General features: G+C 38.8%; 7 protein-coding genes across 10 annotated transcripts; 4 read left to right on the top strand and 3 right to left on the bottom strand.

The window, feature by feature from the left end:
* The first annotated feature begins 50138 nt into the window (after positions 1 to 50138).
* Positions 50139 to 64756, top strand: LOC148365917 (arrestin domain-containing protein 3-like). Its single transcript, XM_088336386.1, has 6 exons — positions 50139 to 50519; positions 52825 to 52882; positions 52957 to 53104; positions 55371 to 55467; positions 57627 to 57883; positions 61411 to 64756. The coding sequence occupies exons 1-6, from the start codon at positions 50264 to 50266 to the stop codon at positions 61897 to 61899; spliced, it is 1305 nt and encodes a 434-aa protein (XP_088192512.1). The 5' UTR covers positions 50139 to 50263; the 3' UTR covers positions 61900 to 64756.
* A 2405-nt stretch (positions 64757 to 67161) lies between these two features.
* LOC148365916 (uncharacterized) lies at positions 67162 to 81063 on the top strand. Its single transcript, XM_088335132.1, has 6 exons — positions 67162 to 67287; positions 68477 to 68859; positions 68945 to 69080; positions 71224 to 71349; positions 78180 to 78270; positions 79936 to 81063. Exons 1-6 carry the CDS (start codon positions 67236 to 67238, stop codon positions 80132 to 80134), a joined length of 987 nt encoding a protein of 328 aa, XP_088191258.1. The 5' UTR covers positions 67162 to 67235; the 3' UTR covers positions 80135 to 81063.
* Positions 81064 to 84932: 3869 nt separating this feature from the next.
* Positions 84933 to 95246, bottom strand: aqp3a (aquaporin 3a). The gene is made up of 6 exons (XM_088336385.1): positions 95059 to 95246; positions 89375 to 89501; positions 89164 to 89301; positions 87545 to 87660; positions 87265 to 87482; positions 84933 to 85771 (listed from the first exon to the last, which is right to left on the bottom strand). Exons 1-6 carry the CDS (start codon positions 95164 to 95166, stop codon positions 85558 to 85560), a joined length of 921 nt encoding a protein of 306 aa, XP_088192511.1. The 5' UTR covers positions 95167 to 95246; the 3' UTR covers positions 84933 to 85557.
* Positions 95247 to 104274: 9028 nt separating this feature from the next.
* Positions 104275 to 124043, bottom strand: nol6 (nucleolar protein 6 (RNA-associated)). The gene is made up of 26 exons (XM_088335130.1): positions 123877 to 124043; positions 123178 to 123378; positions 122983 to 123099; positions 120755 to 120934; positions 120507 to 120675; positions 119129 to 119263; positions 118889 to 119052; positions 117827 to 117947; positions 117666 to 117724; positions 117477 to 117578; positions 117289 to 117404; positions 117024 to 117201; positions 116369 to 116491; positions 116087 to 116235; positions 115291 to 115366; positions 114520 to 114660; positions 114314 to 114431; positions 112906 to 113060; positions 112669 to 112832; positions 112161 to 112313; positions 110910 to 111007; positions 110654 to 110778; positions 107393 to 107482; positions 107121 to 107321; positions 105932 to 106033; positions 104275 to 104861 (listed from the first exon to the last, which is right to left on the bottom strand). Exons 1-26 carry the CDS (start codon positions 123910 to 123912, stop codon positions 104712 to 104714), a joined length of 3423 nt encoding a protein of 1140 aa, XP_088191256.1. The 5' UTR covers positions 123913 to 124043; the 3' UTR covers positions 104275 to 104711.
* On the top strand, positions 109905 to 110524 carry LOC148365914 (cocaine- and amphetamine-regulated transcript protein-like). The gene is made up of 3 exons (XM_088335129.1): positions 109905 to 110087; positions 110201 to 110284; positions 110362 to 110524. Exons 1-3 carry the CDS (start codon positions 109950 to 109952, stop codon positions 110467 to 110469), a joined length of 330 nt encoding a protein of 109 aa, XP_088191255.1. The 5' UTR covers positions 109905 to 109949; the 3' UTR covers positions 110470 to 110524.
* Positions 124044 to 125528: 1485 nt separating the features above from the next.
* c20h2orf81 (chromosome 20 C2orf81 homolog) lies at positions 125529 to 132458 on the bottom strand. Of its 3 annotated transcripts, none has more exons than XM_088336380.1 (4): positions 132293 to 132458; positions 128606 to 128868; positions 128290 to 128496; positions 125529 to 126705 (listed from the first exon to the last, which is right to left on the bottom strand). In XM_088336380.1, exons 2-4 carry the CDS (start codon positions 128837 to 128839, stop codon positions 125941 to 125943), a joined length of 1206 nt encoding a protein of 401 aa, XP_088192506.1. In that variant the 5' UTR covers positions 128840 to 128868; positions 132293 to 132458; the 3' UTR covers positions 125529 to 125940. The 3 variants fall into 3 exon arrangements, with proteins under 3 accessions (XP_088192506.1, XP_088192505.1, XP_088192507.1); XM_088336379.1 differs by lacking the exon at positions 132293 to 132458 and adding an exon at positions 131752 to 131879; XM_088336381.1 differs by lacking the exon at positions 132293 to 132458 and adding an exon at positions 130539 to 130557.
* wdr54 (WD repeat domain 54) lies at positions 131850 to 143512 on the top strand. Of its 2 annotated transcripts, XM_088336384.1 has the most exons (10): positions 131851 to 132185; positions 132246 to 132457; positions 133419 to 133481; positions 133555 to 133621; positions 133740 to 133796; positions 133922 to 134049; positions 135019 to 135119; positions 135352 to 135514; positions 135590 to 135664; positions 140834 to 143512. In XM_088336384.1, exons 2-10 carry the CDS (start codon positions 132362 to 132364, stop codon positions 140978 to 140980), a joined length of 897 nt encoding a protein of 298 aa, XP_088192510.1. In that variant the 5' UTR covers positions 131851 to 132185; positions 132246 to 132361; the 3' UTR covers positions 140981 to 143512. The 2 variants fall into 2 exon arrangements, with proteins under 2 accessions (XP_088192509.1, XP_088192510.1); XM_088336383.1 differs by having other exon boundaries at positions 131850 to 132457.
* The last annotated feature ends 667 nt before the right edge of the window (positions 143513 to 144179 follow it).

Here is a 144179-nt window from a genome sequence, read left to right as displayed (position 1 = left end):
TCGTCTTGCATTTGTTGGGAATGTAATACAACTTAAACCATTCCGTCTTTGTATTTGTTGTGAATGTTATCGAACGGTAATGCACGCCGTATACAAATCGCTTTTAAGCAGGTAACATGTTTATTTTGCCTTTTTCTATTCAAATCGCTCGTATTGAAACTGTTATGCACTCTACCATAAAGCTTATTTCTGCATAATAAGCTTTACGGTAGAGTGCATAACAGTTCTCAAAAGTGATTTATATACGGTGTGCATTACCGTTCGATTACGTTCGCAACAAAAACAAAGACGGAATGGTTTATGTTGTATTACATTCCCAACAAATACAAGACGAATTGGATTTGGTTATATGTTCGCCATTACATTCCCTAAAAGTGAGATAAAACGAGGTAAAAGTGGTTGTAGTAGCGAGGGGATGCAAATCTCGGCAGGGATGCATTTCTCGGCATAACACCGGGCTGTAGAAATCATAACCGCTCAAGACACAGTCCCGTGAAGATCAAGATTTCAAGCTATGGCACCGAAGAAGCCAATATTTTATTATTGTAATAGTTTTTCATTTTTATTTTATTATCTTGTTATGAAATGAAAAGAAATGTCAGGAAATAAAAATGGATTAGGACGAGGTCACTACGGTGACGGGGATCCATGTCCACCCCTTGACGTCTCGAGCACAACTGACGTGTGCTCGGCAAATCGCGCTGAATATACGCGTAACCCGCTAATTTCACGTAATAACACCGCGATACAGGCGCAGAACATGCTATGACCGTGCTCCACCCACGATTACCCGCTGAAATTTCGCATCCTACCCATGTGTAACCATGCCCTGGCCGCGGCCAGAGCACGTCGTTCCGCGTAATTTCCGTGTCATTACCTCGTGTGCCGCCCGCGGTTAACACGTGGTCTAAAGTTTTTAGCAGCGCAAAACCTTTTCGCGCGGCCAACCGCGTGTGAATTTCCGACCGCGTGTAAAGCACTGCTGTATCTCGTCTATATGGCGATCTCAAAGCGTCCAACAGCGTCTGCTTCACAGGCAGAAATTTCTGGCCGTGATTCAGACGCAAACGGCTGTGTGACCGGGCCCTAAAATAAATGTACACTGCTATAATAGCTTTACACGGACTACTTTTCATTGTGTCAGAGCAATGTTTCTTTGTAGTTCTACTAAACATTATAATAGAATCTCTGCAGAACTGTGAGTGTGTACTCACTTTTGTGACATACTGCATTATAACACAGCGTTAGATGTTAAACGTCTTCGACATCGGTTAATTGGACTCTCACCCCACATCTTCGGGAAAAATAATTCGCTTTCCGCGGAATATCAGCTTTCGAATAGCAGATCTCGATTCTTTGGAACTTCTCTTGCTATTTATTATGATCTGAAAAAAAAAGTGTGAGTATGAGCAGCATGATGTTGAAAGGGATAAAAAAAACATAACTCTTAATGCTGATTTGAAAAGTTTAAATAAATAAGTGGTATCCATAATAAAAGTGTTGTTCCACGTATACATTGTTGATGTCCGTGTGGCTAGAGTAAGAAGTGATCAGAGAACCTTCAGAGCTGTCAATTAAAGAGCAATCAATAAAGTGCCTGAACTAAATAAGATATTTATTGTTATCAATATGGAGTACAACCGAAAGAAACAAATATATGACCGAACATTACCTTCTTTTTGGGGAAGAAAATACCGGCAAATATGTACAGTATATTACTAAGGAAGCAAATAAAAGATTATTTCACAAGTCACTCCAAAGGTATGTAAATTGAAGTGGCCTTCTTCTTATTAGGTCAATCGTTCTGAATAAAGACCTCAAAGGAAAATAAATGTACATAGACACCCCTTGCTACTTGGTGGTTTGGTTTTAGCTGAGTTTAGCTAACAGCAAGGTGGGCGCACAAATCGATGTGGCCACCAAAACAGACTGCAAAGCATAGCAACAGCTAGCTTTTAGCAGCTCGTTGCACTGAAAAGAAACCTGGCTTAATCAGACGATACCCAATGCTAGCGTGCAGCTTGCAAGCGGATGTCTCAAGTTGCTTGCTTACACAATGGGGGGAAGCCCTTCAATTTATTTGTACTTTGTGTGATAAAGACCATTTATTCAAGTACTATTCTGTGTTCAAATTGTAGATCTATAGTTCTTATTTTGGTGCAGTTGTATACCTTTGGCCGTAAAGACGACCTCTTGAGATAAGTTAGACCCTTGGGGGCTTTTATAAAAGGGTGTCGCAGATTTTCACGTGTCGCAGAGATTTTGGCCCCCATTAACTGTGAAAACCAAGGCATTAATGTATATATATTACCAAACAGGAGGCAGGAAAGAAGGAAATCACCTATTTGGCTTACAGATGTTACCATTAGTCTCATATTGTGTCTCGACTTTTTAGAATGACACACCCAAGTGTCTTGCTCTCATTATGTATCGGACTACAATGGCACAAAATCTGTTAAAAGCTCCAGGAGGCCCCAAAAAGAAAAGCTATCCGTCACATGCTAACGAGCTATAAAGATAGCACGTCTCCTTTATTAATCACCAGATCTGCCTGTTTATTTAAATTTATCGGCGCCTCATTATAAGTGAGCTCTGCGCCTTTAGGTCGGAGTTGATTAGCGTTGCCGTAGCTCAAAATGGCTTTTAATTCGGTGAAACGTAGCGCTGACCCCGGGGGCCATGACACACCGAGACTCCCGCATTAATAATGATGCTACCTTTAGTGGGCCAAGGAGCCGTGTCGCCGACTTAAAATATGTATTATTAGTTAGCAACCGCGGCACATTTATCACGGCAAATGACCCTTCGGTGCAAAACTGCTTAATTCCGGGTCCCTGTACCCCCTTTGCGCTATTACCTGCTCTTTAGAAAGGCCCGAAATTAAATGTAGAGATGAAATGTCAGGGTAATGGGGAAGGGGATGTGGGTCGATGAGACGCGCACTTGATCATTCCCTGGTGGCTTTTTTTCTCGGTGTCCGCTATATACCAAGCGTGTCTTTCTCATAACATAAAGTCGAGTTACGCCCCGTATTGCTAATTATTAAAGGTAGAAATGCTAGGTCATGTTTTGGCGCTTTACATCTGCTATCCAGAAGATATATTGCTGGACTTTTAAATGTTAAAGAATACAAAGACCTATGCTTTTTAATTTCGACCAAGGTCGTTAGGTTTTATCGTCTTCAGTTCATTTCGGATACAGTACTTATAGAAATATATTTGTAAAAACAGCAAACCCCCAGGATACGGCGTCCGCACCTTATGTTTCCAAAATATGGAGTGGAAATAGATATTATTGGTGCCCTTCTTTGCAACTTTTCGCAAAGTAAATTATTTTTAATATAAAAAAGTTAATTGGCTGAAAGACAAAGCTATGCTTTCGTGTTCTGGTTGTTTTCATGAAACTATGTCTTCATATATCACAGTGCCCATGTGTTTATGTTGATAAAGGGCAGATATAATTCATTTTTTCTAAAGCAGGAAAACAATGCCAGTGACAGGGATGTTTAGTTGATAAAGCTTCTCCTTTTGACAATTATGAATAAATCCATGAAAGACGAGAAAGTGCTTACACATCTCATGTATTGGGCAAATATTTAGTTAATCTCGAAATGATTTTACCATATTTTATTTTATTTGCCTGGTTAAAAAAACGATTTGAAATATTTTTAAATCATTTTTCTTATGAAATGCACCAATTTGCCAGGATTGCCTGTTATAGCACAGGGTAGATAATTTTGCTCATAACTTTTTTTTTCTTAAAAAAATCTTAAAATGGGAAAACTAATCTGATATCTTCAGTCTCAAATAATTCTGCTAATTTTGAAGACTGTTTTTTTCCCTTCTGCCAGTACTATCATAAAATACAAATTGAATACATATATTGTAACTAAAAATATAATAACGAAAACTAAACAGCTAAAAAGATCAAAGATCGAGACACTTTGAAACTTAAGCAAATAAAAATGCAATAATTCTTTTTTTTTTTTCATTATTTGTGAAAAACAACGAAGGAAAATACTTTAAATAAATCAAATGAAATAATGGTTAGCACAGCCTGAATAAGACAATTGAAAATCAAGATAAATTAAACTTCAGCAAATTAAACTGCGATAATTTGTTCCGTAAACATGCTTCTTCCTATTCCTTTTTAGACATGTCATGATAACATTGTTTTTGTTTTACTGGTGTTCTAAATCAAGTTTTTTTCATCCATTCATAAACCACTTATTTCTTTTTCATAAAAAAACAATACTTAAAATGAGAAAATCTGCCCCAGGACTGTTATTTGATTTCAAAGATCATTTTTTCACATTTTTTTTCAGTTAATAGGTTGAAAATTAAAAAAAAAAAAATGGAAAACGCCAATGCTAAAATGATTGACCACAAACATTACTTGCTAGTTACTTATGCTACGCTAGCAAACTTTTAGACTGATCATGATCAGCAGCCTATTAATCTTTTATAAACAGCCACACTTTGCAAACAAACACTTTGGAGTAAACATTAGACTCAAAGTGTATATGATTTTTTTTTTCCAAAGCAAAACAAAAACTTAAACAGCAGCCCAGATGAGACAACAGCAAAAGATTGAGACGCATCAAAACTTCAGTGGATGAAACATCCTCGGCCTAAAGCGCCTCAGGAATTCTTCTTATTTACGCGCGGAAACATCGCGAAACCGTGTAAAGACGATCCGACAATCTAACGGATCGTGTTCAACAATAGCCGTGTACTGTGAGCCAAAAGGAATCGTATTTCTTTCCTCCAAGGACGCCACAAAAGAATAATAGACGTCGGTGGCGTAAACACATTCCTCCTATCAAACGTGGCCGTATACTACATAAATATATGCGCAACGCATTAACGGCTCACGCTCATCTGGAGAGCCCTTACGTACGTTCCGTCAAATGTCCGATCAATAAATCACGAGCGTCTTTTGGAGTCTGCAATAAGCGCTCGTCCTCCGGTCTCCTGAGAAACCACGGCAACAGAGCAGAGATGGGACGAGATCCAAGGACCCAAAGGGGGGTAAAAATGAGAGAAAAGGGGAGGAATGAATAACACTTCTTCTGGATTTCCAAGCTTTTATAGACTCAGTAGAAGTTTAAACACAATGGTCCTTAACGTGCAATAATCACACTACAGAGAAGAGCTACTTCTCTGTATTGTACATGTTAAAAACTATTAGACTAGTTCTAGGTTTGATGAGTAGTAAAATTAATTGACAAAACAATTAATTTGAACAAAAACCAGCAATTTAATGAACAATGGACAAGACAATAGACAATGATTAACGGAAATTACAGTAAAAGGACACTTTTGTATGGTTTAGATGAGAAATCATAAATTTGGTTAATCTTGGTTTTCTGACCTAGTTTTATTTATATTTATTTACAGTTATCTACTCTTTTTTCGGTTGATAACATGTTATTAGTTGCAAAATTTACATTTATGTGACTTATATTGTGGTATGTGAAATTGCTAACTCATTATTATATCAGTGAGTTTTAAATTTGTATTACCAGTAAAGTGGTACCCCGTTCCTCAACCGCCTCAATGCTCAACCAAATCGGTGTTCGACCAAAAAATGCCTGCAAAAAAATATTTCAATGCTCGACATGGAATTCGTTGCCCAACGGCAAATAGCCAAGTCAAAATAGCCCAAAATAGTCGGATCGAATGAGATTTGGCGCGTATTAAGTGAAGCTGATAGTAGCCGAAATGCACTCGGTGGTGCGAGTTAGCCTAGCTTTGGTGCCACTTCTATCCGTACCGTTAATGAGTGAAGGGGTACGCCATTTTCAAAGTTCTTTTTTTCCTAGTTTGTGCTTTTGCAAGAACAACAGTGATAAAAGGGAGGATAAGAAGAAAACGGTGAGGCAAACTAGTGCAAAAGAGGAAGAAGCAGCTGACAATGGACAGGTTTCTTATTAAAGGAGACAAGGAAGGCTAAGCAGTAACCGTCCCACGGCCATTCCTGTATGCCATCACACCACTGTTCAAAGGTATGTAACAGATACAAAATAGTTTTTTTATGTTCAGTATATATTATGTACACATTTTTGGTCTTTAATGTGGTTTAGATACACGCTTTCTAAATCTCATCTTATTAGCTGCACCGCTTATCCTCAGTAGGGTTGCGGGGGTGCCGGAGCCCATCCCAGCAATCATCGGGCAGTGGGCAGGGGACACCCTGAACTGGTTGCCAGCCAATCGCAGGGCACACAGGGACAGATGGACTCGCTTATTCACACCTAGGGACAATTTGGACCGGCCAATCCTCCTGAAATGCATGTCTTTGGAATGTGGGAGGAAACCGGAGTGCCCGAAAGAAACCCACACAAGCACGGGGAGAACATACAAACTCCGCACAGGAAGTCCGCTAGCTGGATTTGAACCCACACAGGAGGTTCCCAAGACCGTAGAACTGTGCGGCACACGCGCTAACCACTGCACCGCCGTATCCCCTGCCTACTGCCCGGAGATGGCTGGGATGGGCTCCAGCACCCCCGTGACCCTACTGAGGATAAGCGGTCCAGATAATGGATGGACGCTTTCTAAATATTTTAGGTATTTTTTTTTGATGGGTGGAACGGATTCAAATACTTACCATTGTTTCCTATGGGAAAAAAAAAATTCGGTACTCAACCAACAACCAGGAACGCATTATGGTTGAGGACCGAGGTACCACTGTGTGTCGTTTCACATGTTATTTTCACCGTAAACCGCAAGAGGGAGCTCTGGGCCTGTGTTGAAAATTTCAACCTTGCCCTGGTGTAGGAGGGGGACATTTTTCGGTAGAACACCGGTAATTCATAAAAACAACTGAGAAGAGCTGAACAAATATGGCACCGAAAACAAAATCATATTCTACAAATTACAAGATGCAAATAGTGAAGTACGCAGCAAATAATGGCAATCAAGCAGCAGAAAGAAAGTTAGGTGACGATGAGTCCGACATAAGCGGGGTAGAAGTGTAAGAAGGAGCCGGTTTACTGTCTACCTTCTGACTTGGGGGTGCTATATACCGGTAAAATTGACCAAGAGGACAAAGATGTCATTGGATTTAGTGAGTTGGAGTGAAACTAGTTTGGTAAGCATGTTCTCTATGCTAGAATTATCTGACTTTCGTATACTGTACAGTTATTCAGTCTGTTGTTTTCTATTTTATTTTTATTTCAAATTTCCTCTCAAGATGGCATTTACTTTTTTTGGTGTTGGATTTGATCAAATACATTTCCCTCAAAAATGTGACACTACAAGTGCAACTTACTGTATATGTTTCTTTCATTAATTAGCTTTTTTTTTTTTTGCTGGTGCGACTTATTCCCCGGTGCGATTTCTCGTCCAGAAAATATGGTAAACCTTTTTGTTTTAGAATATATAGTCACACAATAATAAACTCCAAATTTCATAGACAATTCAAATGAATGACAAGTGGGTTCCTCAAATAAGAAAAAAAACCAATTCAGATGTTTTGTATTTCAAGGGGATCCCAAATGCATAAGTGTCACTGGATTCTCAAGGTCAAAGGAATAATCCAAATCCTACAGCGACCTTGATGTGCAGCTCTATGATAAATCAGATCTATCTTTGATTGTGGGTAGCTCGCCACTTGGATCACCGAGAGTTCCGATCATCCAAGGAATTGAGGAATTTCTCAGAGGAGAGGAAAAAAACCTGGCCAGAACTCAATTAGGTCGGGATTTTCATCCATTGTGACTCACACAGTTACCCAGTAGAGAGATTTATTATTTCCAAAAGATGTCTTGTTAACAATCGCTATTGATAATCTCAGGTACTGTCTGACGTCTACGCTGATGTGCGTGTTCTGCCTACAGCGAGCAATGTCAGTTCTTGCTATGATGTTTTGATGTTTTCTATTACAAAACTTTGTTGAAACAGGGAATAACAAATGATTTTTGGATGATTAAAATAATTTCATTTAAAACATTTGTTATATGATCAGATATTCACTTCAATGTTTTTTCTCAACACATTTTCTACTTCATCTAAATGCTAAAAAATGGTTATTAATTCCCATCTCGCTTTTCAACGGGGGGTACATACACATTTTTTTCCACACTATCGGCTTTTTCACCGTCTTTTGAATCCTCCCCGCAAAGCTCATAATCTCTTAATCTTAAAAAAGAAAGCCAGAGTAAACAGCCCAGAGATCATGTGACCACTTTGCAGAAAAGGTACAAAGACACGCTCAATGATGATCCTTTCCCCAAAGGCTAAAAATAATCTAATCTGTCGTGTTGGAAGGACAATAACAGCTTCACACCTGAATAGCAACAAATGTTATCGGGATTGTAAAGTGTTAGATTTGATCCTCAACTGGATTAGGTAATCTGACTAAAGGAAATGATGACAATGATTAGTGTTTTGTGCATAAATGAGAAGGGACGATGTATTGTTTAATTAGGAAAATCATTTTATACTCTATTTGGGCAGTCTAAAATGCACCAGATTATAAAACACAGCTTCAAAATTTGCGCATTGAATTTACCCAAATGTAAAAGCGAGAGTTGCCTGAAAAAAAAAAGAAATCATATTTCATAGAAGATTAAGAAATCTGGTTTCACCACTAACCTAAATTGATTCATCCCTGAATCATCGGTGTACATAGTAGTAATTCATTGGAATTATAGAGTTCTGATGCTATTCACCACATTTTCTCATCTATGAAGCACACCAGATAATAGAGCACCTGCAAACATTGTCTTTTGTGGACTATGTTTCAGATATAAAAGGAGCACTGGACAATAAGTTGCACGAAATTGAAACTACTTTAGGGTTGCATAAAAAAACAAAGATTAACTCTGGTTACAATATGGAATACCATGTAGTTTGCAACATTGTTGTTACAGCATTTTCCCCACTATAAAACCTAAAAAACAAATGATTTCACGCACCGAAAAACTCAAAATTTAAACTTATATACTGCCTTGCCACTATTGGTCAATGTTCAATAAGATGCTGATCTGCCATTGGTTTCAGTCACGGCTTTATAAAAAAAAAAATACCAATATACAATTAGCTAAACTCCCTTCAACAATGCTAAATAATCGTGTTTAATAAGACTTGCACTTCGGCAAGAGGGAGAAAAAAGATGATAGCAATGAGACTGAACGCCGAGACAATAAAGATATATGAGGACGGCAAACATGTTGTTACCCTCCCTAAGGAATATGACCGTAACCAATTGACGATCGGGAAAATAAGAATAAGGGCATGAAAATCCTCGCAAGTGGAAGTTTCAAAACAGAGTTTATTTCAAACCACCCTCTATTGCCACCCCTGCATCCACTCACCAACTCCGCTGTACTAACTTTAGTTGCGTCACATGAAAAACATTTTTTTCCCCATGTTTATTTATCTATTAAAGTATTTAATCATATACATGTATATTTCATTCTAGTAGTACTTGCTCTTCTGTATTTCATCATTTCAACATTTTTACAGTAACTAATTAGTGTATATTTTTATTCCCCGCCATGCAAAATTTCCCCCTGTGATCCAAACCTTAAAATGGATTAGTATAGTATCCCCGGGGTCTTCAAAATACTTAAACTGCAATGAATCCTTTTGAGCAATATGAATGGCGGTTCTCATAGCACAAAAATTGCTGAATAATTGGCCCATGCATAAAAGGAAATGAAATGCTAACACTGTTTATTTTTCACTCTCTATATAAAAAAAGAGGGTAAAAATCTGAGTATCAGCTAAAGTTTCAGAATTGCCTGATATTTCAGATGGTTGCCATGTTTTAATCACAATTATAATCATCTGCCATATTGAATATTGTTACAGTGTTAATGTTACTGTGTACCTGACTTGTTAACCTGACTGCCCATTTTGCACATCTGGTTAGCTACTCTTCTTGCACTATCGGCACTATGGTAAAATACTATACGTAGCCAAAATACAATACAACTTTATTTATATCTGTACATTCAAGGAAACTGTGGGGGTCAGATGCATCGACATTTCGTTCTGTATACACGTGTACTAGAATGACAATAAAGTAGATCTGAATCTGAATCTGAATCTGAATCTGAATAATTTCTCATTTTGGCATACTTGTACCCATTTTTTTCCCAGAGTATGGAGTCTGAGATATAGAAATATTAAAAATTCTTAAATTGAATTAAATGTATGGAAATAATTCATGTTTTGCTTCATCATTATTTACAATTAACGTGTTTACCTGGCGTATCAGGGGTTCGGAACACATTAGCTAATTAGCATAGGTCTTTACACTACACCAACAATTTTTGATTAACGTTGCATCCCGGGGATCTACAATAAAACAAAAGTTTAGGATATTTTGTTTTTCTTTCTTTTCTCAACAAATTTTAGTTTGTTGTAATTTCTTTAGTTTTGTTTTTTCCCGGTTGGTGTCCCCGCTCCGATTCCGTCACATTAGAGGGCCAGTGTTTTTGCCCCGGGGATTGCAACGACTCCGCCTGTGTTTAGGGTTCTTTGTCAGATGACTCGGTGTGCGTTTGATTTATGAGCTGTGGAAAGGTTGCGTTTCCAGCGTGCGTGGACGTCGCCATGGTAAATGGGCAAATTCTGAATTTATTAACATACGATGAATGATGATTAATGTTGGGGTATAGATCATGCTCTCCTTTATATGACTTAGGGTGAGATGTGCGGCGATAAAAGCAAAGGGAAAAACACGTGTGTATAGAGTGATTGCTTTTATGGTGACAATACGTGGACGTGTTTTACAATGCTATGAACAGACTAAAGTGACTTTTTTTTTAAATATGACTCGCAAAGATATGCTTATTGTTTCCTGCTTTTACAGTAGATAACATTAATTCGTTCTAAGGTGAGAATCACAAAGGGAAATTTCCGTAAAGAGGGGGATGGAACTAAATAGCCAAAGAAGTCATTCATAAGACTTATTTTACTGTAATATACGGGTATATGATGAAGACAACACTAATCATTTTACATGGAAAAGAAAAAGGAGGTAGAGAGCTCGTCTTGGGATCAAGAGATCGCAGGTTCGATTTCCGGCTACATGTCGAAGTGTCCTTGGGTAAGACACTGAACCCCTAATACCCCCAATAAGCAGGTTAGGGCCTTACATGGCTGCACGGCCGCTATTGGGAAATGTGAAGCACACTGTAAAGCGCTTTGGGAAGTCTTGACTTGAAAAGCGCTATATAAATGCAGATCATTTCATTTCAAAAGAGGCAAAGAAGGCATTGTGGGAAGTAGTTCAGCCAACACCATGCCTGCCCTTTCTAATTTGGCGGGCAGCACTGCAGCGCAGTGGTTAGCGTGTGTGCGGCACAGTTCTGAGGCCATGAGATCGGACCTCCTGTGTGGAGTTTGCATGTTCTCCCCGTGCTTGCGTGGGTTTCCTCCGGGCACTCCGGTTTCCTCCCACATTCCAAAAACATGCATGTCAGGTTGATTGGCCGCTCCAAATTGTCCCTAGGTGTGAATGAGCGAGCAAATTGTCTGTCCCCCTGTGTGCCTTGTGACTGTCTGGCAACCAGTTCAGGGTGTCCCCTGCCCGAAGATATCTGGGATGGGCCCCAGCACCCCCGCTACCCTACTGAGGATAAGCGGTGCAGATAATGAATGAATGAATAAATATTTTGCTGATTTTATTTGAGAAATATAATAAAAACAAATTCCTTTTTCACCACAAATTTAAATCATGCAAACCATAAGGTACATTGTCGAAAATAAATGTTGCCTTTTTTAATTAAAATTGATAACATTTCAGATATTTTGTGTTTTTACTGGTAAAATTAGTGTTTCCTTTAAAATCCTACTCGATTCTAATGAGCAATACATATACTAGATAATGAAAATAGAATATCCTCACTATTATTATTCCTTCAGACACATAAGATGACATGTTCCAAAAAAATAAAATTAAACAATGGGGTTAGTAATTTATTCTTCATTCACACTACAAAAAAATGCCTCATGTAAAATATAGTAGAAAGTAGGTTTATAATGAGCATTAGAATTAACTATCTACAAAATATGCTAATTTCTCTTAGTTTACAGATAAAATCATCATTTATATATATTTTCTAAATTAAAAAAAAATACTGTTCCGTTAATGTGGTAAGAAAATTACGCCTTGTATAAAATGGAATAATTCAAAGAAGTTTCATATGTACAGCCTACTTTCAAACAAATATTTGGAACCTAAATATTTTCCGCTCATTTTAAGGATAAATTTCTACATTTTAGTCGAGAAACATAAAAAAACTGTCTTAAAATAAGTATAAATATATTTAAAATGAGCTAAATTTCTGCCAAAGGAGTGAGATTATATTTTTTTTTTCCTGCGTTTGCGAAAGGTTTCTTCTTAATCACCAATATTTGCATGTGTGTCGATTCAAATCCCACGTCGGCTGGTCAGAAAACACCTTAAATCCCCGCCAACATCCTTATCATCACGTCAATTTGGTATTCAATATGCAGCCTCATGTTTCCGGCAGGTTTTTTTAGAACAACATTTATATGTGCCAGTGAGTCGACCCACGTTTGCATCCGGCCAAGGTAAATCAAGGCTGACTTCTACTTATACCATGACCTTATCAAATCACCTTGGGAATAAGGTGGAATATTGCTCTGTGCTTGGTCTGGCCCGCTACACAGATTGTCGTTTGCCTAAAATAAAGATGCGCAAGCATATCTTGACGTACTCACAGGGTGTAACCACTAGAGGTCGTTGTAGCTTGGAAGAGACCTGAAGTGTGTTCCTTCAAAGAAGACACTACACGGGAGCGTGGAATATACCACTAAGCAAGAATCCCAAGCCTACTACCACATTTTCTTGAATTATATCCAGTAATAGGACATGAAAGCTAGCCTTAATCCTCGGGGCGACGTCAAAAGACCGGGATGGATGGATACACCTGGAACAGCTGAAAAGAGCGGTGTATGCTGGGATGGAGGTGGTCAGGGTTGGTGCAAGTGGCTTTCGTGTGTAGCGGGAGAAGCTACTAAAAAGGCCAGTGAAATAGTGAGCTTCATTTACACAGAGCAGCTAACAATAACAATAGTGGCAAGTCATAGCCTGCAGCTAAATAACTAAAAAGAGTGACTAGAGAAAGAAACAGTGGGGGAAAAAATGTCAGATGATAGATCAAAACACTCGGCAATGTGGAAGGCGAGTAACACTAAAGAATGAAGCAAGATCAGTAGTCATTTTTATTTGTATAGCCCTTAGTCTCAACAGCAGTTCACATGACTGGCTAGGGAAGGAAAGAGTGAAAAAAAGTGTCATATGCCTGAATAACAACTCAGCGACATTCGCTTAACTGCTGTGGAAGGCAAGTATAGCTGAAGGACCAAGCAGGTGCAGTATATTTACACTTAGCCACATGCAATAGCCTGTAGCCAAATTGTTAAGGTAACTGGCTAAAGAAGGAAACATTGAGGGGTGGGGGGGTGCTGTAAGAATCAGCGATCATTTCATGCAGGGCTCAGATGTGGAAGGGACGTGACCAAAAAGAGCCTTTGCAAAACAGTCATTCAGGCTAAAGTAATAGCTAGATGGATTGCCAACATGTCAGCTTCTTCAAGTTGTGTGATATACAGGGTTGGGTAGGATTACTTTAACTTTTACTTTTGGATTACTCCAATACCAAATATGCTAATAAAAGCCAAAAGAAACTAAATATGAATTAAATCACAAAATTTTGTGCAGGCTTGGGGAGTAACGGAATACATGGAACGGCAAAAATGACGTCGGCAAGCTGTTTGGATTTATTTTCATTTTGTTTCTGTCACATTTTATGTTAGTTTTGCCAAAGATCAAAGAGATCAAAGCCAGGAGAGAAAGTTTACCACGTGTTGTGAGTCATAATTTTATTCATATTTAGTTTATTTTGTCTTTTATTAGCATATTTGGTATTGGAGTAATCCAAAAGTAATTGAAAGTAATCAAGTTAAAGTAACCCTACCCAACCCTGTCCGTGGATTAGTATGGGGTTCATGAACCGACTGAGGCGACGGTGGGGAGAAGGAAAGAGCGCTGCAGCTCATCCGGCCTACTGCTATGGCTAAGCTATGTAGCAACCTTCACAAGCTACCCCCCGGAGCAACTTTAGATCCATTACCCTCGAAACAGATCACCTGGAGATTCAACTCTTGGGAAACAGCTACATTTAGGACTCTTGTATTTAAATCACCAGAGACTTGGCTCAATTCAAGGACACCTGATGCTAGCACGCAGCTAGCCAGCCGCTCTCTAAATTGCTTTATCGGATTGAAAGGACAGCCCCTCCTATTTCATTTTAATTGTTCTATAATAACAATAGAACAATTCATTCAACTGCAATTGTGCGTCATTTATAGATCTATTGTTGTTATTTTAGGTGTAAGGCCTTCAGTACGTATTGACGTCATCTCGAGGTAAGGTTGGCCCTTAGGGTCTTTAATGTAGATGTGACACTACTTTGTGGATTTCACTTATGGCGGATGGTTCTGGTCCCCGTTAACCACAAAAACTGAGGGATCTCTGTAGTGCTTTAACGATACACTTGTCAAGATGTGTTTGAGTGAAGTGGAGCGGTAGGTAGCCAAAGTTCGGAGAAACTGACTGTCAATGAAGGATGAAGCGAATCAGAAAGACATCAAGCGGGGAAAAGAATCACATCGGGCCGGGAATCGAATGCGAGCCGGAGGGCCGGCGTGGCAAGAAACACGAGCGCCTCGCACATCATTACCCTCGTCCCCCCCGCTAATGTGCTCAACGCTTAGCTAGCGGCAGTCCAAAACACATCACAGAAACTCGGCTGAGTGGCAAAGATATTTCATTGACGCACTTAAAAAAAGTCATTCTGTTGCGTTTTTTTTTTCTCGTCTTGGCTGGATTCAAGCACAGCAAGTTCTTGCTAGCTGCTAACGCTAGCAATAGTATAGGCAGCCTGTGTTCACATTTAGGTGTTTGCCTTTGAATCCCATGATTAAAATTTAAACAGCTAGTTTTTGCTCTTTAGCTATTTCTTGCTAGGTGCAAACTCTAGCAAAAGTATAGTCAGCTTGTGTTTACATGTATGTATTTGTCCCATATTCCAGTGATTGAGGCTTCAGTGGATAGCATATCATTCTTGGCTAGTGCTTTTTGGCTGATAACTGACAAAAGTATAATTCGCTGATTCAGGCTTTAGTAGTTTTATCGCTCTGTAGCAAGTACTTGCTAGCCGCTAAGGCTAGCATAAGTAAAGTCATCTTATGTTTACCTCTAGATGTTTTACTGTTGTTCCCGTGATTCAAGCTTTAGAAGTTAATCGCTCTCTAGCTAGGACTTGCTAAGCGCTAACGCTAGCTAAGTATAGCCAGCTTGCATTTAAATGTAGGTATTTGTCCCATAATCCAGTGATTGAGCCTTCATTAGGTAGTATATTATTCTCTGGCTAAAGCTAGCAAAAGTGTCATCAACCTTTGTTTACATGTCAGTTTTTGCCTGATTCAGGCCTCAGTAGCTAGTTTAGCACTCTGTAGCAAGTACTTGCTAGCTGCTAAGCTAAAGAAAAGTATGGTGAGCTTATGTTTCCCTGTAGATGTTTTTGCCCTGATTCAAATGATTCAAGCTTCAGTAGCTAATTTATCACCTCTAGCTAGAACTTGATTGGAGCTTATGCTAGAAAAAAAGCATGGTTACCGTGTGTTTGCCTGTCGGTGTTTAAATTCCGTCACCCGGGCTTCGGTAGCTAATTTATCACTCTTACTTGCTAGCCTAAGTATAGTAAACTTGTGTTTACATGTAAGTATTTGTCAATGAATCCAGTAATTCAGGCTTCAATAGCCAGTTGATCACTCTGTCTAGTACTCGAAAGCCGCTAATGATAGCAAAAATGTTGTCAATTTATGTTTACATATTGGTGTTTGCCCCTAATTCAGGCTTTAGGAGCTAGTTTATTACCCTTTAGCTATTAAGGACTTTCATTACATTTGGCTATACCTATAACCTATAAGCATTACGAAAAATGTATATGATGCTTGATGTATTTTTGCTTATGATTCAAATAAGTTTAACACTAGGATGCGCTAAATACTACACACTCCCTTTAATATTGTTACAGATCCCTCCTCCCCAACAAGAGGCGCATAAGAGGTTTTACGCAATGGTTGAAAAGATGGAGCAGTAGTAGAAAAGAGGTAAGCCAAGCATAAAATAACTTCAATCTAACATCCTCTCGGCGGGGCGCTTGGAGGCAAATAGCAATCCGGCCGATGTGGCGTACTCCAGGGGCTTTCCTCTGGCTGACCCTCGGATGAGACAAACCGGCTTCAATTAATGCCCGGCGTGGTCTCGTCAGCACACCCGATGAGGTGTCAAAAGGTTCAGGCGTGGATAGATGGCGTGGAGAAGAAAAGGAGAAAAAAAATGGACCTGGCTCAGCACAATTAGGACTTTTCTTTCAGCCTTGCTTCACGTTGCTTTGACTGGTCAGCAGATATTTCAAAGTATATTTTTTATTATATAAAATAATCCCCCACTGGTTTACTTATCTCGTTTTTTTCACAGATTTTCTTCAGGCATCATGTCCTGCATTCCGATTGCATAAACAGTCGACCCATACCTTTTCTGCCTGGGTCTACCTGTGTGTCAATGACAAACCTACATACATACACGCAGATCTATTTCAATTTTCTCTAAAGCCACCAAAACACTGGACACACTAAAGCACCAGCGGCATTCTATCGCCAACAAACCCGGACTCCTCCACCCACTTATCTTGCTCTGGAGCTGCATGCTGCTCTTTTGCACTTCCTAGTGGCCCCCTGGCACTTTTTCAAAAATGATTAATAATGGAAAACGATATGATTTCTGAAGGAGGACAATAATCAAAATAATGAGACACTTTGATATGATAAATGTTAGATAAGAGCAGAAGTATTGCTATCATGCAATGAACATCTTTAAATAAAAAATAACAGTTGAAATCATCAACATGGTCAAAATATCTGAAGTAAAATACATTTTACTGAAAATGATCAAAGATGCCTGTAAATGTGGTACATTACAAAAAAGACTTTAGGTAGAAAAGTTTGTTCTTGCGTTGATTTTTTGTTTTAATTTATTTATAGATATTTATTTTTCCCTTATGAAATATAAATATAACTTAAATATACAAAATAGGGGAGCACAGCGGCGCAGTGGTGAGCGCGTGTGCGGCACAGTTCTAAGGTCTTGGGAACCTCCTGTGTGGGTTCAAATCCAGCTACCGGACTTCCTGTGCGGAGTTTGCATGTTCTCCCCGTGCTTGCGTGGGTTTCCTCCGGGCACTCCGGTTTCCTCCCACATTCCAAAAACATGCATTTCAGGTGGATTGGCCGGTCCAAATTGTCCCAAGGTGTGAATGAGCGAGTTGTCTGTCCCTGTGTGCCCTGCGATTGGCTGGCAACCAATTCAGGGTGTCCCCTGCCCACTGCCCGATGATTGCTGGGATGGGCTCCAGCACCACCAGCACCCCCGTGACCCTACTGAGGATAAGCGGTGCAGCTGATGAGATGAGATATACGAAATAGTATTTTCGTATAACCAAGATTATAGAAATACAAGCAGTGTTTGAGACTGATAATGAAATGTCTTCCAAAATCATTGACCATTGTATATCAAAAAATGACATGTGCGGTATATAACATTCCAAACACTAAACAGCGCAAAAAAATACAAACATTATTATTATTTTTTTTTTAATCAACCAATCACTCAACTTCTCACGCCTTAACTCTGAAAAGACCGAAATGTAACTATTGGTCCATCTAAATGCCGTGACGTTCTCAAAAACTGTTCTGAACATTGACAAATGTAATATCACCCAGAGTGACTCAGTCAAAAATTAATCTGTTCATTTTAAACACACGTTAAGAATATTACGAGAACATCTCAATTCGATATTCTCAACATTGCTAAAATGTGTCCTATGCTGTCCCAGTCAGATGCAGAGATTATGATTCACGCGTTTGTTACTTCCTGTCTCGATTATTGTAATGCACTACTCTCCGGTCTCCCGAAGTCCAAAATCAAGAGCCTACAGCTGGTACAAAATGCTGCAGCGAGGCTTTTAACTAAGACAAGAAAGTTTGATCACATTACCCCGATTTTAGCTAACCTGCATTGACTCCCTTTTAGCTTAGGATGTGATTTTAAGGTTCTGTTGTTATTCTACAAAATCATGCAGATACTTGCTCACTCATGTCTTTCAGATTGAATTCCCCCCTATGTTCCAGTCCAGAACCTTCACTCTTAAAATGCTGGTCTACAAGGGATTCCAAGAGCCAAGAAGAAAACTGCAGGTTAAAAAACGTTCTCCATTCGGGCCCCGGTGCTGTGGAATGCTCTTCCCCCTGAGATCCGATCTGCAACCTCAGTGGAAATGTTTAAATCTAAGCTTAAAACACACTTCTATTCTATAGATTTTACTGTTGACCATATATGTGTATTAATTGTTATTACATCATCCATTGCAGCCTGGTCATCCAAGAAAGAGGTTTGCATCATGTGCGGTCTCTTCAAGGTTTCTTCATTTTCCTCATGTTGAGGTTTTTGAGTGTTTCCTTGCCCTCATGTAGGTTTTAGATCAGGGGATGGTGTCATAATAGTCTGCAGTTTGCAATAATTTGTGGTCTGTGCAGCCCTCTGAGACTCCTTGTGATTAAGGGCGTCACAAATAAACATGACTTGACTTGACATTTCATTGTTGTGGTCTTAGTAACTCCTTAGAATGGAAATTATTTCCTCTCGCAACAGTAGCTTCCCTCCCAATCTCCATAAACTGCAATAAAATAATATTTTTTTAAAAGTCTTACTGAAATCTAATCGTTCCTCAGCCTTGAACAGAGACCACCTGTTAATGTGCATCACACAAAACCCTTTTTTGTATTGAAAAGCTTTATCATGGCTCGTATCTTTAACAAGTTTTTTTTTTTTTAAATCGCATCGTCTTATTGTCATACAACATGAAGAGTTGGCGGCGGAACAAACCAAAAAGATAAAGCTATGGCTGACTGTGTAGTCCAGGTCATTCATTGGCAGCTCCTACTCAGATTTGCATTCACAGAAGACCTGAGTTTATGGCGTCCTAGCTTACCAAATTTTCACGTTACGGCTCCTTGTTATGGCATTTTCCCCACTATACTGTCAGAACCAGAACAGATACCGGACCTAATCACGTGACGTTCTCACAGAAGCCCTTTATTTTATGGGAAATGGGGAGTCATGCACATTAGGAAGCCGGTCGAGATCGATAACGGATCAGGGTAACGAAAATATACAGGAGAAACCAGACGGGAACCAAAACTGGAGAAACTAACCAACAGGACAAGAATAGACGGAAAACAAAACTGGAACTTGAGATTAAACAGTACAAAAATAAACAGGACAGAACCCACGTCTTGTGGGGCAGAAGTTCGTTGACGGGCTGACACTGAAGCAAGAGAGCGCAGAGCTTTATATACACAGAAAGTCAATCTCTAAAGGAGCCGTAGCTGACACAACATGGGCGGGGCCAATTGGGCACCGTGGCTACCGTGACACACACAGGCAGGGCCAATTGGGCACCATGACAACCGTGACACACACAGGCGTGGCCAAGTGGGCGCCATGGCAACCATGACACACACGGGCGCGGCCAAGTGGGCACCATGGCAACCATGACATATACAACATCAATGACTTTGGGTATTACCAGCCTAAATTATACTGTACAGTAGACCCCCTCGGCCAGTGCATCCTTAGCTTATGATATTTTTATTATATTTGTTTGCATCACAACATGATTTGAATGCTGTTATGCTATTGGCCAAACTCCCTTCCACAATGCATTTCTCCTTTCAGTTCCAAATCTTGAGTAAACTTTTTTTTAACTATGGGTCCCAAGACTAGCATTGATGCAAAAGGAAGAAGGAAAATGTGACAACCATGGGAAAGAAGCTTACAATCATCAAGGAATACGGAGGAAGTCATACACATCTTTTCTCTTACAAAGGGATACGGCCGTAACCAATCAACAAACGAAAAAAATATTAAGAATAAGGGGGGGATTTAAGAAAAATCAAACTAAAATAGCAAGTTTTAAAATAGTTTTGATTTAAATCTGACATTTCCTTCGCCCCCCTGCATCCACCCAGGAACACCGCTGTACCAGCTCAAGTGACGTCACAGAAAAGGTAAACATAATGTCACGTTTCCTTTACTTGAACAATCGTTCATAATGTTGTTTGATCATATAAATTTATATAACATATGAGTAGTACTTTATACCATTTGGTTACTAATGTTTAAAATATACACAACAATTTCATCTTGCAAACCATGAATACCCAAACTTCTGAACCATTAAATCGTCAAAGGAACTTAAGAGGTGCTAGTTGTTCATTACCATGGCATGTGACTTCCCGGCCCACTTTAAGCCATTGCAGCAACGCTACGACAGCACGCTATCAAACTTAAGCGTCTCGGAGAGCGTTCATTACCCAGCGGAAAGTGACCTTTTACAAAGTAGCTTTAGAAGCCCATTTGGCTCTTCCCGTAATTAACAAGTGGTTATGCATAGGAGACAATTAACGGAAGGTCAAGCGATTGGCCCGCTACCCTTTTCCGTACGCCATTAGGCCGAAAATGTGGAGTTCGACTGGAGCTTCACACCTGAGACTAAAATGTTTCTCTGTTCTGAAGACATTTGGTTCCTAGCTAGACTAGAGAAAAACAAAAATGTAGTAAAATTTTGTATGGAAAAAGGTACAAAACAATGAAGTCCACACAAAAAGTAATATCTTAGGCCTAAGACCAACCCGAGCTCAAATTCCAGGTCCTCCCGGGCCAAAAATGTTAATCATTATATTCAGGTTTGGGCAGGGCTTTTCTCTTGCCTAACCTTTTATTGTTATTCGTCGTCTACCCGTCATTGTTATTTGTTACTTTTTCTTTTTGAAGGATCTGCGTGATGAATTCCAGCCCCCTCTCGCATTGCCTGCATGAATCATTTAAATGGTCTTTTAGGACTGTGCCGACAGCAAAAACTTTACTTGCCATTTCTATGATCCTGCATTTGGATGCGTTTCGAACACTTGATACCTGTTGTTGATCGACCCAGGACTTCCTGAACTTTGCTAGCCTAGAGTTAGTCCGGCTTCTTTTTTATGACTTGTTTTCTCCCCCTTCCACTCATGTGTATGTATGCCTTTAGGTTTGCCTTCCCAAAACAGAGCAGGATTTATTAAATAGGTCCACAAACATACCAGCCATTAATGCTGGCACTACTCGCATTAGCAGCCAGTCAGCCCTTATATGCATTGGCGATTGGAGCTAATGTTATGGTTGCTAGCATTAGCTAACTGTCAGCTCTTTTTAGTTATAAATGGTCTGCATTTATAGAGCGCTTTTCAAGTCAATGAAGACCTCCCAAAGCGCTTTACAATGTGCTTCACACTTAAATACGGTGGGTGTTTTGAAAGTATATTGTGAAGAACTTGAACATGAACATAAAACACTGACATTTCTTTACCGGTAGGTCGTCTTTCAGGCCTGTTTTTGGCGGGAGATTTCTAGAAGTTTTTCGACATGATTCAGTCAATCTTTCCCATAATGTAGGCGCTGGAAGCTACTATTATTGATGCTAGTACTAGCTAGCTGTCAGCTCTTCTCAGTTATATACACGGTGGGTGTTTTGATTATAATATTTGTGAAAGACTACGATGAACCTTAAACACTGAAATATAATTTGATTGTCTATCAGTAAACGTCATTTCTAACGTAGGCACCAGCAGCTAATACTATGTTTACTGGCCTTAGCTACCTTGTCAGTTATAAATGGGGTCGATGTTTTGATGATAATATATCTTGAACTTTAAACTGAAGTTAAAACAAGATATTAGCTAGTTTATCAAAGCTTATTTTTTCGAAGTTTCCAGATTTTTTGTGTATGGGTTCGGGATGTATTGGGCGCTAGCCATTGATGGCAAAACTGCCATAATTAGCAACTAGAGCCACAACAGGTACAAGGTTATAAAATAAAGAATTTTATACATTTGCCTATAAAGGATATTATACGATTGACTACAAAGTACATGTACTCAGTTTGATGCAGTCGAGAAATTCACTGACTGTTTTTATTCAAGGTATATTAGAAGGTTAGGCTGTGTGGAATGCATCAGACGTATTTCTGATAACAGAATTCCTGTAAGTGCTGACGGAGAAGGCCAGATGCACAAGGACAGACGTCGGGGCGCTGCTGGTATGCAAAGATTGCGAAGCCCAGCCGACACGCCCTCATACGAAGGGAAGACCAATAAGATAAAACGTTAACTATGGATGACACATAGCACATAACCAATGGGATGTCTTTTCTTTGTTTGTGAAATGTATAAATGATCCAGGGCAACTGGGAGGGGAGCACGGTCTCCTGTTGATACACTTAGGTCTTCTGTTAGGAACAATAAACATCCACCCCCGTGTGAAATGTCGGCTTTCCTGGTCATTTTTCTCTCAAGGAACGAGCGCGCATAAATTGTTGGAGGAATGTAAGTTGTGTTTGGTTAATGGAGTCAGATAACTAATTCGAACAATTAAGTAAACGGTACATTTTGATAATCAATTCCCAACAAAAGTTAGATGGTTGCTCATTACTATAAGTTAAAATGAAGTCGTAAATGGTCCGATCTCTTTATTCTTTAATACTAAAGTCACAGGATGTGTCCTTTAAAATCAACCGGGGAGGTTAAACAGGAAATAGTCCGGAGGTAATGGCGTGTGGGCGGAGGCTGAACGAAGGGTGAACAAAGGTGATGCTGTGTTTTACAAACACGACACCCCGAAATGCTTTGTTGGCTCATTTGAGAGAAGCACGGCACAGAGCCGGCGGTACCCCGGGGGAAATTTAATAGCAGTCAACATCAGCCTTCGGGCTTTCACTAACATAGAAATAGACGAATAATTCAAGTGTGCGGCTGCATAAGTCAAGATATGCGAAGGGGGACGTTTACCGTCGAATCCAGTAGGACTTCGTTATTCGCTGACGGGCGTTATTGCGGTTATTACTCATGTTGTGTCTAAAAATATATATATATTTTAAAGGGACACGTGGATTTGACCAGTAGGTGCCATTGTATTGTGACGTACAACTGAAAACCAGTGCTAAAATTACAAAAAAGACTACAGACTACGGAGCCTCAAAGTGACCAAACCGTTTGAAACAGACCTTTTATTACATTTACAATTTTAAGGCTACACTAACAGAAAAACAAACAAAAAATCATGAAGAGGATGAAATTCTTCTAAAAAATTAAAAAACAAGGTGGCATGTGATGATTACATACAATTCAGACATTTTAACTTGCTAATTATTACATATTTTGGACTTTCATTCACTGATTTTATTGTAACAATTATTGTACTGTTATACTGTTACCATAAAAAAGTGAGGTATGGCTATGGAAGTGTATAGCAGCAAATAATAAACGTATAGTACAAAATATGAATAGACAAAATTAAAATAATAGCATCCCAAGCATACATAATCTAATAATTACCTATAATCCGTTTAAACAATTTTCCCATATTTAAATATTCTAAGTTGTTTTTACCTAACTACTTACAATTTTTAACATAATTTTCACAATTTCATCTAATAGTTGCAATGAAACAATTTTTCTATTTAGTTTGCCAAATTTTCGCAAGGTTTTCTGTATTTGGCCACTCGTGGTAGCAAGATGGCGCAAAATTCAGTCAGCTCCTTTTCTGTAAGTAAATGCAAATCTCTTGACCGACAGGTATTCAGAACAACTGCAAGTTCAAACATTTAATTCATATTACATAAATCAATGTATTTCATCACTAGGAGGCGCTAAATAATACACTGTTACTTCAAAAACAGTTTTTAGATGACTCATAGACATTTTTGACTAAGTAAAACTGAAAAATAAATAGTGTAATGACATTACCAACAACAGGATTCCAAAATAAGTCGAGAAATTAAATATGAATTATTTTTCTCTACATAGGCAACATATCGATTATTTTCCACAGTCCTGTGCTTTTTTTAGGGCGGTGACATCAAATAAGGGGCGAGACATAACATATCGATATCGAGTACGTAGTAAAAGTATGAGATTTTTGTAGATAATAAATTGTTGCTGTCATGTAAAAAAATTCTCCATTTGTCATGTTTATTTGAAATTGTCAAAACAACAACAAAAATACATATCTCAGAAATTAATAATTTTGTAATACAGTTCTTTATTTTAAGTACCTTTTGAATTGATCACAAATCAACTGAAAGATTAAAAATAGTATTTTTGTTTCAATTAAAGCCAAATCTAAAGTATTCCATCGCAAAATAGAATATCAGGAAAAAGATGCCTTCTTTGTATTCCTCAACAAGCTTTGTTTTCATGTTTGTCATGTTTCCTTCCCCCTTTAGCATCACTGCAAGCTTTGGGACCTGAAACAAATAAATACAGTCCCTAAAAAAACACAATAGTGCTGGCTCGCAACATATTTACGAAAAACACTAGCTACTTAACTGATAGAGACGGACTACGATATGATATTGGCTGAACTACCTCCCACAATGCCTGATGCTGTGACGCAAACCAATAGCGAACCGGTATTCTATATGATATCAACCAAAAGACAGGCATCTTGGATACTTTTTAAAAACATTAATACTGCAGCGCATACATTTTTTGTTCGTTTTTGTTGCTAACAGTATGTAGTGGGGAAAAATATCTAACGGAAATACCACCTCGTTCCACACCAAGAAGTGAAAACGTTAGTCAGGGACTTTATTCGACTATTTAGTTCATTGTCAATTTGAATTATTTTAAAACGAATAACAGAACCTCCAGTACTTCTTTCAATTTCAATCGAGGTGAGTCCGGGAATATAACATAGGCGTAATGTTCCGGGGGAGAAAAAAAAAAGGAAAAAAGATAGTGCCAAATCCCTCTCCTCCTCATTCTCCACCTTCCAAAACATATGACCCAAATAGATGAGTAAAGAAAGTGGAGCAATGCAGCCATTTGAAGTTGTGCTGCGGATTTGTCTGCCAACACCTGCTGGCCAAGTCCAAGCACTCTCATTTAAAATAAAAATATTCCTGTGAACAAAGACAACAACACCGTAAACAAGGGAGTGTTTAGTCTTTCATTAAAAGTGCATACTTGCAGTTATTTGTTCGAGGCCTGGTTTAGAATCTGCCTGGCAAGTAACACTGCACCCTGCTGGTCATAACGATAACAGTGAAAACATCTCAACAGACGCATCTTGCTGGGATGTTTAATTTTATATTTAAAGAGACAGTTTTTAATATTAAACCACGACAATTGCTTTGGCGTAAAATGTAGTGCAGCTAAAATAAAATGTAGTGCAACTAAAAACTAGTGATACAAAGCTCAAGGAAGAACACAAAGGGGCTAAAAGTGACCAAACCGCAACATTTTGTTTCTCATTTTGCAGGGACATGAAAAATAAGTTAAATGAGAAAGAAACATGTGAAAAAAAAGAAAAAACAAAAAAGAAAAAGGAAAGGGGAAAAGAAAAATAAGGATGAGAAAAAAAAGGAAAAGGAAAAAATTAAAAATCAGAAAAGAAAATGGCAAAAAGGAAAAAAAGGAGGAAAAGAAAGAATAAAATGAAAAACAAGATTACCATGGGATACTATTGAAAAAAAAAACAGACAAATTTTAAAGAAAAGCAGGAATACAAAGAAAGCAAAGGGGTAAAAGATGAAGAGGCAGAAAAATGAAAAAAATAAAGAAAGAAAGAAAATAGAAAGAAATAACAAAAAAAAAGACGGCAAAGGAAAAAAAGAAAACAAACAAGGAAAGAAAAAGCAGCAAAATGGCGACCAATCATGTCAAGCTCCCTCTAAGTCAGGGGTCTGGAACATTTTTGAGACAAAGAGCCATAAAGAAAAACTAAATTAGAAAGAGAGCCACGCCATATATCTTAAGACAAAATTTAACAAATTTGCAATCCAGCTCTCTAGACAAAAGCTAACAATTTAGCACATTGTAGTTTACTCTGTGATGACTGATGATACGATAAAATCTATAAAATAATGATGCCAGAGCCTGCAGTCCATTTTATCTCCGAGCCATAGGTAGCTCGCGAGCCATAGGTAGCTCGCGAGCCATAGGTAGCTCGCGAGCCATAGGTAGCTCGCGAGCCATAGGTAGCTCGCGAGCCATAGGTTCCTGACTCTGCTCGAGGTGATCCTCATCTCATGTCAAATAAATGCAAATGTTCCACCTATGAGAATTTCAAAATGTATCTTTGTATGTTACTTGAGGTATTTATGTAAATAATTTTAGTAAATATAATTTTTTTCTCAAATGAACGACCTTTTATTGCCACTGGGTGGCGCTAAATACCCAATTTCCCGCTAAGCATACAGGTGCATCTGATTGAGGATGATACATGGAGTGCAGGTGGACTTCTAATGGGCAGACTAACAGGTCTTTCAAGTCAGAATTCTAGATAAAACACGGGTGTTCAAATACTTATTTGCAGCTGTATCACAAATAAACTGTAAAAACCATGCATTGTGATTTCTGGATTTTTCTTTTTAGTTTATCCCTCTCACAGTGGACATGTCAGAGCCCTCCATGATTTCTAAGTGGGAAAAATAGCAAAATAGCAGGGTGTTCAAATACTTATTTGCAGTTGTATCACACAAATAGATTGTTAAAAAATCATGCATTGTGATTTCTGGATATTTCTTTTTAGTTTGTCCCTCTCACAGTGGACATGCACCTACAATGGAAATGTCAGAGTCCTCCATGATTTCTAAGTGGGAAACATAGCAAAATGGCAGGGTGTTCAAATACTTTTTTTCTTCACTGAAACCACCATTATGCAAAAAGCCCCAGGCCAAGGCAGAGTGTGAGCACTCAAACTAAAAGAAACTATCAAATAAAGTAACGTCTTCCCCCTGTCCATTGCACCCAAGCAAAGTTTCCTTTCACTTTTTTTTCCGTTATATATTTTACTTGACCCAAGTCTCGTCAAAAGGTTATGAAATGAGTATAGGCAGTGAGCAAAACATCATTACTTTTTTTCCTTTCTCAATTTGCTTCTGGGTAAATAAAAGCCTCACTTAGAGTGTCAGTGTGCAATAATTCACCACTAGAGGTCACTGTAACTTGGAATCGAGCTGAAACGTGTGCGTAGGAAGAAGCCGCACTACAGAAGCCCGATGGATTAAAAAAAAAAAGATAACAAAGAGCGATGTCATATTTTTCCAGTTTAGTTTCCCAATTTATAAAAGTATTTTCCTTAAATTTCACATTTTCATGTAAAAATCAACACGTAAATACAATTTATGTTAAAAAAGTGTATATATAAAAATAAGGTAACAATATGTTCTTATTATTAACATTTACGCTGGAAAAAAAAAATACTAAGAAGGAAGTGTATGATAATTGTTGCAATTCTTACATTTTAACCTCAGTTTTTACATGAAATGTTTTACAGTTTTTCTCATTTTAATATAAAAAAAAATGTGTTTAGTTAAAATGTGGTATTTATTTTTTTAAATGTGTAAATTGTGAAAGAACCTCATGTTTTTCCCCCCTATTAACTGTTACCGTGAAAGAAGTGAGATATGAATGTGAAGCTTCACCAGTGGAAAATAAATCATAAAATATAAAAATATTAATTAATCAGATTTTTTTTCTCTAAATGGGCGGCAGTGGCTCAGGAGGTAGAGCGCTCATCTTGGGATCAAGAGATCAAATCCCGCCTCCTCCGTGTTACATGTCGAAGTGTCCTTGGGTAAGACACTGAACCCCTAATACCCCCAATATGAAGGTTAGCGCCTTACATGGCTGCACGGCCGCCATTGGGAAATGTGAAGCACACTGTAAAGCGCTTTGGGAAGTCTTGACTTGAAAAGCGCTATATAAAATGCAGATCATTTCATTTCATTTCATAAATAGTGTTTAAAAAAATGAAATGAAAAAGACCAATCACAAGTGTGTCTACATAATTTGAACATAAGTATTTTCACATATTCAAAAAGATGCTTATTATGGTGATGTTTAGTTTGTTTTTTAATTTTACCTTCTATCCAGAAAAAAAGGTATGAAGAAGAAACCGTATTGCTGCTCCACAGACAAAAAATTTACTTTAACTTTACATTAATTATGCTAATTTCTATCATTTTTTTACATGACCATTTCAACTTAATATTCACATTTTTACATTGTTTTCTTAAATGACTAGTTTTTCTTTTCTTGTTTAAGTGAAAATGTTATGTCAAATGTGTACTTCTTTAAAATATGTTAACTATGGACAAAAGTATTTTCTTATTACCTTTTACTCTGTAAAATCAGGGTTATGAAGACGAAATAAAATAAATGAACTAATAACAAGTGTTATTTTCACAAGTTTTACATGATGGTATTACTTTCATTTTCACATATTTGCATAATTCCTACATATGCTTATTGATTGTGTGTAATTGGTATGTAAAAAGATGCCTCTTTTCCTTATGTGCATGGTGGCCAGAACACAGATTGTAAACGTAAGATATGAGTGGTGAGAAAAAATATATAAAGGCTATTTGAACTCATTTAGGCATACTTTATATAGAAATAGATCATTTTAAATTGTTTAGGGGGACATCTCAAACTACACACATTCAACTGAGTTAAAAAGCAAAATAAGAAGAAAAAAAAAACTATTGCAAATGCAACAAGAAAAATATGTATTTTCTTTTTTTAAACTATTTTTTCTAGGTTATATCTTTTTGCAGTGTAATAACAATTATATTATATCACCATTAAATTATTGTAAAATAATGAACTAAATTAGAAAAAATATATTTTTCCTAGTGTGCATAACAATATTTCCCATTGAATATTACTTTTTCTTCCAACTCGCATTTATTGTTATTTCTTGTTTTGCCATGTATTTTTTGATTGCCAATGTAACAGGAACATTATTTTCTTTTACGCTTTTTTCCAAACTGAGTCTTGAAGTGCCAAAACAAATATTTGAAATTGAATCATCTAAAAATAAGAAAAAATTTACAAATTTAAGCATTCAATAAGAGCAAAAAAACGAGAGAAGGATTTTGCACACAATAGCAACAATATAAATATGAACCATTATATAAAGATAGGGACTCATTCTGGGAAAGCTTAAGGATATAATTTTTAAGTTAGAGAAAAATTTTTGTCAATATATATATATATATATATATATATATATATATATATATGTTGTTCAATATTGGAAAAAGATTAAACGATACTATGATTACAATCATTATTTGTGTTGAATCATAGTCTTTTTAATTTACCCCTATTTTGAAAAGAGCGACAAAAATCAAGGGATGGACCAACGCACGAATACATGGAAAAATTAAATACTATTACAGGAGAGTAAAACACCCTTTGTCAAGTCAAGTTTAATTGTATAGCCTTTAAACAAGAAAAATTACATTTCAAAATAAAATTTACCTTAAACCGTATGAATACATTTTCCAATCAGCAAAAAAACACGGCTCACAAATCAGGCAATACATTAAAAGAATTTATAGACAGACTAAAAATGTTTTTTTAATTTTATGGCTCCTTTTTTAACTTGACCCTAAACTTTAATAATCGTCTTCCTGTTGAAAAAAAAACCCGATTCAGAGCATTGTCTGGAGTCTGATTTCCATAAAAGCACGTCCAATTCATTTGAATAACTGCAATTCGAATTAGTGTTTTGAACTGCCAAAAGCAGCACTTTTTTCCCCTTTTTTAGGAGTCCTCTCCAGTTGGGTAACATTTTGAGTGGAACAATAGTGCTATCTAGTGGACAATGGGTGAAAATCACTGTGAATGAGGTGACCGTTATTCTAGTACAGTATCCATTAGTTCTCTGAAGATAAGGCTTTATTTGGATTTACAAACAAATTGAAAGCAAAAAAATGTACAATGAAAGTATTGAATTCAACAATATTACTTTCCATTTTGCAGACCAAAATAAAAGATCTTTGAACCCCAAAGTTGTTGGAGAGTATAAAAAAACAATGCAAGCATATTTTTTCATTGTAAACCGTTCTGTCATCATTTGTGCCTTCCTCTACACATGATAAACTACGTACCGTATTTAAGTATATGGCGCAGGGATTTTTCTTTTTGATAGTTTAGCCGGGGGTGCGACTTATACTCTGGTGCAACTTATATGTGATATTATTAACACATTATAAAAATTGAGTTTTAAATGTTTATTTCTGGTATATAATTTTGCATTTTATTTATACACTAATGCACAGGAGGGGGGTCTACACCTGTATTGATCATTTCAAACTTACCGTGTTGTGCCTAAATATGTCTGAGTGAAGCGATTTTTATTCAAGGTGCGAATGTGCTGCGTTTTACTCTTCTACTACATTTCCAAAAATGAGATACGAAGCAGTTTGAGTAACATATGCCAGGGGGATGGGTGGACAATTTCACACGGGGTGGATATTTTTATTATTTTAAATTGCCTTTCAAGATGTCATGTTTTTGGTGTTTCATTTTATTAAATAAATTTCCCCCCAAAAATGCAACTTGTTCTTTAGCTGAGACTAATAAGTTTTTACCTTCTTTATTATGCAATTAAAAATAACCTGGAACGTAAACGGGTTAAATGCCATCAAGCCTATTTGTTAATAATGATAATATTCATGATAAGTGAAAAATAATACATGTTAAAATCCATAAATTAATACACTTTTTGCATTGAATAAAAATAAAACAGGAAAAAAATAGAATACATTTTTAAAATATATATTGCTGTATCATCAAATGTACACACCGGATGTTTTACTTCATTTAAAAGTCAAGTCATTTGTGACACCCTTAATCACAAGAAGTCTCAAAGGGCAGACTACCATTACACAATCCCCTGATCTAAAACCTACATGAGGGCAATCTCTAAAACCTTAGCATAAGGGAAATGAAGAAACCTTGAGAAGGGGCCGCACATGACCACAATGACCAGCCTGCAATAGATGTTTCAAGGGTATCAAAATACAGAAAAATAGTTAGTACTTAGCTAATGCAATCTGTGACTGGCTGGCAACCAGTTCAGGGTGTCCCCTGCCTACTGTCGAAGATAGCTGGGATGGGCTCTAGCACCCCTGCAACCCTACTGAGGATAGGCAGTGGAGACAATGGATGGTTGGATAGATAGCTGATGCAATCCAAATACCTGTCACAGCAGATAAAATCATTAAAACAAAACAAATAGTATAGTAGTTGTAAGTTCAGTACTTTTCACATGTAATATATGTGTAGATGATTACATAACAGTGCATTTTATTTCGTTACAACCATATAAGAATTCCACACTGTAGGGTGAAAACATGAGGCGGGGATGCTGTATCCCAGGGGTTTATTATTATCAGGGAGAAAAAAAAAGATTGTTGGCACCCACACGAAGTACAGTGGAACCTCGGTTTTCGACCGCCTCTCAGTTCGGACAAATCGGTGTTCGACCAAAAATTTCGAGAAATTCTTGCTTCGCTGTACGGTCAAAAAAATCGGAGTTCGAACGCCGGTACGCTAGGGTGCGATGCTGAGCGGCGTACGGGTGTTTTAGCCCCTAATTATGCCTCCGAAGAAGGTCGGTGCACGCAGGACAGGTTAAAATAAAAAATAAGTTGTTGGTCCAACTATTGCCTTTAAGAAAGACATAATAGCTAAATATGAAAGAGATGTACGAATTTCCGATCTTGCTAGTGAATACAGCATGGCTAAATCTACTATCAGTACGATAGTAAAGAATAAGGAGGCTGTGAAATCCAGTGATGCGGCTAAGGAAGTTAGCGCTATAAGCAAGCAACTGCCACAAGTTTTGGAAGAGGTTGAAAAACTTTTGATAATTTTTCTCTCCCCACCGTCCACCACAAAGGTAAGAAATCCGATTCATAATCCTTTTTTTAATTTTTACACTTTCATGTTAGCGTAATCTTTCGTACGGAAGATTACGCTAACGCGAACGTACGATTAGCCTGGGTTAGCTTCATGTTTACGTTCTTGCTAAACATTCAGGGTGTTGGAACGGATTAAAACGATTTTACATTACTTTTAATGGAAAAAACGATTTTCCGTGATCGACCAAATCGGTTTTCGAACAGGGTTCTGGAACGGATTATGGTCGAGAACCGAGGTTCCACTGTATTTGGTTATGCAAAATATTTGTTCTTGATGTTGCATCTGGCTAATCTCTAAATAGCGGGATGAGGCTTTACAACAACAACAATACAGCAACCAGATGATAAAGGTGCTGCATCAGAGTTAGATCAGGAGTCTTCTCACTTGCTCAGATACACCACAGGGAAGGGTGTCCCGACGACCCAGGTGGTCAAGGGATGTGTGAACCGTGAGGGTAGTGAAAATGCTGTAAAGGGGGTCGAATAAAAGACTGCTTTAAGCCCGTTTTCATGAAATTAAGCACCTGTCCCTAGAATACGCTGCCTTTTAATCTCCATTAGACTATCATGTCATATAGTGGGGAAAATGTCGTAAGGAGGGGCTGAAAACAACAGTGTATTCCACGCTGTTAAATGAAAATGTCATAAGGTAGGGACGACGTATCCCAAGGGTCTACTATTACCACAAAAAAAATTGGGTGACAAAGGATTGTTGGAACCCATACCAAATATCAGTACTTGACAAATAATATGTTCTTAATGTCATATAGTGGATAAAATGCTGTAAAGAGGGGTAAAACAAATGACTGTTTTAAAGCACTCGTTTTCATGGAATTTAGCAACAGTAACTATAGCATCGGCTGCCTTTTGATCGCTATTTAGCAATCGAGAACTTGAAATAAACAATACATTGCCATTAAATGTCTATATTGTGCATCATATTGAACAAATGTTGACATGTCTGAGTACATTTGTACATCGATTTTAAAGAGCGGCATTCGGGTTTTAAAAAAGGAGCTAAACATCTGTTCCGTCCAGCAATAACAAGGTTCAAGTGGTGCAATGCGCCCCTAAACGCCACAAAATGGGCCCGCAATTAAATTTATACACTTGATTGCACTGCTGTCGTGTCCACTACTGGCTTATCGAACACCTGGGATCCATTTTCTAATGGAACCTCTGGGAAGGGGGAGGAATGAATAAAGCCTATTTTTTCTTGGACCTGCCGTTTGAATTGTGAATGATCCTGAGGCAGTTGAGATTCGCAAAGAGTAAAGAAAACAAGTTGGGGTTTCGATAGACTATGTTGTTTTATTTGAGATGTCCAATTTGAGCCCGTTTCTGGATTATAAAATGTTCTTGGCCCATGCAGCTCATTGTGATAAAAAAAAAAAAATCCTTCACTGAAAACTTATAACAGGCTTGTTATTATTTTACCGTGAAATCACTCTGGAAAAAAAAAAAAAAAAACTCTAACTCAAACAAAAATATTTTTCTACATCCCGAAATTTTTTTTCGTATTTACCGTTTTTCGTAAGTCAAATGGTCTTAAGTAGGGGAGCGTCTGTACTTGAAAAACAGCCTGGTCAAAATTAATGTTTTTTTTTTTTGTCTTTCATGTTAAAATTCAAGTTATGTCATTGATTATTACCATATTATAACTTTTTTTTCAGTCTGATTTTCAATTATACTTATTTTGATTTTTACTTCTTAAAATATTTTGATATATGAAAGTGAATGAAAAGAACTTTATTTTGAACATACAGTGTTCTGAAAAGTGATGGGTCCCGGGGACTTGCATGCTCAAAAATCTATGGGTCCCAACAGAGATCTATTGTTCCCAAAAATTTAGTGTGCTCCATGCCCTTACAAACGGTCGTATTTTCCCATACAAAATACAAAAAAAATCCTTTTTTTTTTTCAAACATGTGTATTTATGTAGTTTAACATGGTATATTGTACATGTGTTTCCTTATATCATATATATTGTTAATGGACATTTTGTTGTGAGACACTGAGTTGCTCGACATGAATGAGGTTCATCATAAAAAAAGTTCAAAAATAAACTTTACTGACGTTCACGGCAGAAGGAAAAAATACATGCAAATATAATTAAGTAGAATAATACATTTTCTTATTCAAATTATGAATTCATTTTCTGCATTAAATTATTGTTATACTGATTAAAAGGGGATCACCACAAACCTGTCTTTTTCATTTTCTCCTTTTATACTTCCTTTTTTTCTTAACTTCTTTATACAACATAATCATTCGTAATATAATGCATCAAAGCTAGTGAGCCGTTTGAGAGTCGGCTCTTCAATGAGTTGAGCCGAAAAAGCCGGTTCTCTAAAAAGAGACGGACTTTCACTACACGACTCAAACTGGAGATCGGCGTGCAGACGAAAACTCGAACCGCGAGACCAAAACAACAATGGCTGATCTGCCTCACGAAAAGTTTGGAGTGCGGTAGATCTTTGTTAAAAAATGATAATGACAATTTCGTGTCAAAAAAGTTGCAACCTGGGGACGCACGTTGATTTGACACGATGCGTCCCCAGCAAAAATAATGCGTCTAGGACGCAGGGACGCGGGCAAATGAGAACACTGAACATAAGAAAAAAACAATCCAAGAAGTCAAAAGCAAAAACATTGTAATATATCCAAAAAGGGATAGCAAGAGGCACATGTTTTTTTTTAATTATAATTATTTTAGGATGTTTTTTATATATATATTTTGAACTTATTTTTTAATTGTGACATTTTCTGCAATAGCAGTAAAATGACGAGTGCTTTGTCCCTTCATATGTATTGTTTTTTTTTTTTTTTATCATTTGTTTTTCTTTTCACTATTTTAAAATATTTACCGGTATAAATGTTATATTTGTTGTTATATTTATTTTGAACTTATCTTTTAATTGTGACATTTTCTGCAAAAACAGTAAAATGACGAATGATGAAGTGTTTTCCTTTTTCTAAATATTCACATTCATTACGTTTTTCAATTTCATTAACTGTTTTATATTTTCTAAACAAAATTTTGGGCACTGTTTTTTGCCCAAATTGTTCAGTTTTTTTGTTTTATTTTTGCAGGGAGTGGGCGCTGGGTCATTTGGGCCTGTGTTATACAACACGGAGCACTTTTGAGGAGGGGGTCATTGAGCACAATCAAGTTCTATTTGATTTTTTTTCTTCAGGTGATCAAATCTAAATCTTTTTGGGTAGGGGGTTATTTATTGATGGAAAATAAACCGACCATTACGACAGTCTGGCCTATTATTGGATCGGTCGATGCCTGACACAAATTGGGTTATTTTTTTAATTTCACCTTTTTCAGAATGCGGCCGAAATAAACTCTTACAATATGCAATATAATAAAAATATAATAAAAGTACCGTATCCCATTTAGATTAAGTACATCCTACAGACTTTTTCTCCAAATACATTCCAAACATGGAAAAAAAAAACTAAATAAAAAGCCTATAATTTCCATTTCCTTCCCCTTCCCAATTACCTAAAATTATCTCTTTTTTTCTTCTACACAAGTGACACATCATCATCATTACAGCCTGGAGTGGTTACCTGCAAGAGTGGTCATAAATCTTGTTTGAGTAAGCATAAGTGTCCCTCGCGTTGTTCCTCCCCCCCTACAGGAGGCAACCTGTTGCCATCTGCGCGTAGTTAACGCAAAGTTGCACCGATTGCATGCATCACTTTACAAAGCAAGCATATGAACAGTGAAAAAAATTAAAACGGTCAAAAAAAGCATGAGGAGGAAAAACATAGATAGGGGGCTTCCTAACTTAATGGACTTTAAGAGCTTGAATAAATGCATCAAGTTCATCATTCAGTAAATTTGATATGATTATATATATATATATATATATATATATATATATATATATATATTTTTTTTTTATATATTTTTGCTTGAGGGCAAGATAAAACTTTATTTTTCCGTTCACCTGTTGATACAATTGCAACAAAAGAAATGAATGTAGTATGCCCTTTTATTAGTTTTATTGCTTTGAAAACAATGTTGTTTTTTAAATAAGATTTAAATAAAAAAATTGGAACAAATTTTTATAAATCATTAATTCTATAGAGTGAGTTTAAGTCACAATGTAAAAGTTTATAATAGAAGTTGTAAAAAAAAATAATTTCATCAGATAGGATAGGGTCAGAGCCAGGGTTAGGGGGTGGAGTTAGGGTTAGGTTAAGGTTATAATATAAATGGCCTAGATGCATATAAAAATGTTTGCTTTTCACTGAAGGTGAAAGGGGGGATTCAACATTTGACAAAAAATATATATGTATTAATAAGTGAGTTCAAATTACCACTTTGATAAAATAAATACATAATATGATGCATAGACGATCCCCCCAAATGATAGAATAGTCACTGAATTTTTGAGGGGGGTGGGTATATTATATATTATTATATTTGTTTATATTAAATGTTTTTTTTAACTAATTTTGCCGATGCGTTTTTCACGTCTTTTCATCGGGGTCAACCTATTTATTCAAAAATCTTTTAAAATTGTTTGCAATCAACAACCCACAATTGGTATAGTTCAGTAATATAGTGTACAATGTTCAACTGTTTTTGGGACCATTTATTTTTGTGAAACAAAAGTTGTGTTATGCATGCTTACCATAAAGTAAGATGGCCAAACCTAAAAAATGTTTCAATGTTGGATTCTTTTCGGCCATCTGAAATGTTTTTGATTTTGGTTCTCGCGATTAACTGAAGCAGGTAGGTGGGTGGGATTTTGACCCATCTTGGGGGTTTTTTTTGGACTGTTTTTAGATTGCAGAATCGTACAATGTTCACATTTTTTGGGACCAAGTGTTAGGTTCAAAGTTCAAAAGTTATGCATGTTTATCGTAAATTAGGCTCACCCAAAAAAACAAGTCATGTTTATTTGTCTAGCCCTTAATCTTCAAAGAGTCTCAAAGGACTGCACAGACCACAGATTTTTGATATTCACAGACTATTATTACACCCTCCCCTGATCTAAAACCTACATGAGGGCAAGGAAAAACTTAAAAACATCAACATGAGGAAAATGAACAAACAAGCTTTTATTAATAACTGAACTCACATATGTGGAATATTGTATCCAACACTGATAAAAGACCATATGTAGGAATATGTTTTATGTAGGAATGTATTGGGACGTTAGAACATGTTTTTCCAACTTTGGACCAATTTTAAATTGCAGAGGTGAACAATATTCAACTGTTTTTGTGACCGTTTTGGGTTCAAGAAATCAAACTTCGGTTATGCACGTTTATCATTTAGTAGCTTCACATTAAAAGGAAAAAACATGTCCAAAGGATTGGGGACGTTAAAACTTTTTCCTGATTTCAGTTGTAAAGATAACTGAAACAGTTGGGTTGGTGTGATTTTGACCCATTTTGAGTTACTTTGACCGTTTTTCCAAGTGCAGAATTAGTGTTATCCGTACATCACCGCGTTATTTTTGATACCCTAGTTTAAAACGTGACACAACACCATTTTGAGTGACAAACAAATCATGTTTACTTTAGTACGGCCGGAAAATAAGACAGACGAAAAGAGGACAACTCCTTTGAAAGTTAATTAGCGAAGAAATAGAAAAGTCTGAACAGCAAAATAATAATAACGCTTTCATTATTTATTTAATATATGGATGTGTTCAGACCGAATTAATAATGGAAAATCCCTGAGAGAAAACGGTTGAAAGCCGATTATGAGCTAGCCAAGTCCAGTGGCATGCTTAGTTTACATGAGAAAATGGACAGCATCCCCTGATCTAAAACCTACATGAGGGCAAGAAACAACACAAAAACAACATGAGTAAAATGAAGAAACCTTGAGAAGGGACTGCACATTACTTGAAAGGATGAATATTTGACCTGCTTTAGTCAATTTGATCCTCATTTTGACTTTAACATTGGGTTGTTTGATGTCAACGGTACAGAGGACGGATGCGATCTGAATGTCTTTTCACGAAATCGCACTGAAGGAATTAAACTATTTGCCATCATCATCTCGTCTTGTTACGACTTTATTTGACCTCAGGTAATCCAACGTAAATATTTCTGCAAATGTTTGTCCCGGTCAAGACCAGTAAACACGTTGACAGCTAGCAATTTGTAGCATTGTGTAAATGTCTCCATTTCCCGACAGAGCAACAGATTTATAGTCACTCAGGAGGTCACAATGTACCAAAAAGAAGCACTTTTTACACTCTCATCTCTCAAAGAGCACTAAAACCTTGTCACAAATCTGCCTTTGTCGGATACGTTTCCCCGACAACGCCATTGTCTGGACAGAAATACGATACCTGAAACTGCAATGTCACATCACTTAAGATGATTTAACCAATGCCGGAGCAAAACCATTTTAATCAATCAAACGTGTCACCTTTCTCCTGTAATGATAGTCCAGGTGGAGGCTGATATACTAAGACTGATTAATGTCATGGAAGGATAGATTAAGTCTATTTTGTGACTCCAGCAAATAAAAATAACCAGGCAAGTTGTTAACTGGAACACAAAAACACAAAATAAATAAGAATAACTGTTTAATAATTGGGCCTTATTTGACGATGTGTTTTACTTAAAGCCCCAGTGTGTAATATTTGAACACGAGATGGCACTGTGTTGTCGGGTGCGAACAAGGGCCAGTGCCACAGAGCACAGCTGGATGCCGGAGAAACATGGCGGCGACCTATGTGTGGATTCTAATCAATGTTTCTTTTTACGAAATGAACAGGTTTCTTTACCACAAGGGGGCACTAAATATTACACACTGTCTCTTTAAAAGGTGCTGTCTGGGACCGTGGGACTTCCGGTGGCGCAATGAGGTAGACGGCAGCAAGGAAAGTAGCTCTGACAAAAATCACTAAAGAGTAATGTAATACTTGGAGAAAGACAGAAAAGGTATAAATTGTGACTCATATTAAAGACAAATTATTCAACAAAACATGGTCAAGAAGGGGAAACTTGTCGAGGAAAAGGGCGCTAAGGAGAAAAAGATCGAGGGAGCAGAAGGAATGGCATCGGTCGACGAGGGACGTGACTCGGCCATCCTCCACGAAATCCGTAAATTACGGCAAGAACACACTGAAGCAGCAAGGGATAGCAAGATTGCTATGACAAGACTGGAAAAGAGCATCGAAGAACTTCTGGAGCGCACTGTGTTGCTGGAGCGGAGGGTGGAAAGCATGGAGGAGCTACATGCTAACACGGAAGAGCGAACGTCAAAACTAGAGCAATTAACAGTCTCCTTGCTCCAACAAACCACCAAACTAGCAACAAAGTGTGAGGACTTGGAGTCGAGATCACGACGGAACAACATTAGGATACATGGGATTCCCGAGGGTGCCGAGAGAAAAGACACAATCGGCTTCATAACAAACTTTATTAAATCGAACATTCCGACAACCGAGCATATGGATGTGCGCATTGAGAGGGCACACCGCTCCCTGGGGAACACGTTTCAAGGTAAAGCACTGCCACGGGCAATTATCGTACGTTTCACCGACTACGTAGTGAAAGAATCCGTCATGAAAGAAGCATGGAAGCAGAAGACAACGTACGAAGGCAAGACCGTTTACTTCAACCAAGATTACACCACAGAAATCCAAAAAAAGAGGAAACAAGTAAGGGACGTTATCAAAAAGTTAAAGGAAAAGAACGTAAAGGCACAATCACCATATCCCGCCCAGCTGAAGATGTTTTTGGACTCAGGAATAAGAACATTCTCTACACTGATGGAGGCAGCAACATTGCTAAAAGAAATGGGGATCGAAGTGGAAGAGGACAACACGGAGACACTGCAAAAGATGTTGTCAAAGAACATTTGGACCACAGTGACCGGAATCGAGAGGAAGACAAGGGAACACCCCCATCATAGAAGGTGACTTACAAGCTCCTATGGAGCAAAACGAAGCCATATTCGGATTTGGGGAGAAAGAGTAAGGACCATATATGCCCTTTCTATTATAAATTCAATAAGTTAGAAGTAAGTTAAATACCAAGTAAAATTGTTATCTTTGAATTAAAACAATGTATGTATATATATTGGCATAGAGCTACTTTAAAATATTTAGTTAGTTATAACTATGGACGACGGTACAAAAGTTGTTCACGCACTGAGTGCATATTTCCAGGAGGGTAGCCACAACTCTCCAATTGGACTCTTGGAAGACATGGGTTTTTGTTTTTTGGGTGTGTTTTTTTTCTTTTTGGTGGGAAATTATGTGTGCTTGTCAATATGTTTGTTAGTAATTTGGTTTGTTTTGTCAATGGAGGTGTTAGTAATTAATGTAGTGTTTCTGTATGCTTCAAAAATCAGTGAGACTCAATACAAAGCATGAGCAATCTAAATATTGTTTCATATAATGTACATGGGCTAAACCACCCCATCAAGAGAAAAAAGATATTGAATCAACTCAAGACATTGCAGAGCTCAATAGCCTTATTACAAGAGACACATTTGACCGAAATTGAACATAAGAAGCTAAAAAGAGAATGGGTGAACCAGGTGTTCTACGCATCCTATGGTAAAAGGAGGGGAGTAGCAATTTTACTTGGAAAAGGGGTGGCGTTTAAAGTCGAAAAAGAAGTGAAGGACAATCTGGGGCGATATATAATGATTATAGGGTCAATGGCCGGTTGGGAAATATCAATAATGAATGTTTATGCACCAGTTGAGGAAAAGGGGACTTTTTTTCAAGTATTAGCTAAAGTAATAACCAACTGTGCGAAGGGAATGTTACTTATAGGAGGTGACTTTAACACTGTACAGAATTGCAAAGTGGACAAGTATCCTTCAGTACACGGAACAAATACAAAGACGTCGAGGATGTTAAATAACATAACTAAAGAATTGGGATTGATAGATCCATGGAGAGAGAAGAATCCCCAAACTAAAGACTATACTTTCTATTCAAACCCGCATGGCAGCTACTCGAGAATTGATTACTTTTACATTTCAAGACAACATATGCATACAGTAGTAGAGTGTGGTATAGAGAATATTACTATAAGTGACCATTCTCCAATTACTTTGAAATTAAGTTTAGACAATGAACCCCATTTTAGGTATTGGAGGATGAATGTATCTCTCCTCTCAGATAAAAACGTAGTACAGGAAATAAAACGGTGTATAAAAGAATATTTCCAAATCAATGACAACAATGAGGTTTCTCCAACAATATTATGGGAAGGAGGGAAAGCTGTAATAAGGGGGAAATTAATAGAAATATCGTCCCGGCTTAAACGAATACGCTTAAAGAATCAGAAGGAATTGGAGGATAAGATTAAGGAACTAGAAGAAGAACATAAAAAAACACCAAATGAATCCAGATTACAGGTATTAAAAACAACCAGAAGCAAATTAGATGAACTTTTGACAAATAAAGCAGAAGGGGCTCTGCGCTTTGTGAATCAGAGATACTATGAAATGGGCAATAGAGCCAGTCGACTGCTAGCCTTCCAACTTAAAAAGGCCCAAACAGATAGAATTATATCACAAATAAAACATCCTATCTCTAAACAATGTTTAGTAAAACCCAAAGGTATAGCAGAAGCATTTGCAGATTATTATAAAGAATTATACAAGGACTCAGAAAATGACTTAGATAACTACACGGCACAAAACTTTTTAGGAAAACTACATTTACCAACACTAACAGGGGGGGATACATTAGAAATTATTCGCCCCATTACAAAACAGGAAATACAAGATACAATAAATAACTTAAAAATAAATAAATCACCAGGAACGGATGGATTCCCGGGGGTGTTCTACAAAAGCTTTAAGGAAGAATTAACACCAGTACTGCAGAAAGTATTTAACTATGCTCTAACAAAAGGAGATCCCCCCAAATCATGGTCGGAAGCCATCATAACAGTCCTGCACAAAGAAGGAAAAGACCCAATATTGTGTGAAAGCTATAGACCAGTTAGTTTACTTTGTAATGATCTAAAAATTCTTACAAGCATACTGGCAAAAAGAATGCAGAAATTTATAGCGAAATTAATTAGAAATGATCAAACAGGGTTTATTCCGGGAAGGCAGGGTGCAAACAATATTAGGAGGATACTAAACATAATTACGAGCACAAAATCTAAGACCCAACCCTCGATGTTACTGAGCTTGGATGCACAAAAAGCTTTCGATAGGGTGAAATGGAGCTTCTTACATCAATCACTTATAGCTTTTGGCTTCCCTCCAATATTTGTTGAATGGGTGAAAATTATCTATAAAAATCCGAAATCTCGTCTTCGAGTAAATGGTCACTGTTCAGATTTCTTTGAAATCAAAAGAGGAGTCCGGCAAGGGGATTGCTTAAGCCCACTCTTGTTTGCAATAAGCATAGAACCACTCGCAGAATCAATTAGACAAAATGAGCAAATAAGGGGGATATTGGATGAAGGAGGAACAGAACATAAAATATCATTGTTTGCAGACGACCTGTTGGTAATGCTGAAGGAACCTTCGTTATCAATACCACCACTGTTGGAGAGCCTTAAAATATATGGAGAAGTAGCTGGGTATTCAAATAATGAGAGCAAATCAATAGCAATGATGATATCGGGAAAATGTCCAACAGATGTGATTGAAAGGTTTGATTTTAAATGGACAAATAAAGGGTTTAAATATTTGGGGGTGACCATTACACCACATTCCACACAGCTGTTTGATGCAAATTATGGAATGTTGATAAAAGAAATAAGGAAAGATTTGGAAAAATGGGAAATTTTGCCCTTAAGTCTTATCGGCAGGATAGAAACAATCAGAATGAACATATTACCAAGACTATTATTTCTGTTTCAATCCCTTCCAATTCTGATCCCGGCATCCACATTTAAAATGTTAAATAAGTTAATAGCAAAATTCCTTTGGCAAAACAAGAAACCTAGAATAAAATACAAAACCCTGTTAGCTCCTAAAGAAAAGGGGGGCCTAGACCTACCCAATATTAAATATTACTATTGGGCAGCTCAAATTAAAGCACTCATCTTGTGGATTACTACAGACAAAGATGCGATATGGGTGGACATGGAGCAACGATCTTGTCCAAATATGCTGGTGGAATCGTTACCATACATATCAGTCACGAGGTGGAAGAAATTAAAAATCCAGAATGAATGGATTAAGGGAACTATTAAAACTTGGTCAACAATACAAAAAAAATTAAAAATATCAAGGTCTGTGAATAGGGCTACCAAAATAGCGAAAAATCCAGACTTTAAACCTGGGGGTATGGAGGTAGGGTTTCAAAAATGGGCCCAAAAAGGACTGATGTTGATTACCCAAGTATTGGAAGCACAGGCAATGAAATCATTCGAACAACTCCAACAAGAGTTTGACCTACCCAGAAATGATTTTTACAAATATTTGCAACTAAGGCATTACCTCCAGAAACACGAGGAATGGGGTAAAATATGTAAGGAGCCAACTAAGGTAGAGGAATTATTAATATCGTATACAAAAGGACAATCAATAAAGGGGGTTATATCAAAACTATATAAAGCCCTGAGAATGGATCTCAGTAATGAGGACATGGCAGTTAAGGAAAAATGGGAACAAGAAACTAATGTAGCGATAAAAGACAACGAATGGGAAAAAACATTGAAAGAGGGACACAAAATAACCAACAGCCCGACATGGAGGGAGTTTGAATGGAAAGTAAAAATGCGATTCTTCTATACACCCTCTATCACTTCGAAATATAAAAATACCTCAAATCTATGCTGGCGTAACTGTGGGGGGGTCGGTGACTTTACACATATTTTCTGGAATTGCCCTGTAATATTAAATTTTTGGAGAAGTATCCAGAGAGAAATAAAATTAATCACGGGCTGGGAGTTGCGGTTGGACCCAAAGGCTTACATAATAGGTATTTTGCCAGAAGAATTACTATCTGGTCAACAGAAATATATACTAAGGGTAATGCTTCTGGTAGCAAAGAAAATGATCACAGTGTCCTGGCTGAAACCACAACCTCCTGACATAAAACAATGGAGAGACAAATTAAAGCAAATGTACATTATGGAAAAAATCACTGCAAAACTTCAACTGAAACTTGACCAATTTGAGAAAAGATGGAAGCCTATCACACAAATTTTACTTGATGTCTAAACACCTCCCTTTATTTATTATGTGCGTTGTTTTTTTTTTTTTTTTTTTTTTTTTTTTTTTTTGGGGTGTATATTTTGATTTATTATTTTATATATATATATATATATATATATATATATATATATAAATATGTATATATGTGTGTGTATATATATATATATATATATATATATATATATTTCTTTTTGTATGGATGTATTGTATGAACATTTATTCTTCCTTTCTATTAATAGTATTTTTTTCTTCTTTGTTGTTTCTTCTGTTATTTATGAGTGTGTCAAGTGTATATATTTTGTGTTGATGTATGATGGAGGAATCAAACCTCTGTCAAAATTGGTGTGAGAAATAAAAAGTTAAAAAAAAAAAAAAAAAAAAAAAAAGTACAAAAAAAAAAAAAAAAAAGGTGCTGTCTGTCATTCGCATTATTTTTCTAGCTGAAATCATCCTTTTGTTGAACGTGCAAGTATTTCAAATTCTTAGATGCACCTAAATTAACTTCCTTTTTAATCTTTTTTTTAGGTTTGGGTTGGAATTTTGATGGTATCTAAAACAGTCTTAGTTTCACCATTTTTATCCTAGAATAAAATAAAAACGCCAGCATGCGCCCGAAGTCTCTCTCTTCCCCCCATCTTTACTCCAGCGTAATGCTCTTAATGGCAGGAACATCGAGGGTGAAAGTAAGAAAAGCAGATAGGAAAAAAATATATATAAAGGCTATACAATATTTTTTAAACTTTTCAAGGACACTTTAAACTACGCACCCCAACTTAAAGATTTAGAGGAAGATCGGTTAGGTTAACTAAGGTTTGTCCGGTATGAAGATTAAGTATTAAGTATAATGAGAAAAATGGGGCAGAATTTTTTTTTTTTTGAATACCATCCATCCATTATCTGCACCACTTGGCCTCAGTAGGGTCGCGGGGGAGCTGGAGCCCATCCCAGCTATTTTTGGGTAGTGGGCTGAGGACACCCTGAACTGGTTGTCAGCCAGTCACAGGGCACACAGAGACAGACAATGGACTCGCTCATTCACGCCTAGCGACAATTTGGACCGACCAATTAACCTGACATGCATGTTTTTGGAATGTGGGATGAAACCGGAGTGCCTGGAGGATACCCACGCAAGCACGGAGAGAACATGCAAACTCCACACAGGAAGGTTTGTTCTCTGCCACACACGCGCTAACCACTGTGCCGCCCATATTGTAATACGTTCGGTTAATTTGACTCTTTTGTTTACATTTTTTTAAAGGGACAGTGTGTAACACTTGATCACTATATGGCGCTGTATTATGTTGTGAAACCAAAAATGAGTGCTAAAAAGCACAAAGATACAACCTCAAAGGGACCAAAATACAACATTTTCCATTCTTATTTCTTGCCCAGCATTTTGTGAATGAAAGAGAAAAAAAAATGTAATATAAAAGAAACAAGAAAAGGAGATGATAAGGAGAAATACAATGAAAAAGGATAAAAACAGAAAACAGAAGGGGAAAAGAGAAAAAAATAGAAAATCGAAAAAAGGAGAACAGTGAGGGCGAAAAAGATAAAAACTGGGAGGTCTTCAGTGACTTGAACAGCACTATATAAATGCAGTTCATTTACCATTACTAGGTCAAAATACCTTTACTATCACACCAATGTGATTTTCTATCAAATAAATCATAGGTTAATATTTTTTTATTCTACATAATAGCACGGGCAGCAAGGCGCAGTGGTTAGCGAGTGTGCGGCACAGTTCTGAGGTCATGAGATCGAAACCTTACTGTGTGGAGTTTGCATGTTCTCCCCGTGCTTGCGTGGGTTTCCTCCGGGCACTCCGGTTTCCTCCCACATTCCAAAAACATGCATGTCAGGTTAATTGGACGGTTCAAATTGTCCCTAGGTGTAAATAAGCCAGTGAGTTGTTTGCCTATGGGTGCCCCTGCAACTGGCTGGCCACCTTTTCAGAGTGTCCCCTGCCCACTGGCCGAAGATAGCTGGGATGGGCTCCAGTACCCCCGGGACCCTACTGAGGATAAGCGGTGCAGATAATGGATGGATGGATAGTAGAATCCCTACCTAAGGTTCCTGCCATGTTTGCCTTTCAACTTGCTGCTAGCTGTGCTCTGTGACACACGTTTTCGTTCGCATTAGACAATTCAATGCCATCTCCTGGTAAAATATTACAAACTAGGGCTTTATTTTTTTACATGCCTCATAATAAATGTCCATTATTGAAACCTAATCCTTGCACTGCTACACATTTTATAATGACCTGTATAGGTGTAGCATGCACCTGCCTCTTGAGTGTGACCCATAGGCGACAATAATGCCTTATAGGACAATGCCATACAAACGAATGCCAGCTGCCGGTAATTAGGAAGGAAGGTATGCAATATGTCTGCGGCATTTTAAAGCAGACTTGTTGAGAAACATGACAACAATCTCAAGCACTTAACCCAATTTTCAAGCAATGTTTCAGTCCTTGTGAACAAAACAATACAATTCAAGTATTTCCATCTATTTCAAGCACCTGTACAAACCCTGCAGATCAATTTCATTTCAGTCCGTGCATTCGAATTATTCAAACTTATGCTTTTAGCACTGAAAAAACTCTGGGGGTCTCCGATGCAAGTCTCGGAAGTGCTTTCCAACGTGTTTATTCTAAATCTGCCCTCCGCGCTAATTACAAAGTGACCCTTCACATATATAGAAGAACACACCTTCGCTCCGAGTGCACAGACACATACTTGGCCGATAAAACCAACACAATTCCCTCCGACCAATATTGGAATTTCACGAAAGAGCAAACCGATACAAAACTATAAGAGATCAATAGCTAATTTCTGGGAATTGATCACCCGTCGGACATTTAACATTCAAGTGCACGGTCGGGATGTGTGTTCCGCTAGCTTGCATCCCCATTGGCTCTCGCTGCTATTAAAATTATCGATTCCAACACAGGACTAAAAATGTCAAGCTGTTCATTAATCTTAATAAAGACTACACTTGACCAAAGACACCCCTTTTTCGCCCACACTACAAGTATAACCGAGCTTCTGCTGTGGGCTGAGATTTAAATCATTGTAAAAAGGTTATTAGAAGACAAGTTTTTGGAATGTGCCTCAAGCGACACTAAATAGTTTTTCAGTTTAAAGTGTTTATATTGAACAATTGCAGTGTTAAATATGTAGTCGTCAAATCATGAATTGAGATAAATTTAGTGCTCAAGTAACTCATACAAAGAAAAAACATGTTAAAAGAACCGTATTTTCTCCGCCACCGTCTAAGGCACACCCAAAAGTTCAAGTCATGTTTATTTGTATAGTCCTTTATCACAAGGAGTCTCAAAAGACTGCACAGACCACAGATTATTGTAAACTGCAGACTATTATTACACCATCCCCTGATCTAAAACCTACACGAGGGCAAGGAAAAACTCAACATGAGGAAAATGAAGAATACTTGAGAGGGGACCGCACATAAGGGAATCCCCTTTCCAGGATGACCAGGCTGTAAAATGGGATATATTTTCATATTCAATTAAAACTACAGTAAGAGCTTGGAATTATGGTTGGTACACCTTTTTCAAGGCCAAATTCAAGCATTTTTTAAGGACTTTCAAAGCCAACTTTTTCAAATTTCGCCATGTCCAATTTAAAGAAATAATGTTTTTTTATATTAATAAAAAATATTACTCATTTATTGTCATATTTATTAGTTTGATCTTACTATGACTAACAATGTTTTTAAAGTACCGGTATATGCAAGCCTAGGAAAGTCAATTCTTCTCACGTTTAATATACGTAAACGAAACTACTGTAAACACTAACTGGTCATCCGAGCCAATGTATTTGCCCATTTAACTTGTTGGCATTAAACAATTCTTTCTTCGTACCAAATACTGACTGCTGTTTTATTTTCCTTAGCGTAATTTGATATGTGATCTATAGAGTCTGACTGCAGGGAAATTTGGCAACATGTTCAAGCATTTACAAGATTTTCACCAGAAATTCCAGCACTTTTCAAACCTTTTAAAACGCAACATTAAAATTCAAGCATTATTGAGGATTTTAACCCCTTCGAAACCTGTTTTAGGTAGAAAACAAAAATAAAGGTGGCGTTTAGTTTGAGGTTTCCTTAAAAAGATTAAAATATATATTGTTAAAATATCTATATTCAATATTAACTCTATTGTGTAAACAATATCCAACTGAGTTCGAAGAGCCTTTATATGTTTTTTCCACCAAGCCTATCTACTTTTATCTTAGTTTTACTCTTAGTGCTCTGGCCATGGAGTGCATTAAGCGGGAGGAAAGGGGGGGGAGTGTGGGGGAGGAATGATATTCCACACATGTACTGGCAGTTTTTTTGTATTAGGATGAAAAAAGTAAAAGTAAGAAAATGTATTTCAAATAAAATCCAAATGCAAGCCCAAACCCCCAAAAAGATGAATAGTAAAGAGTCTATCTATTGAGAGTGTATCTATTCCATCCTAGTCATCCTGGAAGGGGGATTACCAGTTGCGAGGCCCCTTTCTCAAGGTTTCTTTTTTCCTCACGCTGAGGTTTTGAGTTTTTCCTTGCAAGAATGTTGGTTTAAGATCATGCAATGGTGAAATTGTAATCCTGTGCAGTCATTTGAGACGTTTTGTGATTAAGGGCTATATAAATAAATGCGACTTGACTTGACTTGAGTTCATTTGAGTGCTTCTGAGAATTTTACATACTTGCACGCGCAACAAAATAAGCTAAACAGGTGCTGCCATGAAGACTTCAGCCAGAAGATGGTGTCAGCAAGAAGAATGTATGAAGTTTTGGACACCACCTTTAACACTATAAGATCTGGTTTTACCAATAAAATGAATTATGGCAATAAACAATTAACATGTCAACCACAGAGGGCACTCAAAGACCACTAAATGTCTCGTATCTGAACAGTTAGCATATGCAGTATCATTTAACAACATTTCAAGCAGGAGTTCATCATTGTGTGCAAAACGTTCCCATAAACATGCATCTTCATTCAAGTAGACACAATATGTTTCATACTTACGGATAACTATTGTCCGAAGCAACAACAAAAGAGGCTCTGCAATGAGCGTTCGAAAAATGACGTATAATCTTCCTCCAAAAGTTGTGCACTTTGATTTTGAGTTTCCTTTTAGCAGCAAGCAATTAACATAAGAACCATAGGAGGGCACTACAACACCACTCTAGATTTCTGAACGGCAGTACAGTGACAGCCAGCAGTATCGTTTAATTGTAACTAAGAACGGAAAATAATAAAACTAAAAACATCAAACAATTTTAAAGCCTTCGCTGTACATTTGAGCAGCAGTTCAATGGCAGACACATGTACACCATTCTTGTATTCAGAAATCATTTCCTTCTTCAATTTAATTGTTGTTTTCCTTTTTTACCTTTCCCTTATCACTAATTGTCTCTATTATCAATAAATAAAGACAATAAAACACACTGAGACACAATAAATTCTCGACACATATTGACTAGCTAACAACCCCTCTCCAAATTAGGCTAATTGACCAGGTGAGATTAGCCAAAATGGACGCTCATTTCACTCAGCTATATTCGAGTCGATTAAGGAAACATAATAAATTAATCTTATCAAAAACATAAAAACAAAGTTTAAATATTTTCAATAGGGAAAAGTGTGCCTGTTTCAGAAATAAAGTCAAGAAACACCCAATTATTCATTCTAATTCCATTTACTTTTCCACTATGTTCTCTTTGAACTAGTGATCCACCATTAAAAAACGAAATATATACATTAACTGTTCATAAATTGTTTTGATTTTTTTTTTAAGATTTATCCCGTTTTTATATGTTATAGTTAATTTTCCGTGGTAAAAAAAAATTATTGGCGTTAACATGAAAATCGGTTGTAAAATGAGCAATTTATCGATTTTTTTTTTTTTTAAATGAACGTTCATTGCCTTATCGGGACGTTGACCCGACCAATGTGGCCACTTTGTAGGCACGCTAAGTTAGCTGGACGCCACAGCGCGCTGACGTACTGAATTGTAGCGTCTGCACACATCTCTGGTGGACTCTTCCACAGGGCGTGGCCATTTCAACTATCACACTACATTAGGGTCGTGGGAAAAAACACGCAATAACCCCGGAACTGGTGATTGTGTAAAGGTTTTCCCAAGAGCGTTTTCCTCCTGACTTTTATTTATTTTTTACAAAATGCCAGCGATCAGGAGCTTGACGTTAGTTTACGAGGCGGTGAACGAGGAGGGGACGTTCTCGGAGGGGGACCCCGTGCGTGGGAAAGTCACTCTTGTTTTGGACAAGCCCACGACCGTGCAAAGCTTTTTTGTGAAAATCAAGGGCGACGCCCTCGTTCGTTGGACCTCGAAGAGTGGAAAACAAACCAACACACACTCCGCCAACCGAAGATACTTCAAACTCAAGCACTTTTTCATCGAGGAAAACTCCAATGGTAGGAGTCGATGACGTCACGTAGATGGGGGCGGGGGGATTTGACGTGCTACTGCGCTTTTAACTTGTGCCGCCAGAGGTCACTAAAAAGCGCACAAAGTTCGGTTCAGGAGAATGGGTGGGCGGGTGTATCGTTGAACTACTAGAGTCGTTGGGGCACCGTTTCCTGGAGTGTGTCTTGGGCAAGTACAGCCTGGTGGTGCCCATTCCTCTCCAACAATACAGTTAAATAATTGAAATAATCCTATACATTTGATAAATCTGCTTCTTTAGCTCTTAGTTTCTCTTCAAACACAAGCACTTCCTTGAGGAATACTCATGAAATGAAATGATCTGCATTTATATAGTGCTTTTCAAGTCAAGACTTCCCAAAGCACTTTACAGTGTGCTTCACATTTCCCAGTAAGGCGCTAACCTGCTTATTGGGGGCATTGGGGTTTTGTGTCTTGCCCAAAGACACTTTGACATGTAACACGGAGGAGCTGGGAATCGAACCTGCGATCTCTTGATCCCAAAACGAGCGCTCTACCTCCTGAGCTATATACATACTACTAATGCCACCCCTCTTGCCAGTTAACCTCAGCTAATTGATCCCCTTTATTAACTCATTCAGTGCCAGGCGTTTCTCTAAAATGGGAATTTTCACTCATTTTAAAGGCCGACAGAAAATTTAGCTCTGTAGCAGTATATATAGTATATAGTTATAGTACACATCAAAAGAAAGCATGTGGCTGCAAGCCATTAAAAGAACTGACAGGAACGAGGACATCGAATTGTCCTTATTGTCATTCATAACAACGTAGCAAAACATTGTCTGCTATAAGATTGGACATGCTAACCGCATAATAAATATTTTAAAAAGAAAAAAAAGATAAGACTGTCAGGATAAATAGTCAAAAAACATCAATTGGAAAGCTCACATGTGTGGTGTCCATTTCTTATCTGGATTTACTTGAATGCAGAATGCCTTAGTAAATGTAAGTAGGATAAGTGTCTAGGAATTAAGTGTTTGCTACTGTAAGGTTTTAACATTTATTAGACTGAAATCTGACTCCAGAGACACTTCCTACAGTTTCAGCATATTCAGAAGTCGAGGAAGATGAGCCAGGCGACGAATATAGTCCACATTGTTAATTTAGCCTAATGAAAGAGTTGAACAGATTGGGTCTTTCTGCCGCGCTGAATTGCAATCATGCATAAGACAAAGGGGGGCTCCAGAGTTGCCCAATATTATAACACATGGCGATGAAATGTTCATGCCCCATGACCAAGCTGCTGCCGATTGGTCGACGCTGTTGCCAATGCAGACTTCCCAGTCCTCCTTTGAAGAATGGGAGGAGGGGTGATTGGTCATCGCCCTCCGCACAGAATGGGGCAAGACACACAGTCCAACCCCCCAGAAGAGGTGATAAGTCATCGTTATCTGCACAGAATGAAACAAGAAAGCATTACAACGCAAAGCGTGGTTTACGACACACTTCTGCCAGAGTTCGCACTCGAAGGCTGAAGTCCAACTTAGGACAAGTATTTTTGAGTATAGTTGAGATAAAACAGCGTATAGAATGGTATATAACTTCACTACCAATGCTTTGCCAGCAAAAAAGTTCCAGTGTTAGATAGATAGCATAAAGTGTGTTAAGCTAGCTAGATTGCTTGCTAAATATCTAAAAAGGTAGAAAGATAGCCAACTACAAAGCCAGATATCGTTTGCTCATTTGCCTTTAAAAAAAAATTGAATCTAATTTGTTTTTTCTGTAAAATAAATAAATAAAAAGATGATTAAATAAATGTTTTTAATACACGAAGAAATTATCATTCTACTCTCTTAATTAATTGCTGGAAAATATTTATCAATACTCGAATACATTTTTTTTTGTTCATGAAGCCCGTGAACTGGAGTTTAATCATTTGAAATTTTAAAATATACACTTATCAGGTAGTTACTATGTTTTTACGAGGTTAATTGTTAAAAAATAGGTTCAAACAGACTCAATCAACCAATTAAAACATTTGACCGGAAAATCAAAATGACCCAGCATGGCTGAGCTAGTTTCAGAACAGCTGAGCAGGCACCTTAACCGTCGTCGGGGAGCACGCTGTTGCCCGCGGGCACCACGTTGGAGACCCATGTTATAAACAGTAGTAATGCGTATTTTATATAATATATATTTAATAATAATAATGATTATTGATTTAAAAAGTCCAGTTACACACCAAGTGAAATGTCGAAAGGCGGAGTCTACTATTTTTTTGAACTTTTTTAATAAAATGAGGAAAATATATCGGTAATTTCTTCTCTTTTGCAGACACCCTTCTCCCCCAAGGTGTCCACGTGTATGATTTTAACTTCAGCATCCCATCGACGTACGTTTTAACATCCTCCTTTTTAATTTTTCTTTTTTATTCTATTTTTTAAATCGCGTTGCCTTCTATTCCAGGAGCATGCCTTCCTCTTTTCGGGGAGCTCACGGCAAAATTGTCTACATGCTCGAAGCAAAATTGTCCCGAAGTTGGAAAGTTGACCAGACTGCTGACAAAGTTCTTCTTTTTCGCTCCAAGTCTGTCCCAAATCTTCAAGCTCTGATGGTTTGTCATCTTTGAAGAATTCACTTTATTATTATTGATCAGAAGTAGGTAACTATTTGTAGCGTGGGGCCACAATGGGTCAAAGAATTTGGCTGAGGGGCCAGTACTGGAGACCTAACCAATTTTTTCATTTCCGAATGAACTTACAGTACATACAGACATCTACATGCTATATTTCTTTACATTTGTTTTAAAATGAAAACGTTTCATCAAATTGGTTTTGAAACGCTCACAAAGCAAAATAAAAAAACGGGGTCCCTGTTTTAATCACTAAATGTGATATATAGTTTTGGAATATTGTAGTTTTGTTTTTTTGGTCTTTTTGTAGAATTTCCACAGTCATATATATATATATATATATATATATATAATATATGTGTGTGTTAGGTTTTTGATTAGACCCTTCCATCGGAAGTGCGTGCTTCCAGGATCGGCTCATGGAGGAACAAACCTTTTTTTAGGAGGCTCATTTAATGGAAAACACAAGAAGGAAACTACACATCTCAGTGGTTTATATGAACACAGGAAATGGATCCGATTGGTTTAGACAGGAATCACATATTTAAATGCAGTGTATAATGTTGGTCGCTAGGTGGCGTGCGAGAATAATAAATGAGCAATAGGGATAGTGAAACTTTGTAAACACAATGCGTTTCTGTGTGCCTCTCGAGCAGACTTGGAACGTGGGAGTCAAACTCTCCCAAAAACGAAACTTTGTTAACACAATGCGTCTTTGTAAGAAGAAAGGAATGTGGGAGGCAAAGCCATCTTTTGACCTTAGAGGTTGCCTCTGATCACCAAGTGAAATCTTAAAATCACACACTTATTGAGTATACTATAAAATATAGATATTATACTACAAAAGTTTAAGAGTACATAAAATACAAGAGTATAAATGGCCCATTTAAACCATAATTTATCTTCTAAATACTGTAGTTGTATGTTTGTAGTATTTCTGCAGTCACATTTTATAGTATTTCTCCAGTATTTCAGTTGTAAACTTTTAACAAAACTACAGGATATTATAGACCTCCAGAATGCGTTATTTTCGAGTCTGAGCTCAATTTTATTCCACATATGAAAAATATAACTAAAATTGGGTTTATCTTTTCAAGAATCTAGCTAGAATCCGCCCATTTTCTCTCTCAGGCAAACACGGAGACACTGATGCATGCTTTTATATCTACTTGTTTGGATTATTGTGATTCCCTGCTCTTTGGCCTTCCCAAAAATAATATTGCTAGGTAGCAGCTGCTACAAAATTCAGCACAGGTGTTTTTATGGGGGTCAGGGTGAGGGATCGCATTACACCAGTTTTGAAAACCGCTGCATTTACATTTTACGTTTTATTTCACTTTTAATGTTTTTTTTCTAGGGTTGTTTTTTATTCCTACTTCAATAATTTACTGTTACCTCATTTGGAGGGAGGGGGCACACTGGTAGGGAGTTGTTCAATGGCTGAAAATCCTGAGGCCATTTGTTGCCCTCACTAGCAGTGTAAATAAGCCCCCCTCAGGTCCCTTTCCTCGCATGGTTAGTCTGTGCCTTGCCATGATCACATTTTATTATATTTCTATTTGTCATGATTACCGATGTGATTTACCTGTCCCCGCTAATTTGGCGCCAACCGCCGCGGGTTCTGATTGGCTCCCTGTCACTATTTGAACCCAGTCCTGTCAATTACCTGTAGTCAGTCTGTCTGCGAACCTCAGTGTATACAAGGCAACCCTTTTTCGACCCTGACTCCCGCCTGTCCAGTTTTTTGCTCTTGTTTGTCTCTGGCTACGACCTGTTTTGATCCTGACCACGTCTGCTCTCCCGTCCCGGCTTACGACCCCTTTTTTGTCCCCGACTACGTCTACTCTCCCGTTCTGGCTTACAACTTGTTTCCGACCGCGACCACGCCTTGCTCTCCCAGTCCCGGCCACCGACCAGCCCGTCTGTTCCCGGCACCGCCATCGCTCGCTACGGAAGTTCTGAACAGACAGCATTAGGAAGTATTATGACGGAATGATGAAGACCAAAGAACACAACAGGCACGTTCGGATTAAAGTTGTTGAAAAGTTCAAAGCAGGAATGGGATACAGGAGGATTTTGCAACATTTACACATCTCCTGGAGTACTGTGCGAGCAATAATACAAAAATGGAGAGAGCTTAAAACCACTGCAAACCTACCAAGACCTGGTCCTCTAAAGTTTGTGTAACTGTATTTAAAAACTGAACAAAAAATTGGTCTGCCATTTTAATAATTTCCTTTTTTTGTAGATGCGACAAGTTGCAGTTAAAGACAAAGAGTTGGGTATTTTCTCAAGTGGAAAAGTTCACATGGAGGTCAGCGTTGACAGAACAGCGTATGCCCCAGGTCAGTAAAATTCACATCCATCTAACTTGCAACTATTGATTGTTTTGATAAACAATAAATCGGTCGATTATTTTTTTCGATTAATAGCTGAATTGGACTTTAAAAAAAAAACACACTTTTACTTTCTTCCTCTTCTTTGAAGTACTGACGTTTTGGACCGATAGACTAACAGTGCACAAAACACCAGAATATTGTATAGTATAAGACATTAAAATATCCAAGTTTTAGTCAAATAACTTAACCATCCATCCATTTTCTGCTCCGTTATCCTCACTCGGGTCACGGGAGTGCTGGAGCCCATCCCAGCAAGTTGCAGGGCACACAAAAACCACTCGCACGCTCATTCAGACCTAGGGTCAATTTAGACCGGCCAAGTAACCTGCTATACATGTTTTTGGAATGTGGGAGGAAACATGGGTGCCCGGAGAAAAGCCACGCAGACATGGGGAGAACATGCAAACTCTGCCATACGGCCAAATAACAAAAACACATCCAAATGTATGTTATGCTACACCTGCAAATATGTAAGAGACTCTTTTCCTACCACCTTATCCAAAGATAATTTTACATACAAAGAAAGTACAATACATTTTAATTTTATGTGTAGCAAAATCTTTTATCCACAAAATAATATTTTTTTTTACATTTTTAGTTAAGTCTTTTGATATGATAACAATCCCAATGTGCGAATGATATATATAATATGCTTAAAATCCGCCCCTTGTGTTAAACATGTCATAATTATGATTTTTTTTTATCTCTTTAACTTTTTTTATTCATTTCTTTAGTGATTTTTTTTGCTTCTCTGTGTTACCCCAGCATGGTCTGTTCCCTTAAAAGTTTTTTACTCTGTACTGTTTAAATGTTTCATGCCAATTTTCTTTGTATTGAGACCAAAAAAAATGGTCTTGAGGCGGACCTAAGTAGTACTACAACCCTCAACATTACACCGGAATTCAATGCACTCTTATTTCCACTGATTTAACGTACTTAGCGGCTCATAAGTCATGTGAAACAGCAAACCGATGATGAAATTAGTCACCAATGCTTTTAGTAATCGATTTTAAATGATTTAATTGATTCGTTGTTGCAGCCCAAATGCACACATATAATGAGTCAAGTCAAGTCATTTTTATTAGTATAGCCCTTAATCACAGAGAGTCTCAAAGGGCTGCACAGGTTATTGCACAGACTATTATTTCAGACTATTATTACACCATCCCCTGATCTCTAAACAACATGGGGGCAAGGAAAAACTCAAAAACCTCAACATGAGGAAAATGAAGAAACCTTGGGAAGGGACCGCACATGTGGTAATCCCCCTTTCAGGTTGACCAGGCTGCAATGGATGTTGCAATTACAAATAGTACAGAGATATTGTCAACAAAATATATATATATATATATATAGGTTATTCATATGCTATAGAGTAGAAGTGTGTTTAAAGCTTAGATTTAAACATTTCCAATGAGGTTGCAGATCAGATCTCAGGGGGAAAAGCATTCCACAGCAACGGTGCCCGGATGGAGAACGCTCTCGAACCTGCGGAACACTTCTTGGCTCTTGGGATCACCAGTAGACCGGCGCTTTCAGAACGAAGGCTTCGGACCGGAACATAGGGGGAAATCAGATCTGAAAGATATGAGGGAGCAAGTCCCTGTATGATTTTGTATTATACCAAGAGAACCTTGAAATCACATCTTAGGCTAACTGGGAGCCAATGTAGGTTAGCTAAAATCGGCGTCAATACTGAATGCATTTCTAATCTTATCCATTATATTTAGTTGGCATATAAGACACACTAGGTTATGAGGAAGACTTTCAATTATCTGACCAATTTGGGGACTTTAGGTGCTCCTTATATCCCAGAAAATCATGGTTCACGGATCCCTTAACCACCTGGATCGTTGAAGGGCCACCTCATGTGGTGTGTCCTGGGCAAGTATAACCTGGTTGCGCCCTCCCGCTCCAGAGCGTTTTGTTAGGGTTGGGGTTTGCGCTCTCTGCCGGACCAAAGTGGTTCTACAATGCTCAACGTTACCACGAAATTTAATGCTCTCTTATTTGCATTGATTTAAAGTGCTTAGTAGCCCTACTTGATATTCCTGTAAATTTCTGACTTGCATTCTCAATTTTCCCCAAATAATCGGTTATCCCAGGAGAAACGGTGATGGTGAAGGCCCAAATCAACAACCAGTCCTCCAGCGACATGACTCCCAAAGTTCGTTTATCGCAATTCATCGTGTTCAAAGCCAGCAGCCATACCAAACACGGAAACTGCACCGTCAACAAAATGGCCGCACAAACTATTGGACCCCACTCGGACAAGCAAGTGACCTGGGCTGTCAAGATTCCCACCGATCAGGGGCCTTCCATCAAAAATTGCGACATCATCTCCGTGGAATACGTCTTGAAGGTAATCCACATTAAAAATGTGACTTTATTTCTTGCTTTTTATATTTTTAAAAATATATTTTGCTAGGTTTGTGGTTGCACAAGTAGTTCACTGCTAATGACTGCAATTTACGTCAAAAATCTATTCAAAATTCTGTCAGAACCAGAACAGATGGTAGACCCAAACGCATAACATTTTACACCAAGCTTTATCGCGGAAACGAAGAAGTCAGGCGTGGGGAAACACAGTGATCGCTGGGCAGGAGAAGCAGGAAGCCCACGAGATCAGTGTGTGGTCAGACGGCGCAAAATGAGCCGAGCAGCCAAGACAGGAGATCGGAGCGTGGTCGGTGGACAGAAACAAGTCGGGCAGCCAGGACGGAATATCGGAGCGTGGTCGGTGGACGGAAACAAGTCGGGCAGCCGGAGACGATCAGGAAGCCAGGGGTAGACAAGTAGGATACAGGAACAGACGGGAGCCAGAGTCAAAAAAGTGCTTGCCTTGCATGTGCGGAGGTTCGCTGATGGACTGACAAGGTGTGAATGAGAGTACTGAGTTTAAATAGGAGAGGAACCAAACAGGAATCGAGCAGCAGCTGGAGCCAAACGAGGTGAGGGCAATGGGCAAATCATGACAAAATTCAGTGTCATTGACAGTTTTAGGCGTCAGTCTTATGCTTTCAATTTCATAGGCCAGCAATTAGATAAAAAACATAAAAATAATTCATTCAAGTTGCCAAAAAGAACAGTACGAATGGGACGTATGATCTAAATACGATTTCATAGAACAATGTACTGTCCAACGTGAAACACTAACAACGTCTAGTGACAGAAAATCAACCAGTCTTTTGTACTTCTTTTTGATAACTGGAGTGAAATATTTAAATACAATTTACATATAAAACAGACATTTTTATGGTTTTTAACATGATTTTACAATTTATCGCATAATCCCATTATTAGTTTCACAAGCAATTAGCTCTGAATTTGGGCCTAACATAAAGTGCCAAAAACATCTAGCGGCAAAATCACCTAATGTTTTGCGCTTCTTTTGAAATGTTTTTGTAATTTGACAAAGCCTGGATTGAAAGATTCAAATGCAATCTACATTTAAACATTTTATACAGAGTTATGGACCAGCTGACGTTTATGGAGGGACTATTGAGGAAGACCGTAGAGGAGGTAATTGTAGTAGACAAGATGTGAGGTGACAGGGCTATAGACGAAGATGGAGATGTTGTGGGGAGTGAGGAAGGGGCGATAACGCTTTATGGAGCACAGGTGAAAGTAAGCAGACCGGGTGATGTTGTTTATAAGAGAGTTGAAGGAGAGTGTCCTGTCGAGGATGACTCCCAGACTCCTGAGATGAGGGGAGACCATCCTTGTAAGATGTCTCCAGAAGATCCTCACATGTAGGAACAGAGTGCTACACACCAAAGTGTTGGAGAGGGCAAGCAGCTGCAGCGTGGAGTCCATCATGACTCAACACCAATTTTGGTGGCTAAGGCATGTCATTCGAATGCCCAGCCAAAGACTACCACGCAGAATCCTCTATGGTCACTTACACCTCAGCCAACGCAGTGCTGGTGGGCATACGAAGCAGTTCAAAGGCCACATTAAGAACTCCCTGCAGAGATCCCAGATGAACCCCTCTTCATTGGAGGGACTGGCTTCCTGCCAAGAGCCCTGGTGCTCCTGTTGCGCACGGGGAGGAACCTCGCACACAACACCGTGCAGCAAAGTGAGCAAAGAGGCATGATCCGTCTGTAATTGCATCTGTGAATCCAGGATTGGACTCTTCAGACACCAGCAGACTCAGAAATAAAAGAAGATGGACAACCGGGAGAGTCGGAGAGCCAATGTATTGGTGGAGTCCCAAACTGTCTATACATGATAAAAAGTCTCAAGTAAAGGGCAGATTTTTAGTGTCTATGTGTATGTTGAAATCTTCTAGCAGTATGATGTTTGGGAACAGAGTGGAGAGTTTAATGAGCAAGCTAGCAAGGTCAGTTAAAAAGTCAGTATGGGGCTTGGGGGGTTCGTAAATGGTGGCCATTACAGTCTGAGAGGATACAGAGACCGCTGCCGAGTTGCCATGGGGAAGGCAGATGTTAACAAACCCATGATGGCATGACGACAGTGGCGTCTGAGCCGACCAAGTGAAAGACGTCATCGTGACTGTGGCCAGGTACCAACAGCCAGCAGGTAAACTAGCTTTGCCAAGCGGCGATGCGTGAACAATACACAGGAGTGGGCGAATCGAAGGATTAAAACGCCTCGACTCCCACGAAGGGCCAAAACACAGTCCAAACAGCCCAATAAGAGGCAATAAAGCTGTCAAAGCTAAACTTAAAAACGTAGTATCCATAGCGTAGCGTCAGCATTCATTCAAATCAGAGCATTAAATGCAGAGTATAGTGACTAGTGAAAGATTCATACATTTGACTATAAGGGATTTTATACGATTGACTACAAATTACATTTAATGCAAAAGATATTCACTGACTGGGCTGTAGTTCAATGTCAGGGCACCCTGGTGGAAAATGTCGTTTACAGGAACGGGACGTAGGGCTGATAAGATAATCAGCACATCCAGACGCAGAAAGGCCCTGATAACGTAGAAACGCTAGGTGTTGTTTTGAGTATTCCAGACATCGCGACGCCCAGGGGGGCTTCCTTGGCACGCCCATGGGAGGAGTCGGCACGCCATTATGCGGGGAGAAGATGGTGAATAGGAAAGAGCTAAAGGACTTCAGAAGAGGGCTTCCCAGAACTCCAGTGACACTAATTCGGCCATATTCGATGGAGTTCACTTAGTTAAACTGTTAATGAAATTAAATCTGCCCCCGTGTGAAAATGTCGGCTTTCCTGTTCATCTTTTCCCTCAAGAAACAATCGCGCACAAATTGTTGGGTGAATATAGGTTGTGTTTGGTTAATGGAGTCAGATAACTAATTCGAACAATTTGGTAAACGGTACATTTTGATATTTAATTCCCAACACTAGTCTTAGAAACAATAAACAAACTATCTCCGAATTTGAGAAGATAATGTTCTATTCATCGTGAAACACCAATTACATCTAGTGGCAGAAAATCGCCCAACGTATTGCACTTATTTTTAAATGTTTTCTGCAACTCACACTAGTATATCAATATTTATAGCGTGTGCAGCACAGTTCTAAGGTCTTGGGAACCTCCTGTGTGGGTTCAAATCCAGCTACCGGACTTCCTGTGCGGAGTTTGTATGTTCTCCCCGGGCTTGCATGGGTTTCCTCCAGGCACTCCGGTTTCCTCCCACATTCCAAAAAAACATGCATTTCAGGTGAATTGGTCGGTCCAAATTGTCCCTAGGTGTAAATGAGCGAGTGAGTTGTCTGTCCCTGTGTGCCCTGCGATTGGCTGGCAACCAGTTCAGGGTGTCCCCTGCCCACTGCCTGATGATTGCTGGGATGGGCTCCAGCACCCCCGCGACCCTACTGAGGATAAGCGGTGCAGCTAATGAGATGAGATCTATATTTATAGTCATGTTTTTTGTTTGTTTTTCTCAGGTGTATCTGGACATCAGTTTTGCCTTTGACCCTGAAGTGGCATTCCCAGTAGTCATCATCCCCCCAAACTTGGCATCCCAGCAAGCCCCCTCGGGGCCAATCTGGGGTGCGCAAAACAGCGACTTCCAACCGGCAGCAGCCAGATGCGAGGGCCCCCTAGCCTATCTGCGAGCTCCGCCTTCTTACCCAACCTATCCAAGCGGCTATGCCGGCCCGTCGGCCCCGCCCACGTGGGGGTTTAATCCCATACTCTCTTCGTACGGGTCCCCGTCAACATCTAGGGTCCTTCAACCTCCGCCAAGCGCCCCCTTGTTATATCCAGCTACTCCGTCTGCCCCTGTGGCATATCCGGGCTCTTTAGGGCTTGACCCGGCTCCCTCGGTGCCTTCGGACCAACCGCCTCCTTACATGAGCACCACTGACTTCCTGTCTCAGTCTGAGGAACCTCCCCCAGCCTATTCGGTGATTTTCCCATCGTCAAAATCATGATGAACGTTTTCACTAGCGGTATGGTTGTTTCAAATCGGACAGTACTTTTCTCTTTTAAATCATATTTAACATGAAAATGTACGTCTTTTTATTTAAATTGTTTTTCAGTCTTTCAATCCAGGCTTTGACAAGTCCCAAACCTATTTTTAAAAAAATTGCCGCTAGATGAAATTGGAATTTCATGTTGGACAGTACAGTTTCCTCTCAAATTCAGAGCTTGTTTGTTGATTGTTTACAAGACTAGCCTCTGGAATACACAATCATTTATCTTCTGTTATTCATAACTGCTAGAAGCATAAAAAATGTACCATGCCTTGCAAAAGTATTGTTCCCCCAAGAACTTTTTGACTTTTACCATTTTTAAGGCTTCAAAGTTATTGATACATTTTAAATATTTTCTAAGAATCAACCAAATGTGAGACACAATCTTGAAAAGAAACCAAATTTAATCAACACTTTACATTCTGAGGGCAGCACGGCGGCGCAGTGGGTTCAAATCCAGCTACCGGCCTTACTGTGCGGAGTTTGTATGTTCTCCCCGTGCTTGCGTGGGTTTCCTCCGGGCACTCAGGTTTCCTCCGACATTCAATTTCAGGTGAATTGGCCGGTCCAAATTGTCCCTAGGTGTGACTGAGCGAGTGAGTTGTCTGTCCCCGTGTGCCCTGCGATTGGCTGGCAACCAGTTCAGGGTGTCCCCTGCCCACCAGGATAGGAAACAGTAATGGAGAACCCAATCGCGTAACGTACTCACAGTTTATTAGGGAGAGGAGGAATGTGCGCACACTCAATCCGGGGATCGATGGTTGCGGAAGTGGATTGAAATCCGAACCAAAGAGTTGTCAAAATCAAACAGATCAGGCCAAAAATAAAACCGGATCAAACACAGGCAAATTCACAGAACTAGGCATTTCACACAGAGTTTAACAGGAGTTTTGCAGACGCTCTGACAACTAACGGCTCAAAGGACCGCATTTAAGTACTCCAAGTGAGCAACCGCAACAGAACCTGGCGCCACACGGCTGGGACCGATTGGGCGCCATGGCAACCATGACAAAAGGTTTGATGGTGATTGTTTTTGCACAGCATTTTTCGTATTATTCCTCAAATGCTCTATCGGATTGTGGTCGGGCATTCTAACACCATCATTATTTTAGTTTTAAACTATTTCATTGTAGATTTGGTTTTATGTTTAGGATCCTTGTCCTGTTGAAGGAAAACCTGCGCCAGACTCCTAGGTCTTTTGCAGACTCTAAAATATTTTCTGCTAGACTCAACCTGTGTTTTGCTCCATCTGTCTCCCGTTAACTCTCACGATGTTCCCAGTGCCTTTTAGAGAAACGCAACTACTGGGCATTATACCGCCACCACCCTGTTTGACAATGGTGATGGGGTTTTTAAGGTGATTTTCAGTCTTATGTCAAATATAACATTTTGCATTCATCCCAAAAAGTTCAATTTTGGTCTAACCTCACCAGAGCACCATTTTTTTGTGTCTCCCATGTGGTTTCTTACAAATGCCAAACAGGGTTTGTATGCTATTCTTTCAGAATGGGCTTTCTTCTTGTGTCTCTTTTGTAAAGGGTGATTTATGCAGAGTAAAGTTGTCCTATAGACAGACTGTCCCACATGTTATGTGTATGCCTGCAGGTCATCCAATATGATGATGGGTCTCTTGGTTGCTTCTCTCATTAGTTTTTGCTTCGTTTGAACTGAAAGTTTAGAGCACAGGTGTCAAACAGGCGGCCCGGGGGCAGGATCAGGCCCTCTAGGGGATTGGATCCGGCCCGCGAGACAACGCTCAGAGAAGCGCAAGAGAAAGAGAGCTGTAGGTTGAAATATGTCAACTTGATGTTGCCAAAGCCAGGTGCCTCAAACAAAGACACTGTACTTGTATTTCTTTCTCTCTCTCTTTTCCACCCCTTTTCTCCCACTCTCTGTCTCTGTCTCTTTCACTCTCTGTGTCTCTTTTTCTCTTCCTTTGTTGCTCTTTGTCTCTTTCTCTCTCTGTGTCTTTTTAACTTCTTTTGCTCTAACTTCCTTTTTCCCTTTTTCTCTTTTTCTCTATTCCTACTCTTTTCGCTTTCTTTTTTCTTTTCCCTCCTATGTCATTCTATCTCTCTTTGGATTTCTTTCTTCCTCTCCCTTTCTTTTCCCCCTCTCTCACGAATTTTTGTCTTTTTTGTTTCTCACCCTCTCTCTCTTTTTGTCTTTCTTTGTCCCGCCCTTTCTCCCTTTCCCTCCCTCTTTCTCTTATTTCTTTCACTATTTTTCTTTCTCTTTAATCTACTAGTCCGGCCCCCGACAGAATGTTTGTTCTATCGTGTGGCCCCTGAGTTAAAATAAGTTTGACACCCCTGGTTTAGAGGGACAGCCAGGTCTTGGTAAGTTTGCAGTGATTTTATGCTATCTCCATTTTCATTATTGTTCGCACAGTGCTCCGGGAGTTGTGTAAAAGGTTTGTCCCAGTGACCTTTCTGTATATTGTCTGTTCTCCAGTGTGTTATGTACGGCATGCAATTTGTACCTAAATATTTTAAAGCAGGCTTTCCCAAGGAACCATTCAAAAAGAAACGCTAAAAATTGGGTGATATTCAACCACTAGATGTTCTTGGTGTCTCTCGTTGGACAATACATTTTTCTCTCGAGCTAATTTGTTGATCGTGTACCCAGTTACTAGTCTTAGGAAAAGCTACCTTGATTTGTAGGACTAGAGTTCAGAGTTAGTATTTGGATTGTTTTTAAAACAAGTCACCATTTTGTAATCATTTATAACTGCTAATGCATTAGAATGTATTTTTATACGTAAATTATATTTAAATCTTAAATGAATAAAAAATCGTTTAAAAGAAGTGCAAAACATTGTGTGTGTTTTTTTTCTGCCACTAGATTCTATGGGTGTTCCATGTCGAACATTATATTTTTCTCTCTAAATTTAGCTCGGTTTGAGTCTTTTTTTTTTCTTATTTCAATATCTTTAATTTGTTTTTATTAATAACAAATCAATCATCTTTAAAAGTCAAGTCATGTTTATTTGTATAGCCCTTCATCACAAAGAGTCTCCGTATTACAACAATAACAAAACAAAGTATTTTAATTCGACTCATTTTAAGATATATATTTTACAAAGATTCGATATTCATATATTTAAATGTAAAAAATTCAACTATCAGTTTGATAGCACAACTTTAAGTATAATTTAGTATTAATCATTCCTTAAACTCTCATTTTATTTTAATGCAAATCAAGCCAAGGTATATTGAATGGGCTACAAATTTATTTTTTTTCCTTCCTGCTTTATTCCCCCTACTCGTGACCACATTTTTCCCACCTCAGTCGGTGATCTAATCCGGGCCACATGCAAATGAGCAAAGTTTTAAATACTTTGAGGTTGCAAATCTTTTGATAGAGGTAAACATTGTTCCAGTTTGAATAGGATTGTACTCTCATTACAGTGAGAAATGGGACAGCTGCGGTCACATGATGTTTTTCTCTTTTTTGAGGCTTGGCATTGGTGGATTTGAGCGAGAATTCCGAGATTTGGGGCATAAGTATTGCTTAGAGTACAGAATTCTTAAAAAAAATGAGATTTCTGAGGAAGACCAGAACTTTGAAATAGGAGTAAGAATTCTAAGGAAAAAGTAAGAATTGAAATTTTGGGTATTAGAATTCTCAGATTGGAATTCAGATTTCAAAACAAGAAATCTAAGATGAAAGGTAAAATTTTCAAATATAAAACAGAACTATCCTGTTTCAATTTAAACTCTGGGGAAATGTGAAAATTCCAAGAAAAAAAATCAGAATTCTGAGATTGAAAGTAAAAATTCTGAGATTTGAATTCTGATTTTAAAAGCAATCATTTTGAGATTAAGCGTTACTATTTTTTATATTGAAGTCAGAATTATAATTTTTTAAATGTGTAGTCTGAGAAAATGTGATCATTCTAAAGGGGGAAATCGGAATTCTGAGATATACTGTAATTCTAAGAAAATTCAGAATCTGAGATTAAAGTGAGAATTTTGAGATGAGAGTTCCGATTTTAAAGCAAGAATTGAGATGATAATGTTTGTATTTTTAGATAAATCAGAGTTCCCCTTATTTAAATTACAATTCTGAGAAAAAAATAGAATTATGACGCAAACAATAGAATTCTAAGATCTAAAGTGGGAATTGTGAGTTTACAATTGTGTTTTGAAAAGCAAGAATTATGAGATTAAAGCATGTTTTCAGATCATAGTCAGAATTATTCCATTTGACTTTAGCTTCTAAGGGGGGGAAATAGGAATTCGGCGATTAAGGTGATGATTTTGACTTTACAGTGAGAATTCCGGGATTAAAATTTTGTTTTTAAAGAAAAAAAAATTTCATTAAAGTTAATATTTTCTGTTTCAAGTTAGAATTCTCCCCCTAAACGGGAGTTCTGACAGAGAACGTCAGAATTTTTCGATTCAAGTCAGAATTCTAACAAAAAAATCTGAATGCTTAGATTAAACTTAATAAAAATGACCAAATTTCGGTCAAAGTATGACTGTAAAGTCAGATTTCCAAGAAAAAAAGTCAGAATTCTTAGATTAATTTACAATTCTAATTTAAAAATGTCACAATTCCAATACTAAAGTCAGAATTTTAATTTAAAATATCTCAATTCTGATCCAAAAGTGAGAATTCTGAGATGGACTTTATAATATTAAGAAAATAAAGCTCAAATATGTACTTAATTATGACTTTAAAGTCGATATTCTAAGAAAGTCAGAAATCTAATTTATAAAAACGGAATCCTGATTTATAATTGAGAAATCTAAGATTTAACTCAGAATTTTAAGAAAATCACCCTAAAATTCTGACAAGAGCTTGGATGTTAGAACTAAGAACTTGAATTCTGAAAAAAAAACAGTATTCTGAGAATTGTCAGAATTCTCACGCTGAATCCCAGGATTTTCAGATTAGAATTATGAATTTACGAATAAAGCAAAAATTCAAAGATAAAGGATTCGCAACCCTCATTTTAAAGCGAGAATCCAGAGATTCAGATCAGAAACTTTGCTTTCAAAGCAGAGCTCTAAGAAAAAGTGATAATTCTAAGATAAAATCGGCAAGAATTCTGGTGTTAAAATAGGGAAACAAGTTCTAATGTTTGTTTGTTCTCGTAAACGGAAAGCGCTTGACTACAACGGTGGGTCCCTAGGAGTCTGGGAAAGGAATGCAAACCAAACACTCCCGCCCCTTCATTTCTATTCATCGGTGGTTGCAGTAATTCATGCAAAAGCGAAGAGAGAGCCTCAAGTCCACTCTGCTGCACTTGTTCCGTTCGACTGGTCCACTAAAAAGTCTTTGAAGCCATGAAGAGAACAACCAACTTGGTTTACCTCCTTCCACTCTTAGTTTTTAATGGTGAGTTGTTATTTTTTTAAATCATTTTAACTTTTTATTCATCTAACTGGTTACAATTTGGACTTTCTGTGTTTTGCCATAAAGATTTTGTCTTGAGAATTACTTTTTCCTACTTTTGAGCTTTTCCTTCACTGAAATCCAAAAGTGCCGAAATAAAAGCCCTTATCCAGCATTTTACATAAAAACAGGCGAGGATGTAATATGGATATCTTTTTCTAAAATGATAGTTCTTTTCATTTACAATATTTGAAATTGTCAACTGATAATGAGAAAAATGTTGCATATTCTGTGATGTGATTTAAATACTCTATATCAACACGTTATATTGAGACTGGGAGGTTCGGGTTCGCGCCCCGGCCGAGTCATTCCTAAGACTTAAAAAGTGGTCGGCGGCGCCCTCTGTTGGCTGCGGCTGCATCGGCTCGCTACAACGGGTCAGGTGCAATCGACATTTCGTTCTGTGTACATTGTTACACAGAATGACAATACAAGGAAATTATTATTATTATTATTATTATTGGGCATTTTTGTATTCTATATCTTTTATTTTATTATTTTATTTTTCAACACAAGGATACTGCTGGAAGTGTGAATATCCCTATGAATTGAATAAAGTATATCTATATGTTTTGTTTATTGTATTTAGTAATTTTATTGTTTAATTAAATTAATAATTCTTGGAACAAATTGTAAATAATTAATACTAAAATACTTTTAAAATGAACATTACAATAATATCAACACCGACATTTATTTACATTTATTTTTTTCATTTTACAATATTTTTAACCTTTTTTTTAATAATTTTAGAATATTATTTTTGTTTAATAATTATAAATAAAAAAAATCTAACAACAAATTAGAAATAAGTAATTCTCAAATATTTAAAATAAGATTGAGAACACTTATTTACATCTTAAATTTCTCTCATTTTTAAATATTTCTAACTTGGTTATCTTTTACAAAAATGTTATTTGAAAAAATAAAAAATCATTTTAAAATAAAACCAGAAAGAAAAATACTTAAAAAACAGCAAAATATGTTATATTGTATTTCTTTTTAGCACTTTCACTTTTGAGGGTTCATTCAAGGACAACAAAACTCTGAAATAAAGACAATAATAACGAATAGCAATGCCTTTCTGAACAAAAGATGTGTTTATTTTTTTACTTTTTATGTCCTTTTACAGTTTGGGGGTTTAACATCCGAAACAAGCTTCTGGGCACATGTCTCCAAGTACAAGACACTGCCCTCGGTGGTGGGAGGGTGAGACTGGCACCATGCGACCCCCATTCAGCTTCACAACAATGGTTTTGGCTTCCAGAAAGCCAAATTCTCCGCCACCAGCTCACCTCCGAGTGTTTGACAGCTCCCGAGGAACAGTTTGAGGGCGTCCACCTGCAGCCCTGCCTCAATGAAGATGTCGAACCTTCAGAGGAAGTGGACGGTGATGCAGGCAGACAGCGATGGACCTGCTCCAAGAAAGGCCTTCTGACTTTGCTTGGCAAGGGGTTGCACTTGAGTGCTACACAAGAATCCACTTTGGTTTTCCTATCCAGGGAACATAAACAGGTTTAGTGTAATTTTTTGCATAATTTTGATTCCACGAACCTAATTGTTGTTTAGGGTGATTCCATTGTGTTGGATTCTCAAACAGGGAAGCAAGTGGAGGACGTTAGACAATCAGACGTTGTGTGATGGTCGGGATCGGAATAAAAACGAGGAAAATCAGGACAATTCTTTGAGAAAATCCATGTTACTTAACGCCATCACTGATATGGACACACAAGCAAGTAAGTGTTGTTCAACTCGAGGTTATTGTCAAAACCCAGAACAGAAGATTTCCTGCTTTAACCTGACCTGGGAAAAAATATATATTTATCACTCTGACTTTTTTTCAAAGAATTTTCACTCTGACTTTTCTCTTTTGAATTCAGACATTAAAGGTCAAAAATGAATCATTTTCAAGTCAGAATTATGAGACTAAATATAGAAATTTAATTTAAATTAAAAAGTCAGAATTCGGGCTTTGAAGAAATAATTCTCAGATTGAACAAAAATTCTGAATACATTATTACTTTAAAGTCAGAATTCTAAAAAAAAAAAATTGAATGATGACTGAGTGGGGATTCTGAGATTCGGATTTTAAAACAAGAAATCTGGGAAATAAAGTTAGTAATCCTAGGTTTGGTGAGAAGTCTTAGAAAATAAAACAGAATTCTGGGAATAAGTGAAAATTTAAAGGAAAAAGTGAATTCGGAGAATAAAGTAATAATTCTCACAATGATTACCTTTGACTAAACTCAAAAAAAATAAAATTAAAAAAAAGGGAATTTCGACAAAACTTTAATCTAAGTCAGAATTCTACGAAAAAAAAACGCAAATTCTAAGATTACAATGAGAATCCTGAGATTAAAGAGAACATCTCAAAAGACAAGGGAAAATCTGAAATTAGTCAGACTACTCAAGTCAGAATTTTAAGAACAAATTGAAAAATCTGCGGCGAATAAAGTCAGGTTTTTTAGATTTAAGTTGAAGTCTAAAAAAGGCAGATTTTCCACTTTGAAATAAGTTTTAATATTAAAATCGATAATTCATGATTATAATTCAGATTTTGAAGCAAGAAGTCTGGAATTAATGTCAGAATTTTACCCTTCAAATAATATTTCTGAGAAAAAGTGAGGATTCTAAGGGAAAAGTCAGAATTCTGAGATCAAAGAGAACTTGTATTGTCTTCATTAAAAAAAAAAAATCAGTATCCTTAAAATCTGAAACTAAAATCAGTCTACTCACATTCCTGTCTGAAGAAATAAGTAAAAGTTCTGATTTTAAGAGATAGACTTCTTTTTTTAAATAGTCATAATTCTGACTTTAAAGTGATAGTCCAGAGATTCTCAAAATCCGATTGGAAAAAATAGAAAATTCTGACCTAATTGAGACTTTAAAGACTATTGAGGAAAAAAAAGTGTTTTCTAAGACTACAGTGAGAAACCTAAGATTTCAAGAAAATGTCTCCAAAAAAATACTGAACTCTGTAGGAAATCTCAGATTATCTCACACTACTCATTTAAAAAAAATCTAATTTTAAAAATAAATTCAAATGCCGCAGGGGGAAGAAAAGCCATAATTCTGGAATCCTAAGGAAAGAAATATGATTCTGATTAAATTGTGACTTTGAAGTCAGCGTTTTATTTTTTTAAAAAAGGAACTCTAAAATTACAGTCAGAATTCTGAAATTTAAGTAAAGCTTCTCAGGAAAAAAAAGACTAAAGTTAGAATTTCTAGAGTCGGGGGGGGTGGGGGGTTGTCAGGATCTTGTTTTTGGAATGTTTATTCTCAGAAACCTAAGATATATAGTAATAAACATAAATCTGACTATATCTTGAGTTCAAAGTCAGAATTCTTGTGAAAAAAACCAACATGAATTCTAAGGATTAAATTATAATTTTCAGGAAAAGGAGAAAAATCTTAGATCAAAATCAGACTACTGGTACTCTCACATTTAAATCAGAATTCTAAGAACAAATTAAAAAAATCAGAGGGGAAAAAAGTCCAAGAGAAAAAAAAATCCTGATTCTGACTTAAAAACAGGAATAAGAAGATTTGAAATGAGAATTCAGAGATTAGAAATCATATTTTCAAGCAATAAATCTGGGATTAAAATGAGCATTTTGAGATGAATATCATAATTTTCCCATGTAAATCAGAGTTCTGAGAAAAAGTAAAAAAAAAAAATCAGGATTATAAAAAATAATTCTCCCCCCAAAAACTGATTTTTGGTTATAAAAGTAAAAATCTGAGATTAAAACGGCCGCCATCTAATACAGCTAGATTTGTTGGGTTTGATTCATAAACTAGTTGTCGGTTTGAATATTATTTTAAACAAAATATTTTTCTGTGGATTTACTCAGATTAATCCCTGCCATTTTTTCACAGATGAAGCTCCATTTCCAGATGAGATTATGGAAGAATTTCCCAAAAAAAACAAGTTAGAGATTCTCCCCCATGGCACAAAATCTCCCGCTGAGGACCCAAAAATGGTTTTCTTCACCATGGATTACGGTATCATGAATTGGTCTTTTTTTCTAATTTGATACCTAGTTTAGTAATTCTAAAATAAACTCTTAAATCCAATGTTACTTTCTGACCAACAGATGACGCTAAAGCATTGAGTATAACCTTCTAGATTCATAGATTTTTTTTTTGTATGACATATTTTTATTGAAATGAAATGAAATGAAATGATCTGCATATATATATAGCGCTAGCCATGTAAGGCGCTAACATGCTTATTGGGGGTAATTGGGGGTTCAATGTCTTACCCAAGGACACTTCGACATGTAACACGGACAAGCCGGGATTCGAACGGGGATCCCTTAATCCTAAAACGAGCGCTCTACCTCTTGAGCTACTGCCGCCCGTAAATTATTAATTACATTGGAATATAAAATGCCTGATATTGATACACTTCATTATCAGATTTGATTTCAAACCTGTTTATGATTTTTTTGTTTGCTCTGGTGGTACCAAAATATTTTTTTAATATACAGGGTGTATCTGCATTTCTAGTGATAACAGGCTACGCGATACTCAATTATAACATGTACTAAAATATGAAGTTACTTTGCACAGCAGCAAAAAATGGAAAGTATAGTACTTATGTAATAAATATACAGTGTATATCATAATAATGCCCTTAAACCCTCTTGACTAGTTATTGATACCAAAAATCAGTAAATTATTACAAAACGGACTAATATAAAACGAAAATGTGTTTTTAATCCCAGGACTTTAGGATAATACAATATTAATGACAATACTTTATGTTCCTCTTATTCTAAACTCCTGTTTCCTAAACAGCCACTAGAGGGCACCATTTGACTTACGTAAAACGGTAGATAAGAACATTTATTTCGGGATGTCAAAAAATATCTGATCTTATCTTAAATATCTATCTAATGTTTATTTAGGATTTGTTGTGCAATTTTTTTAAATAAAAATAAAAGGTTCAAAGCACAACAACACATAAATAAATAAAAGTAATTAGTAAATAAATTAGTAAATACAGCACATTAGTAAATTACCATATATTAGGGTTCAGAATTTCAATATAAAGGTTTGTAATACAGAAATAAACAAACTTATAAACAGATACAGAGATAAACACTCAGAAAGATAAAAGCTAATCAAACAACCATAAAAACGTGTTTTTTGTTTGTAACCTTTTTTTCAATAGATCATTTTTACTTAGATAGATAGATAGATAGATAGATACTTTGTTCATCCCCGAAGGGAAATTCACATTTCCAGCAGCATCCCTGAGCTGAGAACAATCGAGAACAATCGAAAATAACACGGGAGCTGCTGGAGTGGCTGCCATTCGTGACGGCGCCGGAAGAATCTGTTTCAATAAGTGGAGTGTTAATAAATTCAATTTGAATCATTTACAAACAAACAATTGAATCATGTACAAACAAACAAACAAAATATTCATGTTTCAATAAGTGGAGTGTTAATAATTAGTTTTAATGTGCGGGATTCTTTTTTTCTAACAGTTCAGAAATTCAAATATAAAGTTTGACGCGCCAAAATGACTGAATAAGTAAATAAATAGATGGATAGATATATAAGTAAATACAATAAAATAAACAAAAATACAAAATGGAAACTCCTCCTTGATCTGCTACCTTATCGTGGTGGAGGAGTTTGTGTGTCCCAATGATCCTAGGAGCTATGTTGTCGGGGGCTTTAAGCCCCTGGTAGGGTCACCCATGGCAAACAGGTCCTAGGTGAGTGGCCAGACAAAACGCAGATCAGAAGACCCCTAATGATGAGAGAAAACTTTGGTCCTCGATTTCCCTCGCCCGGACGCGGGTTACCGGGGCCCCCTTCTGGAGCCAGGCCTGGAGGTGGGGTCCGCTGGCGAGCGCCTGGTGGCCGGACCCTTACCCACGGGGGCCGGCCGGGCACAGCCCGAAGGGACGACGTGGGACCCTCTTCCCATGGGCTCACCACCTGTAGGAGGGGCCAAAGGGGTCGGGTGCGCAGAGAGCTGGGTAGCAGCCAAGGGAGGGGTCCTTGGCGCGACGATCCCCGGCTACAGAAACTGGCTTTTGGGACATGGAACGTTACCTCTCTGGCAGGGAAGGAGCCCGAGTTGGTGCGTGAGGTTGAGAAATTCCGACTAGATATAGTCGGACTCACCTCTACGCACGGCTTGGGCTCTGGTACCAGTCCTCTCGAGAGGGGTTGGACTCTCTTCCACTCTGGAGTTGCCCGTGGTGAGAGGCGCAGAGCCGGTGTGGGCATATTAATTGCTCCACGGCTCGGCGCCTGTACGTTGGGGTTCACCCCGGTAGACGAGAGGGTAGCCTTCCTCCGCCTTCGGGTGGGGGGACGGGTCCTGACTGTTGTTTGTGCTTATGCACCAAATAGCAGTTCGGAGTACCCAACCTTCTTGGGGTCCTTAGAGGGTGTGCTTGAGAGCGCGCCCCCTGGGGACTCCCTCGTACTGCTGGGAGACTTCAACGCTCACGTGGGCAATGACAGTGAGACCTGGAAGAGCGTGATTGGGAAGAACGGCCCCCCTGACCTGAACCCGAGTGGTGTTTCGTTATTGGACTTCTGTGCTCGTCATGGTCTGTCCATAATGAACACCATTTTCAGACATAAGGGTGTCCATATGTGCACTTGGCACCAGGACACCCTAGGCCGTAGTTCGATGATCGACTTTGTCATCGTTTCGTCGGACCTGCGGCCGCATGTTCTGGACACTCGGGTGAAGAGAGGGGCGGAGCTGTCAACTGATCACCACCTGGTGGTGAGTTGGCTTCGATGGTGGGGGAAGATGCCGGCCCGACCCGGCAGACCCAAGCGTGTTGTGAGGGTCTGTTGGGAACGGCTGGCAGAATCTCCTGTCAGAAGAAGTTTCAATTCACACCTCCGGCAGAACTTCGCCCATGTCCCGAGGGAGGCGGGGGACATTGAGTCCGAGTGGACCATGTTCCGCGCCTCCATTGTCGAGGCGGCTGATCGGAGCTGTGGCCGCAAGGTAGTCGGTGCCTGCCGCGGTGGCAACCCTCAGACCCGTTGGTGGTCACCGGCGGTGAGGGATGCCGTCAAGCTGAAGAAGGAGTCTTATCGGGCCTTCCTGGCCTGTGGGACTCTGGAAGCAGCTGGCAGGTATCGGCTGGCCAAGCGGAATGCGGCTTTGGCGGTTGCCGAGGCAAAAACTCGGGCATGGGAGGAGTTTGGCGAGGCCATGGAAGCCGACTTCCGAACGGCTTCGAGGAAATTCTGGTCCACCATCCGACGTCTTAGGGGGAGGAAGCGGTGTGCCATCGACACTGTGTATAGTGCCGATGGGGCGCTGCTGACCTCGACCCGGGACGTTGTGAATCGGTGGGCGGAGTACTTCGAAGACCTCCTCAATTCCACCGGCACGTCTTCCTCTGGGGAAGCAGAGCCTGAGGACTCTGGGTTGGGCTCTCGTATCACTGGGGTTGAAGTCACCGAGGTTGTCAAAAAACTCCTCGGTGGCAGGGCCCCGGGGGTCGATGAGATCCGCCCAGACTTCATTAAGGCTCTGGATGTTGTGGGCGTGTCATGGTTGACGCGCCTCTGCAACATCGCGTGGACATCGGGGACAGTGCCTCTGGACTGGCAGACTGGGGTGGTGGTTCCCGTCTTTAAGAAGGGGGACCGGAGAGTGTGTTCCAACTACAGGGGAATCACACTTCTCAGCCTCCCTGGTAAGGTCTATTCAGGGGTACTGGAGAGGAGGGTCCGCCAGGAAGTCGAATCTCGGATTCAGGAGGAACAGTGTGGTTTTCGTCCTGGCCGTGGAACACTGGACCAGCTCTATACACTCTTCAGGGTCTTTGAGGGTGCATGGGAATTTGCCTGTCCGGTCTACATGTGTTTTGTGGACTTGGAGAAGGCATTCGACCGTGTTCCTCGGGAGGCCCTGTGGGGGGTGCTTCGGGAGTATGGGGTACCGCACAGTCTTATCCGGGCTGTGCGGTCCCTGTATGCCCGGTGCCAGAGTCTGGTCCGCATTGCCGGCAATAAGTCGGATTCGTTCCCGGTGAGGGTTGGGCTCCGCCAGGGCTGCCCTTTGTCACCGATTCTGTTCATAACTTTTATGGACAGAATTTCTAGGCGCAGCCTTGGCGGGGATGGAGTCCGGTTTGGGGGCCTCAGCATTGCGTCACTGCTTTTTGCAGATGACGTGGTGCTGTTGGCTTCCTCAGCCCGTGATCTTCAGCTCTCGCTGGAGCGATTCGCAACCGAGTGTGAAGCGGCCGGGATGGGGATCAGCACCTCCAAGTCCGAGGCCATGGTTCTCAGTCGGAAAAGGGTGGTATGCTCCCTCCGTGTCGGGGAGGAGGTCTTGCCCCAAGTGGAGGAGTTCAAGTATCTTGGGGTCTTGTTCACGAGTGAGGGTAGGATGGAACGGGAGATCGACAGACGGGTCGGTGCAGCGTCTGCCGTCATTCGGACCCTGTACCGGTCTGTCGTGGTGAAGAGGGAGCTGAGCCGAAAGGCAAAGCTCTCGATCTACCAGTCCATCTACGTTCCTACCCTCACCTATGGTCATGAACTTTGGGTCATGACCGAAAGAACTCGATCCCGGATACAAGCGGCCGAAATGAGTTTCCTCCGCAGGGTGGCTGGGTTCTCCCTTAGAGATAGGGTGAGAAGCTCAGTCATCCGGGAGGGACTCGGAGTAGAGCCACTGCTCCTCCGCGTTGAGAGGAGCCAGTTGAGGTGGCTCGGGCATCTAATAAGGATGCCTCCTGGACGCCTCCCTCGGGAGGTGTTCCGGGCATGTCCCACCGGCAGGAGGCCCCGGGGGCGGCCCAGGACACGTTGGAGAGACTATGTCTCTCGGCTGGCTTGGGAACGCCTCGGGGTCCCGTCGGATGAGCTGGAGGAAGTGGCTGGGGATAGGGACGTCTGGGCTTCCCTTTTAACGCTGCTGCCCCCGCGACCCGACCTCGGATAAGCGGAAGACAATGGATGGATGGATGGATGGACAAAATGGAAAAAAAATGCAATCAAGCGACTATATATAACTTGTATTATTGTTTACTTATGTTTTTTTTGTAAGTTTTTGATTGGCATCTATTTTTTTAGGGAAATATTTTGTTTTTTAACCTCCATTAGTTTTATTCAGTCTTTTTATTTGTTTATACAGTTATTTTTGACTTCGGGCATGTTTGTTACATAACGCAACTTGATCTTTCCAGGCAACTTTATTTATTTTAAACGAAAGTAATTACGCCAGATTTGAAAAAAAAAAAATGGAGTCACAAATTTTTGGTCAGATTGTTTCATGCGCTAAATGGCGTTCGTGTTGCATGTTGTGGACAGGAATGGTATTGCTACTGTAATTTGGCGTGATTTTACCAGTGGCAGGCCGTGTATTTTATTCGTGGGCCTTCAGTAATGGCCTTTATTATATGTCTTTTACGAACGAACTGGATTTATGAAAGTGAACGACAAGAGCCGGCTCCCTGCAAAAGTCGGTTCCTACTCTTTTTTTCCCCTCTTGTGATTGGTCAATATTCATGTTTTTTTTTAGGGATTTTGTGTTGATGACTTTAAATTATAGGAGTTTTCGATCACTGAAAGTCTGGAAGTGACAAACACAAAAAGAAAGTTTCTCGCTATAATACTAGTGGATTAACATGGAGTTAAATCTGGAACCGTCACCTTTGGTGTTGTGGAACCGGGGATTTGGTGTTGTGCAACGTACGGCCTATGTGCTGATTTCAAGGCTGCAGTGCAGGCCTGCACAGCCGCGTTGAGCTTTTTTGTTTTATGATGCCATGAGTCAGGCACATAAAGGAAGAGCGCAACTATCACTCAGCAAATTCTTTTTATGTGGACCAGTGACGCTCGACCAGATAATACCTCTTTGGGCATGGTTGCAGATACCTGATGCCACCAGTATTGGATGACGGTGTTTGAATTTGCTAAACTTGTTAGAAAGCCAAAAGAAGTGAGAAATTTGTGTAGTGTTCTGTATGTTTCTTCAATCGACATAATTAAATACGGTGAAAACATTATTTTATCAATACATAGCCTGTGACGTTTGAATTACATTCAAAACTCCATGTTATCAGAGTTCATTCTGGTACATGGCGAATTGGTACATCCGGGAACTGTCCAAAAGGGGACGCAGTTATTTTAACTGAGCAACTGTAACTGTTCGGTTTTTTGTCTGTGGAAAAGAAAGGAAAAAATAACATGGGAAAAGAGGAATGTGGTAGTCATTTTTGTGCTAGGCTTATTTGCTCTACACCAACAAGCTGATAATTTGCATCACAGGGGTTGGAGAGGAGAAACCTCCAAAACATGCAAGACATGCACCTCTCGAGAACCGGGTTGGCCATCCCTTAACCAACAGCTTTATCGAACGCTGATGTTATGGTTTTTGGCCTGCATGTCTCATTTTAAAGGCTTCTGACCCTAGTGGCAAGTAACGGCTGAAATGTGAATGGTAAATTCTTAAATATAAAAGCATACATCTGGAAGCAGCATAACCAGAAGGGGTTTGGGGAGCTATTAAACGAAGCTGACAGAAAATTTGGAATTATTTAAAAAGTATTCATGAACAAAATGTAGCAATATCATACGATTCAGAAATTGTAAGGCCAGCAGAGAAGGCCTTGCAAGCCCCGATAGTTCACCACTGTAGTTTACAGTGCCTTAGAATCTTTTGAACCAGTTTTTGACTGACTTATTTTTGAGTGAAGGTTTTTAGTTGTTTACCCTCCACTTGTTTTTTTAACAGTCTTCAAAAATATCTCCCTGTATCCCATTTTAGAAAGGCTAATGAGAAGTTGCAAGAAAATAATGATGTGTTCCCCATGTCACCTTTTTAGGCATGAGCTGGAAAATTACCATGTTGGTTTTGAGCTCCTTGGCTCTGGTCCTGGGAACCGTCATTCTCATCCTCAATGTTTACTCCAATAGGTAAGTGTACAGTATAGCAGTGGTCCGCAAGCTTTAAGGACTGGTTTAATATCTTGCCTGGCAAAATACAAATATTAGTAATAACAACGATAACTATAATTATATAAATTATAACAAGTCTATATCCACTCTGTAATCATAAGGCCACAAGGAATCTAGATGACACTGAAAAAGGCATTAGATGTTATGTTATCATCACACTATTTTAACTCGCGGTACCACATGGTTAGTACATTCGGCCAACATGCGAAGGGTTCCGGGTTTGAGACCGGGTGGAAACATTTGTGTGTCTGGGGCAGGACGGGCGCCACCAGGCTGTACTTGCCCAAGACACATCACAGGAAATGGTGCCCCTATGACCCTAGTGATTGAGGGACAACCACATTGTACGTTGTTTCGTCTGAACTCTTTCCCATAATGGTCCATTGCGACGTTGTACGATGTCGCACTGTGAGTAAGAAAAAGTGTGATGATAAGATGGAATAAAATGCCTTTTCTTATGTTACCTATAAGCCGAATGGTCTAGAGCAGTTTGTCCCAACCGGTGAGCCAGGAGAAGAGAAAACAGAATTTCAGTTACAGTCCTTAATAGTAGATGATGATAATGCCTCTTTTTCCTGTTTTGTATATTAGCGCAATACCGATTGTGTTTGAGAGGGTCAGATCTCATTTTATTGTGACTTTTGATAGTTTTTATCCTTTTTTGACGATATTATTGGGTCCCTAGAAGCTTTGTGATAATGGGAACGAACAGTTGAAAACAGTGACTACTACGATCGAGTCAAAGAAGGAAATCATTAGTAATTTTCTTGGCACCCAATAATATGGGCAGAAAAAGGAAATAAAACCAACAAAATCGAATGAGATGTGGTACCTCTCAAAGCTGCCAATTGACTGAACAAGGAGAAGAGATGGAGCAGGGCATTATCATCTCTACTCTTAAGGAGTGTAATCGATGCTTTGTTTTTCTTTTTGTCTTAGGTGTGTCACACTAAAAATAGGTCTGTGACCCACTTTTGGGTCCAGACCCACTGGCTTAGAGCAGGGGTAGGCAACCCAAAATTCTGACAGAGCCATATTGGACCAAAACGCATAAAAAACAGTATGTCTGGAGCTGCAAAATTAAAATTAAAAGAAAAAGTAAATTATACATAAAAGTTAGTCATTCAATATTTAATATGTATTCTAAAGAAAACCATCACACCAAAAATATATAGACATCTTTGTCCATTTTCAAGCATTTATAAAACATCTCTAGGTGGCTCCCTAGCACCGAAGAGCCGCAGGTTTCCGACCTCCGGTTTAAAAATTAGGATTCGACGCTCTCTCGATCTGAGTTCGATTTCTGTTGCTTCCAATGTTAAGCAGTTATGGTCAGTAATATTATACATCATTTCTCAAAACCGGTCAAATACTACCTCAAAACCCTGGCATGGTACCAAACAACTGCAGTAATGCGCAACCTCAAATGAATGAAATTAAATGAATGAAAACTTTATTCGAACATTAAAATAAAAACAGAACAAAAACAACTCAACAACAAAATAATGTTACGTAATATGTTCGAAAAGGGGTAGTAGAGAAGCAAAATGCTTATATTCCCTACCCCTTCACCTCTTCCCTGCGAGTGAGCTTTACAGTAGATTTATGACTTTCTTTTGTCAGAAGGAAGAAGGTGGTGTGCGTCCTGAAGTCGTACACCCCGAGGTCGGAGAAGGGCCCGCCGGGGTCCCCAGTGCCTTCCGAAAGGGCCCCACTGACGCAAAACGCCTCGAGACAGCCGCTCTCCTCACCCAACATGCAGAGGGGAGAGATTCTCATCGAGTGGAAGGACGGAACTGTTACCCCGCTTTATGAAGCTTAATGGACTTAGGGATTTTTTTCTTTTTTTTATATTTAATTTACTTCCTTATTTGATTACTATTTGTTAATTTCCTTTTTTATTTGTTTTAATTATTGTATTATTTTATTTGTAATGTATACTTTTATTTTATTTTTTTCTGTAGTAATTTTCTTTTTTATCTTATTATTGTTTTTGTTATTTTTCTTTATTTTTTTCCAGAATTTGTATTGTAATGGGAAAAGTTCACGTTGTTGACTTCCATTTATAAACTTTTTTTTTCAAAATTAGTTTCAATTTTGATATTACGTTTTTTTTATGCTTTTTATATTTGTAATTCATGTTTTTCTATACATTTTGACTATGAAATAAATTATTTTGTAGTTTTTTGTTTTATGATGTTGCTTGGGCGATGTTTTATTTTTTTACAATGTTTGTATTTTCATCTTTTAAATATATATTTTTGTTTGTGTATTTTTATATATTTTAAATATGATATAAGTTATGTTTTTTTTGTTTTTTGTTTTAGATTTTATTTTATTATGTTTTTTTCGTTGCATATTTTAGGGGAACTTAATTTTATCTATCAAAATTTATAATCGATGTATTTTTTTGTAGTTTTTATAATGTTTACTGTTATTTTGATTTTCAAAGTATTGTATATGTTGTTGTATCTTGAATCTAAAATTTGATTCATTTTATTTTATTTTTTAATTGTTTTTATTTTATTTTGTATTCTTTTATTATAGTCTATAGTTTATGTATTTTTAAATTATTGTATATATGGTACTTATTTTTACTGTACTTTTATTTTTTTAAAGTCAATGCTCTTTGATGTATTTGAAAATATAAAAAAGAAAAATTATCTTTATGCGTTAAAACTACTGACTTTTGTCCCTTCATCAAATTGAATTCAATTTAAAAAGTAAACATTAAAATGTTTCATCGTGTAACATTCATGTCATTTTTTTATTTAATATTTTTTTACTTGATTTTCAAGAAAATAAGAGAAAATGCTATAAAAAATTAGTAACTGTGTGTAATTTTTTTTTTTTTTTGGCAGTATGTTGACGTTTATAAACCTTAATTCTCCATTTTATGGAGGGGAAGTATGACTTTTTTCTATGTTGCCCTGCTGTCTGTCTTTAAAACTAATGAAAGGGAACGCTTAATTAAGTAAACCGCATACTGTACATATAAAACGGCAAACTGAACCTATAGGGTTTTTTTATTGGATTTTTTCTGCTAAGCATCATTTAACGTAAACTTACAGTAATCCTGTTTTTTATTACTATGCTGTTAGCATGTCTTGTGACCTACCCACATGTCTGATACACACTGAAATCCTTCCAGGAGTAAATGTTTGGGCGAGACTTTGGTATGTACTACCTGGCCCGGAGGGGTGTAATATATTTCACAGCATGTTTTTTTTTTTAATGGGACTGACTTGGTATGTAAGATCCTATATTGCATTTTTGCAGAAGACTTACATTTCCGCCCATCTGTTACATGAACAAAACCGAGCACTTAGATGAAGAGGACAAGGGTACACATTTATTTCTATATTTTTAGTGAGCTCAAGTTGTGGTTGAACGATTTTACTACAAGGAGAGTAAAGTATTAAATTTGTAGGAGGTTAATTTTTTCGTTACTGGATGTTATTTGTATTTCTGTCAGGACCAGAACAGAGACAGAACCTACTTGCGTAGCTTTTCTCACAAGTGGGAAGCAGGTCGCTCTGAACGCAGAAGTGGATCTTCCGTGGAGAGCGATGGCGGTGTCAGGAACGGCAGAACGGGTCAGAGAGCAAAAATGTGGTCTGGGTTGGAAGCGAGTCATAAGCCATAAAAGGAGAGTAGAAGTGGTCAGGGACAAAAAAGGTCGAAAGGCGGGACGGGGGCGTAGACGTGGTCAGGATCAAAAACGGGTCGAAGCCGGGGAACAGACGGGAGCAAAAACAGGTGGGAGTCAGGGTCGAAAAAGGCTTGCCTTGTGTTAACTGAGGTTCACAGACGGACTGACAACAGGTGACAGAAAGGAGTGGGTTTGAATAGGGACAGGGAGCCAGAGTCCGAGGCAGTTGGCGCCAAAGGAGCGGGGCACAGGTGTATCGCATCAGTAATAAAGACAGTTTCATGTTGGATCTTAGTGAATGCTGTGGCTCAGAGGTCGAGAACCTATGGCTGTTTTCATAAGTACATATGGCTCGGAGATAAAATACAGACGCTGCCCTACTTACGAACGAGACGATCGTTCTTAAGTTGAATTTGTTTGTAGGTTGCTTCAGTGCGATATTTTGTATGTTTAAGGTTTATATAATTATGTTTAAGGCTTGTATAAGTAACCTGTATTAATATGCGCTATAAAGATAAATAAAGTTGAGTTTATCTTACTTTTGGGAGATGCGCTTCAAGATGTCCTCCTCCGTGGTAAAAAGTGGCCGAAAAAAAAGCGATCCAACCATTTTCTCAACCGCATCAAGCTTTCTTATTCAACTTTCATTTCAAAAGAAACGGCTCGTCTCTTCCTTACACTTTACACCAACCATATTGAATGGATTCACGAGATATTAACAAATAAAAAAGTCATATTTCTTAGCGCATTTGAGATTCGGTACAGTAAGTTTACACACAAACTAGGAAGAGGAAGAGGATTTTTTTCATCCGGGTGAATTCTGGGTGACCTCTCACAGCGCTACCACACGCTTGTAGTGGCGGAAAGAAGCACTACAGTAATGTCCTGTACTCGGAAAAAGGTGCACACAAAATAAAATCTAACTGACAGCAATGTCCGGATATTTTTCGACATCCCGAATTTTTTTTTTTTTTCGTATCTGTCATAGACCAGAAACGAAGACAGGATTCACTTGCGTTTGTTTTACTCAGCTTTATTTAGAAGGAGGAAAGGGCTTGCACCCGTGATCCGGTGGTCGTCGGTCATGGGTAGCAGACCGCTTGTCGAGAGCGGGGGGAAGAACAGGTCAATGGCCGGGACGGAGGAGCAGAAACATAGTCGGGTTCAGAAAAAGAGGTCGGTGCCGGGAATCAAACGGGAATCAGGCCAGGAGTGAGTCAGGAGTCAAAAGTGCTTGCCTAGTGTGGGGCTGAGGTTCGCAGACGGTCTGACAACCGGTAACAGAAAGCCGGGGGGTTAAAAAGTGATAAGCAGCCAATCAGCGTCCAAGACATTTGGCGCCAGAGGAGCCGACTCAGGTGCCTCTCATCAGTAATCATGACACTACCGTTTTACGTAATAATATTCGAATGGTCGTAAGAAGGAGGTGTCTGTAAAGTTCAAGCATATCTCGTCTGATCAAACCAGATTCGATTGTACTGTGCACATAGCTGGCATGGCACAATTCAATTAAGGGGTTCAGTCCAGTATATAAAGGGCAAACCCCCCACTACAGGCGAGGTGTCCCACCACCAGACCATATTTTGGCTGTAAATCGTTAAAAAATCCTTTATAAGGAAGAACAAAAAAAAATTAGGTTCACACTTAATTAGAAAATACTGACAGAAAAACTGTTAACAAACACCAGCCAGGCAAACAGAGCAATTTGATTGGGTGAGCGATAGGCGTTGGGTGGAGCTATTCACACAGCGCATTTCTGTCTACACAGTGCCGTCTGCACCGAAGGTAGATACTTCAGTATCCTTGTTTGCAGTATTTTGTGACATTTTCAACAAAAGAACTCTGGTAGCACCTTGTTTTGAAACTGGAATGTATAGCCTTGCATACTTTAAATTTTGTAAAAAAAAATAAAAATAATAATAAACTTTTACTCTAGGTTAATTAAGAGCTATATTATATTTTGGAGGCAAAACCAGTGAGGAATATCACATTTGTACGTATGTTTTTTCACTTCTACATTTAACAGACAGAAACGTGATACGCATTAGTAAAATGCTACAAACATTTATTGTATAAGTACCGGTACAAAATAATCACCCTCTAGTTTACAATACAAAACACAGAAGCACATATTCCAGTTCAGCACCAAAAGACAAGTCACAAAAAGGTGCAGTTGTGAATTCACAAGTGGCGTGCAATTCTTCCCATTGCACGAGAGAAAAAAAAAAGTGTTTGGTGACAAATCCCAACACTGAAAGTAAACATTTGTGAGTGAAAGGTTTTTCCCATAGTGAAATATAAGGTCCTCTCATTATTGAAATTGCCCAGACTGAGACTGGAAGCTGACTGGGACCCAAGTGCTCGTTTGGATATTCAATACTAAAAAGTAAAAATCTCTTCATAAAATGTTTAAAGCTACTACATTGGTTCAACGTATAAAACACTGTTTCAAATTGAAGACCGCGGACTTATCATATATTCTAAAAACACTCTAAAAACAGTTGAGTTAAGAAAAAAAGTTTGAGTTTTGTGCTTAAGGGGTGTCCCCTTGAAAATTAAAATGGTTGGTTTGGATTAAAACAAATAATAAAAACATCTGTGGTCTAGTAGAATACATTTTTAAAAATACTTTCTTTTCCTTTTAAATTGCATGACCAAAACCATTTTTTAAACTCCCTTATTTTGTTTCAAACACCCATTACAATGAGTTTTAGAGTTTTGTTTTCAGAAATAATTTGTTGTTTTTGTCAAAAAAAAGGAAAGAAAAATGTGGGTCTTTTAAGACAAAAACCATCCATTCACTGCCCCCCAACCCCACCCAAAAAACGAGGTCCTGCTGTTTGAGACTTATATTTAGGTATTTTTTTTGTTTAATTAAAGGCCGGCACAAATTGGGACTTTTTTAAAAAAACATCCAATTTACTGCCCCAAAATACAAATAAGGTCTTTCTGTTAGATTGGAAAATAGTTTTGTTTTCTGGAGAAAAAAAAACATCCACTGACCTACAAAAAATAAAAACTTAAAATAACCCAAAAATAACCCAAATATTGCTTAGTGTCAGTGAGGACAACCCTGAAAGACTGGGTCATTTTGTTAAAAAAAACAAAGTATTTTTTTAAAATGACGTCCAAAATTGTACTCATTTTGCTCTTAGAAATACACAAAACCGGTTTATTTTCTGGGTCACATTGTACAAAAGAAGCCCTTTTCTAAAAAAATATATTAAAAAAAATAATGAGTAATTTATTTTGAAAAAAAACTAATCCTATTTGTTGTAGCTGGGACATTTTGTGCAAAAAATAAATACATTAAAAAATGGTTATTTACATTTAAATTGGACCATCCCACTATTCAACCCTTTCACAAAAACTGGTTCATTTTGCTGGAATTATCTTACAGTCAACCAAGAAATTGATCATCCGTTTTGGCTTATTTTCTTGCCCCAAGTGTTTTTAGAGTGCACATTTCTACTACAAATATTATGCAATACAGAACAAAAAAGTCAGATAGCTTCATTTCAAGATCCCACCCCACTGGCAGTTAAACGGCAATGAAAAGTGGAGCACAGCTGGTTCTGGTTCTGATTCTCCACCTAGCTGCTCAGTTGCATTTGCTTGCTGGCCTCTTTGGACTTGTCATTGGTGGCCACGTCAGCCAATCGCATGTTCTCTTCCGCCTCAGCGTTCCTCCGGTCTCTGACTTCTCCCTCCTCGTGGAAGCCCACCATCATTTGGTAGATGATCACGCCGATGATGGTGCCCAGGAAGGGGGCAAAAACCGGAACCAGGAACCAACCATTTCTGGTTCTGCAGAGGAGATTGCTTTGAGAACATTTCAGCTTCAAGGCTGCAACGATGAGTCGACAATTATCAATAATAGAAATAGTCGACAATTAATTCCATTGTCGTATATTGTCGCCAGATATGGTTTCCTAACAGAGTGATGCATCTCAACATGAATATAATCTTTGTTGAGAGTCGCTCGTGTGGATTAGCGTCTCCTTCTCAAGAAATAACATAAAATTACAGAAATGGTACCCTTAAGAACAAGTTCTTGTAACAAACCATCCTCAGGCCGAGGGCAATTTAGCCGGAATATGGCAAATAAAAACACTACATTCAAAGTTTGCAAAGCAGTAACTCAATGACACACGAAGATTTAAAGAGCAAATCGGACAGTTGAATGAAACAGAAGCTGACTCGATTCAAGAAACCTTCATACTCAGGTTTTTTTAACCCGGCCTGCCGAACCAAAAGTTTAAGTATTACTAAAAATTGTGAAGCCACTTTTGTCCCCAGTATGCTTCTGTTTCCTTAAAACTATATTTTTCATGAGTACCTAACCAACATTAAAATAATTTATTTTTAGGCATTTACACTATTTTCCCATATATTAGTTTTATTGATAAATGTTTTTATCAAATTTTATGCAAACAAACAAGTTATTTTTATTTGTATAGCCCTTAATCACAAAGAGTCTCGAAAGGCTGCACAGACCACAGATTATTGCAAACCACAGACTATTATTACACCATCCCCTGATCTAAAACCAACACGAGGGCAAGGAAAAATTCAAAACACTGTCTCTAGATTTTTTTAATGCATATTATCAGATTTTGTGCATAAAATGGAGCATTATACAGTATATGACTGTTATCATTCCTATTTGATGAAATGGTCTGTTAAAAAAAAATATGAAATATAAATATGTATATGTGGATGTATTTATGTAGATTTATTCATAAATATGCATGAGGAAAAGTAGATTTCTTTTTTCGACAAGCATTGCCGAGATATCAGATCTAGGCAATCAAATCAATCAATAATTTTTTGGCATCTTCAGCAAAAATTTTAACCAAATGCGGTCCGCCACGCAAAAGTTTGCCCAGCCCATGTTTACATTGATAAAAAATGTTTTCTTGATTTTAATTTTTCATGCATTTGCCCGTCCCTAAAAATGGACGGATGGATTTATGTCTTGACCGAGCTCACACAGTGCTTAATCGGATTTAGATGTTCTTTTTTTTTATTCAAGTCTTCTAAGCTAAATCTTCCATATATTCAATCAGATTGATTTTCTACTGTACCCACTTTTCTTGTGTTTATTATCATTTTCCATATAATTAAGTCAACTCCATGTAAAATGTAAGAAAAAAAATGAATAATCATCCAATTCTATGTCAAAACGTTTCAGTAATCAGTGACTAGTCGACTATGAAATTAGTCGTTGGTTGCAGCCCTATTCAGGAAACTAAAATACGAGTTGCGAGTTATAATTTAAAACAAAAATGCACACTTACGTGAAGACCTCCATCCCCCAGCCGGCCATGGCGGTGAAAATCCGAGGTCCGAGATCTCTGGCGGGATTGACGGCGTAGCCCGAGTTGAAGCCCATGGACAGTCCGATGACCAGAACCACAAAACCTACAGTGAAGGCCTCCAGTCCTTGCGGAATGGGATTATTATACGGATCCACGATGGCTAGAATACAAACGATCAGCGCTGCCGTGCCGATAATCTGCAGGTAAGGATGCCAGTCGTAAGGCTGAGGAATTCTAAAGAATATTTTCGGAAGCTTACCTGATCAAAAAAGCCATTGACGATGGTGAGATGTTTTCCAGGGTATGTGGCAAAAATTCCAGCTGTGGCTTTGGGTCCGGTGACATTGAATGCACCGGGATGGTCCCACAAGGCATCTGAAAAATCAATTGGTTGATTAGACCCGAGCGATGAGAAGTTATTGTCCTTGGGTCCAATTTGGAATGTTAATATTTTTGCAGCCTTAACGCGAATTTTTTTTTTTTAAAAATGAGTGGAACATATAGCAAGTCAATTTGTATCAATGGACTGGCCTAATCTGACCCAAACTTAATGTAAACCTGTTTATTGGGTTATTTTGCACTAAAGTGTTGTTTTTGTTGGAATTATAATATGAAAATAACATTATGGAACCTTCATGCTTGAAACAAATGGGTAGAAAAAACGCAACCCAATTTGCGGGATGTGACTGAACTTATCCGAACAAGATCCAATATACCATGTTAGTTGGCTAATTATTCACATACAGATTATTTGGATTAGAAATTAGATATTTGGAACTTTAATTATAAGAAAATAAAGCAACTCAATGTGGGTCAATGGACTGACCTTATCTAGATCCTATTTGGTTACGTTTATTGGGTTATTTTGCACAAAATGATTATTTTGGGTACAATTCAAATATGAACATTTTTGGGGGGCTTGGCAATTTTAAACAACTTGGGTAGAAAATACAGCAACACAATTTGGGTCATCGGACTTAACTTATCTGGGCCAGCCCCGATTTGACCCATTTTTTGGGTTATTTTGCACGAAAAACAAAAACACATTTATATTGTACAAAACATTTTATTTGCCTGGGCTACAAAGGCAAAATTTTGATTATTCCACTTGTTGATATTATCTAACATAACATGTAAGTTCTTCTGTATTTATGATCATTTTAATTATTGATTTACGTACTGCCCTGCGACTGGCTGGCAACCAGTTCAGGGTGTCCCCTTCCCACTGCCCGAGGATGGCTGGGATGGGCTCCAGCACCCCCGCCACCCTACTGGGGATAAGCGGTGCAGGTAATGGTTGGATGGCTGGATAAGAAACACACCAGATATGTGATCTTTTTTTCCCCATTAATGTCTTGGGCATATGAGGAGTATCCAATGGAGACTCTGTATTTGTATAGTTTCCAAAAATAATGACTCAGACAGAAACCTTTGGTTTGGACTCTAGTACAAGGGATATTTTAGTCATTTCTATTTTAGAATTTGACCATTTTCCTTAAAGAGAGAGTTAGTGGTTTTAGGTGGGTACATCTTTATGGTGGAAAAAATGTGTGGTGCTACAGGATGAGCAATCGAGTGTGGGTATGATAAACAATATGTGAAGCTTTTGTAGAATTTGAGCCTCTTGGAAAATATGAAGAACATACTATTTACATTAAGGATCACAACCTTTTTGAAACAGAGAGCTACTTTTTTTGCTGATTGGCGTAAAAGGCTACCAGTTTCATATGCACTTCTAAAAAAAAAAAACTTATGTTATTACAATGTTTTTATTGTTATATTACAAAGTTATTCTTAGACCTTCAGTTAAAATAGGCTCAATATACCACTAATACATCTCTCAACTGAAAACAACATTTTTTTTTCAGCCTTCCTCACCGTAGTACATTCCAAAAATGATGGCAGCACCAAGAAAACCACCAATGGTCTGAAAGAGGAAGTACATGGGGAACTTTCTCCAACGTTCCCTTCCGAGCAAGCATAAGGCGAAAGTCACCGCAGGGTTCAGATGACCTCCTGCCACAACGACAAAGACAGCCAACGTAAGTGCATCTCTCGTCTGATTTTTATGCACAAGTTCTAATCGTACCTGATATTTGGCCACAAACCAGGATGCCCAAAGTTGCGGCAAAACCGAAGGCGAAGTTGACTGTCAAGAACAAACCGTGAGAACCGCTACTCAGCACCAATTGAGCCACGGCGCCGCAGCCGAACATCTACAAACCCAAGTGGAGAGGAACAACAAATTTGAATAATCGATTTATCTGTCAAGAAATAGGAGGACTGGATAAACAAATCTGTTTTCTATTACAACCCCTGTAACAGAAAAATGAATATACACAATACATAAAAATTGTTATTAATCTCCAAGACAACAAGAATCACTACAGAATGGCAATTTTTGTTGCTGCTGAATGTTATTGCACTACTTTTCTTTGCACAATTGTCATGATACACTATTTTAATTGCACAATTATCCCAACATGGGCGAGAATCTATGCACTACTTTGTATATATTTTGCCTATTCATCCTTACATTATTTCTTTTATTTTCTTTTAGGTACAGTACTGTATTTAATAGATATTTATCCTAGAGTCCCATATGAAATCTAATTGTAATGTTTACTATGTGTTATCAATGACAAAGACCATTCAATTCAATTCAAATATTAGAAAACAGTAAATAATTTGTATGAATAATATTGACTGTGGGCAGCACGGCGGCGCAGTGGTTAGCGCTTGTGCGGCACAGTTCATGTCATGGGAACCTGTCGTGGGTTCAAATCCAGCTTGAGACTTCCTGTGCGGAGTTTGTATCTTCTCCCCGTGCTTGCGTGGGTTTCCTCCGGGCACTCCGGTTTCCTCCCACGTTCCAAAAACATGCATTTCAGGTGAATTGGCCGGTCCAAATTGTCCCTAGGTGTGAATGAGCGAATGAGTTGTCTGTCCCTGTGTGCCCTGCGATTGGCTGGCAACCAGTTCAGGGTGTCCCCTGCCCACTGCCCGGAGATGGCTGGGATGGGCTCCAGCCCCCCCCGCGACCCTAATGAGGATAAGCGGTACGGCTGATGAGATGAGATAAGAATATTGACTGTTTGGGCTAAATAATTTTATTTTTGAGTGAGAGGATTAATGAAATTCATCTATGAATTTAAATTATGACTGACCTATATGTTTGATATGTTTGATTAAACAAAGAAGAAATTAATTGGCTTTTATTTGACAAAATAATACAAAGTCAATTCGCCCCTTTGTGGGCTTAGCAATTTATATTTTTCCTTCAAAAATAGAAAAAAACAATAATTTAACAAATAAATTTGACTTTTAGTCCCAGAAAGAAAAGAAAAGAACAAATGGCACATTTTTTTTTCAAAAATTGAGTGCACAGAGTTCTTGTCAGAGAATTGCAAGAAACCCACTTGTGAAATTCCCTATCAAAGAGTGAACCATATGACCTGTTATGATCATATTAATCGGCTCTAAGATATAAAAAAAAAAAGCTAGGAGAACAGCAAATCATAGAGAGTGTAAGTGTGTGATGCCTCTTCTCCCACACGTATGAATCAACTTTTAGTCGCTTTCATATTTCTTGCTCTGGAGTGAACAGGGCCCAAGGCACTGTGATTCCCGTTTCAACAAATGTTTGTTTGCGGTTCTATGATACAATAACGCATATTCCCACTTCCACGTGGTGACTGCCTGTCCACTCTGCGGTCCATCGTAAAATTCTTTGAATGCTTTCCAAATCCGTAGACGGAATTACCCGCTCATATCCTACTCACTTCCCCCAGGTCAGCATCTGAAGTTACTTGAGTCCAAGCGGATGGAAGTCAAAATATGGAATGACCTCCCGGTGCACATTAGACATGCTCCTTTACTTTTCAACACAGCATGAAAAGCAACCTATGTTGTCGCTTCTTATTTAGATTTTGTCAGTCTGGTTTAAAATGCTATTATGTTATTATGTTCCAGACAGATTTTAATGATTTGCCAGAAGGGCCAATCAGACAAGAGTCCAGTTGACATCCTGGCATGGACTGCTACCGTCAAAAGTATGTTATGATCATTTTGGTGATTTGTTAGGAAGTCAAGGTCAGGCCAAGGTATTAAAAGTATCATTATTTTACGAACAAAAGTCTATTGCGAAAGAATCTGCTCAGAACTAAACAAGCTTCTTTGTGTCTGTATTATCATCTTGTCACCACTATCACTAAAAGAAAATGTCAAAAATGTTACTTTGGAAGCAGATGATTTGCTTGGAATTTTTATCCATGGCCAAACATTAAAACACAGTACTTACTTCAAACAATGTAGGGTTCATTATATATATATATATATATATATATATATATATATATAATGAACCCTACATACATACATATATATAAAAGGTTTGGGGAAGGGACCAAAACGTTGGCCACAACTACAAACGTATAAAAAAAAACTTACTTATATATAAAAGGGAAAAAATCAAAATGGATAGAAAATGCTATTTAAAGATACAAAAAATAAATAAATTAATTAATTAAAAAAAACAACAACACATAATATATAGAAATGTATATTAAAAAAAAGTACTTGATACATCGTACCCCTAATAAATAAAATTCAAGCTAGCTTTACTGATTTATAAAGTTTGTTAATGTCTTGTTAAACCATCTTTTTTCTTTTGGGGGGGAAATAAGTGGTTTCTAAGAGAGTTAAAGAGACTGATTCAGCAAGAAGCGCAGCCTTTGGCAAGCTCGTAAAAAAACAAAATATCACGACAAACATCTGGTAGTATTTTTTTTCCATCTTGGGGACTTTAGTAGGTTAAAAATACAAAACTCTTCTCTGTCATCATTTTGACTTACATAAAGGAAGAGTAGTTTTTTTTCCAACCTTCATATATTTTTTTCTTATTTGTTTAGCAGAAAGAAAAAATCCTTAGCAAATAAGTAGAGTTTCACACCTCAAGTACCCACACCCAAGATTATCCAAATCCCCTTTTTTGCTTTATCTCCAGCGGAAAATTGACTTGCGTCACGAAAAGCGAGTGACACTCGGAAGTGGAATCATCTCAATGCAACGTACTTTCCTTGATGTGCCGTACACGCCTTTTGTCATTGTGCTTGTTTGGGTAACTGCTAAGGAATGTTTTTTGTCAATAAGCCGGAAGTCTGTAAGGGAAATAATAAATGCAATACTTACTGGTAGTTTGTTATTCTTTCTACCAGTGCTTTATAAGTTTAGCATGTCACCTGGTTAATATATACGATAGGAACACGATTAAACATACGTCGTTTATCATAAGCACCCACCGATTTTAAGCTGACCACCAGGTTAACGTTTTCTAAAACAGTGGTTGCCTACTGCTTTGACATGAGGATCCACCATTCCACCCTAATGATGAGCTCTGACCCAAATTAACAAAAGAAATTCCACTTCTCAAATCTTTTGAATGAAAGGAATGTCCAGTTCAAAGCAGAGATAGTAGAATATATTAACATTTTTTTTCCAAAAACAAAATGAGACTGAGTTCGTACCCAAAAATATTAACAAATCGTCTACCTACCTAAACAACAATTATTATTTAATTGTGTAGATAATATGGATCAATATACTGGTTAATAAAGAGCTAAAAGTATAACAATTTTAAAGCATTTACTGTACCTCAAACAGTGCTTTAATGGACAAAACTTATACAATATTTTTGTATTTCAGATTCATTTCCTTCTCAACCTGATCATTGTTTTCCACTTTTCTTTCCCCTTATCACAATTTTTCTTGGGACCCATTATTATAGACAGACAAATGACATAAAATAAACTAAATCAGGATAAAATTGGATGTCGTCCTTTCTCAAACACAATACGGATTGACTGAACAGAAAGAAAAGATCAAGCAGGGCATATCTTTATCTACTGTGTAGATCCTCCACTTTTTCTTTTTCTTAGCATTATTTTGCCAGGGCAAAGGCCCGCGACCTACTTTTGGGTCCCGACCCACCAGTTGAGAAACACTGTTCTAAGGGAAACTGCAACCTAGCTCATTCTGAAATCATGTGAAGACTACTATTTAAATAGCCTGACATCTCCTTTTTTTTCAAACTACAAAATACATACGTTTGGGGTGGACCAAACATAGGTTTTTAAAATGTTTAGCCAATTTAATCTACCTTAAATCAAACCCTTTTGGTTTCTTAGGCATATTTAATGAGACTTATTCTGTAAAATCAATTTTTCTGAAATGTTGTCCATCTAAGAAGACATCACACTGTAAATCAGTCAAAAATACATGTTAAAGTTGGGTTGTGTTCAACATGGACTCAATGTAGTCCAAAAACAGTCTTTATTGTGTTAACCTTATTTAAAATGGTCCACATTTGGCCCCCAAAAGTCTTGTAAGAAAACAAAAACATTTTTCAACTTTTGGCTGGAACCTTAGCATCTTTTTAACATAATTTCAAACGTTTTTTTCCTGTGTGGGATGTGTTCAATCTACGGCTAATTCGTAAAACACTTTCTGAGTAATTCAATGAAATATTTTAAGCATTTTGCAAGCATTCAACAATACACATCATAACATCCTATGTAGGCAGTCTTTGTTGCCAACCTTTATATTAAATACCCTCATGTCAATAATGCAGACCAAACATTTGCATGGTTACATTTCAACCAACACTCGCTTTGTTGTGTGCAGTTGGCCTTAACAAAACAGAGTTGACTTAGCAGATTACTGGGCAAACATTGTCACAGAAAATTGATTAAGCTGAACGTTTGTATTCAACAAGTCATTGATTGTGCTGTAGGATAAAAGTAAAAGTAGAAAAATCACTTGAAAGGAGGTGGAGAACATAGTTTAAACATTGTCGAGTTATATTGATCTTTCTACATCGTCAATAACAAAAACTTAGGTCATTAGCAGATGATTTGGCTCATTTAAGTACCAGTTTATTCAAGTATATTAATAAAACAATACCATTTTATGGCCAAACCACCCTAAGAACGTCCGATCTCGGGAAGCTAAGCAGGGTTGGACCTGGTTGGTTGGGAGACCGTCTCGGTATACCGAGTGCTGTAAATAGATAATTTGGTGCATGCTCTGCTGCAACAGAACTGATCGTCTCAAATGATCTCTCATATAAAATAGGAAAAACATTCTTCAAATAAGCTTAATGAACTTATCCAGGACATAATAGATAATTTTGTTTGATTTAAGAAATATTTTCTAGCAATGTAAGAAAAAAAATACAAGCACTGTAAGAGCATTTTGATTCTTTGAGTATACATTATCTTGTTTTACAAGAAAAGTTGTTCATATAAATTTGCATTTTACTACAAAATGGAACAAACTCATTTTATTGTATTTTATTTTTTTTTTACAATTTTTTCCTATAACTTTGCTGTCTGTACAGAATTTTTTTTTAATTGATTTTATACTTAAATGCCTCTTCCCTCCCAAATACAAAATTAATCAGCCATGCGCTTGATACGACAATTTGGGTTATTTTATATGTACATTTGCTCTTTTTACAAGACAAAACAGATGAAATACGTCTTAAAATCTCAATTCTCACTCACAAGACAAGTAAAATAAATTTCCGTCATTCTTTTTCATATAAAGATGACTCTTTGCAATCTGTATGGAACATTTCAAGACAAGAGATTTGGGGTTATTGTCACTAGACATTTGCTTAGTTTACTAGAAATAGAAGATCAAATGCCACTTAAAAAAATGATTTTTCTTCCCAATAAAAATAATATAGATTTCCATGATTCCATCGGCACTTACCACAAGGATGAGTGTGCCCAGACATTCTGCCAAGGCCTGGCGAAGGAGAAGGTTGCGGATCTGGAAGGTCTTGGACAGTTTCTCCAAGTAGATCTTTTGTCTGCCCATGTCGCCGGTAAGCAGTCAGTTTCTCTGAGCGGATGTGAAGTTGTAGAGCTGGAAGGACCAGACTGGTCTTATAAAGAGCAGAGACTCGGGACTGGGTAAGTGCCAGTTTTGAGGACGGCTCCGCCCATCACCGCCAAAACACGCCCACAGGGCCACTCTGTGATTCACGGACGAAACATGCCGTCGCTGGCTCACGTTTCTTATGTCTGACAGGTTGATATGTAGAAGCATTTCATATGTAACGGTGATGTGCTGAGGCACTGTAGTTAACATGATTAGGTAGTGTAAATCAATAAATGTTACACAAATGCCAGAATCTGATTTTTGGGGCATATTTTAGAAATGTTTTTATAAATCTGTTAAATATTTGTATTAATTTATAGCATGTTCCATATTTGTATGTGTATAATGCGTAACTCAAAGGTTGTGTGCACGTGATACACGAGGTTTTACGGTAGTATAATTACCTTATTTCTGCAATGATTGATCAATCGAAAAATATCACTGACCACAGTCGCAAACTATTAGATGCTGCAGGAGTTGAACCTGGGTTGCAATGGTGAGAGCGCCGAATCCTAAGCACAAGACCACCCCTGATAAACATACGAAAAGGCATTCGATTTTATCTCATTATCACACCATTTTGAGTAACGGTACCAGAGACGAATGTTAAAAATTTTAACAAAAAGTTGTCCTGAAAGAAATAAACGCAAAAACGCACGACGAGGGAAACAACACTTTGGTGTATCTGATGAATGATCATACTCTGAAGGACATTCAGAGGTTTGATTCCCAGCTTTGTCAGGTCAGCAGTAGATCAGGAGGTAAAGCGCTCGTCTTAGGATCAAGAAGAAGGTTCGATTCCCGGCTCCCCCGAGTTGTATGTCGAAGTGTCCTTGGACAAGACACTGAAACCCCTATGCCCTTGATAAGCAGGTAGGCATCTTGCATGAATGAGTAAGTGTGAAGCACATTGGAAAGCACTTTGGGGGGTCTTCAGTGACTTGAAAGGCGCTATATAAATGCAGACCATTTACATTGTTAATTAAAAAAAATGCTGGCCTGGAAATGATGATGAACTTGCCCTGGACACACTACAGGAAATGGTCCCCCTATGACCCTAGAGGTTAAGGGATCCAACTAACTACATATATATGTATACATACATATAGAGTATATGTATACATACATATAGAGTATATGTATACATACATGTAGAGTACCGTATTTTCCGCACTATAAGGCACACCTAAAAGCCTTTATTTTTTTCAAAAGCTGACCATGCGCCTTATAATACAGTGCGCCTTATTTATGGATCAATATTAGCTCGCAAAGTCTTGCAACTAATGCAGCAGCCGCCGACTAGATTTTCCCCCGAACGCCAAGTAGTCCGCGGTGTATGCTGGGATTTATTTACCGGCGTTTCATTGGCTAACCAATGTGTCAATCATCATTTGAATCGTTCACTATTGGCTAAAGTTATTCGGAGGTAAAGGGGGCGGATGCTTTTTATAATTTACAGGCTGGCATAGGCTAAAGCGGCAATACAATGCCTGCAATTGGCCGAAAAAAATGTGTCAATCATCAGTTGAATCGATCACTATTGGCTAAAGTTATTCGGAGGTAAAGGGGTCGGATCCTTTTTATCATTTACAGGCTGGCATAGGCTAAAGCGGCAAAACAAAGCTCGCAATTGGCCGAAAAAGATGAATGTGAATCACACGTTGGGTTGACGGCATAAAGAAAGCATTTTTTACTATTCTGTATTTGTAAATATTTTATTCTCCTGGATTTACTACACTCATGGATATAAGAGGACCATGGTTGCACATTATTATTGAACACAACAACTTCGGTGAGCTACTCCGGCTATATATTTTCCCTGTATCTTGTTTCAGACTGAACTCGATATTTCTGTGATAAGCGGTGCAGATAATGGATGAAATGGAGTGTCTATTTTTAAGTTAAACTCAATTCCAAGTGTCTATTGTCATATGCACAGTAAAGTTGCGAGCGATAAAGAAAATAGAAACTAAGGAATGGTTGGTATTTCTTGAATCTCGAGACTCTAACCTTCCGAATGATATTTGGAACGATGCATTTGAGTGACATCGTACAGACACCGCATCCGCACGTGTTCTCGACACGTATTTGCTTCTTTGCAAGCTTTGGGAATGTTAAGGGGGTAATAAGTTTTACTGAACTATCTGACTGTTTTGTCGACGTTCCCATTGTAGCGCCTTATAATCCGGTACGTTTTATGTATGTCAAATAAAGGACCAAAAACTATTTTTTCGGGGTGCGCCCTATACCCGGTGCGCCTTATAGTGCGGAAAATACGGTATATGGATACATACATATAGAGTATATGTATACATAATAATCTACTAAAATAAAAGAAGCCCAAGCTTTGGACCTGTCAACATTTGTTCTGTGGTTTGACTCGTTTTTTTGTGTGCGTTTTGTTTTGTTTCCCGTAACTTTATCATTGCACGTTATTCTATGACCCGTTTCGGGTTTCAATTGAGCTGTGAGAACATCCTTTAGGAACCTTTTAGGAGCTCAATGCAGTCATTGAGTAAATCAAGTGTGATTTCATCCTCTAAACAAGCTGTGCCCATTTTATTGCCCAACAAATTATCAAGGAGGATTAGCGGCATGTACTATTGCAGTTTTTGTGGACAGACTCACAAAAAAAGTTGCCTTGTTTGAAAAGAATGAAAAAAAATAAATAAATATCTAGAGTAGACGCCTGGGATACGGCTTGATTCCGGTATGAGGTGTGGATCTCAAATTGAAATTGCTGTAGAGCGAGGGAAAGAAGTCAATGTTAATTAGCTAAAACCCCAGTAGAAAATTATTTAAAAACAAAATAGTACATATTAGGTACAACTAATGGGTTATATATGTGCATATGATTAAATAACCTAAAAAGTATATGCATTTTAATGGAAAACGAAAATTGTATTTACCTTTCGAGCTGCTTGAGCTGGTCAAGTGGAGTGGCAGGTGGATGCAGAAGGGGGTGGGAGGAACTGTGGATTATAAGTGAAACCGGTTTTAAAGTTTGCACTTGCAAGGATTAGCATGCCCCTAGAAGCATTTATTGCTTTATATGCCTCTGTTATGTCCCCCAGGAAACATTTATTTGAAATTAGTTTGTTTTCCACCTTAATTTTGAAGGAGACCTTTCATCAGAAAGTGAAATCACATTCTTTTGTTCGTATAATTGCTTTGAGGATTTTGTCAATCGTTTGTGCTGTGGTGTCAGACTCACTGTATTTTCGTCGTATGTTTCAGTTTTACTGTTTTGGAATAAAGTAGAGTTTGGACACTAAACTTGGCTCAGCACTTTGGACCCATAGCGAATAAACACAGTGCAAAAAAAGAAGTATTTTATCACCGACTCGCCAAGTCTTTACAAAGCATACATGTTTCTGAACTGAATGAAGAAAGATAAAGGCACTATGGGAGATAGTTCAGCCAATAGCATATTAGCATTTTCCTTATGCTGTGGCGCAAACCAGCATTTAATTTGACTTCAACCAATAGAGATCCAACTCATCATATACACAGACAAGTGTGAAATCTGTACCTTTTTGTGCAGACAAAATCATTTGTTATGGATGCCGAATAAAGGGCAAAATGCTGTTAAAATGGGTCAAAAATCGTTTTATTCCACACCACAAGGCAAAAACTTTGTGAGTAAGGGATGCTGTATGCCCGGGGTATACTGTATTCATTTCCATTATAAAAAGCAAAATCAATGCACCTAAAATTGTCAATAACCCCAAGCATTTTGAGCGGGTTAGGTAAAAAATGCTGACGTGCCTTACCACAAATAAAAAGCCCAGCGGGCATATGAATCATCTCAGGAAGTTTACTTGCGTCAGGAATCTTGACGACGTCTTACTGATTCATGTTAACCACCGCAATGAGACACGGAAGGCGAAAAATTCACTTTTTGTCTGAAATATAAATCTGTAATAATTTAAAACGGTGGCATTATCAAATGTGATGTCATTAAATGCACATTTTTTTCTCCTGTCCAAATCAAGGTGGCCAGAGAAGCCAAGACTGATTTAGCAACATTCTTTCTTCTCTTTTTCTTTACTTCGTCTTTATTTCCCTTTTTTCTCTTTTTCTTCTTTCATTCTTTTTATTTCTTTTGCTTTCCCCTCTCTCTTTCTTGCTCTCCCTTAGTCTTTTTCTCTTCTGCGATTCTTTTTCTCTATCCCTCAATTTTTTTCTCTTCATTTTTGTTATTTCTCTAGCTTTCTTTTTCTGTTCGTTTTCTTTCTTTTCTTCTTTCTTTTGTTTACAGCCATTCGAGACTTATTGTGATTAGGGCTATACAAATATACATGACTTGACCTATAAATACTTAACATCAGTTTGTTTTAACTTAATTTACAAATTGTAAATAGCTTTTAAGGCAAACATGGCGGTCATAAGTGTGATACATAGGATAGTATAGGTTCAAATGTTTACTTTTTGAGCTCGTAATTGTTTAGCTAGTTAACAGAAGTTAATCATTACTGTATCTCTTCGTCTTTTCATCTTAAACTGACATCCATTTAAATATTTTGTTTCTGTGTTTGGTAGAACATTAAAAACTGGGGTGAAAAAAACAATTTATATATTGCAAAATTAGCATTAGCAAAAATCCAATCTCACCAACTGTATGAGAATCCGAGAACTCTCTGAGTCGTTACGTCACGGCCAATCCTAAATATGAACTGGCACATGGAATAAATTAATTAGAATAATTAACCCCAAAGAACTCACAAACTAAATTAAATCTAGAAATACTATCAAATACATTAAGAACGATAAAAAGAAACGTGTGCTCGGTTTAATTGGGGATAGAATAAAACACAGCTGGGACAGCTAAAAGACGCTGATTGGCGGATACATAAGAAGCTGGGCGTGGTTGAAGAAATCGTGCATGTTTAGGTCACCAGGCCAAAAAAATTAAAACTAATATTGTATAGTTTGTAAACATTCTTCTTATTCTCAAATTATTTTTATAATTAATTTTAGTTAAATAAAATCTGTGAACAGAACAACATTAAGAATATTATATAATCAACTCAAGATATAAATAAGTCAATCAAAATTGTTTTTGTATTGCACCTTTCAAGAAACTTCAATTTGATTTGTAAAAACATCCATCCATCCATTATCTGCACTGCTTAACCTCAGTAGGGTCGCGGGGGTGCTGGAGCCCATCCCAGACAAATGAGTTTGGCATGTTTCTGTTGAACTCGTACCCATTACTGTATTTGTACACTGCATCATTGGTGAGCGTTGATGACACAGAATACTTACCAGCAGTGAAACCAGACCACGCTACAGCTTATTTTGTTCTTTTCCAGGAATAATTAAACTCAAAAGGTTTGTGAGGAAGCAATGCAAGTCTTGAGCATTTCTTTTCGAAACTCATACAACTGTATGCATCTTTCCTTCATGCAGTGGACAGCACATTCGCCCTACATGCAAAACGTCCCCAGTTCAAGATTGGGTGGAAACACATGTTGGCCTGTCGTTTTTTTTTTCCGTTGCAAACTAAGCGAGCGGTTTGATGCTACTGTGCGCATAAGTCTGCTGCCTGTGGATTTTCCATCATGCATCATTCCGATCAGACGTGAAAAAAGCAAAAGCAGAGCAGTAGGCCTACATTACAAGATAGTTTTGAATTTTCTTTGGGTACAATCATCAAGTCGCAATGGCCAAACCTGAATTAAAACGCCGCAAGTTAAATGTTAGAGGCGAGCATCACAAACAGTGGGAGCAAATGTCAGTACGATACGAGGGATTAATACAAGCTTCGAAGAAAGGTGGGGAATATTCGTATTGTGTTGCTTGCAAAAAAGACGTGAAAGTAGCTGATACAAAGAGCCACGGCAAAAACGTTATTAAGAATATGTACAGAATGATATAACAAGACACATGTACAAAATAACATATTAAACTACATAAATAAACACGTTTGAAAAAGATATGGTGTAAGATTATTTTGTATTTTGTAAGGGAACATACGACAGTTTGTCAGGGCATGGAGCCGTGGAGGTTAACAGGTATGGGGATGGGCGGCACCAGGCTGTGCCTGCCCAAGACACACCTCAGGAAATGGGGCTATGACCCTAGGGGTTAAGGGATCCAAACAACAACTGTATGCAGGCTTCAGCGTACCTTGTTTTCCCCAGTTTTGATAATTGAGGATATTAAGCATGTGTAAGCCAGATGTGTTTACTTCTTTAGTTGACAGGGTGGTAGCAGATGTTTTCCATTGTTATAAAAGTACAACTAGCACATTGCTTCAGGAAAGGTAGGTTTGTGCAGCATGTTTTTTAATGACAAAACCGCATTGCTCAATTTGTGGCTGCATCCTGGTACAAAACTCAAGTATCAACACACCGTATTTTTGTCACTGCAATATAAGTTGCATTTTGCAAGACAACAATCAAGATACTCGACTTGACTATCGTCGCTGAATTTTATAGAATTGTTGATGCTTTCACCGGCGCATAAAACATGTCTAGTACATTTCCACTTTCCCTATAATTAAGCTGAAGTCGAAAACACTCTTTGACAACAGCTGCACATGCTTCACACCCCATGACATCTCGGTGTGTCAGCATGACGAGAAATGCGCCTTACTTGCTGTTGACGGTCTTGCGCAATTAACAATCTGCCTAAGCAACAATGTCTGCGGTTAATGTCCTTAATATGCCAGGCATTTTTCTGTGACATTTTATGAAACATGCAACTTTTACGTATCAAAATTTATCAGTGCAGCACTTATCGTATGACAAATCGCAACTTAAATTACTGTATCAAATATTCAATGTAAAAGAAAATTTACCCCAACCCAACAACCCGGAACACCTAATACAAAGATACAGTTTGAATTTTAATGAAAAAAATCATAGAAAGGAACAGATCAACCATGTGAGGAAAGGGGACCTCATACACAGTGGGTAAATTGAGATACGGGCAATAATTGGATTATAAACTGTATATGTGAACCACATCTTCCGATTCAAGGCGTAATAAGAAAGCAACCATTCCGATTTCAATGGTTGGGTTAGTACTTTCGTATTCCAATTACCCTTGCATGTAGGCCTAAACACATTTTTGTAATCCTATTTCTTCTTCGGATATTCACATGCTGTAAAGCCACGTGGGACTTGTAAGACAGAAACAAATGATAAACGCAAAATCTACTCAATGGCATACATATGGAGGAAACACTGCAGTGGAGTGGCGCTACCTTGTCACTTTGCAAGTATTGTGGGAAATGTAGTTTTATTTTTTGTCAAAGCACTCTCGACCAATTTATTTTTAGATGTTCAGACATTTTAAGCTCTCGCGGGCCACATAAAAATATTTGCCTCGCGTCATGAGTTTGACACATGTGATATTTAGCGTAGTGTTAATCTATCCTTCCGACAAGCCACCTACGAGCACAACTTGTAAATAGACAGGAAGCAGCACCTAATGTGTTTTGATTGATTTCTACAGGATATCTCCATATTTTCTGCCTTAAGACAAAATTGCCAGTTGTATCTATCCATATATATTCTAGTCTATGCTTCTGGTAGGTCTTGACGTGCAAAACAATGGGAAAATGAAACTAAAGTTTTTTGTTTGATTTTTCAGACATTTTGTTTATTTTTTTTTCCCCTTACAGAAGAGATGCTAGTTATAGCCATCAGAATATTGTGCAAGTCCATGCTCTTGGCAAGCCATGTACGAGCACAACTCATACATAAACGAGACATACTTATGTTTTGGTTCATTCCTCAAAAACATTTTAGTTTTTTATTTTCTACCCTCAGGGCATCAGTATATATAGTTTAAGTCCATGCTCCTTGCAAAGACAATGCGGGCACAACTTGCAAATAAACAAACACAGTGCATTGTGTTTTGGCTGATTTACTGAAACATTTTGGTTTAATTGGCGAAGATGCCATGGTAATATCCATCCATATACAGTGAAGAAAATAATTAGAATACCCTGCTATTTTGCTATTACTCGAAAATCATGGAGGGGTCTAAAATTTTAATCGTAGGCGCAGGTCCACTGTGAGACGGAAACTAAAAAGCAAATTCCAAAAATCACAAAGCATGATTTTTTTAATTGATTTATTTTTGTGATATAGATGTACACAAGTATTTGAACACCTGAGAAAATGAATGTTAATATTTGGTGCAGTAGCTACTACAGAGGTCAAACGTTACCTGTAGTCTTTCACCAGGTTTGCCCACACTGCAGGAGGGATCCTTTACAAGTTAAAGTCTTACTGATTGTATAGGGTAGACAGGTGTCTTTATGCAGCTATGGACCTCAAACAAGTGCATCTGATTCAGAATGATACATGGAATGCAAGTGGACTTCTAATGGGCAGACTGACAGGTCTTTGTGGTCAGAATTCTAGATAAAACACAAGTGTTTGAATACTTATTTGCAGCTATATCACAAAAAATAGTAAAAAAAAAAAATCATGCATTGTGATTTCTGGATTTTTCTTTTTAGTTTGGCTCTCTCAGAGTGGAGTTTCAGACCCATCCATGATTTCTAAGTGGGGGAAATAGCAGGGTGTTCAAATACTTATTGTCTTCACTTAATAGTATATGTCCATTCTTCTGGCAAGGCACCAATGAGCACAACTTGTAAACAGAAAGGAAGCAGTATTGGAGCCCACTTTTGGAGCCAGAGCAAATTTTAATTTTGGTGAGACCCGTGAATTATTTACTCCCTTATTTAATGCTGGAAGTTACATTTGGAAATACCTATTATAACCTCAATTATCAAGATGCAATTTAACAAAACTATTGGTATTTTCATTAATTGCAAAAATCTTAAGTTCTACAAGTAAAATGGGACTCACCCGTCTTGAAGCCTCGAAAGGACAGAAGCAAGAAGGTGTTTTGAGAGCCGAAATAAAATCACAGTTCCAGGTCACGATCTTTCATTTGATATCCAAGGCGGTAAAATCAAACCCTCGCTGTCTAAATTTATGTCGGCCTTTCACCCACCTTCAAAAGCTTTTCAAGTGAAATTGGACACTAAAATTCCAAAGGCAGTATGAAAAGTCAGAGTAACATAGTAAACATTTGTAAGCATTTATTTCAAATGTTACATGGAATTTTTTTTATTATCAAGGTAGAAGGTGAGCTGAAGAAAATCTGTGCTCTTCACAAAAATGTTTGCAGGTTAACACAATCAGTGACTTTTGAACTCCATATTCTGTGTCATTATTGAATTTCGACATTTGCTACTAAGCAAATCTTGCATCACATTGCTAGCTGGTATTCAGTAACATTGTCTATTGTTTCAGTGACGATAAAAACAAGTTGAGGCAATAAGCTGCTGCCTGCGAGAAAAATTTAGAGCAGGAAAGAAGTCTGTATATTCATTAAGACTTGCTAAAACATGTACATATATTTTTTATATCAACCCTTTAGAAATTTCAGTTTGCTTTGTAAATCTTCCCAAACAAATAATTGAAAAAAGTAAAAAAAAAAAAAAACTACACCTAAAACACCCATTTTTCAGTCCTGGCTTCAACAGATTTCACCAAATCTTTTCCAATAATGCTGAAGTCCTCCAGTATAGCTCTCACGTTGGGAACCAACTTTGCTTCTTTGCCAGTGACCTCCACACTCCTGGCAGACATGTGGAAGGGCTAAGGGAAGTAAAAAGGAAATTTAAAAAATACATTTGTTGTTGGCTATGTTTTTTTTTTCAGCTATATATATATATATATATATATATATATATATATATATATATATATGCATCTATACACACATCATCTACAAATAGATCACACAAATATCGAAATTAAAAACGGCCAGCGTTGATACAGCCGAATTTACAATTTGCAGTGGAATTTTCTTCAATTTACATTTTACGACATCATACAGCAACAAAGACCAATTCAAGATTTATTTTTCTTGACACAGTTACAAAACCAGAACTATTAATTATAAATATTAAAATATTTGTTTGTATCTAAGCTCTTTAAACATACATTTCATGTTGTAATACTGGATACTTTTGAAAGTATAAAGGCCTCCAATCTTATAAAGCAGACTTTTTGTTTTGTTTTTTACATTGATTTGACAATTCATTAAGACTCCATAACAACTTCCGACCTCCGTATTAAGATGTTCAAAGTAGGTATGTTAAACATACAGCCATTGGACTGACTCCAGCCCATTGGATGATATAATCTGGCCCAACATAAATTTCTGACTGTCAAAAAAAGAAGCGATTCTTTAAGGTGATTTCTATTGAAAAGTAGTTTTTTTCTAATGAGTGTAAACCAAATGCTCTCCGGCCGCTAGAGGGAAGTGTTGAGTTTGTATAGCGTATCGAGTTGCATCCAGTGTAACACTGCATTCACTTAACTGTTAAAATAAACCAGTTAACACATTCAATGCCAAACATGAAAATCTGGTCCACCATCATGGTTTGTGAATAAATGTTCTGTGTTTACAAAACATCCCTTGTGATCCATGATTATAATATATATAGGGTAGGTTACTACTGTAAGATGAAAGAATGATGCTGAAAAACAAAACTTAAAATTTGGAGTAGATATTTTACTGATCTGGTCTGGATCCAGCCCCAAAGCCAAACTGAATTTGACATCCATGCCATTAAGTGTGGCGCAATACCAAAAGAGTGTATTCAAGAGAAAACACTTCAAAGCAAAGCCTTATTGTCTCTCAAAACCGAATTGTGTTTTACCTTGAAGGGCAAAGGGGCAAAGGCCTTTGGCTTCCATAAAACTGCAATCACAGATCCTCCATATGGGTCACAAAAGAAAAGGGCCAGGTCCCCAAAGGCATCCTGAACATGAAAATGATTTTATTAAAAAAATGCAGCTGTGTAGTGGCATTATTTTAAGCAACAAATAAAACGCATATAGTTTCTGATTAATGTCTGCCTTAGTGTACATAGCCTGTATATCAGGGGTCAGGAAAATATGCCCATGGGCCAGATATGGCTATTTTTATGTGTACATTTGGTTTGCCATTCCAATTTTAATGTAGGCAAAAGCATGAAGCCAATTGTTTAATCAAAAATATATAGAGCAGGTTCAACAACAGTTTACATTCAAGTCATACAGCACATCAACAGACACTGTTTTGGCTGTACGTCTCTCGAAAGAATCCTTTATATACAAGCTCATTAAAACAATGTATGTTTACTGTTGAGACCATTTATGACGCTAACCAATGGAACAAAGTGTACATACCCGAAAACGCCAGCAAAGCAACCAGAGCAATTTGATCAAGTTAGCGGTAGCAGTGGGCTGCTCTCTGATCACATGGCGCACTCCCTTAAATACATCCGCATCCTTCTCATTTGCAGTACTTCGTCATATTTTTACAAAATAATCTGCTCGCACCTTGTTTTTAAACCATTATTTAAGACCAAAATGAGGGGCAAAATGAGCCCCAAAAAACTCAACTGCGGGGGATAAATATTAAGTGGTATATTTTTTGATATGTTTCAGGCATTATTCTCATTAATAGATTGGATCAAATCATCAAATGTTACACAGTGAAATAAAATGTGCTGAGCATTAGCTTTTGTCTGGAGAGCGTATTTGGTGGTTTTGTTGAATTTTGGCTTCAAATATTTAGAGTGGCTCTCAAAAAAAGAAAAGAAAAAAAAAAACGCAAAGAAAAACAATATTTTGAATAAAAAGGTTCCCGACCTATGCTTTATATTACTAGCAGGGAAAAGTGAGGAAAACAGAATTAAGATTCTTTCAGTGAAGTTTATATGCAAAGCCTCTTCTTTAGTTTCATGAGTATTTTAGTGGTTTGCAATTGAGTTTGTTGGCAGGATGACGCTGCCATGTTCCAAGAGCTCAACTTGCAACCCCCCTCCCCCCTTCTCGGAACGCAGACTTCAAGACAACACTGACCCGCAGCTCTGCCAGGAAGCAGGTTACAGGATTGTAGTCTGTGACTGGCATCCTCCCCACCGACGACTTCGCGTTGCTGCTGATCAAGCCCCTGCTGAAATTGACGGCAGGCGGGTCTACAGCCTGGCCGAGCAGCGGAACTTGCTTGGGGTTGAGGTGGATGAGTACATCGTAGGCATCCAGAGGAGGACGCATAATCACCTGGTCATTCAAACATGCATATTGAAAAAAAATTTCTTTTGTGATAGTTGGTTTTTGGCCATATAACTTACCCTGACATCTTGAACCTGACTACCATCCATAAGCTGATGTTCCAGAACTTTTAGGCTCTCTGCAGCCACCATCATCACACGCTGCAGCATCTGAGGAAATGCAGAAACCAATTTACTGTTGCTATTGTTCTATTCCGAATCTACCAACTTCCTGGGGCTGTGCTCCAAGCACTGAAAGTTACCTTCGCGCATGCGCAGATTGGGCAATGCATCCCAAATTAGTCATTCGTAAAACCTGCGATCGTTAGTAGGGTCTACAAATTCCGATCACACTCGCAGGTAGGCCGCTTTTGATCTTCTCATGTTGCTGCTTTTGGCGCTTTGAGATCGACCACGCCCTCGGCAGTTCTTCCAGGTTTCGCCCTCGGCAGTTCTTCCGGGTTTCGCCCTCTGGGTCTGTTGGTCTGGGGGCTCGTGCACCTCGAGACGGTCGCTTGTAACAGGCGCTGCAACTGTTATGGATGACGAACAGCTTGCCTCAGCGGTTGGCCGCTTGCAGCTTGAGCTGTAGGAGGTGAGGTCACTCCTACAGGATTGCTCCCACCTGCAGCCCCCGTGTTGTCGCCAGGTGAATCCCCAGACTCCATGACGCCAATGTGATCTCCCTAGCAGAGTCGACATCTCTCTTCCGTGCGTTCGATTGTGACTCGCCTCCTTGCCTTTTCAATACAGCATCACTGTTGTCCGCTCAGAGCATGCCCAGCGGAAGGGTGGGCGCTCCATGCAAAGTTACAAATGTAACTATGGTTCTATAAGTCCCGTACGACCGCCAAGGCGTCTTGTCACTTGGCCCCCTCATGGTCAAGCGAGAAGATTCTGAAAGTGGCTTACCTGCGACTGTGACCGGAATTTGTAGACATTCCTTACAATAGCAGGTGATAAAAATGACTCGATTGGTATGCATTTCTCGAACTGCGCTTGCGCGAAAGTAACAATCAGGCTTAATGCACCACTCCTCATAGAAACACAGTTACAAAAAAAGGCATTTACACATGTATATTTATTAAATGGAATCAGATGTGGTACAAACCAATAAGGGGAGGCACGAGGGCCCAGCCAGACATAGTGATCGCTGATTTTTTTCCAGGATTATAAATCCTCATGAAAATATAATTTACTAATTCTGAGGTTCGTCTTTTTCTTCCCCTTATCATTCTCCTCCTTACTCTCTAGCAACAATACAGTCCATAAAACCTGGGACAAATAAGCATTTTACATGAAAATTTATTAAATGGGATTGGACATGATACAGCCGAGCGAGGGAGCCAGCGATCGGTGATATCATTTTTTTCCCTGGGACAGATTATATGATAAAAGCGTTTATTTTTTAAATAGGCTACAATTGGGTCACAGTTTTGTTGTCCTCATTTTGTGTTCATTTTAACAGTCATTTTCAAGTCAGTTGAAAAATGATCAAAAACTTATATTACAAATTCTGAAGTTTTTCCCCACCCTTCTGCTTGTGCTCCTCCTTACTCTCTAGAAACAATACAGTCCATAAAACCTGGGACAAATAAGCATTTTCACATGTAATCTTCTGAAATGGGATCAGACATGATGAAACCGAATGAGGGAGCCATAAGGGCTAGAGATCACTGATTTTTTTCCTAGGGACAATAGATTTCACAATTAAACGTTTAACCGGTAAAAAATGAGTACAAAATAGATCAAACTTGGCCTCAGTTAATTTAAAGCATCCCAACAAACAAGCCTGAACTTGTGCTGGAGAAAATCTACAAATATAGCAGGCACTGTTGGCATGCATATAGTAAAACCAAAAGCAGGCTATAAATATGCTTGTCTTGTAAAAATGTGAAACACAAGGCCTGGGGGTTCAAGAATAGCTCAACAAAATATTCCAGAAATCCTTAAAATAAGCAAAACTGTTTGTTGACATATTAAAAAAAAAGGTTAAACTCAAATGAGAAAAATACATGAAATAAGCTAAATAATATGACACAATTTTGTAAATCTAATAGGTTATTATTTTTATTTCACTGCTAAAACATCATTTTTCTTATTGTAATTAATAATAATTAATTGGGACAAGCTTTGTTTCAAAAACCCCTAGTACAGCACGGGTTTGGGGAAACAGGCTTAAAGCGATTTAAGCTAAATTATAAATTCAAAGGGGACGGGCAAGCTACACCCAGTGGCTCAAATACGGCTCGCCCCCCAAAAAGTGAAAATACAATGATGATACTTATATTATAATGATATATACATGCATACAAATATATGCCGTCATAATCCTTTTTTAACACAATAGAGCTCGTGACACCAAAGGTTTGCCCCCCACGATTTAAGGTCTTTTTTTAAAACAATGTTTTCGTTTAGTTATTTTATTCTTCTTGTGCGCAGAAGACTTACACCAAACATTTTTTTGTTCAGGGGGGAATGTGACGTCCCAAAACAGCACCTCAGCCAGAAACGTGAGCAAACAAAAAGTTCCTGCCCTCCGGCACCCTATAAGAGGAGGCTTCCCGGAGGCTCCTAGTAACGTTGAGGGGAAGAGTGAGGTGGAGTGCACAAAGTTTATCTAGGTCAGCTACGCACCATGAAAAGTGTGTACCTTTTCTGCACATTGCTGTGCATCTACGAAAGCTTCTACGCAGACGCCATGACCCAGACGGAAAAATACAAAGAAAGACATTTACAATATTTCATGAACACGGATGGCAACGAAAAGCAGTTGGTGAGCTCAATTTTTAATATTCTTCCTGCGATGAAATGATGTTGGCACGGTTGAACTTGCAGTTTGATACATAAAAAAAAAAAAAATCAATACTATTTTGCTTACGTTTCCAGATCAATGATTTACATCAAGTTTTGGATAGACTTCAGAAAAATCAACTTTCAGCTCTCAGAAAAAAACATGGTCACCTGCCCGTGGTAGGTTAGAGAATAGCCGTTCCCAACAAAATACTCTTACTGGAATTCTAGTGTGCATTTTTTTTCTTTTTCTCCAGTGTGATCCAGGAGACCAGTGTGCACTGAGAAGAGGCTCAAGAATCGGGAAGCTGTGTGATTGCTCCCTGCCAAGGACATGCAATTCTTTCTTACATCGGTGTTTATGATTTAATTCTTATATTCCACATATAAATTATATTAAGCTCACTTTAACTTATAATGTATTCAATTGCCTGTTTAATATTTAAGCAATTACTGTAAACATGTATATTTTTTATTTTATGAGGAGAATTATTTATGCCTCATTTAATAAATGATTCATCCTGCTTCAACTTTTTTTGTCCTACTGACCTGCACAGTGGGAGCATTCTTGGTCCACATCGAGACTTTTTTGTCTTTAGGCGTTGCAATAAACATGACTGGTAGAATATCCCTAGAGGCCATGAAGTCATTCTTGATCTTTGTGTAGTCCGCCGCTACACGTGAGGGAAGAGGCACAACAATCACAACTTAGCAACGGCATCGAGAAGGATGTTAAAGTATGTCACATGTGTAAATAAAAAGGGGTCAATGACTGTTTTGCTTGGGTATGTGCGAGAATGCCTGCCTGTGAGCTGCTTGTTGAGGTTGACAATCAGCGGGTTGTTCCTCCAGTCAAAGGAGGAGAGCAGATGAAGGAAGCGAAGGAAGCCCACCTGAGGAGAACTGAGGACAGGGAAAATACATTCACTTGACCGACATGGCGAAGAGAAAAAAAGAAGGGCAAGGAAACACAAAAGCAAGGCTCGTGAAGACAAAACTTTCTTCGAGATTCACTGAAATGAAAAATTGCATCTGAAACAAAATAGTGTAACACTTGGCGGAAAAACACGATAAATTACCCCCAAAAAACATTTGCAATATAAAACAACAAATACAAATTACATATTAGATGCTAATTTCTTTTATTAAATTATCATTAAAAAATACATTTAAGTGGTAAAAGAAAACCCTATAAACAAGTGATACAGAAAAAGAAGAACAGCTGAGAGATCTAAAATGCAAATAATAGAATCAAGTTTATTCCACTTCAAGGAGTTATGATCAATAAATAGCGTGAATTTCCCTGCGGGGATGAATAAAGTATCTATCTATGTATCTATCTATCTATCTATCTAGCTTATAACTGCCACACTGAACCTATTATGCTCTGCCCCCTTTTAGGTAACTATTTTGAGGGCATTTTAGCTTTTTATATAGGGATAGGATAGGGAGGCTGAGTGCTGAGGGTGTCCCCGGCACAGTCACAGTGCTGTCCCAGCAGAGCGGGCACCAAATGACCGATTTACAGCACCTGATATTCCCAGGGAGTCTCCTATCCAAGTACTATCCAAGTCCAATCCTGCTAACCAGCCGAGATTGGGTGTTCGCAGAGAATGGTATGGCCGTAAACAGGTCAGGATCATAGTGCGACAACAGACTCACATTCACATTTCCTTTAAGTAAGAATAATAATAATAATACTAAGTTAAATCCTTGGCATATGAAACCAGCCAATTGAATTCAGTAATGCACTGAATTCCCAACACAAAAGTACTTGTTCATTAAATAAAACTGCTTAACTGTAGCAAGTTAGCACTTTGGCAATAGCATTCAAACTAGCCGAAGTACATTTAGCGGCTAACAAAAAACACGGGCGCAGAGAGATATGAACTTGGGCAATGTCTTGTTAATCTAACCCTGGTCGAGTTTTGAGGGCACTCTAAGTCTTCTTCCTTCTCTTGTTCAATATAGTAATATGCAACAGCGTCAAGCACTTTTGGTAATTTTAAGCACCAAATTTTGTGATATCCCTGGTTATTTTATTTTATTTTTTTACCCGGGGGGAGTGAAGGGTGCCGGCTCTATGAAAAGGGAAGCCACCAGGAGGTCTGCTGTGTCTTCTGTAATATCCTCACTGAAGAGCTGGGCACCCAGCCAACGTTTGGCCAGGCGACACACAGTCCCGAAACATGGGTGTTGCTGCTGCAGCCTGACGGAGAAAAAGAAAAAAAACTTGAGTGGTGTAGTTGTGGCCTGTGCAGTCCTTTGAGACATTTTGTGATTAAAGGAGATACAAATATTTGGGACTTGACCTGAGGACCGAAATTCTCCATAGTAAATTTAGAACAGGACTGATGTTGTTTCAATGTTATTATTAAGTGATTACCAGGTTATAATTTTTCGAAGTAGTGTTAAAATAGGCTGTCAGCAAATGAAACATCAAGCCAGGTAGAAATCAAATTAAAACAAACAAACGCAATGAACCAACATTGATGGTGTAATGTTGGTAATTTTTTAGGCCAGCGTGTCAAGATCTATAAGACTAGTTTATTACTACATTTTACCCATGGAGTGTGCTTGTCAGTAAAGGCTTGTGAATGGTCTTCATTTCCAGTTGCTGAGCCTCCTCGTTATCCCTTACAATTAGAAGCCCCTTGGGAGTAGTTTGCTCCCTCAGCACCTGGGGTTCTCGATGGTATGCCACCTGGATGCGGAACACAAAGCCGTCCTGGAACAGAAAGATTTGATGCTAAATACATCCAGTAGAGTTATGAATGATAGTTGTTGAAAATGTATTGTACCTTCCAAACATCCAAGTGTGTGGCACAGGGTCTGCATATATAATTATGCTGTTGGTTAAGTAACTCTCCCAGGCGGATGTGGAAAGCTGCTCGGATGTGGCGGATGGCGAGGCGTTCGTGAGGCCACTTACCACTCCCCTCCATATGACAGATCACTGCAGATTTCCAAAGCATGATTCATAAATCGTGTCGCTCTGACGGAGTAGCAAAGTAACTAGAGTGTCATGTAAACTAGGTATGCACAGACATTTTGGCACTAAAAAAGGTTTCTGCCAAAAATAACTTAAATAATAAGAAAAACAAAAAATAAAGGCTTCTGAAAGAACGATGTTTTAAAAACGTCACGTCTAAGGTGAGCCGTGTGAAGCTGGCTTTCACTCGGGGGGAGATTTTGTATACGACTCGGTTGCTCATTTTTCATTTTATACACGAGAAATAAAGGAATGGAGGACACCGTCAAACCGGGACTTCTGCCAAGCTTTTACGTCTTCTCAAAAGTTCGAGTGGGCCTTTTGATTCCAAGTTTTTAGAAGTAGCTAGCTGGACAGGCCAATGTACACATCTAGCTCCACAGAGCCAACCAACTACAATTGAGCAGTTTTATTTGGTAAACATGTGACATTCCGTCTATTCGTCTCTGAAGTTGAAAATGCAAGTGTGACTTTTTAGTTGCATCATTAGTTTCATACACTCATTTTCTTGTCACTAATTGCTTTTCTGTCCATTAAAAGCTCAAATCACCAAAAATATTGTAATATTCACAGCATTATTGTTAAAAGCACTATTCTATTTCATTGCATTATTTTTATAACTTAGGCCAGTTTTTTTTAGCACTACATTGTGATTATTATTATTTTTTTTCCCTATTTATCCTAAGTCTTTTAACCTTTTTTCTCTTTAGTCTTTATTACATGTTTTACCATGGAATGCCACGTCTAATCTCATTGCATAAAATGTTTTACAACGTTGAAATCGATGACAATAAAGACATTTCTAAACTATTCTAGATATGTGCTAAAGGGAAGAGCCAAAGTGTGCAGTGTAGAATCTACAAGCCATTTCCTCTTCTTTATAACTTTAAGTTCAATGAACTTGATTGTTATTTGCACTTTCCAGTTTTCCAAGTGAATTATTTTACGCATTTGCTTTTTTGTGTTACTTAATGAGCACTTAAATAAATCACTTAGATTCATTTCTACCATCATTTTATATTCTACATTTTTTAGCAAGTCGGTGCAAAATAAGTAATTTTCTATTTTTGACCTAGCGTTTCACTTATTCGGTTTTGTCCCATTTCCCCCCCCCCCCCCCCCCCCTCCAGAGCATCCAATTGCAAAAAAAAAAAAAAAAAAAAAAAATCCTCATGTTTAAACACCACCACAAACTTTTGGTTGGATCACATACTAACCTGCAATGGGGGTAACATAAGCTGGGCAGGGTTTATCTTCTTTTGGTACAAGCCCTTGGAACATCTTTTGTTTGTCAAAGAATGAGTGGGAAAACTTAAGTGGCAGAGGAGGAAACACCTGGAGATTAAAGGTTGTGTATTTAAGAGGAACACCATATTAAAAGTTGTCAATACAAACAGTACGTATTTTCTGACTAGGTGTTTACCTGTGTGTATCTGAGTGAGGGATGGGCCCCTTGCACTGCTGTAATGGACAGTGGAAGACCCTCAAGTTTCCAAAGTTTCCTGCTTAGGTCATCATAAGACTGAATCACACGCAAACTTTCCTCCTCTCCGGTACTCGGCACCTAATGACAATACCGGGTGGACGAAATATACAGTAAACGTGAATGACTACAAAAAAAACAATTTTTAGTATTACTGTACATTTATTATGCATTTACTACAAAAAGTAAAACACTAAAGTTAAAAGCAGAATCGTCCTATTGTCTTTTAACCTTAGAACCCTAAGGAGATGTGAAAAATTCAAGCCAGCAAACCCTGGCCTTAGGGCACAATTACGTCCTTTTATCAATGACGATTGTTGGAATTTGCTTGTTGTGATCTTCTCCTATCCTTGGAATGCATTCAGCAATGTGCCTTTTTACACCCCTACCCTCAAGCTTTGTATCTGAATTCCCTTCATAAAAGGGGTGCGGCTCAGCTAAGACCAGAATGTGTTCAGGGATTCAGCTCATCACACTCTCCCGATGAGTTGATTCCTCGCATTGTTTTTTAGTTAGGTGATGACCAAATCCTGAAAGTATTTTTATATGCTGTGAAAATTGTTTTTCTACAACAATAAAATTCAGACGGAATATTTTACCAAGAAATTTAAAAAGATTATCAGAGGTTTTAACTATTTTCTGCCGTTATATCATCAATTACAAATAATCACACTTCATTTAGAAAAGCCTTTTTCAAAAACATTTTTTTACCCGATTTTTTGTTTTGATGACATCGTCAACAATTGCCCCAACATGACGCACACATGACTCTGGGATACCTGCATGGCTGTTAGGGAAAAAGGAAAAGTGGCATTGTTATTTTTTTTTTCACTCAGAACCAACATCGGATAAGAAAAGAAAACTATTTGGGCAATAAAAACATCCATCCATCTATTATCTGCACGGCTTATCCTCAGTAGGGTCACAGGGCTGCTGGAGCCATCCCAGCCCTCTTCGGGCAGTGGGCAGGGGACACCCTGAACTGGTTGCCAGCCAGTAGCAGGGCACACAGAGACGGACAATTCACTCGCCCATTCACACCAAGGGACAATTTAAACCAGCTAGTCAAACTGATGTGCATGTTTTTGGAATGTGGGAGGAAACCGGAGTGCCAGGAGGAAACACACTCAAGCACGGGGAGTACATGCAAACTCCACACAGAGGGTTTGATCTCATGACCTCAGAACTGTGCAGCTGCCGTGCCACCCGCAATAAAAACATTTTAGGGCAATACAATGTAAAGTAAGTGAGATGAAACACAGGAAGCAACTCTATGTTATTGACAGGAGACAGGAAGTAAAAAAAACCTTTTTATATGCTAGTTTGCAAGGTTTTTGAGTTATATTTTTCACTACTCATCTGAAAGGATATTGCTAAGTCGGAGACAGTTTATGTTTGTGGGTAAAGAGAGCTTGTTACAATATCTGATAATTAAACTGAATCATAAAATCTATGACCTGAATGCAAATCAGTTTAATTTCATGGTCAGTAAAAATATAAAACATACTGCTGGAGTAGGTGAGTGATGATTTGTTGTGGTACCAAACGTTTCTGGCACATGCTTTCTCCTTCCCACAGAACAGCCTCTGTGATGCCGCCATCCTGAAAACGACGAAGCTCTGAACGAGGGCCCCAAAGCTGTCTGAACTCAGCAGCCTAGTAGAAGAAACATCAGGTTAGAATAAATAATCATCCCAGACACGCAAACACAGTAAATTCAGTTCAGGTTTAAATGTTTTACGAGTAATTAGAATAATTGGGAAGTTGTAAGCTTTATTGGTATACTGACCTTGGGACTGTCTGCGGGAGGTCCTCTTTCCAAAACAGTTGTTGCTAGTTCAGGTTGCAACAACAAACCAAAGGTAAGAGGTGGCTGTGATTTGTACTTTGGAGGTTCACTCTCCAGTGGCCACTGAAAAAAATGCGTAAAATAAAGATTTCAAATCCACAATCTGAGTGACTGATCAGTACTTAATAATCCATGCATTTCACAAATTGACAGGTTTTTGCAGCTCCTCTTTACAGTTTTTCCCACTATACCACATCAACAACAAACTTAATTTTGCATACCCAAAAACATATAAATTTAAACTTTGAGATGTTCAGTTTCATATTTAACCCCCGCTGCATTCAACAGCTACGCCACTCAATAAACTCAAGTCAAATAACACAAGAGGTAAATCCATTTTTATTTTTTCTTTATATGTATTTATATTGTTAATGAATTCGATTTACATATATCACACCAAGTAGTAATCACTAAGAATGACTTTGTGTAATCTAATATCTGGGGTTCCAGGTGCTGGAATGCATTAACTAAGCATTACTATAGGTTTCTCTCCGCTGCTATCAAGCAATTTCTATTTTCAATCCACACCTCAGAACATATAAATGTCGTATCCCAGGAGTCTACAGTAAAGATTATTTGAATCGACATGACCCACCTCAGGTTCAGGAGAAAGTGAGTAAGTGAGGAGGCGGATCCTTTGGCCAAATCCTCTCTGGAGCAGCGAGAGTATAAACGGGAGAACTGTGTGCACGTAGTTTCCACTGTGGTCCATCAGCTCATTGAGGAGGTCCAGCTTTTTACAGCTCGACTGCAGCTTTACGAGATCACACAATCTAGGTGGTATACAGACAGCATATAAACTCAACGTGAGAGGCTCAAAAAAGATAACCGGTTGGTTTTGAATCTGCTGAAGGACATACTGGAAGACGTGGTCGCTGGTCCTTGTGATTGGTTTAGGAGTCATGAGGAGGCTGTGGAATCCATCCACGGTGGGGTTGTCCCAAAACTGCATGGACAGTGAGGCCTCATGCTGCAACTGAGATATTTATTTCAAGTGGTTAAAAGAAAAAATTCTGAATAAAATATATTTTTTAAGTTCTAACTGTACCCGTTTGTAGGTGCATGCTGTCATTTCGGCACACAAGTTGAGGTGACCAGATGGATCAATGAACACAACTTGGAATGCGTCATGAAAGTCTGCCATTGAAGGCTATAGAACATAAACATAATGGAAACATATCAAAAGTATAAATAGCAGTGTCAAGTAAGGTTTTCATGCATTAATTATATCACTGACTGCTGTTGAATCGGTATCTTTGGCCAAGTTGATTCCATTCACTGTCAAGTCTGTCGTTGCTGTGAGGTAAAAAATATATACCGGCTCATGAATCAGTCTGACATGTTTATATTATGGACATAAATTAAAAGTTTTATTTAAAAAAAAGAAAAATAATATACCCAGAAAGTTTAAGGTGTTGCGCAGCAGTTGATAGGCAGCCATGGAGTTGCTGACTCTGTGCATGGTCAGAAGGTACGCCAAGAGCATGGAGGCCAGAAAGCCATTAAAGCACCCGGTCCCCTTGAATGGATTTGAGGGGAAAGCGAAAACATTTAAATTGATCGAACTTTTTTTTCCAATTTCCTAAAGTCAAACCCCAGAATACAGTGTCCTCGTCTTACGGCATTTTGACTTTATAGTAAAAAAACTTTGCAAGTCGTCTATAAAATACTGTATTTATTTACTGTGGGTCCTGAGGATTATGGTGATGCTAAAGGGAGTAGTAAAAACATAACAATGGTAACAAAGCATGAGATTATCAAGAATTAGGAAGAGGGCAAACAAATCAGCACAGACGCAACATTGCATGACCGTGACCAATCGACCATCAGGACATTTCGTAGTAATAAGAAGGCAATGCAAGCAATGACATATTTTAAGGGCATGGCAATCCTCACAAGTAGAAGGTTTGAAATCCGTTTCATTTTTAACTCACTATCTTTCCCTTTGCATCCACCCGCTACTTTACCCAACCGACCTGCTAAGATCGTGTCACGCTAAAGGCAAATATATTTTTCCTTTACGTGCCTATTTATTTATGATGTTATTTTATCATATAAACGTATATTTCACATAAGTAGTACTTATTATATACAATTTTGTTATTTATAGGGTTTTTTTTTCCCACAGGTATCAGAAGTTCGGAAACCATCATCTATGTATTACTATAGATTTGTATCTTCCTGGATACAGCAATTTCCCTTTCCGATCACCATCACAGAAAGGATCAATGTCATATCCTGGGGGTCTTGTATACATAAAAATGTGTATATTTACAAATAAAACATTTTAACCTGTGTTTAGTTTTTAGAAGAACTAAGAGACGCAAGTGTAAATGTAAAATTGAAATCTGATAACTGCAAGGCAGACGTGCTAACGCATAACCATGAAAATGCAACACCTAGACACACGTGAAATCATTGGTTCTGCAACAATTCATGTGGACTTAAAAAGAAACTGACCTGGTCAAGCTCTCGTTGGCGGAGCCAGACTTTGAGCAAAGCCACACCGTCAGAAAAAGCAGAGCACTGAGAGCTCACTGCAGTCAGAAACTGGAGGTGGGCCCTGGGCAGCATATCACCCAGAAGAGAGCTGTTGTAATGTGGAGTGGGGGGCTCGTTGAGCTCTGCAGGGAAATCAAAATTTCAAAAGATGTATTTGGTTTGTATGACATGAAGAGAATTTGTTGTAAAAATATTCACCAGATTCAGAACTGTTAACCTCAGTGTACCAGCCAGTCCTTATGTTATTCATTTGTGGATGGAATCGCCTTGGCTTGAAATATCCAGGAGGTGGACAAGCATGAAGCCGGATTGTAAAGGAGGATGAATCTTTACCTAAAAGATATGGCAAAATGGCTTGAATATTTACTTGTCAGCAACACAAAAGTAGCTGTCAGCTTCAAAACGTAAATGTTAATTATTGGTCCAGCTCAATGTTGTGACTTGTTTTCAAACACTGCTCTAACCTGTGACAAATGTAACATCACCTGGAATTACTCAATCAAAAACTTGGATATCACATTTGACCCTAATCTGTCGTTTCAGTTACATGTTAAGAATATAATTTGAACAACTTTTTTTCTATCATTGCAACATTGCAAACTTTCGCCCTATGCTGTCCCATTCTAAAGCTGAGATTTTATTTCATGCGTTATTTACCTCCCGTCTCGATTACTGTATTGTACTACTCTTTGGTCCCCTGTAGTTTAGCATCAAAAGCTTGCAGCTGGTACAAAAATACTGCAGCGAGGCTTTTAACTGGAACAAAATAGTTTGATCAAATTACTCAAATTTTGGCCTACCCGCACTGGCTCCTTGTCAGTGTAAGATGTGATTTTGAGTTTTTGTTGGTATTACACAAAATTATGCATAGACTTGCTCCTTCATATCTGTCTGATTTAATTCCCCCCGCCCCCCATCATCTGTTGGAGTCTTTGCTCACAAAATGCTGGTCTACTCGTAGTCCCCGGAGCCCCAAAAAAATCTGCAAGTTCGAGAGCGTTCTCCATTCAGGCCCAGATGAAGTGGAATGGTCTGCCCTCTCAGATTGGATCTGCAAACTCAGTAAACTTGTTTAAATCTAGGCCTAGAACACAAATCTATTCAATAGTTTCTGAATGATGTTAACCTAAGTAAGCTGTCAACCAGACATTCTGTTATTACCTATATTTCATGTTGACGGTGTCTGTGTATTGTCAGGTGATTGCAACATCTCTTGCATCCTGGTTATCTTTAAAAGGGGATTACCTCAAATGTGGCCCCTGCTCAATGTTTCCTCATGTTTTGAGCTTTTCCTTGCCCTTATGTAGGTTTAAGATCACAGGATGGTGTAATACTAATCTATCCTCTTTAGAACCCTGTGAGACTGCTTCTGATTAATAAATAAACATTACTTGACTTCAAACAGGTTGGTGACCCATGCTGTAAAACACTGTTGGGAGTTTTTTAAACCAATAAAAAATACTACAAATAGTAGATTTTGAACCTTGGGAAACCTAATTTCCATTTTCGTAATCTCTAAAAGGAATTTAAAGTTATTTAATTTTAACTCAAAACATATTTTGCATAACTTTCCTACCTGGAGGACTCAGCAGAAGAACAGGTCGAAGCCGATTGCCCTGAAGGCAAGAGTAGGACAACGCTCCGATGTCCGATGAAGTTGACAAATAGTGTGCTAGTCCTGCCAGGTAGATGGCTCTTTTCCTTGGATAACGTTGATTTAAAAAGTCTTTGACATGAAGAATATCCTTAAACCAAAGAATGACAAGAGTGATGATTTATTCCCCAACATTTAAACAACTTTATTGACTTATAAGTGTGACCTACAGGCGACATTGTGACTGCCAAATCCACTACGATGCGGGGTTTGGTGCAAGATCCCAATGGATAGCTTCCAATCAGATCAACAGAAGTGGGAGGTGCCATTTGGAACTTGCCTTTTTGTGTGGTTGGGGACAGTTGTATTGGAACCTTCACATCAGAGGACAACCATGAAAGGTCATTTACCTGACGGAAAAAAAGAAGAAAGAAGATTTTCCTTTTAATGTTGACTTCATAAAAATATACAGTAAACCCAGGGTTCATACAACTTTTTCATGGCCAAATTTAAGCACTTTTAAGGACTTTCAGTGACAATTTTTAAATTTGTCCAGTATTGTTAAAAGAAAAATCTAATGTGACTTGTGTATTTTGCAGAGCAAAAAAATATATCATTGATTTACGCATGCAATTTTTTTATCTTATGTGTGCACTTATCAAATTATACATTTAGATTTTGAGTAAATTGCAAATATATTTTTTGAGTTAAATCTCTCCCCAGATGGGTGTTGGGTAAATTGACTGCGTAGCTTACATTTTCAGTTGCAGGTAGTTCTTCCCATCACAAATTACCCGGTAAACGAAGCTTGCGATTATCAAGAAAAACGAAGAAGAAATACAAATCCCTAAATTTGATAAGTTGCATAGCTGAAACAAATCTTACAAAAAAAGGGAGCGGTTAAAGTAACAGGGATGTGATTTGACCAATGTGAAATTATCTGAAAATTAGGCGGGGGTCTGGGGGCACCCAGCTAGGTCCAGGGCAGTGCCCTGGTGGGGGGACAAGTGGGGCGAAGCCCCCCGGAGCTCATGGGTTTTACGTTTTTTTAAGTACTTTCAATGCACTCAGATGACAAAGAAAGACAAAACAACAGCATCAATTTTCAATGTATTTTGAACTATCCCATATAAAATTACAGTTTAAGTCAACTCAAAATCAGTCACATTAAAAAATATTGGACTGCCTTTGCTTTTAAAAACTATCACTGAGAATATCATCATATCTAACTCATGTGATTACTAAGTTAACACATAAATCATGTTGAAAAGTTCAAATTTCATAAAGAAATAATTGTATCATGACCAAATGAAAAGTAACTCATATTAGAACATACCACAAATGTCTTTGTTATAGCAGAAGATGTTATCTATAAATGAAAGTACAATAAGTATAGGCCCTACAGTAAAGTGTTGGTGTAATGTACACATGAAAATCTATTATTGTAATTGTTAAATATTTATGGCCATTTTTATTACGTTATAATATTTTCGAAAAAAAGGGGAATTTGAAAAGTTTACCACCTACCTCAAAATTCACGACTATCAGCAACTGGTACAGGTTTTTGGGGTGGATCACGTCTCTCTATTACCGCTTCCGTTTGTGGTGTCAATAAGGGATGGAGGCCTTAAAGTTTTGGAGTTTTCGTTTGGGCACCGAAACTACCAGCGATGGAATAATTTGTTGTTCTTGACTGGAGTTCTTTCACGTGTTTTTTGCTCTTTGCGTGACTTTCAAGAGCTTTGAAACCTCTCCCACCATAGACAATGGTATCATGGCATCAAATGCAAAGCGCTTTCCCGGCACGATCGATCTTCCGAATAAAGTCACTCAACAAATTCGTCACAGTCTTCTTTCCAACATTTGTAGATAATTCCTTCTCCAACCAGTCCGATCGAAACTTGTTTTTTACGATCTTATCAATTTCTTTACCTCGCGGAGCATCTTTGCGTTCGATCTCGGACATCTTTCTTTAAACACTCGGCAAAAACGTGTGAGAAATGAACAATGGCATACTCCTACGCCTTTATAACAAGCGCGTTTATTGGTCAACACGGAGACTTCAACCAATCGCAAGTACGTTTCATTTCAGTTACGGAAACACTAAAATGGAATGCTGTAGAGACGAAATCGGTTTTTTTACCAATTAAAAAATCGGAAATCTTAAAATTTTATTTTTGGAGATAAAAAAAGCGGAATTCCGCGAATTAGCGGAAAAAAATCACATCCCTGAAGTAAGTAAATATTTTGAGGGCATGAACATCCTCACAAGTGCAAGTTTTAAACAGTTTAATTTTGAATACGCCTTTGACAAAGGTTCGGAAAACATTAGCTACGTGTTACCTTAGGTTTCTAACACCCACTATGTGGCAATTGAACTTTGTAAATCGCACCTCAGAACGTCTTATTCCGAGGGTTTACTGCACACAGAACCACATAAGAAATACATGTTACCTACCTCCATCTCAGCTGAGCGTGGAACAGACTGCAAAAGTTTGGTGACTTTCTCAACAAATGTGTCGATTTGCTTTTTCCTACGTTCACTGAGGGCTACTTCTTTCAGCAGCTCCTCCATCTGTTCAAAAAAATACACCAATGGGATTTTGTGAGGTTCTTTATATTTGCATTTAAGTTGCTTACTTGAGAGTCTTACCTGCATTTTGAGCAAGCTGCAGTGAAATAGACTCTCTGCTTCTTTCAGTTGGTTGAGCTCATCCACAGTTGGAGCCCTATACAGGTCACCTCTGGACAACTTCACCGGGTGAAATGCAATTCTCTCAGGATTGCCCTTTTTCACTTTTGCAGGAGGTTCATTTTGCTCCTTCATGTCATTTGTCAAATCTTTTGGAGTCATCTGGCGACACAAACGAATACATTGCTCTTGAATAGTGGAAGAAATAAAGTATATTGCCGGGAGACGGGGTTCCCTGCATTAGGAAGTTTTTGTTATGCGTCGTGGAAGGCGAGGGCACTTCTTTACGAGATTTGCCCTACGCTACTTTATCTACAAAAACTTAAAATAAATCGGTATAGTCAAAAGTTTGCCCACAAAGTTTAAATATTGAAAAGAAATGTATGTTTCCTGTGTGTCTATTCGCCATTGTGCCATTTTCACTGTTAAACACGGCAAAATAGATACCTTCACACGACGACGATGAATAAAAGCTACCATACTGTATTCTGCTTAAAATAATCAAACTATTAATTAAAAAAATTATGCCTGAACAAGTAATACAACTAAACAGAAGCTAAACAGTGCGACTAATTTACTCGTAGTTTACAGAACTGCACATTTTGAGCACGTCTTCTTGGTCAAGACACATTAACGAAATGAAGGTAGACGCTGGCTTACCTTGACTGACTTTAGATTTTCACGTTTTTTCTTCATGTCTCAAACACACCCAAAAAATAAAAATAAATCTTAATTGTATTTTTTGTTTTATCCACGCTACGATACACACTACACTGAACTCACATGTGTACGGGTCAGTCAAAACTGCTTGTTAGCATAACATTCACTCATTGGTCTACAGTAGGAAAAAGTGGAAGACAATTGGTTCTTGGCCGTTGAGCTTCCGGTTGGTATTTATCAAGCTAGGTTGACAGGTCGCCACAAAATACAGCAGGGGTGTCAAACTCATTTTAACTCGGGGGCCACACGATAGAACAAACAATCTCTCGGGGGTTGGACTTGTAGATTAGGGAGAAAGAAAAAAAGAGAAAGAAATAAAGGAAAGAGAAGGAGAGAAAAGTAGAGAGGGTGGGACAAAGAAAGCGCGAAAGGAGAAAGAGAGAAAGAACGAGAGAAGTGAGAAGGGGAGAAAGAGAGAAGCGGTAAGCAAAAGAGAGAGAGAAAAGGAAGAGAAAAGGAAAAAATGAAGAAAGAGCAAAAAAAGGTAAAAAAAAAGACACAGAGAGAAAGAGACAAAGAGTAACAAAAAAAGAGAGACAGAGAGAGTAAAAGAGACAGAGAGTAAGAGAAAAAGGAAGGAAGAGAAAGAGAGAGAGAAATACAAGTGAAGCATTTGTGAGAGGCACCTGGCTTTGGCGACATCAAGTGGATATATATCATATATATTGTTAATTAACATTTTGTTGTGAGATCCTGAGTTGCTCGACGTGAATGAGGTTTTTTATTTAAAAAAAAAATTAAGTAGCTTGGACGTTCACTGTAGAAGTAACAATACATGCAAATACAATTACCGTAAGTAGAATAATACATTTTCTTATTTAAATTATTAATTCATTTCCTGCATTAAATTATTTTTGGTAATATACTGATTAAAGGGATAACCACAAACCTGTCTTTTTTCATTTTCTAATTTTATACTTCCTTTTTTTCTTAACTTCTTTATACAACATAATCATTCTCAATATAATGCGTCAAAGCAAGTGAGCCGTTTGAGAGCCGGCTCTCTTTAATGAGTTGATCCGAAAAAGCCGGTTCTCTAAAAAAGAGACGGACTTCCTTTCACTACATCAAACCGCTCGCTTCGTTTGCAACGAAAAAAAAACGATACCGAAATAGAAGCTACCGCGGCGGACTCGTTTGACTTGATTGATTTGCCGTTTCGTGATAGTCGCTGTGTACCGGATCGTACCCATAATTGAGAAATTTGCGTTTTTCTGTACAGATTTTCTCGTACGTCGTACACGTCTTAAAATGCATCATAAACGTGCTATGTACGGCAAAACCGTACAGGTTGACAGGTGTGTATTTTATAGATCAGGGGTCTTAAACCTTTTTCAAGCTCAGAGCTACTTTTTGTTACTATTTAGTACAAAGGGCACCCAGATACCTAGTTATTACTAAGTTGTTACTGTGTTATTGGCAAGTTAATTTTTGTAAGTTGGGTTAAATAGACTCAATAACTAAATCAGAATCATTTTACTACAAAATCCTGATGAGCAAACCCTTGTAAGCTATTTTCAGAAAAGCAAATAATGTGTTCCTGAAGACCCCCGTTATAGATCGAGACAGAAACAGAGAGACAGAGAGATAACTTTGGGTTTAATCATTTTATTTATAATGTTCATTCTCATTTGGTGACATCATGGTGTCAAATAAATGCATAGCTTAAAACATTAATTTAGTGGATGGTCTTTGGCCATCCTTATATTTAGAATACGATATGTCTTGTCCCAGACTTGGTTTTTCTCTGAAAGAGTGTGTATTTGGGGGTCATAGAAAGACAGGCCCTGTATTCATTTCTGGTAGTTCAGTGTTTTATTTTCCATGGTGCAAAACCCACAAACCATTTTTGATTTTAAATTGTCTAATATATATTGCATTTAAGGTTTTGACTTGTTTTCTTTTGGGACCAAACTCAAAAGAACGCTCCCCCACCCCACGAAAAAGAGGAAATTGAAAAAGTATCATTCCTCAATTATGTAATTTTTTATTTAAACTTACAAATCAATAATTAAATTTGTCGGATGGTAACAACTGGGTAACCTGAGGTTGACGTTTCAAAGTCAACTGATCGATGGGGAGAGTCGGTTTTATCGACTCACAGTTTATTGGCCTCAGTTTACCAGACTTAGTCGGTGATTTGAATAAGAGTGTGTCCATTTGTGATCGCTGACGATCCTTTAAAGAAACACCTCTGGCCAGATCTACGGTGTCCATCCTCAAAGCTCTTGCCATCATTTTCTCATCCTTGATCGGAGACAACCTTTCGGACTGATCTCTTTTTACAGGACTCCAAGATGTTCTCATAGTCCTGGTCTGGTTACTACGTGACAAAGGAGCAAGTTTTGACTGTCCATCTGACATTTTGATGCTGGATTTTGTGCACTTGTCGATCTCGTACTCGGGGGTGATCCAGTGGCGAGGTAACGTGGAATGATCAAGCTTGGGAATAGCTTTAATTTCCTTAGGTTTTTGCGAGGATGTGGTGATAAGTTTTGAGATGGTTTTCATTTCGCCTGCAGAGGACCCAGAAGACAAAGCGGTGCTTGAGCAAACCTTTGGCGGTAAAAAAGCTTTTTGTTTTTTCTTGGTGGAAGTGATTTGTCTGGGACCGGGACATAGGTCTTGTCCAATCATCACAGAAACTGGTTCAATTGGACTTATTTTCCCTTCAGGGGAAATGCTGGTTGATGGAGTAGGAACGTTTTTCTGGTTTTCTTCGGGTTGTGCGGGCTCGAGCTCTTCACCAAGACTAGCTTCTTCGTTGATCTGAGTGAAGAAAGTGTGACAGTAATCAAATATGAGAACTTCTCACAGTGGAACATCAAGCATTAGGTTACATTAGGACAACGGTCACAAAAAGGCACGTGGAACAGTAATCTTATTCCCCTGTCTTAATATAAAGGTTTATTGACGAAAAAGAGACAAGACGGAGAAAGAAAATTTGAAACTGCTAAGCAATATGACTGACCAGCTATTTTATGTTTTGGCACTTGGCACATACGCGCTTCCACTCATCACAGACAATCAATTTCAACAAACTAGCCGATTGGAACTGTTACATTTTGTTTGCAATGTAATCATGAAATAAGACACGTTGGTGGGATTGAGGAGGTCTTCGAAATATTCTGCCACTGCTTTACAACGTCTCGGGTCAAGGTCAGCACTACCCATTTCCACGATTCAGTGTTGATAGCACACCAGTTCTAAAATGCCGGCTGGTGGACCAGAATTTACTCGGAGCCGTTCGTAAGTCGCCTTCCATGGCCGCGCTAAACTCCTACCATCCTTGAGATTTTACCTCGACAACTACCAAAACCGGATAACTGCCAGTTGCTTCTCGAGTACCACAGGCTAGGAAAGCCCGATAGGACTCCTTCAGCTCGACGGCATCCCTTACTGCTGGTGATCACCAGCGGGTATGTGGATTGCCACCATGGCAGGCATTGAATACTTTATGGCGACAGCTCTGATTGGCTGCCCTTACAATGGAGGCACGGGACATGGTCCAGTCTGATCCAATGACCCCGCCATAATCGGGGCATGGGCGAAGTTCTGCCGGAGGTGGGAATTGAAAACTCTTTTGGACAAGAGATTCAGCTAGACATTACCAGCAGACCCTCCGGTTGGATCGACATCTTCCTCCACCATCAGAGCAAACTCCCCACCAGGTAATGATCAGATGACAGCTCCTCCCTTCTCTTCACCGTGTACAAAACACGCGGCCGGAAGTCGGACGAAACGACTGCAATGTCGATTATCAGACTGCGGCCTAGGGTGTCCTGGTGCCAGGTACACCATTGTTACGATGGATAAAAAATTCTGATTAATATGTAGTATTTCTTATCAGGTCATATTTTAAAAAAAGTATATTTGAAAACAGTGGAATGCTTTTTAGGAGCTTCTCTGTGGAAAACTGATAAGTAAATCATTTAACGTTGGCTAGTTTTGTTTTGTTTTTTGCTTGCTTACAATCTCATCTCATTAGCTACACCGCTTATCCTCAGTAGGGTCGCGGGGGTGCTGGAGCCCATCCCAGCAATCATCGGGCAGTGGGCAGGGGACACCCTGAACCGGTTGCCAGCCAGTCGCAGGGCACACAGGGACAGACAACTCGCTCGCTCATTCACACCTAGGGACAATTTGGACCAGCCAATCCAAAGTAATTATGTTTTTGACTATTGGACACCTGCAAAAGAGAATGCTGAGGATGCAACCCAACCTCAGCCAGACCCTAACTCCAACAGACTGCAGGCAAATTGAGTTTGAGACCCCTGCTTAAGAAAATCTTTGACTAATGAGATTCTGCTGCATAACAAAATAATATCTTTCAAAGAAAAAATTAGAAGGTACAGCTTGGGACACAGGCTCAGATGGAAGCGCTCGATGTACAACAGGAAAACATCCCTCTGCCCAGACGTCTGGGTTGATTGGTATAGGTTCAGAGTCTTCCGTTGCGGACAATTCCATTGCATCTTCCCATATATCTCGACACATGAGTTTCTGTTCCACGGACTTTATGAGGTAATCCTTGGCACAGTATGCAGTAAAAGATGGTAGCTAGAAAAAAAACAACAATTAATTTGTATAATATGTGACCTCACTGCTAAAATTTTTGAACCTCAAAAGGGACAAATGGTATAAAAAAGGATGAAGGATGAATGCTAACCTGTCTTTGAATGTGGACATTGTAACATCCTTCCATTACACGGGTCATCAGATCAGCCATTATTTCCCCAACGACATCTTCTGCCTCTTCTTGAACTAACATATCCAGCCATTGGCTCTGAGTTAGACATCCTGGGATAATGTCTTCCTCTTCAGGCTCATGAGAAGGCGGAGGGGACACTCGAGCAGGCGCTTTCCCCTTGTCAGCTTGGGTTTTAGATGTAGAGCGGGACATCTTAGAAATGTCTGGTTACTTTACTTGAGCTACATTGGAGGAGAAAATATCAGAAACACTGGTCATTATTAATGTAGGGATGTGTATGAAATTAAAATATTTTATCCTGAATATGTGTAATCAATGTAGCTGAAGTGTTTGCATTGGATGAAGACAAACTACGTAAGCCCGAGTGGTACCGCTTTGTTCTTTAAAGCCTACTTTAATATTGTTTGAGTGACAAAGATGAATTTCAACCAGCTAGAGGACATGAAAGCTTGTGTTAATCTCCCACAGTGACAACAAGAGACAGACTGAAAGTTGGACCCTGAGCGGCTTAAAAGAGTGAATAGCTGGAGTTGGTCAGAACTAGTGTAAGTGGTTATGTTTAGGCTTGCTGTAGAAGCTACTAAAAAGGACTAAAAATATCTCAAAAGCAAAGCAAAGTTTGTCAAGGGTTGGGACCCTGCATCATGAAACTTAGCAATGTTCGCCTCCATGTTCATCTCTGGGAGACAAGTGAAACTGAAGGACGAAGCAAAATTGATTTTCACAGAAAAATAACAATAGTGACTAGTAACCAGCATTATCCTGCAGCAAAATGGGAGGGGGAGTGCTAAAATCAGCACAGAGACAAGATACTTTGGCAAATATATAATTACACTATTCTTTACCTACAAGTCTTTGAAAAACAAGTGGTAGACATATGTAATGACCCTAAATCATGCGCGATAAAAGGGTTCACAGTCATTCGGTTTATTCGGCTCGAACTGCAGATTAAGATACGATCGCAGTTTTTTTTGCTGGATATGCGATCATCCAGACATCAAGCGCTCGGTGCTACGACCACTCGGGAGTGTTTATTAGCCACGGACTGCTATGTCAACAAGACCCAGCGGCCTAAAAATCAGCAAAGCAGAGTGGCAAGACAGCGGCGTGACCGCCGGACGAGGAAGCGAGGTTGTCGGGCCGGGCTAACAGCTAGGCTAAAGGCTAAACCCTGCAAAACGCCTCTCCCATCCATTTTCCTCTCCAACGTTCGCTCTCTGGACAATAAACTGGACCATTTAACAACTAGAAGTGGCATCGAACTGCGAGATGATGATCTGCTGCGCTAACTCTGACGAAGACAGGGTTAATCTTATCTATCCCGGCTGACGTTCAAAGAAACTGTGCGGGTCAGATGTATCGACATTTCGTTCTGTATACACGTGTACACGAATGACAATAAAGTAAATCTGAATCTGAATCTGATTCAATAAACAAATAAGTCAGGGCGTCTGGACACGACTGCATACATCTTCAGCACGAGGTGATAGAGCTGAAGGTACGGCAAGCGCAGAAGCCCATAAAGTGCCAAATGAAAAAGAAAGTCGCACATGCCCAAGGCTTAACAAACGAATTCGGTACCAGAATTTTAACAGTAATGCAACAAAAACACAGATTTTGTGAGAATTCAAAAAAACTAAAAACAATCAAATTTCAAAGCTGTTACACATAGTAAACGTGTTTTTTTTCTTATGAATTGAATGGATGGTGTTTTGTTTAAATGCATTAGGTATATTTGTACTGGTAGGGGTCACTATATTATATAAGCTGTACACAGGGTTGGGTAGGGTTACTTTATCTGGATTACTTTCAATTACTTTTGGATTACTCCAATACCAAATATGCCAATAAAAGACAAAAGAAACTAAATATAAATAAAATTATGACTCACAACACGTGGTAAGCTTTCTCTTCAGGCTTTGATCTCTTTGATCTCCGGCAAAACTAACATAAAATGCGACAGAAACAAAATGAAAATAAATCCAAACAGCTTGCCAACATCATTTTTGCCGTTCCATGTATTCCGTTACTCCCCAAGCCTGCACACAATTTAGTAATTTTATTCATATTTACACTATCTTAGCTGGCCTTGGGGGTAAGATAGCGCCCGCCCCGAGACTGGGAGGTTGTGGTTCAAGCCTCGGCCGAGTCATACCTAAGACTTAAACATTGGTACCCGTTGCCTCCCTGCTTGGCGTTCAGCATTAGGGGTTGGGATTGGGGGGTTTGGTCACCTAATGACTCCCAACACCTCAGTTGGGTTGAGCAGGGGGCTGGGAATCCCCTCCTCTGTATCAATCTCCCAAAAAGAGTCAGAAATGACTCTAGCCACCTCCCACCAGGGGATATGGCTGCGGTATATATAATAATAATTATTATTATATATATATATATATATATATATATATATATATATATATATATATATATATATATATATATATATATATATATATATATATATATATATATATATATATATATATATATATATATATATTCATATTTAGTTTCTTTTGTCTTTTATTAGCATATTTGGTATTGGAGTAATCCAAAAGTAATTGAAAGTAATCCAGTTAAAGTAACCCTACACAACTCTAACTGTACATGTGTATTTACATATGAAAGAGCCAGACTGTATTATGAATCATAAAGGAACCATTACTACCCTCTTGTGTCCATTTCAAAAACTGCAATAACAGGAACGAATAAGCAGGCACTGATATTTGTACGGTTTCATTTGTTATAAAGCCATGATAGTTGCATTTCTTTTTTTTTAATCCACGTTTATTTACGGAAGAATTACAACTGCGAGCCTTTGCATTGTTTTGATAATACAATAAAATTTACATATGTGAAGTTAACTCAACCAAACGTACGGGGTGCAAAAAAAGTGCGGCTCGTGTTTGTTTCATTTAAAGATGCTTATTTATTTAGGTCAATGTAAATGCAGTATTTTAGGTCTACCGGAACTAGAGAATTGCTTTCACTTTCTTCATCCATTAAATAAATCCGATTCCACGACAGCAATATCGTCACCGAGTCTGTTCGTTACGTTGTTTATATCGTTTCCATGCTTGAGATGAAATATAGAATACACAAACCTGCAACCATTCAGCTAATGTTTGTCTCCAAGTTTGTTTTTATCCACATATGAGCGTTTCTTCGTTTTCCCATACTTCCGGGTATAGAAAACTGTTGCCTGGCAACTGAACACTGTTTCTGACGTCAGATTTGTTTCTATGGCTGCAGTCGACGCCGGGGATATTTTAACCAGATTAACGCTTGCTGTATTTTATTTATATATTTCTGATCTCAAATTGTAATTGTTGAATAGCTTCAGAGATTACAGAGGGCATCCACACTACAACGATGTTGGTGTTATTTTGCCTTAATCGTTTAACTGTGGAGCGGCTTGACTTGCTAACAGCTGCATAGTTAGCTGCTAACAGCTATATAGTTAGCCTAGCTGCTAATGTAATGGAGTCGATCTATTTTATTTAAACTTTTCTTATTTAGAAAGAAAGGACACGTTTAGGTTGGTATATTTTACCCCAAACAAGTGACACCTAACCAAGCCTTTCAATGTATCACAAAGAGAAAAGCATCCAGATTAAGAACAGCGCGTCTGCGTTGTACAACAACCTGAGCGTGCTTCGGATCGCCCCGCGGCGCCTTACATACTTCACGGTGGTCCACGCTAATGTTGTCAACATGGTCAGTGCTTCGTGGGACGGACTCAACTACTCCCACCGTCAGCTGCAGTCTAAGGAGCCCAACGTGGCAACAAGTCCATCTCTCATCATGCAGGTCAGGCATTTCCCACCAAGTCAAGTCATGTTTATTTGTATAACCCTTAATCACTAAGAGTCTCATAGGGCTGCACTGTGTGGGATTATTGCAAACCACAGACTATTATGACACCATCCCCTGATCTAAAACCTGAGGGCAAATAATACACAGATATTGTCAACATAAAATATAGGTTATTCATATGCTATAGAATAGAAGTGTGATTTAAGTTTAAATTTAAACATTTCCACTGAGGTTGCAGATCAAATTTTAGGGGAAAGAGCATTCCACAGCACCAGGGCCCGAATGGAGAACACTCTCGAACCTGCGCATCTCTTTTTGGCTCTTGGGATCATTAGTTGACCACCATTTTCAGAGCGAAGGCTCCGGACTGGAACATAGGGGGAAATTAAATCTGAAAAAAATTATCTAAAAGTTTTCAAAATTCAGCCATGATTCCACCAAAAAGACGTATTTATCCAAGTGGGTTAGGATCATTTGAAAATTCAATAATTGAAAGGTGTAAAAGGATAGTGGGATGTTTAGAGGCGTTCTAAGGGATGGGCAGGTCACCTGTACGATGCGGCTGGGGTAAACCAGCGAAAGCTCTCGAGCCCTGCTGTTGAACAGAAGAGTTTGTTGTGTCACCCTGACCCGAGTGACATGTCCGCTTTCTGGTGTCCTGTTTCATCTGGAGGGATGAAAGCATGACCAACTTGGTTGCCGAGGTGCTTAACTTGTTTGGGTGTTTGGGCATTTGGGTTGAAAACAGTCAATTTTTTTGCTTTTTTGCTGCTTTTTCCTTTTTTTCTTTTCTTTGTTTTTGTGTATGTGTTTGTCTTGCTGTCGGTCACCCCTCTCTAGCGATATGACCAGTGTAGATAGATAGATGGAATAGAAAGGTTTTGATACTCTTTGGAAAAAAGAGCATTGTATTTGAACTCAAATTACATTGTGTTTGTGTTTTTTGTCCCAATAGGCTGCATTCTGTGTTTTGCCTTCTCGCGATATGCTGGTCGTCACTTCACAGAAAGGCATCCAGGTGAGATATTACAGAGTGCGCTTTGGAACGAATAAAAAGATTTGTAGTGACATCATTTTTTCCCCCTTTTAAGATGTATGAATCAGATGGCTCCATCATGGTATACTGGCATGCATTAGACATTCCTGAAATACCAACAGGTAGCTTTAAAACAATACAATTCATCTTTATTATTTGGCGTACTCCAATAAAAAATGTTTTTAGTAATTTTACTCGTTTGCCTGTATTGTGTGTCATTGATGTGTACTTTTTCCATAGCCCAAGCCGTGTTTGCTCGGGGGATTGCGGCTGTGTGGGAGAATTACATTTGTGTGGGTAGGTAACTAGCTAATGATTACATTGTAACATATGTTGGTTCAGCTGACTTTCTATACTCAACTTCTTCAGAAAATCTATGCAATGTAATCAATGATGCATACAGTTTTTTCCTGTCATTCCAGGTCTGTCTTCTTGTGGAATCTTGGTTTTCGATGTTCCCAACAAAGGCAGTAACATCACCTTGTCTGAAGTATTGGAGGAGCACAAGGAGCCCATAACTGACCTGGCCCAGGAGTGCTCAGGAAGCCAGGTACTTCTCTGTTTTGCTACATTTCTACTTTCTTCCGTTCTTTCTTTCTTAGTTCTTGCTTGCTTACTCTTATTTTTTATTTTCACACCAATTTTTCCCCTCCTTATTTCTTTATATGTTTCTTGCTTTTCTTCTTTCTTTCTTAACTCCCTCGCTCTCTCACTCTCTACCTTTTCATGCTTTCTTTCTTATTTTTGTTCTTGCTTTTTTTCTTGCATTCTTTTCGATTCATTTTTTGCTTGTTTTTTCTTTCTGTCTTTCTTTCTTCAATTTCTTGTTTCTATCACTCTCCCTTTCAGACTTCATTTATTGCTTTATTTATCTCCCTTTCTTGTTTCCTTTCTTTTACTTACATAAATTCCTTCTTTCCTTCTCTTTCTCTCGCTCTCAGCCCCTTGATTTGTTCCTCTCTTTTTCTCTCCATCTATTTTTCTCCTTTCCTCTCCCATTATCCATCTTTAACCCATCCTTGTTTCTTTCCCTTTTTTCTCACTTTCTTACTATCCTTATTTTAGTTTCCTATTCTATCTGTTTCTCCTAACTTCCTTCCTTTAATCTTTCCTTTCATTCTTGCTTTATTCATCCTCCATTCTTGCTTTCCCTATTTTTTTTTCTTGCTTTTCTTTTTTGTTTTCTCATTTTACATTTCTCTAAACTTTCCTCCTTCAACGCTTCATTTTTTTCTTGCTTTCTTTCTTGCATTATTTCCTTATTTAACTCCTTCCCAACTTCTTTCCTTATTTCCATATTTTCTTTCATCCTTCCGGATGATATGATCCCACAAAAGAATAATTTAGTGGCATTGAAAGTTAGAAGTTACTTCAAATGATGTCCTGGAAAATAGGACTAGAAATTACAATTTAACTAGACAATCTGAGTTTATTCTAGTATTTATTGGGTATAAAGTTTTTTAAAGAGTTTTTTTTAAATTAAAGTATGGGCAATATTTTGTATTCCGTCTTTCTTTAGGAGTGCATCGCCGACCTGGTCAGTGCAGATGACGGCGGCACCTTATGTGTGTGGAAGTCTGGGGAAGAGTTTCAGCTCCTCAACAAGATTGGTGGATTTGAGTAAGAACGGCTTTGATTCAATGGGAATTGCTTTTTCCTTTTTCATCACTGTCAAACAAGACAGATTGCAAGCATACATTCGTAGCTTCCCAGTATTCTCATCCTCCCGTCGCTCTTGCGTCATCACCTGATCTTCATCTTTCCTTTGCCTTCCCTTTCTTATCGTTCATTCCTGTAATGCGATTGCCGCTTTTTGTTTCCTGACTGCAATGATCCTCAATCTCGTTGTTAGCGTCAGCTGCTCATCCGTTAAGCTGTGGAAAGGTACAGCGGTGGCTGCTTACGGAACGGGCCAGATCCGCCTGTACGAGGCCGTGACGGGAATTCTGCACGCTGAGGTCAACGCCCACGCCCGTTGGATCTATTCGCTGGACATTGCTCCTTTTTCTGGGCTGGTGAGTTGATGAAAGAAATATTGATTATTTTAACGTGCCAGCTCGTGTGATTTGAATTTTATTTTTGTGCCCAAGCTCCTGTCTGCTGCAGAAGACTCCTTTGTTAGGGTCTGGCACATGACTGTAACTCCAGAAAGCAACAGTGTGGAGGTAAGTTCATCAAGTGCAGATTAAATCATATGATCATTGGCCACAATAGAAAAAGTTATGTGAAAAAAAATAGTTTCAAAATTCTTTCTCTTTTCAGAAGGATGAAATATGCAATTATTAACCCAAAAAATATATTAAAGATATTCTTTTTGCATGAAAGCAACATTATATTTGATATAGAAGGTTTATAAAAACTACTCGATAAATAATATAAATGCTAAACTAATGAAGATGATATGATTCTGAACAAAAACAATCTGAGATGTTAGTGATTGTGCAAGTATTAAAATAGACCCTTGAAGTCAGTGTATATATACATATATACATATATATATATATATATATATATATATATATATATATATATGTATATATATATATATATATATATATATATATATATATATATATACTCACAATAAAATGATATGTGAGCTAAGGCAAATGCCTGCCCGGTATATATTAAACCATCTGAATTCATTTAAATAAAACTATTGATTCAAATAATAAGCAAAACCACCATCTTTTATCTCATAAACATGTACTTTGTTATATAAAATATAAAATCGACAAAATCACAATAAAATGAGATGTGAGCCAAGGCAAATGCCTGTGACCCATTAAAAACAGGTCCGCGACCTCCTTTTTTTAAGGGTGGAATGAGTCCCAGCTCTGCCCTGCAATTGGCTGGCAACCAATTCAGGGTGTCCCCTGCCCACTGCCCGGAGATGGCTGGGATGGGCTCCAGCCCCCCCGCGACCCTAATGAGGATAAGCGGTACGGCTGATGAGATGAGATGAGATGAGTCCCAGCTCGTTTTCTGTCGTCATCAAGTGCATAAACGTGAGCAATCAGCGCTTACATTTATCACTACATTTTGGTCCCTACTTTCTTAGCTTTTCTTATTCCGACAAATTTCTCACTTTTTGGAAAAATTAAGTTTTGAAGTAAAAAAGAAAGACCTACATGAATTGTGTAAATCCAACTGTTGCGTTAAAAGCGAGGATCAAAGCCAGTGGAAGATACAGCCATAGATAAATAAAAACAAATCTGCATTCCCTGCCAATTAAGGTGGAGAATGGTCAACTGCAGCCCATAGGTCATGATAAAGAAATCCAGGCTAACTGATTAAGTGCAGCTAAAAATAGTCTGGGAAGCGCATTTTGCTAGTCGAACCTTGGTAAAGAACAAACCTCTCTCTTTGAGGATGGAGCAGATAAATGTGAATTGGACCTAAATATACACACCATATTACTCTTGTCAAAAATGTCAATGATACCACCTTTGCAAGTTTTTTTGTCACTTTTTATAATCTCAAAACAGATCAAATGTAAACATTCATCAAAGCTCTGATGGCCATTTCAACAGCACTCCTAATTGCCATGGAAATAAAACACATGGCTAAAAAATCCATCCATCCATCCATCCATTGTCTTCCGCTTATCCGAGGTCGGGTCGCGGGGGCAGCAGCGTTAAAAGGGAAGCCCAGACGTCCCTATCCCCAGCCACCTCCTCCAGCTCATCCGACGGGACCCCGAGGCGTTCCCAAGCCAGCCGAGAGACATAGTCTCTCCAACGTGTCCTGGGCCGCCCCCGGGGCCTCCTGCCGGTGGGACATGCCCGGAACACCTCCCGAGGGAGGCGTCCAGGAGGCATCCTTATTAGATGCCCGAGCCATCTCAACTGGCTCCTCTCAACGCGGAGGAGCAGTGGCTCTACACCGAGTCCCTCCCGGATGACTGAGCTTCTCACCCTATCTCTAAGGGATGAACCCAGCCACCCTGCGGAGGAAACTCATTTCAGCCACTTGTATCCGGGATCGAGTTCTTTCGGTCATGACCCAAAGTTCATGACCATAGGTGAGGGTAGGAACGTAGATCGACTGGTAGATCGAGAGCTTTGCCTTTCGGCTCAGCTCCCTCTTCACCACGACAGGGTCCGAATGACGGCAGACGCTGCACCGACCCGTCTGTCGATCTCCCGTTCCATCCTACCCTCACTCGTGAACAAGACCCCAAGATACTTGAACTCCTCCACTTGGGGCAAGACCTCCGACCCGGAGGGAGCATACCACCCTTTTCCGACTGAGAACCATGGCCTCGGACTTAGAGGTGCTGATCCCCATCCCGGCCGCTTCACACTCGGCTGCGAATCGCTCCAGCGAGAGCTGAAGATCACGGCCTGAGGAAGCCAACAGCACCACGTCATCTGCAAAAAGCAGTGACGCAATGCTGAGGCCCCCAAACCGGACTCCATCCCCGCCAAGGCTGCGCCTAGAAATTCTGTCCATAAAAGTTATGAACAGAATCGGTGACAAAGGGCAGCCCTGGCGGAGCCCAACCCTCACCGGGAACGAATCCGACTTAGTGCCGGCAATGCGGACCAGACTCTGGCACCGGGCATACAGGGACCGCACAGCCCGGATAAGACTGTGCGGTACCCCATACTCCCGAAGCACCCCCCACAGGGCCTCCCGAGGAACACGGTCGAATGCCTTCTCCAAGTCCACAAAACACATGTAGACCGGACAGGCAAACTCCCATGCACCCTCAAAGACCCTGAAGAATGTATAGAGCTGGTCCAGTGTTCCACGGCCAGGACGAAAACCACACTGTTCCTCCTGAATCCGAGATTCGACTTCCTGGCGGACCCTCCTCTCCAGTACCCCTGAATAGACCTTACCAGGGAGGCTGAGAAGTGTGATTCCCCTGTAGTTGGAACACACTCTCCGGTCCCCCTTCTTAAAGACGGGAACCACCACCCCAGTCTGCCAGTCCAGAGGCACTGTCCCCGATGTCCACGCGATGTTGCAGAGGCGCGTCAACCATGACACGCCCACATCATCCAGAGCCTTAATGAAGTCCGGGCGGATCTCATCGACCCCCGGGGCTCTGCCACCGAGGAGTTTTTTGACAACCTCGGTGACTTCAACCCCAGTGATACGAGAGCCCAACCCAGAGTCCTCAGGCTCTGCTTCCCCAGAGGAAGACGTGCCGGTGGGATTGAGGAGGTCTTCGAAGTACTCCGCCCACCGATTCACAACGTCCCGGGTCGAGGTCAGCAGCGCCCCATCGGCACTATACACAGTGTCGATGGCACACCGCTTCCCCCCCCTAAGACTTCGGATGGTGGACCAGAATTTCCTCGAAGCCGTTCGGAAGTCGGCTTCCATGGCCTCGCCAAACTCTTCCCATGCCCGAGTTTTTGCCTCGGCAACCGCCAAAGCCGCTTTCCGCTTGGCCAGCCGATACCTGCCAGCTGCTTCCAGAGTCCCACAGGCCAGGAAGGCCCGATAAGACTCCTTCTTCAGCTTAACGGCATCCCTCACCGCCGGTGACCACCAACGGGTCTGAGGGTTGCCGCCACGGCAGGCACCGACTACCTTACGGCCACAGCTCCGATCAGCCGCCTCGACAATGGAGGCGCGGAACATGGTCCACTCGGACTCAATGTCCCCCGCCTCCCTCGGGACATGGGCGAAGTTCTGCCGGAGGTGTGAATTGAAACTTCTTCTGACAGGAGATTCTGCCAGCCGTTCCCAACAGACCCTCACAACACGCTTGGGTCTGCCGGGTCGGGCCGGCATCTTCCCCCACCATCGAAGCCAACTCACCACCAGGTGGTGATCAGTTGACAGCTCCGCCCCTCTCTTCACCCGAGTGTCCAGAACATGCGGCCGCAGGTCCGACGAAACGATGACAAAGTCGATCATCGAACTACGGCCTAGGGTGTCCTGGTGCCAAGTGCACATATGGACACCCTTATGTCTGAACATGGTGTTCATTATGGACAGACCGTGACGAGCACAGAAGTCCAATAACGAAACACCACTCGGGTTCAGGTCAGGGGGGCCGTTCTTCCCAATCACGCCCCTCCAGGTCTCACTGTCATTGCCCACGTGAGCGTTGAAGTCTCCCAGCAGTACGAGGGAGTCCCCAGGGGGCGCGCTCTCAAGCACACCCTCTAAGGACCCCAAGAAGGGTGGGTACTCCGAACTGCTATTTGGTGCATAAGCACAAACAACAGTCAGGACCCATCCCCCCACCCGAAGGCGGAGGGAGGCTACCCTCTCGTCTACCGGGGTGAACCCCAACGTACAGGCGCCGAGCCGTGGAGCAATTAATATGCCCACACCGGCTCTGCGCCTCTCACCACGGGCAACTCCAGAGTGGAAGAGAGTCCAACCCCTCTCGAGAGGACTGGTACCAGAGCCCAAGCCGTGCGTAGAGGTGAGTCCGACTATATCTAGTCGGAATTTCTCAACCTCACGCACCAACTCGGGCTCCTTCCCTGCCAGAGAGGTAACGTTCCATGTCCCAAAAGCCAGTTTCTGTAGCCGGGGATCGTCGCGCCAAGGACCCCTCCCTTGGCTGCTACCCAGCTCTCTGCGCACCCGACCCCTTTGGCCCCTCCTACAGGTGGTGAGCCCATGGGAAGAGGGTCCCACGTCGTCCCTTCGGGCTGTGCCCGGCCGGCCCCCGTGGGTAAGGCTCGCCAGCGGACCCCACCTCCAGGCCTGGCTCCAGAAGGGGGCCCCGGTAACCCGTGTCCGGGCGAGGGAAATCGAGGACCAAAGTTTTGTCTCATCATTAGGGGTCTTCTGATCTGCGTTTTGTCTGGCCACTCACCTAGGACCTGTTTGCCATGGGTGACCCTACCAGGGGCTTAAAGCCCCCGACAACATAGCTCCTAGGATCATTGGGACACACAAACTCCTCCACCACGATAAGGTAGCAGATCAAGGAGGAGTGGCTAAAAAATGACCGTTGCAATTATACAGTCAACAGTTTTCTGAAATGACGATACAGTATAACCTAGATGTTAAATATTAATGCAGCATGGGTAAAATAAAAGAAAGCCCAAGGAAATGCTGTAAAACACATTAATTTTTTACACGCAAGACGGTAATAGTGCCAGATTAATCCCTGGTCAGTTGTTAGGCTGGTCAGGAGCATGCTAGCTGTAGAGAATAAATCACCACAGTAACTGAGCCGAGCTAAATTTAGCCTGCTTTCATGCAAGCTACTTGAGGCTAAATTCAGCCAAGATAATTCATCAATATTTTGTTGGGTTGTACAGACTACTGGAATATAGGTCCTCCACACCCTTCTCGACTTTTTATCCACCGACCCATTTTCATGCTACCTTATTTCTCCAACTTTCTCCAAGGTTGCCCATCTGCACAACGAGTGCGTGACTGACACGCAGATCTGTGGCGCCAAGTTCTGCGATGGCGACGGTTTTGCCTTTGCTGTTACAGGATACGACCTCAATGAAATCATACGCTACGTAGGACTTCACCTTGACCAAGGATGAGTATCCGGATATCAAATGGATGTCATACAATATTTCCGCCGCCTGATCCACATTGGGAACAATCGGAAGGTCAGATATTTTGGGTAGGTTTGTGTTGTATGCATCGTTTTTATGATGAATCACACTTAAGGTCCTGAATTTGTCTGAATAGGTTATTTAGCTTAATGAAGATGACTTAGATGTACTAATACAGGGTGTTCCAAAAGTCTTAGGAACATTTTGAAATTGAATATCTTGGACACTATTAAGGATATACAAACCCATCTAGTAAATTTAGAAAGCTTGAATGTTCAAAGATGATCAACGTGAGCACCATTGGTCACACGACACACATCAAGCCGATAGTTCACTTCTCACCAAATGCATCCCAGTATTCTATTGTCAATAGTTGAAACAGCTTCTGTTATTTGTGCCTTTAGCTCTCGGAATAGGCGGCACTTAGACCATCCTTTCACAAATCCCCACAAAACGAAATCACATGATGTGAGATATAGATTTCCAGGACATGAGTTTGTGATCCTTCTGCCCAGACTGTCTAATCTGTCTGTCTGGCAGTGTTGTGTTCAGAAACTGTCTAACCATGAGGCTCCAGTGTGGTGGTTCCCAATGCTGCTGGGAAAATGAAGTCGCCAGACTCTTTCTCACTCAATTTATCCATTAACCTGTTTTCCAGCATTGACTGTCGCTCTTTTAAAGAAAAATGGAAGCTTTCTTTTACCCAGCATAAAAACACGGTCACCTTTGGGTAATCTGAGTGATAATTCCGAAGTTCATATGGGTTCTTCATACCCCTTATGCAAGTGTTTGCCATTTATGTGGAAATAATCTCATCACTGAAAACAAGACGGTTTTTAAATTCATCATCCTCCATCTTCTGTTGCATTGCAATGCAAAAGTCACAAGGGGCTGGTCTAGCAGTGTCCTTCAACTGTTGGACTCACTAACATGCAAGGCGTAATGTGCGGTCGTCTTCTCAAGACACACCAAACAGTTGTTTTAAGACACTTAAGTTCCTTACTGGCTCTTCTGATCAATTGACAAGGGTTGGAAAGCAAATCACATCTTCTGAAGTTGAGGGGCGTCTCGTATTAGCTGGACATAAACCATGTCATCCATGCCATCCTACTATTGGCTTCCTCTCTGGTGGCTTTTTTTTCGAATTTTTTGAGAAATGCACGTTGAACAAAAATCTTTGATTCAGTTTTTGCAAACTCAAACACCCAAAACGCCTTTTCTGGTTGAGTGAACGCCATTAATGGGTCTGAAAATACATTTGAAAACTCAATAGCTTTACAAAAAACTTTGAAATGGCACCATTTTTTATCTTACTACTGTTCATAGTTAACGAGTTATGGGGACTTCAAATGTGCCCAAGACTTTTGAAACACCCTGGATAGTCCGAAGTTATTTTTAATGGCATGATAAAATATTTTACTATGAAACACCGCTGGAGGGCAGCATACATTTCGTTAGTAGAGTGAAAGTAACCATCTTAAAGTTTATGGACAAGCATTAATATGTTGTCTCACTTTCATACCTGTCAACTTGTACGTTTTTGCCGTACAAAGTATGTTTATTATGCATTTTAAGATGTGTACGACTTACAAGAAAATCTGTACTGAAAAACGCAAATTTGTCAATTATGGGTACCATCCGGTATACACCGACTATCACAAAACGGCAAATCAATCAAGTCAAACGAGTTCGGCACTATCTTGGTATCGTTTTGTTTTTTTCCGTTGCAAACGAAGCGAGCGGTTTGATGCCACTGTGCGCATGCGTCTGCACCCTCGAATTTCATGTGGTAGTTGTGTAGTGAAAGGAAGTCCATCTCTTTTTAGAGAACCGGCTTTTTCGGCTCAACTCATAAAAGAGAGCCGGCTCTCAAACGGCTTACTTGTTTTGATGCATTATATTACGAATTATTATGTTGTATAAAGAAGTTAAGAAAAAAAAGGAAGTATAAAAAGAGTAAATGAAAAAACACATGTTTGTGGTTATCCCTTTAATCAGTATATTACCAACAATAATTTAATGCAGAAAATGAATTAATCATTTGAATAAGAAAATGTATTTTTCTACTTAAGTTTATTTGCATGTATTTTTTTCCTACTACAGTGAACGTCCAAGCTATTTAATTTTTGAACTTTTTTTTACAATAAACCTCATTCATGTCGAGCAACTCAGTATCTCACAACAAAATATTAATTACCAATATATATGATGTAAGTAAACACATGTACAATATAACATGTTAAACTACATAAATAAACACGTTAAAAAAAAATATGGTGTAAGATTATTTTGTAAGGGAAAATACAACATTTTGTATGGGCATGGAGCCGTGGAGGTTGACAGGTATGCACTTTTGAAAAACAAATGAACCCGACTAAATGATAACTCTTGTTTTTTTTCCGGTAGTAATTATGTATTTGGTTATCAAAGTGTCCAAAAAGTTGTTGTACGAGACCCCACAAGTCCAAACTTGGCATTTTGATACATGCTGTGTAGAATAAAAGTTATGAAACGATATTCACTTTTTTGTCCATTTATTCATCTATTTATCTATCTATATATTTCTGTCTTTATTTATTTATTTTTCGCAAAATAAATGTATTGTGGGCAGCACGGCTGCTGAGTACTTAGCACATCTACGGCACAGTTCTGAGGTCATTGGATCGAATCCTCCTGTGCGGAGTTTGCATGTTCACCCCGTGCTTGCGTGCGTTTCCTCCGGGCACTCCGGTTTCCTCCCACATCCAAAAACTTGCATGTCAGGTTAATTGGCCCGTCAAAATTGTCCCTAGGTGTGAATGAGCGAGTGAGTTGTCTGTCTCCCTGTGCCCTGCGACTGACTGGCAACCAGTTCAGGGTGTCTTCTGCCCACTGCCTGAAGATAGCTGGGATGGGTTCCAGCACCCCCGCGACCCTACTCAGGATAAGCGGTGCAGATAATGGAATTTTTAGGTAAGGTATTGTTCCAAAAAAGTGCAAAAACTACTGGAAGTTGTAATGATCGTAGCAGGGCTTTGAGGCTAGGACCTTAGCTTGGCCTTTTGGCTGAAAGTAAGAGTCCCGGCTTCTAGGCTTTGTAGCGTATTATGAATTGACCGATAACGGATAATGGATAATGAATAAAGAAGATAGATCAATAACCCTTAAAAAATCACCCCCCCCCCCATTTCTAAAGATAAGAACT

Source organism: Urocampus carinirostris, chromosome 5, assembly GCF_059441175.1.
Source record: "Urocampus carinirostris isolate Australia breed hairy pipefish chromosome 5, RoL_Ucar_1.0, whole genome shotgun sequence".
NCBI lineage: Eukaryota > Metazoa > Chordata > Actinopteri > Syngnathiformes > Syngnathidae > Urocampus > Urocampus carinirostris.
The sequence above is the reverse complement of the archived record's forward strand: the minus strand, read 5'-3'. Positions and strand labels throughout refer to the sequence as shown.

What these genes read in the sequence shown, in the direction of transcription:
- LOC148365917 (XM_088336386.1), top strand. Translation starts at nt 50,264, where the DNA reads ATGCCAGCGATCAGGAGCTTGACGTTAGTTTACGAGGCGGTGAACGAG. An exon ending in CAAATCTTCAAGCTCTGATG is followed by an intron (nt 53,105 to 55,370) that starts GTTTGTCATCTT and finishes CTTTTTTTGTAG; the next exon opens with ATGCGACAAGTTGCAGTTAA. An exon ending in CAGAACAGCGTATGCCCCAG is followed by an intron (nt 55,468 to 57,626) that starts GTCAGTAAAATT and finishes CGGTTATCCCAG; the next exon opens with GAGAAACGGTGATGGTGAAG.
- LOC148365916 (XM_088335132.1), top strand. Translation starts at nt 67,236, where the DNA reads ATGAAGAGAACAACCAACTTGGTTTACCTCCTTCCACTCTTAGTTTTT. An exon ending in TATCCAGGGAACATAAACAG is followed by an intron (nt 68,860 to 68,944) that starts GTTTAGTGTAAT and finishes ATTCTCAAACAG; the next exon opens with GGAAGCAAGTGGAGGACGTT. An exon ending in TGATATGGACACACAAGCAA is followed by an intron (nt 69,081 to 71,223) that starts GTAAGTGTTGTT and finishes ATTTTTTCACAG; the next exon opens with ATGAAGCTCCATTTCCAGAT.
- aqp3a (XM_088336385.1), bottom strand. Translation starts at nt 95,166, where the DNA reads ATGGGCAGACAAAAGATCTACTTGGAGAAACTGTCCAAGACCTTCCAG. An exon ending in TGGGCACACTCATCCTTGTG is followed by an intron (nt 89,502 to 95,058) that starts GTAAGTGCCGAT and finishes TTGGGTTTGTAG; the next exon opens with ATGTTCGGCTGCGGCGCCGT. An exon ending in GGTTTGTGGCCAAATATCAG is followed by an intron (nt 89,302 to 89,374) that starts GTACGATTAGAA and finishes TCGTTGTGGCAG; the next exon opens with GAGGTCATCTGAACCCTGCG.
- LOC148365914 (XM_088335129.1), top strand. Translation starts at nt 109,950, where the DNA reads ATGAAAAGTGTGTACCTTTTCTGCACATTGCTGTGCATCTACGAAAGC. An exon ending in ATGGCAACGAAAAGCAGTTG is followed by an intron (nt 110,088 to 110,200) that starts GTGAGCTCAATT and finishes TTACGTTTCCAG; the next exon opens with ATCAATGATTTACATCAAGT. An exon ending in AACATGGTCACCTGCCCGTG is followed by an intron (nt 110,285 to 110,361) that starts GTAGGTTAGAGA and finishes CTTTTTCTCCAG; the next exon opens with TGTGATCCAGGAGACCAGTG.
- nol6 (XM_088335130.1), bottom strand. Translation starts at nt 123,912, where the DNA reads ATGAAGAAAAAACGTGAAAATCTAAAGTCAGTCAAG. An exon ending in AAAATCTAAAGTCAGTCAAG is followed by an intron (nt 123,379 to 123,876) that starts GTAAGCCAGCGT and finishes TTGTGTCGCCAG; the next exon opens with ATGACTCCAAAAGATTTGAC. An exon ending in TCTTCTGCTGAGTCCTCCAG is followed by an intron (nt 119,264 to 120,506) that starts GTAGGAAAGTTA and finishes CATATCTTTTAG; the next exon opens with GTAAAGATTCATCCTCCTTT.
- c20h2orf81 (XM_088336380.1), bottom strand. Translation starts at nt 128,839, where the DNA reads ATGTCCCGCTCTACATCTAAAACCCAAGCTGACAAGGGGAAAGCGCCT. An exon ending in ATGTCCACATTCAAAGACAG is followed by an intron (nt 128,497 to 128,605) that starts GTTAGCATTCAT and finishes TTTTTTTTCTAG; the next exon opens with CTACCATCTTTTACTGCATA. An exon ending in CTGAGCCTGTGTCCCAAGCT is followed by an intron (nt 126,706 to 128,289) that starts GTACCTTCTAAT and finishes TTCTTCACTCAG; the next exon opens with ATCAACGAAGAAGCTAGTCT.
- wdr54 (XM_088336383.1), top strand. Translation starts at nt 132,233, where the DNA reads ATGTATCACAAAGAGAAAAGCATCCAGATTAAGAACAGCGCGTCTGCG. An exon ending in GTCCATCTCTCATCATGCAG is followed by an intron (nt 132,458 to 133,418) that starts GTCAGGCATTTC and finishes TTGTCCCAATAG; the next exon opens with GCTGCATTCTGTGTTTTGCC. An exon ending in AACAAGATTGGTGGATTTGA is followed by an intron (nt 135,120 to 135,351) that starts GTAAGAACGGCT and finishes TCTCGTTGTTAG; the next exon opens with CGTCAGCTGCTCATCCGTTA.